Source organism: Amblyomma maculatum, chromosome 11 (assembly GCF_055883805.1).
Source record: "Amblyomma maculatum isolate TAMU_Amacu chromosome 11, ASM5588380v1, whole genome shotgun sequence".
NCBI lineage: Eukaryota > Metazoa > Arthropoda > Arachnida > Ixodida > Ixodidae > Amblyomma > Amblyomma maculatum.
The window spans coordinates 70,979,747-71,108,637 of NC_139354.1; the positions used below are offsets into that span (position 1 = coordinate 70,979,747).

Here is a 128,891-nt window from a genome sequence, read left to right on the forward strand (position 1 = left end):
GACATGTCGATTACCACCCCAATGGCCAAGTCTAGGTATGAACCTTTGTTCGTCACCCAGGATTGTCCTAGAAGTTTCTAAGTCGCTACTTTGGGCCCCAAAAAGTGCTTCGCCGTCTCTCTGATGTGACGTATGACGTTCTCGGCGAGAGCACTGTGCACAGTCCACACCAGCAGCCTCAACTTGAGATGTGCACAAAATTATCGAGATCCTCGCTATCAGATTTATACCGAAAGTGCTGCAGCCAACAGAGTGAATGGTGGTCAGCTACGATAGAGAACTACCTTCTGCAGACATTTTAAAGGAAACACTCAACAGCGAAAACAACAGCTAGGCATTCCTACTTGGTGACTAATTCCAGTCTGGCTTGCTCTGAGTATAATTTGCATGCACAATAACATGTCTCCTTCGTCGTGACACTAAACAAGAACTGCACCCTAGCTCGATTCCATTAGGGTGCGTGTGAACTTCTGTTGACGCAGTAGGACCGAAGAGACGTAGAATGCATTTCGATAATAAAAGAAGCTTCAGCTAACGAAATGAAGCGATGCATTCTGGTTTCCAGTATAAAATGGCGTTTGGGTTGAGGAGGCACGTCAATGGGTAGATAACGTCTGTAAAATAATGTATAAGCTATCTAAAATACGAAACACGACTCTAGAAAACTTACGAATTTTGTCACTACCTGCGGGTTTTAACGACTCAACAGCGATCTTTTTCTGGGGATCCGGCTTAAGACTATCACTACTGACAAGATGTCCTAGCACCAGCGCTTGACGCTCAGCAAAGCGGCCCATTTTCTAGCTCGCAGTCAGGGCGGCATTGTGCAAACAGGTCAAGACGCGAGCAAGACAGTCATTGTGCTCTTAGATTCTTGAATTGTAATTTACAATCCTGGGTCTGAAAGAGGTTTCTCTCGCAAAGTTTAACCTTTGACTATACTCACAGGGGAACTCATTTAGCCTTCTGTAATGTGCGCATTAAGCCCTCAGGCTCCGTTTCGATGTTCCAGTGCCATTTCTTTCGCAAAGAAAATCAATGTCGGCATTGAACCTGCATGTTTTTAACCATACAAAACTAAGTCTAGCTAGGCCAGAAGTATCCCACCACTCAGCTTTGTTTTCTAAGCGTGGATTTTGTGTACACTGAATATTTATTTAGCGAACACCCGAATTCTACGGATCCCCATTTCAGACACACTGTCATATAAAAATCATTACCTTCAATACGAATACCACAAAGAAAATATTCTGATTTTAATGCTAAATCAATTTCGCAATGGTAAAGTGAAAATACTCATAATCTGCACCACAAGCAATAAAAACCGCGCATATTTGCTTTTATATGTACACACAAAATCTTTCTAATACTTTAATAACACTAGTGCCATAGAAAGAACGTCGCTGAAACAAAGTTTGTGATACTGGGAACAAGACTTTAGAGCAGCAGTTCTGACCTTCTGGCTTTAACTTCTGAGTTCACTGGGCATCCTCAAACGACCTGGTGCTCTTCACAGGACCCCCTTTCTTCGTCTCCTCCACTACACTCTAGTCGAGATACGGATAGTGCACAGCTGAAGCTCCGCTCCCAGGACTACAAAATAGGACCTTCGTTTTTGTAAAGTTTTCGCCAGTGCATGTCTAGCGCTTCAAGCAGATTACAACCTTGGTACTTGTCTTCAGCAACCAAGGCCGCAAACCATTTTGCCATTTGGGCATGTTCGTCGTCTCTTTGCAAGCAGGATTACGTTTTCTAAACCCCCCAGCTCCTTTCAATTCAGAAACTCTCTCGAAGATAAGCGGAATGCTGATACTTGGACGTCAGTAATACGACTGCTCGTGTTTCAAATTTACTGCTTGCTTTTCGTGTTTAGGCAGTAAAAAATCTGCTATGTTCTTTAATACGTCTTCTTGCATTGTCGACGTTGGTAAAACTGTCGCAATTTTGTGATTATATTGAAATCTGGCGCTCCCGATTATATTGTACCTGCCATGCAGTGCAGTGCTTAGGATGCTCGACTACTGTTCCGGAGTACCCGAATTCGAACCCGACTATCACCAGCGGCATTTCTATGTACGCGAAACGGAGAGGCGTCCGTGTGATGTACAATGCCAGTGCGCGTTAAAGATACGCAGGAGGTCGAAATTACTCAGTGGCCATCACCTACGCGCCTTATTCTCTCTCTCCGCTTTCCCTCCCACCTTCCTTCCCTTATACGGCGCTTTTCCATTCATGAAAAGTCGTTAATATTAATATTATAATTATTAATATCATCAGTAATATTATTACCAGTAACAGTTTTTATTTATTGACATTTTTTGCCTTTCTGCAAGATCCAAGGAATATGTTTTTTTATCAGGCTTTGCAACTCCTGTTGAAAACACATCAATGATAAATGCAGCAAGTAACAGGATGATTGAATAAAATTCTTTATGTCCAACACACATGACGCCATTGTTGTCAGCTTCGTAGGAGTGAAGCGTGAAACTTTTTCTTGTTGAATTTACATATAAAATTTCTACAGTAATCGGTTGAGCACTATTGCTGAGCGTGAAATGGGTAAATCTTTATGCAGAATAATGGTGCTGTAATTGAAAAAGCTTTTGACTTATAGGTGACAGCTAGTACTAAGAGGCAAAAATGGAATGAAATTAGTGGGGCAGAAATAAATCGCGCTACCTCTCGCTGGTTGTGAGGCGCGACATTATCGGCGAGTATTTAAACTTGAGATGTTGTGGTTATAATGTAGGTATTGTGGTTGGTTCTTTGTCGTCATGTTTGTATAACTGCACAGTATGTTTTTGGTGACGTGGAAAAAAATTCTTGGGAGTAGGGGTACCACTTAAGCTAGTATATAATAGCCCCAAGATGCCCATAAAATTCATACTGTGACTTTGAAAAAATTGGCGCCACCTGTGTATCTTGCATCATCATTAGAGGCTGATCCAGGAAGAACAGCACCTTCTGCACCGTCTATTGCAAGAGAAGTCTTTGGCCGCGTTCTCTGTCTGGTACATTTTAGATTCTTCTTGAAGTGTAGTCGCAGGCGGCGTTCATATGTGCTTTGTTAATTCAAAGCTGCCATTCACTATTTTGTCCATAAGAAATTCGTTACCACCCGTCATATGCTGAAACGTCTTAGATTTCATAGCCCTGTTATTAAGAAATGATAGAGACAAGAAATATATATCTCCATAATTCAATATATCTGTTTTAAAGGGACAAAAAATTACAGTTGCTATGCTGAATGTCACTTTTATTTAGCACACAACAAGGCAATTAGCAAACTATCTACATAAGCTGTCATTATAAATTCAATAGATATTGAAAATAGCTGGCGATACGTTGGGACAAACATAAAAAAATACTCCGAAAACGATGGCTAAACTAACGGGGTTCAGTAATAGAAAATAAAGGTCCACCCCCAAAAAGCAAATCTGGAGGATGTGCGCTCAAGAAGGACAAAGTGAAATGGGTAGCTCTATTCCAATTCAGATTTGAGAAATGATATGCGACACGCGCACACACACTCGCACACATGTTTAAACAATGAACAAACACCACGTAGTTCATGTGCGGTCAGTGCTTGTCAGTCTCTTACGCGCAATTATCATTTTTCGATTCAAAGGGGGACAAAGGAGATGTGATTTTGCTGAATTAAGCAAAAATAATTTCCGCTTGATGCTTTATTGTTTTGCAAGAACAGATTACCGTCTAGAAGTTTTCTGCGCTCTAGCAAAACTAGTTTAAAGGCAAATTTCTGCTTTTAGCCTTGTCATAGTACTCATACCGGAAAATATGCCTGAGGCTTACCTGCTCGTTCTTTCGGACATTCGCATAGGTCTCCAGATACTTCAGAACCCCTTTTTAGAAATATTCACACTCAGGATTGCCTGGTTCCAACATGTTTCTGTGGAACACATACCTATATTTAGCGCTCTTGATCTCCGTTGTCTTTGGACAATTAAGCAAGGACTGTGGCAAGCTGTGACTACCTAGAGAGGCTGCTGCGCCAAAAGGGTGGTCTTCGCCAACTGTGATACAGTGGAAATGCGGATCACATTATAGCGCTCAGCTGTTGACGGCGGCGTTGGCCACGAAAACAATGCTGAAGACAAGAAGAGGCGTCTAAAAGCTGCGAATTAGAAATGAAAGTTTAATGACACTTTTTACAATCCAAATTATATTTTTTTGTAATTCCAGGCTTCGCGAGCAGACAGAAGGATCAAATCATGCATTCTTTTATGTGCAGTTTGCCGGCTTCTGCGGAAGAGCAGTAAAGCATCGAGTCCAGTTCCTCAAGCTTGCTGGCGTGTGTATTCTAGCAACTGCCCAGCGGATGACATGATAATTTACGAGAGGCATTGCGGACACCAGATATCCCACTTAAGACGTTATGACCACTAGTTCTCTGTTAATGTGCGTTGGACGAATAAAGGAGAGAAAAAAATATGCTTCGTTATTTTCCTGCCTAATGGTGTTTAGAGAAAATAACGCACATCAAGTTCGTAGGTTTTTGCGACAGCGTTTGACTTTTTAAGGCACATACTTCTCGTAACAAAACTCTCTCGGTACCGAGTTCCTGGCACGCCTATGGAAATAATCAAATCCTATTTAAGGGACAGAAAACAAATGGTAAACTTGGGTAATCACCGATCAAACTTTCTAGTGGTCGCTAACTGTGTTCCCCAAGGGTGCCTACTACGACCGCTGTTCTTTACCGTCTTTATCAATGATATTGTACAGATTGACCAATCAATTAAATTTATCATTTACGCTGACGACTGTTTTGTACTCATACCCGGTCCAGATGCAAATGTGTTAAGAGAGCAGTGCCAAAACCTTCTAGTAAATTTATCCTTATGGTCAAAGACAAACGACTGAAAGTCAATCCATCAAAGACGAAGATAATTTTCAAACAAAGCATATCATTTAAACCACCCTATCACATATGAAGGCTTGAATATAGAAATAGTTGAGTCGCATAAAGTAATAGGTGTCGCGTTTAACTGCAATCTGAAATGAATAGTTAATTAGAACTTGCTGTTGGGCGAGTTGGTTTGTACCGGGAAAAAAATATGATGCGCAAAATAGTTGATCACTTACTAGGAGAACACAGAACAGGCGCGCACTTCAACTAAATTTTATTAAACCCACGCGCATCTCTATATACATCGTCCTCGTGCAGGCGTGAAGATGGATGAGAAGCAGTGACAAAGGCAACAGAGTAACGATGTAGGTATGTGAAAGATCAGTTGCTAATAACGGGGGTGCCAATCTACCTACGCACTGCTCTAGCCATTCTTGCCGGCCGTTACTTAGTAAAGTTCATATTATCAACTTGTGTAAAGATGGGAGGGCAAAGGAACTCCTGAAGGCTTACCATAGCATGAAAACAAGGACTGATAGCATTACTAACACTTCTATCGAACTGTACCGAAGGAAACTGTGTTTTCTCGACACCACTGTTTAAATATCTTTCGTATATTTACATTGTTTATCCGTTGCCTTTTTCACTGCTTCTGATCCATCCTTGCGCCTGTTCGAGAACGATGTATATAAAAATGCGTGTAGTTTCAATGAAATTTAGCTGAAGTCTGCGCCTGTTCTGTGTTCTCCTCTTAAGTGATTGTCCGTTTTGTGCATCCTATTTCTTTGTCCAATCTATATTGAGATTTGCATGTTGCAGACCATATGCAAGAAACGATCTAAGACAGTTGGCGCCGTCTCATGTTGCCGCACCATCCTTTCAACGCAAATCAAGCTCCAAATATATCATGCATTATTTGCTTCACGTATCTACTACTTAATCTCATCTGGGGAACTACAACAAATACTAACGTGTAAAAAATATTTATCCTGCCAAAAACTAACTCCTCCGGTGCATTGCAAACCACGAATGCCTCTATCACTCCAGTCCCTCGTTCGTTGCCTATAATATCATCTCCGTTTTTTTTTTTTTTTTTTGTAATGGTCACCTGGGCATCGTCAATCTGCCTCGAGCAGCTTTTACTCCAGGTGCTCCAACCAATCAGCAAGCACCTGGTGAAAATAAATGATTTGACTTGACTTGATCTATACGGTGAACACCTCTTCCAACGTACGCCCTCACTAGAGCAGTACTTACCACACTTTTGTATAATTGGCCACCACCTTCTATCGCTACTCAAACAAACCCGCGGCCCTCACTCCAATGCGACTACGAAGCGAGTGATCCCGTCGGCGTTCAGAACTGCACGCAGCAAAGGGTGTTAGAATCTCTGGCTGCGGACAGCCGCGATTGGAAACTGACCTCATCGATGTTTAACGCTAGAACCCTATCTAGTAAGGCTAGTTTAGCATTGCTGTTAAACGAATTAAAGGGTATGAAACGGGATGCGATAGGGCTGGTTGAGTTTAAAAGGTCAACTCAAGCATGCACTGTACTGAAGAGCGGCATCTATTGTGTTATCGAGGTTTATTGGAGTGACGATAACTAGGATTAGGCCTCCTTGACAATAAGGACATAGCTTGTGATATAGAAGAAATCTATAACAATAATGAGAGGGCTGCAGGCATCGTAATAAAGCTTATTGAGTCGTATAAACTGAATACTGCAAGGCCAATGCGCCTACATGTCGTCATAATCAACAAACAGTCGAAAGCTTCTACGAAGATGTAGAAATGGCAATGGGGAAAGTAAAAATGCAGTATAGTTTTCTAAAAGGTGACTTCAATGCCAATGTGGAGAAGAAACAGGCTTGCGACTAAGCAATGGGTGGTTACGGCATTGGTTCTGGTGATAGCAAAAGGGAGTTACTAGTTGAATTAGCAGAGCGCAATACTTAGGAATTATAAACACTCTTTTGAGCAAACGGAAGGATGGGAAATGGACATAAAAATGTCCAAACGGGGAGACAAAAAATGAACTTGACTTCATTCGGTGTTCTAACCCAGACAACGTGCAGGATGTAGAGGTAATCTGAAAGGTGCGATGCCGTGACCAAAGGATGGTAAAGTCCCGAAAAAGTCTAGATGTCAAGAGGGAACGAAACAGATTTGCAGGAACGAATACAACCAACAAATTAGCGATCAGAGGAAGGACAGATGAATTCAGGATCTCGCTACAGTATAGATATTCAGCTTTAACCTAGGATGACAGGCTTAGCCCAGTAACAATGAACAATAATTTCGAGGATAACATTACTGAGTGTGTTGTAGACGTAGGCGATAGGATAGTTCGAGTGGATCTTCCTTATCTAAGGAGGCGAAATAGTTGATTAAGAAACTAAAAATTATAAAAACCTCCAAAATAACAGACGGAATAGAGCTGGTAGGGATATCGATGCTAATCAAAAAGGGTAAAGTGGCTGACATACGGACGTATCAGATTGGAAAAATTATGCATACACTAAAGACAAGGCGGGCAATGTTATCACGAATATGGACAAGATATTCAAAGGAGCCGAGGAAATCTTTATTGAGGTACCCAATAGCCGAAGACGTCAGGATGATAGTCAGTTTCGCTATAGTGAAGAGCTACCACACATTTCGCCGGGAACGATACGAAGTTAATAAAGCCTTAGAAACTATGAAAAACGGGAAAGCAGCTTTGTAGGAACAGGTAACTACAGATTTGTCGAAGGACAGAGAGATATCGTGCTAGAGAAACTTGTCGCCCTGTATAGGCTGTGCGTGGCGAATTCGAAAGTAAGGGAATGATGGAACAAGGCTAGCACTGTCTTAAATAATAAGAAAGGGGACGCTAAGGACTTGAAACATTACCGAACATTCAGCTTACTATCTATTACCTGTAAGGTGTTTACTGAGGTAAGTGCTCACAGAATCAAGACAATCTTATACTTCAATCAAGCAAAAGATCAAGACGATTTTAGGAAATGGCCCTCTGCTATAGATCATATCGATACCAAACCAGGTGACAGAAAAGTGCTCGAAATGTAACCAGCACTTATACATTTCATTCATTTATTAGAACACAGTGTTTGCATAACTTCATACCAACAGGACAAACCCAAAATTTGGTAATTGGACGGGAGTTATTGTCATCAAAAATTTATTGTCATGGAGAAAATGTGAAATATTGAAAAAAAGTTTCCAATGTTTCACAAAAACAATTTTCTTTTCACCAAGCATATAGTCGAAAATGGTCTTTTTATTTGCCCGTATACTTAGGCTGATAGGGATAGCAAAAGTACTAAACAAGAAAACTTTAATAACTACACTGAATAAATTTAGCAGACTCCTCACCTTGTGGTAGGCGCATGATGACCTCAGTGACTGATGTGCAACAAAACTCCAACCAAAGCGCTTCTTTCCATAGCACTTGTCACCCGCATGGTTTACGTGGCAATAAATACCTGTGGATCATTTAAAGTTAACTTGTGGAGCCAGAGGTCATCCGCTGAATTTTTTTGCCGGCGGATCGTGATAAGATTACAGCGGTCGCTGTTGAAATTGATGAACAAATGGCGTAGCGCATGGCATCTCATAACGTTTGGTTATTAAGAAGATGAATCACAGTTTTCTTCCTACTTCTCTATTGGCGAAGTAACATTCTCATGACAAAGGAAAGATTATAGAAGTGAAACAATGGACAAAATGTGCTGCATTGGTAAGCCTTGAAGTATGTGAAACTTTCTGCTCTTCTAAACATCAATTAGTTGCATGTCAAAGTGGCCGGTGTGAATGCCAAAAAGAAACCAACCTTTGCTTAGAGTTGACAGATGTCATCCGCTTGTTGTTCTGGCGCCTATAGCACCAAAACGAATTTAGGTATTGAAGGATGCTTTGGACACCCCTCAATATGCTCGGACGTCTGCTCTAGCATAATATTGTTACTTAGCGGTATTAGCTAGTCGTGCTGAGGGTGAAGAAGTGCGACAGACTCCGAGCAGACGACGACGCTGAGGGTGCGAAATCGGTGCTCTGATCAACATTAGTTGTGCGGACAGCTTTCAGACTGTAGATCTTCCACGTAACATTTCTTGGTGGAGGTGAATCTATTCGATCCCCTGTCACAAGCTGGATCTCCGCAGCGGCCGCCACATCGGAACCACTACAATGACTACAGACGCTTCTACCTCTACAGCCGCGGCACCTGCTGTTGTAATGGCCCACCCCCGTGACCCCAGAATCTTCCGCGAGTCCGCCGACGTCGACATAGACGACTGGCTAGCCCTATACGAGCGCGTGAGCAAGCACAACAGGTGGGATGCCACACTCATGCTCGCGAATGTAATATTTTACTTGGCTGGTACCGCGCGGGTGGGGTTTGAAACCCACGAAGACAAGCTAACATCTTGGGATATCTGCAAACAGAAGCTCCACAATCTGTTTGGAAAACCTATTGGCCGCCACATCGCCACCAAGAAAGCGCTCGCCTCTCGCGCCCAAACTTCTACACAGTCTTATCTCACACACAACCAAGACGTCCTGTCTCTATGACGGAAAGTCGACCAAGGCATGCCTGAGGAGGATAAAGTCGGCCATATAGTAAAAGGCATTGCTGACGACGCCTTCAACCTCCTCTTGTGCAGGGATTGCTCTACCGTGGACTCTGTGCTGCAGGTGTGCCGACGTTTCGAGCAGGCGAAACAGAGGCGCATATCTCACCGTTTCGACCGGCTGCCGAACACGGCTGCTACAAGCTCCTCCTGTATCGATATCCCCACTCCTCGACCGCCTGCTAACGACAGCACTTTGACACGCATTGTCCGCCAAGAGCTTGAGGCAATGACTCCCGTGGCCTCACTGTCGCATACACCCGCCAAAACCCTGGCTACTATATCACTTATTAAGGCTGTGTTCGCCAAGAGGTTGCGAATATGGGCCTCCCTTCTACCAGCGCCACCGACACCGTGGATTCAGGACCTGCCCCTCCAGTAATTGCTGCTGCCTCAACCAACGTCGGTTTCTCACCCCGATATCGGTACCGCGACCCAAATGAATGGCGTACCCAAGACAATTGCCCCACCCGTTTTACTTGCTCTCGCGTTGGCCACATTTCCCGTCACTGCCGTAGCCACTGGTACACACCATCTCGCCAGTACACCTACGTCGACCGCCGTGGAGTCTATGCCCCTCGCTATTCTCCACCTCGGCCCGACCAGAACCGCGCTGACCCCGGTTCCACTGTCCGTGCTGCCAACCGTTCACCATCCCCGCAAACACGACGTTCGCGTTCTCCTCTTCCTCGCCACAGTTCGTCACCGTCCTATTCTGGCCACTTACCGGAAAACTAGCAAATGCAGCTCCGGGAGGTGACGCTGCATTTATGACCCGGACCGAAAAACCTCTACCTCAGACCCCTGCCCTACAAAATAACCGTATCGACGTCCTTGTGGATGGAGTTCCCGTTTCTGCTCTAATTGATACCGGCGCCCACCTGTCCGTTCTCAGCTCCTCATTTCGCCGTCGCCTCAAGAAAGTCCTTACGCCAGCCGTCTCGTCCACAGTTCGCGTCGCTAATGGTAGCCCTTGCTGGCGTGGTTGGCATGTGTACGGCGCAAGTTTCTATTGCTGACCGTCATGCCCCAGTGTTGTTCACCGTCCTACATGAATTCCCCCACAGTGTTATCCTTGGCATTGACTTTTTAACAGCCAACTCTGCCCTTATTGACTGCTCTTCCGGCCTACTTCGCTTGGACCTTCCGCTCTGCTCTGAAGACCCCTCCTGCTCACCTCGCCTTCGATCAGCACAGTTCAGCCGCCTTTCTCCTGAAACTGCAGTTTACATCCCTATGTCTCCATTTCCACCCGTCCAAGATGGCGACTATCTCGCTTGTCCCATTACTGATGTCATGCTGCAGCGGCACGTCACCCTTCCTCATTGCACATCTATCAGAATCGCACCACTCTCCCTGTCCTTAACTTCAGCTTGTCAACTCAAGTTCTGCCCGAGGGAATTCACTCGCTGCGCTGTCCCCGATGACCAACTGTGCCATATCAGCCCTGACTACGGATCATTCAACTGCCGTCCCTGCAACCACTTCCTAGTCTTCCACATCGCGCCCTGATCCTCTTACCAGCATGATTGCAACTGATCTCCAAAATGATTTCGCCGCTTAGGTACACCAGCTTTTGCTCACCTACAGTGACCTTTTTGACTTCGGAACCCACCGATTGGGTCAAACTACAGTTGTCAGCCACCGCATTGACACCAGAGACGCCAGTCCTATTCACAGGCGGCCCTATCGTGTTTCGCTTGCTGAGCGACGCGTCATTCAAACGGAGGTCGCGAGGATGTTAGCGAACGACGTAATCAAGCCTTCCAGTAGCCCCTGGGCATCCCCTGTCTTGTTGGTCAAGACGAGTAACAGTTGGAGATTCTGCGTTGACTACCGCCATTTGAACAAGATACCCCCAAAAAAAGATGTCTATCCTCTTCCGCGTGTCGACGACACGCTTGATAGTTTGCACGGAGCCAGCTATTTTTCGTCCACCGACCTTCGGTCCGGCTATTGGCAGATCTCCGTCGACGAGAGAGACCGTGAAAAAACAGCGTTCATCACCCCTGACAGCCTCTGTCAATTTAAAGTCATGTTTTTTGGCCTTTGCAATGCCCCAGCAATCTTCGAACGCATGATGGACCTGTTCAGAGGCTTCAAGTGGACCACCTGTTTGTGTTATCTTGACGACGTAATTGTTTTCTCATCTACATTTGACAGCCATCTCCTTCGCCTTTCTACAATCCTGTCGCTTTTTCGCCGCGCCGGACTTCAACTAAACTCCAAGAAGTGCAGCTTCGGTCACCGAGAAATCAAAGCCCTTGGTCACCTGGTTAATGCTTCCGGCGTACAGCCTGACCCTGACAAGATTCGTGCCGTCAGAGATTTTCCCATTCCGCGATCATCCAGCGATGTTCGAAGTTTTATTGGTCAATGTTCATATTTCCGAAGATTCGTCCCGGACTTCGCTGCCCTTACTCGTCCAATCACCCGCCTCCTCAAGAAAGACGTTTCATTTTCTTGAGCGCCTGAACAAGCTGCAGCTTTCTCGGAACTTATTGCTGCTCTCACAACTCCACCCGTCTTGGCCCATTTATACCCATCTGCCAATACTGAACTCCACACTGACGCAAGTGGCCATGGCATAGGAGCTATACTTGCTCAACGACAACACGGCCGTACAAGGGTGATTGCGTATGGCAGCCGCCTCCTATCAACGCCCGAACAAAATTATTCTATCACAGAACGAGAGTGCCTGGCGTTTGTCTGGGCTATTACGAAATTCCGCCCTTATTTGTTTGGTCGACCTTTTACTGTTGTAACAGGCCATCATGCCTTGTGTTGGCTTTCCTCTCTCAAAGATCCTACTGGTCGTTTGGGGTGGTGGGCGCTACGAGAACAAGAATATACTTTTTCTGTCGTCTACAAGTCCGGCCGGCTTCACCAAGATGCAGACTGCTTGTCCCGCCATCCCGTCGACTCCCCTAGTCCTACCAATTCTGACGATGACGTATACGTGCTTTGTCTGTCTCGGCCTTTTCTAACATTTCCGACCAACAGCACGTAGACCCTTCGCTGCATTTCATTATCCTTCGTCTTACCTCCGACCCCCCTGATCCATCTCTTGCCTTATTTGTGCTCCACGAGAACACCCTATACCGACGTAATATGCGACCAGATGGCACAGACCTTTTGCTCGTCGTTCCCCAACACCTGCATTCTACCATCCTTGAACAGTTTCATGATGCTCCTACGGCTGGCCACCTGGGTGTATCTCGCACATATGACAGCCTACGCCGACGTTTCTACTGGCCGGGGCTCTACCGCTCTGTCCAGCAGTACATTGCCGCATGTGAACTGTGTCAACGTCAGAAGAAGCCCACAATTTTGCCTTCAGGTCATTTGCAGCCAATCCCCATACCGACTGACCCGTTTTCCCGTGTAGGCGTTGAACTTCTTGGTCTTTCCCAGTTTCCGCCTCCGGGAATAAATGGATCGCGGTCGCCACCGACTGCGCTACTCGGTACGCTATTACCCGAGCCATTCCGACCAGCTGTGCCACAGACGTCGCTGACTTCCTTCTAGAAAACGTAATCCTCCATCATGGTGCCCCTCGCAAACTACTAACTGACCGTGGCCGTTGCTTCCTGTCGCGAGTGACTGACAAAATTCTCCGTTCCTGCTCCGTCCGCCACACATTCACCACCGCCTATCACCCCCAAACCAACGGCCTCACGGAACGTCTAAACCATACCCTCACAGACATGCTGGCTATGTATGTGTCTCCCGACCACCGCGATTGGGACGTTAATCTCCCTTTTGTGACGTTCGCCTACAATTCCTCGGTCCATTCTACCGCTGGATACTCCCCATTTTATTTATTATTTGGCTGACACCCGTTACTGCCCTTCGACAACTCCCTACCCGCGGCAGACGCCGCCAGTACATACGCCAGTGATTCCGTTGCCCACGCTGATGATGCTCGCCGGATAGCTCGTGCCAGGCTCTCTGCATCACAAGATTCTCAAACGTTCCGGTACGACAGTCGCCACCGTGATGTCCACTACACTCCTGGATCTCTCGTCTTGCTGTGGCTCCCGTGCCGTCGAGTAGGCTTGTGTGAAAAACTTTTGCCCCGTTACATAGGACCTTACCGTGTTTTGCGCCCCTTCACCGACGTCACATACGAAGTTGAATCTTTGCTACCGAAGTCCTCGTCCACAGCACCAACCTCCAAAATAGTGCATGTGTCCCGTCTGAAGCCCTATTATGCACGTTTTATTTCGCCAACGTCGACCACACCGGGACTGTGCTTTTCCTGATGGGGGTAGTGTTACTTAGCGGTATTAGCTAGTCGTGCTGAGGATGAAGAAGTGCAACAGACTCCGACAAGACGACGACGCTGAGGGTGTGAAATTGGTGCTCTGATCAACGTTAGTTCTGCGGACAGCTTTCAGACTGTAGATCTTCCACGTAACAATATATAGGAATGCTACTTCAAACTAATTTAACGGGGTCTTTATTTTTAGCTTGTTTATCCAATATTTTTTTTTCGAATTATTGTGCCTGCTGAGGGTGTAACTGCCGTCCTCTGGCGGTCACTTTTCACTGAACGTGAACGGTTGGGAAATAAATATAGAGGTGACGACTGAGAGAGAAAACAATGTAATTCGCCTGTTTTAGGTGCAGGGAGCGGAAAAAACAGGTCCTATAAGGGAAGACGAACGAAAAAATGTGCAAAAATGGTGAGGATTGAAATATCAATTGAGCATAGTGATGGTAATAAAGATCTGCTGAGCTGCTTTTTTTTTTAATTTTCCAAAGTTGCACATGAATTCGCGGTTTTGAATAAGGGATGCACTCGAGCCACACTTTAATAGTACACGCGATAGCGCCTTAACACCACCGTTTAATGCCTCGATTGTTACTATCTTTATTTCGGTTTGTTTTGAAGAAAGAAAACGCACAGCATGTTCCTTTGTTGTCGTTGAACACCTACGCCAAATTGGGTCAAAGCTAAGGAAGGCTTTGTATCTATGTCATACTATTCATAACTCCCTCCTGATCAGTTTCTATTTACAAATACGCCTATCTCCGACCGAGTAACCATAAACAAATGCAATGGACTTCAGTTTCAAGGTTTTTAAGTCGTATGTTAAAATCCAAGGTCTAAGGAGAACAGACTTACCTCTGTCAATTAACACTTCTATCAAACACCTTCTATAGCTGCGCCTATGCAACATAGTTGGACGCCTAGTGGAATCCTATTATGCAGCCCAATACATGCGTCTAACGCAGATGACCACAATTTGCCATATCCTGAGCTCTGTAGAGGTTCGCATAACAGCGATTACCCTATCGTCCTTCTCATCCTTGTTCCCACAACAGAAACCATATAATAAAATCATGCTCTTTGTTCATGCATCCCCATCATCAAGATCTGGGTCACTGAGGTCGAGCAGGACTACAAAATCACTATGGCTTCGCCCCTGACGATGTATGGGGGGATGCCGCATTCACGGATGAGGGAGGGGTACCGGTTGTCGCCAATTTCTCCCTAACATCTTGCGACTGTCTTCCTTCCATCGGTGTCCTTTTCGGAGGAAGCCAGGGAAGCAGTCTTTGCCTAAGCCGTTACACATACGGAAGCAAGTTATATAATTTCTGGCTCTAAAACCAAAATACCAAAATAATGAATATCTCTTTCGGTATAGTCCACGTCTCTGGCCTCGTTACAGAAATTCAAGTAACGAGGCCATCAATGCATTATTCCGATGTTCTTTAAGCCTGTCCCCATACAGCGTCGAATTGGAGTCCTGCAGGAACGCATATGCACGCCTGCTGCGAGCTAATGATTTGTCGTCATGCCGCGCGGCTGCTCTACCCCAACGTCCAAATCTGAATAGCGACCACCACACCGTAGGGCGATGCCTCGGCAGGCATATATTGCCTTTCCCATATATTAAATCGCTCTAACATAGAACCCTCAACGACCCCTCCTGAATCATTCCAATCATCCCAACGCCATCCACGCGCACATCCTGTTACAATGTCCGGATGATTCGTCCCCGCCGGATCGGAACCACTTGACCATCTGGGAGCCCCTGCTATACTCTATGACCCGGTTCATTGGAAGACCGCTACAGATTCTACCGACGCCTTGAGCATTAAGAATATAAAAAGAACAGCGTATTAGCACAAGTGCACCTTCATTTGCGACCGTTCATCAGCGCCGTGTTCATATATGATGATATTGCTAGTTCTTTCAACGAAAACTTCTTCCTCAGTCCCACCACTTGCCCCTAGAAGCCCAACGCTGGAAGTGGTTTGGAGTAGTGATAACTCTTGTTCCTAGAGTTCATGTGTACGTCCGCACACCATGTTTCCAGCCCTTTTCTTGCTCCTTGCAACCAGCTAGGAATGTAAATGCTGCAGATACACGATAGATTTTGTAGTACGTGAAAATCAATCGTGATGGTGGCTTGGTCCGTTTCATGGCAATTCGTGCGTGCACGTTCTAAGGGTTTGCATTGCAGAAATCTGGAACCAGTATCTCAAGAAAGCCTATTGCCAAGCAGAGCGTGAGCCAAGACGACCACCTTTGCAGGCCTTGGAAATGATACTTCTGGTAAAATTATAATTCAACAAATCATTACAGGTGTCCTTTGTTAGTATATGAACTAAATTTGAATGCTTTGCTTCAGATTGATAAGTTTTAAAAAGTACTTCTTGTGGCTGTTAGCTACCGATAAGGGCGAAATATTCCTAGCGCAAAGTTCCCGACCGACGTCAGTGGGGCTTCTGGGCACTCCCAAGTGAGGGCGGGACGGGGCCTGGTGGGGCTCCCTCGCAATGTGGTTTCTTTCTTTTCCTTGAGCGCCGGCGTAGTTGAGCTGAGGGGGAAAAGGAAGAGCATTATTTTTGATCGTATGTATGGTGCTAATGGTGCTGGCTTAAGATTTTGCGATGCGGAGAGAACTAATGGGAAGGCTATTGTCGAGCGCGTTTTTAAAATTCAGTTAGTAGCTTTTCATGCGTCCTTTAATTGATTTTGAAAGCACAATATACCTTTGAAAAGATTATGCCTTACCTGCAATGAGTCACGCTCAGCATAAGTATGTACCTCATTTACAACCTGCGTGACTGCTCCACGATCGCTTCTGCTTACGTTTACACTCTCGTCATTCTTGCACTGATATTCAGAATTGCGACACTGCATATTCTACAGTGTGCGTTCTGTACCGTCAGTCCTTGAGTCTATCCTCTCGATTAGTGCTCGCTTTACAATCGAATAAAATTCGCATGGCCCGAAAAAACTTCATGCATACGTTCTTTGCGATCGCAGTAATGATTGAAGTCCGCACTTTAAAGATTTCCTCACAGAATGCCCGAAGATAGGGATGCAAAACAAGGTATTCTGCCGCGAATTTCCCTCAATACCGCATAATGTGCAGTAGAAAACAACAGAGTGGCTGCCTAGGGTATCCAAGTTTTCTCCTAGGGAAAATGTCAATTTATGTTTTGAAGATCGCACAGAAAATAAATTTCTTGTCATACATCTCATATTTTCTTGCTACGTGCACATAACAGTATTGTTCTTGCCTCGATGCAAATATGACTCTGGTGGAGCTACAGCACCATATTTAGTAGCAATAAAAACTACAATGTCAAAAGATGACAAAGCGGAGCCTCATCACATGGTAGACATTCTTAAAATTCCCTTTCTGGAGTCATATCCGGCATTCAAGACACTTCACTAGAGCCTTCGCAATATTAATCACCGCCATTAACCTTGAGCCTCTTGCAGTAAATAAAGTACATGTAAAGTACCTTTGACACTGTCTTTTTCTTTTCAGCAATTTATAATTTATTTTTATATTATTAGTTAAATAATAATATTATTGTAATACCTGTACATATTCAAACGCACATTCGTCAGTCATACGCATCTCAGCGTGTTCGCTAAGTGATGCTCAGGCACACATGGCGCACACGAACTTTCTTTGCGTGCCTGCCTCTCAAGAAGAGGACATTGGTTCGAACTCCAATGGTAAGAAGTTTTTCTTTAACTGCGTATTTGGTTCTACTGGGTTTTTCGAGTGCGCGTTACGGCGACGATGGCACCTGCACATCTGGACAAGATGCAGTAGTTAGCGTATAAAATTACTGTATGGTTGATATATTGCCGACCGCACTGGCATTTCCACACATGACGAAACTTTTAATAATGCACATGAACATGCAGAAACGGAAAGGGAGGGTCTGAGAGGATTTGCTGTGAACTGCAGGAGACAGAATTGCAGGCACACAGACTGTGAAGGCACTGGCATAGTGTACATCGTACATCTTACGAGGCTGCAGCAGCCCATCGCATTCACTAATATCAACGCCACTGTTGTGTACAGCTTAAGATGTTATGCGGGCAAAGAAAGTAAAGCCAATCAATCTAAGACAGCATCGAGTTTTTTAATAAATAGGCGAGCCCAAATGCTGTCAGTCAAGTGTGAGGATGCATCAGAGTTGCGTTTTTGGTGACGGAAATAATTTGCGTGTAATTTGTCTGTTCACTAATTCTGTCACCTCTGTGCACATGAAAGTGACGTGTCATGATGAATTTAGCAGAATCCTTTCCCATACTGTTGCTGCAAAGTTAAATAGCAAGTGGCGTAGAAAAGAAAAATGCTATAAGCGAAAACTGCAAAATATTCTCATTTGTTCAGCTGTTTGTATTGCGAGTGCATGACAGCATTTCATCTACTCCTGTCACATTAATATACAAGGCACCTCTTTATGTTCTGCCTTTCTCCTGAACCACCACATATGAAGCTTCAGTAGTTTGCTTACTGCAGCTGCAGAAAATATGATTTTTCGTGACACCAGGTACGGATTTCCAGCAATTGTTTTGATTTATTTGTCCACAATGTGTCCTTGATCCGTACTAGAGATTTATCAACATCATAAGAAAAGGTGCAAATCATTTACTTTCCTGCATGCCTTACAACTAGCCAGTTCTACACCAAACAATGACTGTGACTAAATTTACTATATAGGCTTTGCCAGAGTTGCGCGAAGATGCCGCATAAGCAACCAAGTTGTGCAGCGAAGCCGAACGCCTTCTTTGCAGGAGCCAATCAGCCTGACTGGAAATCAGTCGAGAGGGAAACACTTTGGTTATCCTAATCGAAATAAGTCATCGTCTTAACAGCTCGCACAGAGCGCGGCACGCCGTACTCAACACGGATGATGCATTGAAGCCGGGTTCCCCATAGGGTTGGCTTCACGGCGCTACACGGTTGCTTGGCGACGAAAGGAAAGGAACGCCGAACTCTGGCAAAGCCTACATATTAACTCTAACTCTGACTTGTAGTCACAGTCATTCACATCAACGCTGATGCTTAGTTTTAACTCGCATCATAAACTAACTTCCTCCAAGCGTTAGAATACCAACCAAAAATGTGCCAGCAGTTATATCGGTGTTTTTCGTTACTTGCATTACCTAAACTACACATCGCAGTCGTATTTCGGGTGATGAATCTGAAAGCGTAAGAGCATCAAGTAGAAATAAAATTATAAAATATTTAGCACTCACAGGTCGATACCACTGCTTCATGTATACCATCTGTAACGCATGTTTGAGAAGAAAACATGCAAGCTAAAATTTTGAGTCTGTGGCCAGGCAAACTAGTTATATCAGGCAAAGAATAGTTTTAAAAATCTAAGCCACACAGAGCATTTCACAAATAAATGTGGATGCGTAGGCCGGGTACCTTGCGGCGAACGTGGCACATACATTAGGCGGCATGAAGCGGCTCTAAATGCTGGCCATGGCGAAGCTCGCAGCGTCTGGTAGCATGGCGTCAGTGAACGCCTCGTAAATAATTTACGATGAAATTCTCACAATTTCGTTGCTAACAGTGAAATTAGTCTCTAGGTGCTCCAACCTTACTATCAGAAGCATATTGCACTTTATGCATTGCAGATGCTGCTATAAGAAATTTGTCGTAACCGATAAAAGGAAAAAAAATGAAACACTGCATTGCAAAGGGGTGCGCATACCCGGAAGGCGCAGTAGTCTGTACCTTTTACTCGAACATCACCACTTTTACATGGACAGCAGTCCGCGACTTCTGTCCTCCTCGCCACTTGCTCCCTCGACTGGGGTTCAATTAAAAGATCTGCGTGGCAAAAATGAGGCATGTAAAACACTCTCCCTGCAACTTACCATTTGTTAAATATAAATGGCCCTAACTATTTTACGAGTATTCAGCCAATTTGTAAATTTGCTCACAAAAGTTTTTTTTTTGTAACCCTGTAGTAAAACGTTAGTTCAAAGCTTACTTTTGTCTACATCAAAATACGAGACAAGGGCGTCACTAAACAAATATACAAATTACACAATTTGCAGGCTCTGAATGTAGCATAAAACAATGCCCACAGCTATTGGTGAACATTGACGGGCAGAGCTTCTGCAAGAAGTTGCCTCGAAGATAATGATAGCTTCAGTATTCCAATCTTCTCTTCATTCCAATCTTCTGGAATATGCCCCCTGTTGGTAGATTGCGCTTAACGTCTCTGTTCGTTTCTTTGACACATCGCTGTGGGCGTAAGCAGCGCGAACTTTCAAATTAATTTACTACATTAAAGCACGGTATCCCTCTCCGCGTTTTTAAAGCGGCAATTTTGTCAGTTTTTGTACATAGGAAGACTCCGTAAAAATAGATTTATTGACGTTTTGGTAACTGTGAAGCATATTTATCCTGGCGACAATGACAGTCGCAGTTCATCTTTATTTTTGTATAAGGCTTAACATCTAAATACGAAGGACATTATGAGGCGCGCCCCTGTTTACAACTCCGGTGCATGCGAATATTGTGGCTTTTTATTCATTCACTTACATTAGAAAGTCGACTATTTTCGTCAGTGTCCTCAACGAAGACAAATATGCACCTTAACTACCGAAACGTAATGCAGAATGCACAGTTACACCTTAGTGCGTTCCTTTATATAAATCAAGTTCAATATTGAATTTATTTTACTAACACGCTATATCGAAAAAGAGGAAAAATGAAAATTAGCCAATGTTTTAAAGAATAAACCAATTTCAAAATCCCAAACGAACCTGTTGGTCACCTCAAAATACAAATTACTTTACTTTCTACTAGCTAGTAATAATACTTGCTAGTATATAACTCTACATCTGGTATTTTTGATGACAGACCTACAGAGCCAATCTGAAACGTATTTCCTGGTTGTGCACAAAAAATTAAATTTGAAGAAATACTAAATAAAATGAACAGAAATGAGGTGAAAACTACTTCGAATATTTGGTCGAAGAAATTTCACATGCAGTGAGTGTCGAGAAATGTATCGTCATGCCAGCTGAAAAAAAGCAGGATTTTTGCTCGATGATGCTGAGCCAATGTAAGGAGATTTCCTCGGCCAGCTACCCCACAGAGTAAAAAGAACTCATTTTGTTCGCAATTCACAAAGCATATCTGCAATATCAGTATTACAATGCTTCTAAAATTTCTTCTAATGTAATTACTTTCACGTGTTAGTGACTAACTGCGTACGTGTGCTATCTTGGGGCAACTTTGGAGTAATCGTGAATTGCTCAGCGTACAAGAACGAATTGCTCGTTATAATAGCGGAGGTCAGAAAAGAAAGGCGATGTCAAAGCAGGAGATAACTGTTTGTATTGTCAAAGTATCGTAAGCCCAATCCTAAAGTAAACTGTACAAGATAATACATATATTAAAAACATAAAAAATTTTTTAATCATAAAATTTATCATATCAGGAGTGCATATTGGTATTTGTAATGCAGTATTAAACAAAGTGACCTTTATTAGAAATAATTGGGAAATCGTTTGGGTATACCACCACGTCTTAGGCGGCCCAGCGGATCAACTTCTACATTAGGCTTACTGTACTTAGATGTAGTTACCGGCTTTGTGTAATTAACATTCTCATTTATTGTTCCAAACCGCAGATCATCATTGATAACCTTTCAAATCGCGTTTCTTTCTCTGCAATAAACTTGGTAATTTTAAGTATATTATATACTTGAAATGCTAAATATGTGCTAATACGCGAGTCGCTGATTAGCAGTATGCCATTTGAAAAATTTCTTTTGTCCTCTTAAACATGGGCGAGATTTACCACTAGCAAATGAATTTGTGCACATTTTGAGAGCATTGCAAATGATAGCATCTGGCTAACAGAAGCGTTGTAGGCTCAACACAGTCAAATTTTTGTCTCAAAATTTATAGGCAAAACACAAAACTATGCTTGGTATCTTTTTAGGAATATATTTACTAAAGCTACAAAGCATTGTGTCAGCTATGGTACTGTACGAAGACAACCCGTTGAATTTTAGGCACCAGCGCGCCAATTATGTAAGTTTTCTGCTCACATTTAAATTGACAGCACTGCTAACGCGTGCTCCGGCTATTGAATTTGATTTTGTTTCTGCGCAGAAATGCGGGGCATCCTCAAAAGGATTTGCATAGGGCTCCTTAATTACAGTCTTCAAATAAGTGCCATTTAGGGCCACGCTGTAAAACACTGTGCAAGCGTTCAACTATAATTGAACGAAGAAAAAAGTGGCAGCCACCAGCCGGCGCTGCATTAGCAGGTGCCGCTTTGACCTTGGTTAAGTTCATGACCATTGTTTAAAAGGTCAGAGATGGACACCACAGGTGTCATTGTCACACTCGCTTTCAGGCGGCGGATCTACCGGGTTGCGGGACATGCAATCGGCATCAGTGTGCAGACGACCGGACTTGTGGATGACAGAAAAAGTATTCCTGAACACGAAGCGCCAAACCACCGAGACGACCAGGAGGGTCCTTAACGGTAGAACGCCAATATAAGGGGTGGTTGGTGGTCGGTGATGACGGAAAGCGGGCGGCCAAACAAGTAAGGGCTAAACTATGTAATGGCCCACACAAGGTCTAAACACTCATGTTCCGTGATCGAATTATTTCCTTCATCTGCTGAATGAAGGCGACTGGCATAACCAATAACGTGAGTGCGGTCCACCTGCGGTTGAGCGAGAATATCCCCAATGCCGTGCCCACTAGCGTCGATGTGTACCTCCGTTGGTGCTGAGGAGTTGAAGTGTGCCAAAACGGTTGGGTTGGGGAGCGCTGCAATTAGCGCAGAAAAGGCTTGAGATTGTTGTCTGCCCCAATAAAATGGAACGACGTTCTTCAGAAGAATTGTGAGTGGACGAGCCATCTCTGCAAAGTTGAGATGAACCGCCGAAACTACGAGCAAAGGCCACGAAAATTACGAACATCACTAGTACAGCGGGGTGTAGGAAGTGCACTTCAGCACAAATTTGGTCGTTATCAGGTTGAAAACCGCGGCCGTCGACCAAGTGTCCGAGTACCTTGAGTTCACATCGGACGAAGCTACACTTCTTTGAATTCAGCTGAAGGCCAGCTTTTCAGAAGACTCCAAGAATGGCATCAAGGCGGTTAAGATGGCTCTCGAAGATAGAAGAAAAGACAATCACGTCATCCAGATAACACCAGATTTCCTTCATTTGAGACCGCGTAGATGATAGGCCATCATACGCTCGAATATAGCGGGCGCATTACAGAGGCCAAAAGGCTTCACCTTGAATTGGTACAGTCCATCGGAAGTGACGAAGGCGGTCATATCTCTGTTCCGTTCGTCGGCCGCGATCTGTCAATACCCTCAACGAAGATGAATCGAAGAGAAATAACTGGCAACATGCAAGCATTCAGAGCATCATCTATCCTGGGGAGTGTGTAAACCACCGTTGTAAATTTGTTGAGGTGTCCGTAGTCAACGCAGATCCTCAAGTTATTGTCCTTTTTAACAAGCACGACAGCTAACGCCCAGAGGCTGTTTAAAGGCTCTATAACGTTTCTTACCAGCATCTTGTCCACTTCATCTCGTATGACGCGACGTTCAGAAAAGGCAACTGGGTAATGTCTTCAGTGAATGGGGTGGCGTATCTGGTGTCGACGCTATGAGTAACAAGAGACGCTTATGCCAAAGGTCGGTTACGAAAATCAAAAATGTCATTGCACGAAGTCAGAAGGCTCGTAAGTGCTTGAGCACGATCAGGACACAAGTCAGGAGGTACCATTCCTGATATGCGGGCCTCCGTGGGCGGGGACGCAGCTGGTCTTGTCGACACTCCAGCAGCAGGCTCAGGTAAAAGTGCAAACGCATTAAAGTCAGACCGTGGGGTCAGTTCGGTGAGCGGAATGCCCTCAAGAAGAACTTGTATGAAACATTTGAAGGTCAGGACTGGAATATAATTGTCGTTATTCGCTACGTGCATGATATTGTGAGGACGAGCTATGCTACGCGGCAGAGTCATGTCGGGTAAGGGGGAAACAATGTAGTCGACATCAGGAATGAAGGAAAAGGCGACACGAGCACATGCACAGCGGCTTCAGGTGGCAGTTGTGTAAATGCACGGGAGCGAAGACGGAGCATTGAAGTTTCATGAGTTTGTTCGTCAAGACAGAACGGCAGGTCCAGAACAACAGTCAATGAGAGCACAGTGTGCAGTTAAAACGTCGAGGCTAATACAACGTCTTGAGAGCAACTGGTGAGGACTGTAAATAAGACAAGAATGTGACGGCCTGCAATGCTTATTCGTGCAGTACACATACCAATTACATTAGCTGTGTTACCATTCGCAATACGAACGGTAGGTGAGGTGGCGGGTGTGAGGACTTTCTTGGGGCGTCGGAGGAGAGAGGAATAGAGGACAGAAATGTTGGTGCCAGTGCCAATATGTGCAGAAATTAGGACACCGTCCACAAGAATATCAATGAGGTTACGGCCAGGTGCGGGGGTCAGTACTGAGATGTCAGTCCAGGTCGGTAATGCAGCGTTACTCCAGGGGCTGCATTTGCTAGTTTTTTGAATATGTGCCGATGTATCATGGGGAGGAGCTGCGACGAGGCACCGGTGAAGGGGATCGGCGAGCCCGGGGAGATGGAGATCGGCTTAAGCGACGAGCAGTTGGGACGCTTTTGGTGCGAGGCTCATTTGGGTGAGGAAGGAAGTGTTCAGTTCCATCATAGGCGAGGTGGGGCTCCTCTGGTTGAACAGCAAAGCGTTGAGGTCCATAGTAGTACCGATGGTCAGCTCTGTAATAAGAGCGAGGGGTAGGGGTAGGTACGGCTACGGCAATAACGCGAAGTGGGATCGGCTCTACAGCCAATGAATCAAATTGGCCTCTCTTCCGAGGTGCGCTATTCTGCAGGATTGTCATAGGGAAATTGGTAGTGACATAGGGAAATTGGTCTGGTAGTTGCAGCAGCCACTAGAGGAACAGGCTGTGATGGTGGCGGGGGCGGCACGGAGTTGTCCTGGCGGACAACTGCCTGTATTATGGTCACAGTGTCGGGCAGCGGAGACGAGAGTGGTGCAGAAGATAGGGCCTCGTGTTCTCTCCTGACAATTCTAGTCATGGTCGTGGGATGGGAGGGCTGGTGCAAAGGGGCCAGGTCATCACAGCTTGATGTAGCCGCCGTGCTCGGAGGGCACTCAAAGCGATGTAAGAGGCGTCTTTGTGCCGCAGATTTGAAGCTCGGAGTTTATGGTAGAGCAAACTGTGCAGAATAGAATGTTTATTGCCTCACCGCAATACCCCTGAGGATATGCTCTACTCTGTCACTTTTTGGCATGGATCTGTTTACCTTGCGACACAACGCAAGCACGACCTGAATAGCGGCAAGATAGGAGTCCGTGGGGGATTGTGTACGAACATGAGGGGCTTCCCGAACAAGCCCTGGAGCTTTTGTTAGGTGATATCCCAAGTAACAAGTACTTTTTCGTGATTTTGGAGCCATGTGCGACCTATTCCCGCCAAATAGAAGATGATGCTATAAAGCGTGATGATAACATAACTTGCAATGGACCTGTTTCGCGCTCCTCGATTCTGTTATCGTCTTCTGCGACGGGGACTGATGCGATGATCATCAGTCATCTCTTGATTTGTTGCGACTGCCTCATCGGCTGGCAAGAATTCTTCACGTCCGGATAAGCCTCTCATAGCATCGTTCACTGAAGAACAAAATTATGTCATCACGGTATCGACGGCCGCTTTGAGAGCAAACGCACTGCTTCACGTGCGGTAGCAGGGGAAAAAGGCCAAAAAGGCACGAACGCTGTCTATTCCGTTAAGTCTCGTTCGGAGGGAGAGACATCGTGAAACAGCTAAAGGAACACTTAGTATCGGTGAGCACTTCTCGTTGATATTGTACGACATCGCAGTGAACAAATTTGCGAGAAAGTCACAAGTTTTGTTTCAAGCTGCACATGAAATTTGCTTCTTATCTACCAGGAGCCAATATTGAAGCGCTGCCTTTGGTGTTGTTGATTCGACTTGTTTTGTCGTAGCATTCAAGTCTCGGTGGATCAGAAACAACGAGTGTTTCGGGCTTAAATGCACCGCCTGTGATGTAAAGTTGTAGCAATATTTCGTCGGAAAGCTCTCCCACAAAATCGGTTTGCAGTACACTGTGAATTTCTGTTCTTCGCGGGGGCATATACAGGAACTCTAGAAGAGCACAACTTGCCGCGCGCCTTGGTTTCGATGAAACATTCCCAGAGTTTGCATGCTTTATGTCGTGCGAATGAGTTTGTGTATTGAGATGACTCTCCGTGACCATATTAAAATATTTAATTGGTACTTATTATGGCAACATTAGTACACGTGGTTATTTACCATATAAATATGCTAAACGTGGCGGTGCCGCGGGGGTCATTGTTATTGTGATATACGGTTCGACAGCGGTATTGTTAAAATTGCGTTTGACAGCAAACCAACCACTCAGATATTCTTACTCTTATTTTTTACTGATGTTTTACCAGTCGTTTGCAACTCATGTGCGTGAAAGATGTCAACACTTACAAACGTTGTCATACATTTCAATCCCAAAGGTAATGTATTATATACAACCTAAAAGACGAGACTGCTACGCACTATTTATACAGTGCTTATTTTCAGGTAACCGAATACAACGAGTTGCTTGTCGTGCTCAGGCAGTCTCTAAACCCGAATATGGGCCCGGTAACACCGTGCCAGGCATTGAGAAAGAGTGGTCCAGCTGGGAACAATTCGTTCCGGTATAGGGTCTACTACACGCTGCCAGAGTCGCAGGAATTAATGTGAGCTATGAGAGTTACTCCTATTTGATATCTTTGTACTGGATTGCCTTTTTGTTTTTGCGGTTGTTGTTGCAAATTGCAGATGGTACTTCACTACAACTATGACTACATCAATAACGGCGCTACATCACCATAACAACGTCGTGATATATCAGACTCGCAAAGGTAAACCGGGTCATTACCCTTTCAATAGCTCACAAAAGGATATCGTGTCTGCTATGGCTACACTTGTACACCTTAAAGATATGCAAATGAATAAACAGCGCATTGGTAACAGTCTTTGTAGGTTGGAAGTCCGTAAATTAAAAATATCATGCAAATGGAGGAGCAAGTACATTATTTACCTACTCTCCACTCAGTCACTCCACCTTTTGCCTTTCTAAACAGATCTCCTCAAAGATACTTTGTAATAAATATTGCATTGTGAATAAGCATATCATTTTTTAACAGCGGATAGCAATTTAGGGACATAACTAGATGCTAGAAGCAAATACATTTATCGCTCATGCTTCTGTGCATAACCAACTGTATCAAAGTCAATGAGATAAAAGTTGAGATTAAGTATATATAAAAGTTCGACTAAAGGAATATACCGTCGAAAGTTACAGATAATGTGGTCAATTAGTGAATACAGTGGTATGAATAATATACTAGCACACTGCGGTCTAGCACAGAATCTAAGCATCATAGGGCTAATCATATTCTCACAAAAAATTGAAAAGATATGCGGCGACAATTCCAACTGGTGTGCTGTGCGGTCGTCAAAGAATTAGGTACTTAAGCTCGCCGCTACCTTCTATTTATACCTCGTGAGAAAATGTAAACGCTAGCACGCAAAAATAGCTACTTCAGCTTCGAACAACTTAACGGTAGTTTCCTAATGGTTCCTTATATTTATTATAATTTATGTTTCATAGAGCGTTACGACGAACGTTATGACGAAATGTGTCCATTTCGTTCAATATGATCAAGAAATACAAACGTGTTCGATCCTACCGGTCTCAAGAAATACAGTCTAAGAATCAAAATCGGGTTACCATCTTTATCCATGATAAAAACTGCAATGTCATTGACTACTCCTAAGCTACCAGGCACCCTGAGCAGGACTATATCCACTTAATTATCCTAAGTCGCTAAATGTAAAGTAGCCACTATGATGACATATGCAAACGTCGGTTCTTTGTCGAGTTTAATTTATTATCCGACAATGCCTTATTTTTCATGCATGTGTGCACACTAGCCAGTATGAAATGTTTTGCGGAGACGTGTTATATACATAGATAGATGTATCAGCATTTCTTTCACACATCTCTTTCAATTCCAGCTTCTATCATTTGTGTTTAAACTGAATTCACTTTCGCTGTCATTTCGCCCTCATTTCCCACAGACTTATTATTAAGTTTCCTCGTTTTATTTTGCCGCTCTGAGTAGATGTTAATTTCTCTTGTTTCGAACAGCTTATCTATTCCCTTATTACTAGATATAATCTCTATGCCTTCTTTGTACATATTTTGCAATAAGGTTCTCGTGCTGCATAGCATGCTCAGATTAGGTCTCTGTATTGCTTCATTTGTAGTTTTTCCATGGGCCTTGAGTGAAAAATCCAACATATTTCTTATTTTATTGCTAACCATTCATTGAGTGAAAAATTGTATCTTCGAAAGTAAGATCTACAGTGAACTTTGTTGTAAGTCAGTGGTTTCTACACACAGTACAGCCAACTCCACTCTGCTTCATAATCGTGACTAATCTTCGTCCCTTTGCCTTGTCAGTCTGTTCATGTTTTGCCATGTATACATGCCATTGCTTATCTACATCCGGAGATAATTATATTTCGCCAGACTGTACATCTTACTCGTTTGTATTAAAAATGTTTCATCTTGATATCGTTGATTACTGAAAGACAAGAAGGTGAAACATGGAGGGTTTCTTCTTTCTCCACATTTATTATGCATTGCTTGTAAATATATCCGGCCACTACTATTGAAATATTGTAGACCGGCTGTATTAAACCTCGAAGCTGCTGTTCTGTATCCATGCGCTCTTTCTGATGGACCAAAAGTTATGATTTCACTGTTGTAATCACATCTCCTTATTCTTCGTTGAAGTTATAAATATAGCGGAGATAAAAGACGATCCTGGTCATTTCTTATCAGATCATAGAGTGTCCATACCTCAAAAACCTCCCAAACAATTCGCAACTCTATTATCTCGGTATATTTCATTTAGTATTACCTCTTCACCGATGCCTTCAGCTGTTGGTAATTTTTTTGATATGCCTTTGATGACTACAACATGTTTTGCTTTGTGTAGTTTACGATGTCTATTAAATCGCTTAATTGGAACTTCGTCCATCTACACGGTTGTAGAAATAAAATAGTAAATTTTAAGTCTTCTGTTACCATTCTCCATTCTCCAAGGACACATATATGCCAGGCCAACTTGTTCCTTCTTACTGACTTTATTTTAGCTTGTTAAAAAGTTACTGCGGCTAACAAGTGTCCGCGAAAGCAACCGGAATTTAACACACACCCACCGAAGATGAGAAATAACGGTGGCGGCTAAATATTTTCTGAGGGTTGACATACCCTGAAATTTAATGGGCAATTTATAAACAATGACGTAATATGACGCAATATGAAAATGAATGTTAGTAATATCTTTTATTGTCTCAAAATAAAAGCAATAAAGAACCGACAGCATTCTACGTGGTGGAATCGAAATGATCTTATAGCGCTTAAATATGCAGCATTATTACATTGCGCCTCAGATGCGACAGGAACGACGGTCTTGTTTTAACAGTATTCGTTTTGACTGTAATCCTGCTGTTTGCTGTTAGGTGACGATGCTCACAGGACCTTACCGCTGAGCAGACAGATTCATGCGCCGATCACGACCCCCGAAAATGAACACATTTCCACGCAGTGTTGCGAAGATCGTCGCATTCAGCGATTTCCGAAATAACCGCACATTCTCCGTCAGTGATTCTTTAAATGCGAATAAGACAAGGGGAGCATACTGAGGCAAATATAAAAAATCACCGGGGAAGGGCAGGCCCCTATTAGTTCATCCTCACTGATGTAAGGAGCCTTTAAAAATTTGCACTTGAAATTGCATTTAAAAGCTATAAAATAAAAAAAAAACGATTTAAATTATTACTCGCGTACTCGATAATCAAGACCCAATACGTACCTGTCGTCACGATAAAACATGAGCCTGAGCTGACGTGTTTGTAGTCCTTTTCCAAAACACAATGTTGCGATTGTCGAAAGTTGCCCGGGGTATTCGGACAAAAAGGAGAATAGGCGAAGAAGCAATATTGCAACCAGCAACATTTGCGTAAAGTTTGAGGACGCAGATAGAGAAGGGAAAATGGAAGATATACATAGAACATAAAACACGCGTTAAGAAAGAGTTGTCCATGTAAAGCTGAAGCCAATTGGACCCACAAGAACTCATAGGGGGCCTCTCTCGGGCGTGTTACAACCCACTTATCAGTCGCGCTGGAAACCATAGGAAGCACTCCGGCTTTATAGCTTCTACTTGCTTGCTTGCTCATAATTTAGACGGCTAACTAATAACGACAGGGAGAAAAAACAGAAGTTTTACAAGGTGTTGAGTGTAGGGAGACAAGCGGAAGCTTGGTGAAAACAGCCAAACTTTCTTGCCCCACTATTGAGATACGCACAGCTCGTTGGGGACAATACAGCTCTAAAGCTGTGGGGGAACCTTAATCGTCTAACGTTAAAGCGAATATAATGGGAGAGCGTTAATAGCTTGCATTAGCGCCACGGTTTGCTGGTGTCTTACTGGTGTCTCAATGTTATTTCACATATTATTGTCACCGCGTAGTTTAATACTATTATGTCATTAAGCGGCCGGCTACAATTGTTTACCGGATATAGATAAAAACACAACTTTATCCATGATGTGATCATGTGCGCAATTATGTCCCATATACAGTGTGCATTGCTCAGCATCAAAATGACCTCTTGCAATGAGTTTGACACCTTGCTCCCATTTTTTTCTGCTATGCGTGGTGGCGAATGAAACCAATTTTTAGCAAAAATCCTGCTATCATGTTCCAAGAGAAAGTGTTTCTGCCCTTTCAAATATGATGCGGTTCCAATACTGTGCGAAAGTTGAAAAGAAATATATTTAAAATGTTCATGCAAATTCATGCAAATAGTTAATTAAAGAAAGCATATTTTCCTAATATATTCCCGGTTTCATTCAGAGATATTAGCAATAATGTTTTTTTGTTAAGGCTCGTCCGATAGAAATTTGCAAACTGTAATTTGTACATGCACGGCACCTGCTGCCGTTTTTATTTAATGACAGATTTTCAGCGTTAAAAACTTGCGATAAGGCAAGCTTGCACGACGCCGTATTGAAAACAGAGACAAAAGGAGGCTGGTTAGGTGTACTCTTCATTCTCAGCTCTCGCTATGCGGCAATGTTTCTTTCCTCATTAGCAATAAGCTGTCTTTAGATTGGACATGCTTAAGTTTTATCGTGTTTTAATGTGATTCTTATTTGCATAGACGATGGTAAGAAAGTAATTATTAGGAATAAGCTCGCAGAGACCGAACCACAAAATGGGAGGTTGTTTTCTCAACTTTCTTACCCGTCCTGTATTAGAGCTACCCTAATGGTTTAGGCAAACAAAATCTCCAGGACAATAGCCAGAGGTTTATTTTGATGATGGAATTTACCCATTCACCAATAGAAAGCTTCGCTATAAATTAAAGTTCAGAACTTATCAGCTTCCATGGGAAGCATATCCTGACATATAGTTACATCAGGCTTCTTAACTGTTACCTTCTTCTTCAGTAATTGTCGCCTTTTGTGCAAATCCCATTTATTGTCAAAAAGGCCAGCCGTTATTGCCAGTTGTCTACCTGAATTAAAGCATTGTAACGGGCGGCCACTAAGTTGTATTGTGGAACAGGCTGTACTCTAACTAGGATGCGTTTGTTCTTGATATCGGATGGTAAGGGCAGACAAAGACAAGCTCTGTACTTGCGTACGGAAGCTGAAAATTCATTTTAAAAAATTGACGAATATTGATTTTTTTTCTTTTCACATACATTTCAGGTGGCCCATTCATTCATTTTAAGGTCTTGTATGCTGATGTACAGGCTGGTTGTTTCATCCTTGTGGTTAACCGGCGGGAATTCGGAAGAGGTGATTATAAGAGTCCCCAACCCTCAGGAGAAAGAGGTTAAAGTGTGTTGCTAAGGTATAAACTCACTGGGGGGGTTTATATCTGGTCTTACGATCTAAATGAACTTTAACGAGTATTACTGCTGTAATCTTGTAAATTCTTGTGGCTTTGTGCGCACGCAGCGCTTAAGGACAAACTTTGGTGTGAAAATATTTTTATATTTTTGTTTTGTTGACTCACTTGAGGTAAAGGTGTCCAAATCATCTTGAACTGTCGTGAGTTATTGCATCATTTTTCGTGGCCTTGCCCTTAGGTCAATAAAACTAACTGGAAGGTCACAATTAAGTAAGGGCTCCTTGAGCGCTTGCTTATACTCGACCTTTTCGTATACGTAGGCTCTATTATATTGCTCAAAATAACTAAAAATGAGGCCTTTAAGCACGCCATATAAAGATTTGGGCAGCTGTACATCAAAATTCTATCATATTTGGTAATAAAATGATTTACTACATTATGTCAGAAATGATGCCATGCTTTTTTGCTATTTAAGTAAGCCGTACAATTCGTATTGAAGTTCATTGGTCGTTTGCTCATTTTTTTCGAGTTTATGAAGTGCGTAAGCTGCATTCTCATTTCACACAAAGAGAAACCGGGTGGTTTCTCTTTGTGCGAAAGGGTGCAGAGGTCTCCTTTGACGTCTCCATCTGAACATCATCATTCTCCTTATTCTTTAAACGTGCGCCTATTCGTCATTTACAAATTAGTCTAGTTAAGTAGCAGTGTACACAATTTTGCATAATACATTATATCACTAACGATAACAACTACACTTATACATTCAGCAAAGTAGTGAAATATTTCTTTGCAATTCTGCAGAAACTAATTCGAGCACAGCTTGATAACAAATTGTTAAATTCCAATAATGAACAACAACCACTATACTTTCTCCCGAAAGTTGCCTCTTCCCTAAACGAATAAACCAGGCTCCTGGTAAATCAGAGGCATTCGATTCCTAGAATGACGAAAGATCTAAATAAGGCACTTACTGTAGTTAACTTTCTAGCAGCATTCTGGGAAATACTTCATTATATCTGGTGATCACACCTCTAGTCGTTTTTAGAGTCTTGATGTTTCGTGTGTGAAATGCTTCTTTCTTGAACTTCAGTGAAAATCTTCATTATTCTATGCTTATGCTGCAAAATACCAAAAGTAATTATTTCGGATGAGATCGGAACATTACGCCCTTATGATGAATATATAAACAATCGCAACTTACAAGCCTAAGAATGAGGAAGATGAATGTGCGAAAAGTTCATATTCACAGTTACTTTCATCTAGACATCTCGAGACGCATTGACACCGCTAGAGACCCTCAAAGCATGACGGGTGTATGGGCATTAACTCCACAAAGTAACTATCATCCAATGTCATCATCATCATCATCATCTGCAACCTGATTATACCCACTGCAGGGCGAGCGCCTCCTTCATATTTCTTCACTTAACCCGGTCCAGTGTATTGCAAGGTATATATTGGGCATAGGTATGATATGCAAGAATTTTTTTTATGTTGAAAACATTTTATTTCAAACGCAAGTTACAAAACTACTTAATGCGTTTGATTAACATATGAACAACAGGTTGAGCCGAGAGTTAGATTAGAGCATCTAATAACAATTAACCTATTAGCCAATGTAATTACTTTACACGCGTTAAAAATGAGTTTCTTATCTTTTGTAATATGTAATGTAGCTGCGTTTGTGAACTATAATCATCTAGTAGAGGAAAATGATTTTGCGCATTTTTTATAGCAACTTGTCCAAATAACCCTGTGACAAAGGATGAAATTTGTGTCCCTATTGTTACGAGTGTAGCTGGAGATGTTGCGAGAAGGCTAAGATTATTTGGGCATTGGGTGGAAGAACCGCAATGCTGAAGCTGAAGCTGCTGTGTGGGCGTGCACTGTTGTCTCTGAGGTGGTACCGAATTTTAAAAGCCACTTCGCTCTGGAACGCCCCGTATCAGTTTAGCGGAAGTGCGGGATAAATATTATCCCGGGATGACAACCTGCAGCTTTGAAGGGGCCGCCAACATGATTCTTTAACTATGCCACTCGAGACATCCCCCTAAACATGCGGCAAAAACAGCGTAGACAGTTGTGATGAGACAACCTCGGGAACCGGGCACCTTTTACGGCACCGATGAGGTCGAAGTTGAAGCCTGGCTCTACATGTATGATCGGGTAAGCAAGCGTAAGCCCAGGGAAGCTACTGTCATGCTGGCCACCTTGCTTTTGCAGTGCGAGCTACACTGGCCGCACTCTCGCTCGCTTCGCGTTGTTCTGGGCGACCGTACTGCGCATGTTCGAGGAACTCGCGGCGTCACTGCTCGCAGCTAGCGTGCCTCGCCGTCCCCATCACCGCAGCCGCTCGCCGCAGCTGCGAGGAGCCGGGTAACGGCCCTCCATCGGCGCAGCCACTTCTCGAGCAGAGGCGGCGCGCTCGACTGCGCATGTGCGGTGAGATAGCGTCGCGCGTATAAATGTGGGGCGGTGAATGCAACCTAGCCCGGATTCTTCCATGAAGAACGATGTTATAGAAAGTCAGGCCGCTGCTAAGCATTCCAAACTCTCAACTCGTCGGACGCCGAGGTTGTCGCCTGGTAGTTGGCCATTGAAGGTACAAATGTAGGAAAAGTGACCAGAAGAAGGCTAAGCGTGCGGCAGAGACATCGAAGCAAAGAGAGGAACGCCTAGACAAGAGACGTCGTCAGGAGGGGGAGCGGCGTGCCCTGGCCTCGCAGCGGGTCGAAAATGATAGGAGCCAGGACAACGTGAAGAATCACAAAGAGAAGAACGCTTTGAAAAGCGGCGATTCAATGACGTAGAGCGCAATAATATTACTACTAATAATAACTCAGTATAATGATAATAACGATAGTAGTATAAAATAATAATATTATCACAATATTTATATTAATAATATTATTAATAAATTGGTTCAGAGGAAAGGAAAGGCGCTGTATGTCACATGCTCTGTGGACATCTGACCTGCGCTGTAATGGAAGGGAGGAGGGTGGGTAAAAAAATGGAAAGAGAGAAAGTGGAGCCATAGTGGAGGGCTGAGGAGAAATTTAAACCACTTGGAGAGCTTTAACGTGTGAGTTCAGTTCAGTCGTTCAGTCGTGTCCGACTCTTCGTGACCCTTTGGACCATGTCACGCCACGCTTTCCGGTCTCTCACTATCTTCCTAACATCACATAGCTTCAACTGCAGTGCCTCGAGGATGCCATCTAACCATCGCGTTCGCTGCCTACCCCTTCTCCGGCGACCCTCAACCTTTCCCAACATCAAATCTTTCTCCAACGACTCCTCTCTTCTCATCAGATGACCAAAGTAGCTGAGCCGGGGTGGTGCAGTGGTAAGACGCCCGACTACTGTGCCGGAGTACCCGAGTTCGAACCCGACCTCGGCGGCTGCGTTTCGATGGAGGCGAAACGAAGAGGCGTCCGTGTGCTGTGCGATGTCAGCGCACGTTAAAGATCCCCAGGTGGTCGAAATTACTCCGTAGCCCTCCACTGCGGCTCCACTTTCTCTCTTTCCACCTTCACTCCCCCCCCCCCCCCTTCCTCCCTTCCCTTACGGCGCGGTTGCGGTGTCCACAGAAAACAAGTGAGACAGTTACCGCGCCTTTAACTTCCTATAAAAAATAAATAAATCAGCCGAGCTTTAACGTTAGAACTGGACCCTCCAATGAGCAGTCAGGGTTTATGGTCGACAATATCGACTGATTTGATCTTCTGGCAGTCCAAGGAACTCTCAAGAGTCTTCGCCAGCACCACAATTCAAACGCGTCAATTCTTCGGCGGTCAGCCTTTTTCACAGTCCAACTCTCGCATCCATACATCACAACTGGAAAGACCATAGCACGAGTTATACGGATCTTGGTTGGCAGACTAATGTCTCTGCTCTTTACTAGGCGGTCAAGGCTAACCATTGCTCTCTTTCCCAGAAGCAGGCGTCTCCTAATTTCATGGCTGCCGTCACCTTCCGAGATAATCTTGGAGCCCAAGAAGAGAAAATCTGTCACAGCTTCCACTTCTTGTCCATTGATGCTCCACGACCTAATAGGGCAAGCCGCCATGATCTTTGTCTTTTTGATGTTCAGTTTAAGCCCAAACTTCTCACTCTCTTCTTGTACGCGCATCAGAAGTCTCTTGAGTTCCACTTCACTTTCTGCCATTAAAGTGGTATCATCCGCATATCTAAGGTTGTTGATACGTTTTCCAGCAATCTTCACTCCAGCTGAAGACTCGTCCAGACCGGCCTTCCTCATAATGCACTCTGCATATAGGTGAAATAGGCGGGGCGACAGTATGCAGCCTTGCCTCACTCCTTTCTCGTTCGGAAACCAATCAGTAAGACCATGCCCAGTTCTGACTGTGGCCTCTTGCCCTTCATACAGGTTCCTGAGGAGACAGATGAGGTGAATTAGAACTCCCATCTCTTGGAGAGCTTGCCACAATCTGCTGTGATCTACGCAGTCAAACGCTTTCGCATAATCAATAAAGCAGAAGTAGATGGGTTTCTGGAACTCTTGCTTTTTCCATGATCCAGCGAAGGTTGGCAACTTGGTCTCTAGTTCCTCTGCCCCTGCGAAACCCAGCTTGCACGTCCGCAAGCTCCCGATCCACGTAATGCTGCAGCCTACCTTGGAGGATTTTAACGTCGCTTTGCTAGCATGCGAAATAAGCGCGATCGTGTGGTAGTTGGAACAATCTTTGGCACTGCCTTTCTTTGGAATGGGGATGTAAACTGACCTCCTCCAATCCTGTGGCCACTGCAGGGTTGTCCAAATCTTCTGACATAATGTATGCAGAATGTTAACAGCGTCATTGTTAACAGGTTAACAGGTTTTGAAGCAACTCAGCTGGAATGCCATCAATTCCGCTAGCTTTGTTCTTAGAAAGGCTGACTAATGCCCATTCAACTTCACTCTTCAGGATGCCCGGCTCGAGATCAGTAATCACAACCGTCTTATGTTGGGTTTGCACATTCGGGTCCTTCTTGTACAGTTCTTCTGTGTATTCCTGCCACCTCTTCTTTATCTCTGAGGCTTCAGTGAGGTCCTTGCCTCGTTTGTCCTTTATTTCGCTTTAACGTGTACTGACATCAAATAGCACTGTTTCGACTCCACTGAAACGCAGGCGCCGGTAGAGCATAAAAAGCGGTGCATAGTAGCAACGCGAGAATGAGATCAATGCGAAGAGCGCAGCGGAGACGCCCGGGCAGAGAGAGGGACGAGTTTCCAAACAGTGATTCCAGTGCCGAGTGTAATAAATGGAGCATAACCGCTGAGATAGGGCTTATAGAAACTTCAGTCGACGGGAAAAAAACAGAAAAGAACCTGACTCTCATTGAGTGACAACAAGAAGTATAGCAAGAGAAACGTACCTCTCTCAATGTATATCCTGGCATAGCTGAGCTAAGCCACTACCAATGTTTTTTACCTAGCGGGAACGGCTCGTGTCTGGTTCGAGACGCACGAGTAGGATACAACTTCCTGGGACATTTTCAAGCCAAAGCAGAAAGGCTTATTCGGAAAGCCAACTGGAAGGAATCTTAGAGCAAAAAATACATCTTTTCTTGACGAGCGAAGTTAACTAGCGAGTTGTAAATCTCATGCATTCATGATGTCCTAGCACTGGGCCGTGAAATGGACAGCGCCATGTTTGAGACCAAAAAAGAGTGCCATATCCTGAATGGGATCGCGGAAGACGCATTTCATCTGCTACTCTGCAAACATTGCACCTTCGTTCCCTCAGTCCCTCACATTTACAGGCAGTTTGAGCAAGCCAAACTTCCCCGAATTACTTCCCGTATGAGAAGACTTCCATAACACCGCTCCTACGTCTTCATGCGAGAATGTACCTACTCTGCAGCAGCCTTCGTACTCAGAAAATGTTACACGGATAGTCTCCAGCTGAACTAGAGGCTATTACTCCCATTGGCTTCACTCCTGAGCCCACCGAATACACTATTGCCCTCATTAAGGCAAGCGTTCGCCAGAAGTTTGGGAACGCGGGTCTGAACTCCGGCAGACCCTCTGTACAACCCTGTTCCTCACACGCTACACAATAGTTACGGCTGCTGCTCCAATCAGCACTTCTCTATGCACTACAGTTTCCGCAATCCTTCAGAATGGCGCACCGCGGACGTATGGCCCATCTGCTTCCACTGCCCCGTGTCGGCCTCAATTCTCTCCATTGCCGCAGCCACTGGTTTTCGACTCCTCAACCTCGCTATTATGATCGACACGATAATTACGGATGCCGCCTACCATCGCCACTTGATGACCATCCCACCATCCCGTCGCATTCAACCCTCCATTCCCGCGCAGGTATCACGATCGCCGCACACTCGCCACTCATCCTCTCCCAGCTATTCTGGCTCCTTGCCGTAAAACTAACCGATGCAGCGCCCGGAGGTGTCGCAGCCTTTACGAGTCCGTCCGGAACTTTTCTTCTGGCGATTGCTAACCGACGAAACCTTCTCGACATTTCGGTGAACGGTGGACCTGTAGCCGCTTTAATTGATACTGGCGCCCAAGGTAATGTCCTTTCAACCTATCGTTGATGTCTGAAATAACATATAGAAGTGGTTTAGCTAACCTATGCAGGATATAATTAGCTAGAGGTACCGTCTTTGACAAAACTAACCAGGCTGCTCCGAAGGCTGGCGGAGCAAGCGCGCGGCCTTGTGGCGGCGTTGCGCTCGGTGTGGTTTATCGGTGCTCGTCCGCTCCGAGGGTACAACAGCTGACGTAACTTCGCACCCTCACTCGCACCCGTTGGATGATAAAAACTAGGCGCGTATGATGTGTCGGCTGCGGTTTCACGTGTGCGAAGCTTGGTTGAGCCCAGCGAGGGCGCTCAGTATAGCGACGGGGCTATTCGCTCTTCTTGGCAACTGCCCTGAACAGATAATATGTCGCGTTTATCGCTGTATAATTATACGTGCTTGTGTTCTGTAATCCGCTGCTGAAACGCACCAGCAGAATTGCGCTTTCCTGTGTGTTTGATGCGCCTGTGCATCGCACCTCGAAATTTCAATATGCTTTCTTCAAGGTGCCTTGCGTAGTGCCACATTACGGATCGTAACAAGGGAATGCTCGTGAACCCTTTCAAGCCACCTTATCTCTCTTTTAGGCTTGCGAAATTGCGTTAGCCCCTCAGGGTGGCTGCTTAAAATATGTGCAATGATTGATTGCAACAAATTTTTGCGTTTGCTTGTGGGTAAGTTTTGGTTTAAGTAAAGAAATAAAATTAAACCTTCCTCACGCTTAACCATTATATGCACATGATTACTTTCTTGCTCGCGGAACCCTTATTTCAGGGCGACACTGTCTGGCAAACCTAGCACATATTCGTCCTAGAAACGAACAACAAGAGCTCACCGTGTCTACTGTCACCTGCTTTTCGGTTTTCCGCAGTTGCCGAGAAGAGCGAATAGCCCGTCGCTATACTTAGCGCCCTCACTGGGCACAACCAGGCTTCGCACGCGTGAAACCGCAGCCCGCGCCTATACTTTCTCATCCAACAGGCGAGAGTGTGGGTGCAAAGTTACGTTAGATGTTGTACCCTCGAAGCTGACGAGCACCGATAAGCCACAGCGAGCGCAACGCCGCCACACGGCCGCGTGCTTGCTCCGCCAGCCTTCGGAGCAGCCTGGTCACTTTTGGCAAAGACGGTACGCTTCCATGACTGAGCTTGTTTTTCTCAGTTATGTATAGCAATGAGATGCATTGGGTTTATTTTGCAGAGAGATGAAGACTGTCCGATAATCTGTGAATTAGCATGCAGCATTCAATTTTTTCTACACAGTATTTCGATTTGGCAGCCTGCAAACACAAAATTCGCATACATTGGATTAACTCACCGGTGTCAAGTTCAATTGGGGCACCAGTCTATCGCACAGTACACATGTGTCCAAACGGATTGCTCACAAAGTCTGCTTCAAATATCCGGGTACCATATCTACTTTTGGAAACTGTTCCATAGGCCTCTTCTCGGCGGCTATGCGCGTCTGTTACCCTCGGCAGTCTGGCATCACCGCTTCGCAAGCCGTTCTTCTGTCTGTTCGGGCGTCTCCGCTACTATCTTAGCCTTCTAATGGTCATTCTCTATTTGCTGCAGCTGGACGCGTTTTTACGCTCTGCCGGCGGATGCGTTTCAACAGAGGCAAAACGAAGAGGCTACCGTGTGCTGTGCCATGTCAGTGCAAGTTAAAGGAGCATGTCATCGTCATACAATATTTTGCAGTTTTGTATTCTGACAGATAATACTGGACCTTATTATTTATTTCTGAAATGTGAGAAACCTAGACGCATTATTTCAAGTGAAGGGATTGAAGTTAGGACAACTACGCTCCTTCTACCGATAGCGACCGCCAAGGTGAGACGATTGGTGACGTCACAGTTACTCCGCGTCGTCTGCGGCTGAACCAGCGTCAATTAGCTGCCGATACACTACTATATTCGTGCTTGATCAAAGACACGTATGACTCCCTATGAGTGTACTCAGAAACACAATGTAGTGAAGCGCAATTTGTTCTTTCCCACACATCAGCCTTCAGTGCGACCGCCGCCATCGGCTTTGACAGCACTTCACCCGCCCGTAAACACCGCCACGCCGGCCGTGCCCTTCGAACTTACCGAAAGCCGTCCCTGCCAGCGATAAGGCAGATACCTTGAACCTGTATCAGAAAAGGATGCTCAAATTTATTTTTTCTAATAATAATTTCAGGACACGGAAAGGGAATTTATAAATTCAATGCTTCTTGATACGTTTTGAGCCATACGATGGTGTTTTTCGCTGATGATGTGCCCGAGTTCTTGTACGCTATCTCTGCTGCTGAGGCTTCGCCGAGAAACATTTCCTTCACTACAAAATAACAAGGTTAAGAGGAAGTTTCATGATCGAGGCCTCTTGACTAAAATAGTAAAGCGCCTCGCTGATCACTTACATAGCGCCGTCCACTGTGGCTTCGGTACTAAGCAATATGTGCCTAGCGACGTTTAGGGAGAAGCAGACGGCCTGTGCCGTCGTTCGCCACGCTCGGGGGCGGCACCGTTGCTGTAAGCTTGCGGCATACTGTGCAGTATTATTGAAAACCAGAGCGGCCCCAAAAAGACGGGACAAGCCTTTTGAGCTTATTGTGTACTTTTATAGTGCGGTTAGGTCCAGACTTGTGCATGACAATGAGGAGCGTTAACAATGCCGCTAAGATTGGACGGGGTATTGCGCGCCTCGATGTAGCACTCCGCACCTTATACACTATGCTGTGGCGTTGTAGTCCAACATTGTACAAAAATGCTGTAGGAAGGCAGTCTATCAGCATTTTTATCAAAATAACGGCTTGAGGGGCTAGTTGGTGCCGCATCGTATTCAGATATGTGGCGCAACAAACACAAACACAAGAGAAGATACACAACACACGCGCACACTACCAACTGTAATAAGAATCTGAAAACACTTCCTCTTCACCACTCCTCCTCTTCTACACTCAGGTACGTCTCATCTTCCTCTTATTCTCATCTTCCTCTTCTTTGCCAAGGGGATAATGGCACTCTCTTCCTCGCAGACCATAACATCGTCCAAACATGGCAGTGACCAATCTCATCTTCCTCTTCTTCTCTTCTTCCTGTTCTTTACCAAAGGGGATAGTGGCACTTTCTTCCTCTCAGACCATAAACATCGTCCAAACATGACAGTCACAAATTCCACACTGTCTTGTTACTCCACACCTCTGCTTTGCCTAGTAACTCATACCACGGTGGACAAGCAAATATCACCAAATAGTCACATAGTCATACACTAAAAACCACCGCCACACATATACAGTAGGACATGTCCATCCACACCACATAACTTGTGTAGTCCCTACGTATTGAAGAACTTTAACTTGCCAACATCTACGAAGCCACGAAGCCCATGTACTTGAGGGAAAAAAAGTTCTTTAAACTACCATGACCCCAAAACGTAAGATGAGTCCAAGAATAACAGCTTCAGGCCAAGAATAACAGCTTGAGGCCCGATAATAATCTCGTTGTTTGCATTACTCAGGATGATTGCTCAATAAAAGTAAATTCTTTTCTACGTAAACTCAACGAAGCTTCACTAATACATCTCTCTTCTTTCTTCTGTATCCAATACACCTCTAAAATTTCACGTACCATCTTATCCCGACTCTTGCCTAAAATGTATAGCCTGCTAAACAACGGCTCACACTTGCACTTTTGGCAAGTGTGTTGTGTATCTTCTCTTGTGTTTGTGATTGTTGCGCCACATATCTGAATACGAGCATTTTTATTATGTCGCATTTATGATGTTTGGTTTCGTTTGTGGTGTTTAATGTCCCAAAGCAACTCAGGCTATGACAGATGCCCATTTAGGATGTGTTTCAGTGTACATTGTCTATGTTGTTCGAGCTGGACAACTCATGCGGCTTTCGTACTCGTGTGCCGATGGTCTCTAGGTATGCGGCCACAAGCGCCGACGAGGTGAAAAGCGCTAACAGAGATGTAAAAGCAGTTTATGGTAACCGGATTTAGCAGTATGAGTGCTCTTTGGTCCGTCACATCGACTTCGCGTAACCACGGTTGACGTAGCTCGTGCACTGAACGTGCAAGCAGACGACGCGGCGTCAGTTTAGGACGTCAACGGCTACGCCAGGGGCCAGATCAGCATAAGAGTCTTAAAATAGGCAATAACAGTCCTAAACATCTCTGGAGCTCTGATGTAGCTGAAACTTTCAGACTTAGTTGCTTGGAACATCGGGAGAAAGATTCAATAAACAGTTTGTATTCAAAACATGGAGTCATGACAACTTTCAGGATCCCCAGTTGTCGACATTACTCCAATAGGGCTCCTCTTTCTCTCTTTTTACTTTCTGTCCCACCTTCCTTTCCTATACAGCACGGACCAGGTGTCTATAGAGCAAGTATAATATATACTGCACCTTTCGTTTCCTGTGAACAATCTTATTATTATTACACTCTGTATCTGCGTCTACAACTAATATACAAGGCGTGTATTCCTTTATCACAAAATAAACCCCTTACACGATGGTCTGTATGTAAACGAAGGGTGGTATGCAAGGCCGCCAGTGCAAGTTTAAAATCTATCACTTTTAGTGTAACCTTATCGGAGTTTCTATGTATGACATTGCTCAAATGCGTCCAACCTTTGTGTATATATTGACTTCCAAACTTCTAATAAACTATTCGTGAGTTCAGGGCCGTGTGTTTTTCTTCTGACGATTGTACTGTCTGCGATGTTGAGATTTCTTCTCTTGTATGTGTAACCACGAACTCATTCAATCTGCCGTGTTAACTGGGAAGCATTAGGAAAACGACAAGAAAAAAGTATCCCCTCAATTACCTCTTTTCTGTTGTTAAAACAACACGTAAAAGTAGGGTCTGCTTGGCAGAAGCTGGATGTTATTTAGTAAAGACCACAGTAGATAATTGATGAAAATCAGAAAATATTGCCAAATAACACGCGGGAAAGTATAACCACACTCACAAAAGCAGTCCTGGAAAAATGAACATAACTGTAAAACATGGCCATCCAATACATCTAACAATTCGAAGATGTGCTATTTTGAAACAAGTTGAAAGGTGGGGCTCTGTTCAGATTTGCATTTAATGATATGCACAGCGCACATACACATATCCTTGAAACAATGCACCATACGCGCACCATTTGGCTATGGGGTTTACCGTGCCAAAGCGACTCACGCACTGTGAGATATCATAGTAGCACGCCGTCAATGGACCGCCATCAGCCCAATATTGGGGGAAACCGGCCAGAATATTGGGACCAATAACGGTGTTTCATTGGGGCGCTACCCTTGACAAGATTTAATCCAATCTACTAGACTAGCTTTCGAACAATGGCCACCAATGGAAGACTAGGTTATTTATTGACGTGCGTCCTCACTGAACGGCTACCCAATATCTTCCACCCAAGCATACCCACTGGCTCCTATATAACGTACATCCAGCCACTCTCACTGGCTATCCAATATTTACAGCCAAGCTTACTCACTGGCATTTAATAAGTGCTATCCAGCTAGGCTCATCGGCGGCCCAACATTGCCCATCAAAGCTTGTCCACTGGCTTTGCATAGCTGAAGCCAGGCAATCCCATTATTGTTTAATGTTGTGTTTGTGACTATTTTTTTTATTTGATGGGTGTTACGGCGCAGAGGCAGCTAAGGTCATCATGCGCCAAACACAAGGTTTTGTTTTGTGCAGGTGTTTACATGTAGCTAATAATATATATACAGCATCCTGAAAATATACATGCATTCACACAAACAAGGCAGAATTGTTCGTTTCATGGATATTTATTAGGTGCGCATGTGGTACATAGTGAAAAAAAAAACTATAGACAGAATTTTTTCAGACTTCCAGGACTTCACCTCTGGTTCGGTTCATTGACAAGGTGTCGGCAGATCCCAGGCTTTAGGAAGACGCATCATTAAAGGCAGCTTCAGGTGTCTGCCAAGCCAGCAACTATAGCATGCGAGTTTGTGCTCGGTTATAAGGACAGCAGCTTTCAGCACCCTTGCAGATGTATGCTTGAGCAGCTTGCATATCACCATCTATCTTCCTTTCGTACAAACATCTGCAAGCGAAAACAAAAAGAGACAATATTATGCAGTATTATTATTTTAGTACAGCTTGGGAAAACTGTTATGAGCAGTAAAATTTGCCAATGCTACAAAATTAGTTTGTCCAAGTCAGCGTGCTGAAATCGGAATTCATGAAAAATACACATCTTTTGTTTGGTGCAATACAGTTAAACCAAAAGCTTTTCTTATTCTGACATAAACAGCAGATAGGCACATTCTGTTAATCTTATTTATCAGGTGCCAATGACTGACAAGATAAGTAATTTCCAGTTAATACGCCACACTGTATAAAAAATGGATATCTTACCGGTTGTCCAGCAAAGCCTTCCATGCAGCTCAACCGCAGCAGCCCAAGCACGCAAAGGTCCGTCCCAGTAATACCGAATCTTTCCTCCTGCAGGGAAGTGTAGAAACATGGGTAGCAAATAAAAAAACAAGGCTCCCAAAAACCTACTCCGTTAAGAAAATATATTTTAAAATAAAGGGTCAGTGGTACTCACACTGAGCTGCAGACTGTTCGCGAGACGGGACGAGACATGTCGTGGTTCTACTGTTTATTCTGCGGGAGTGCGAGCGGAGCTGCCTGCAGCACACAACCCGCGAGGCGCGCACCTGCGTTGTTTGAGAGAGAAGGAAGAACGAAAAGAAAGAGAGAGAGCGCGCCGACGCCAGCCGTGCGAGCGCGGCAGCGCTGTCCGCAAGGTATTATATGACACCAGAAAGTTGGAGTTCCGCCGGGGTTGAATGGACGCTGCTCAGGCGTGGGAACGAAGAATGCCTACGCTGCCACAGCGAAGGCTGGCGCCGCTGCGTCGCCAACAGCTGCGTGTCTAAAAGAACGTACCGCCTTTTGCTAAAAGCAACTAGGCTGCCCGATTTGCTCCTTAGCCCTCTAGTTAAGCGTTTTACAGGACATGCCAAATTATTGATCACCTGTGCGGAAAAAAGCCCATCAATCTTATCTGTAAATACCATTTTTTGCCTTTTCAAATAGAGCAAGGGCTCCAAACACGGTTGAGAAGTAAACCCTGCAGCCTGGTTACTTTTGGCAAAGATGGTACGTTTTTTCTAAACTTTTAGAGCGAACGAACGTAATTTCTAGATTGAAATACCATCGGTTGGTTGCAATGCGTTTTGATGATGTTCCTAAAAAGCATGGAGAATCTTCCCAGAATACTGCATAGGAACAACCATTTAAACGCGTGACGTTAAGCCGACTTTGCAAAAATATTCGAAGGCAGGTCATGAGAGTTATGCACGCGCTTATACAGCTTTCGGATAGAAATAATTTTCTTGAAGAGCAGCATGACCAGGCAACAATACTTTTATGACAAATATTTCAATAGTGAGCACGCACTCATGTTTTTTTTTTTGTTTCTCTAAAGCAAAAATATTCATTGACACTTATTTCCAGTCTCCAATAGTGGGATTGCTATGCTTCAAGCTTCTTGAATATTTTCTCTTTTAAGTCTTTACCAGGAAATATTAAGTCCGAACTAATCAACAGCTGTCACATCAAGTACACAACTTGTATTAAAAAGTTGGGCAGCGTGCAATGCTATTAAATTTAAATACACTTCATTCCAGAACATCTGAGAAAGCTAGATTTTTTCTCTGCTAGGCGAAGGTAGAGAATGTGCAGAAATTTCTTTTTTATGTGGGGGGATCTACCTTTTGACTATGAGCTATGCTGCATCAACAGCATGTGTTTGTTCATCACTCGTCCCTTGCTGACGCACTCAAAGCAGAGAACGCCGGCATATAGGAATCAAGTGCAAGTTTATCGCTGATGTAAATTACAACACAAAATATGCTGCAGCTAGCCAGTCTTCTGTGTTTACAAGACCACCTACGGCGGAATACAGTCAGTGTCGCGCTTCATTGAAGAGTCAGCTAGCATACTTGACGAAACGGTGCAGCATTTGCCTTCACTAGCACAATCTATTCGACCTCTGTTTTCCAAAATTTTATTTTTTCTTTCACCACGCAAATGAAATAGTGCATTAATAAAGCATTTATGTGTCTATTTCCAGTTATGGACAAAAGTTTTCAGGATATGGATGTAAATCCTCATCGCAGCAAATTAAGCCGGGGTAACAACCTATAGTATATATGGAAGGTGCTACGTCGTACTGGCCTACTGCAGATTGCGTAAGTATGCTTGTAGACTGCACCGTATTGTGTTTCTTTACATAGGCAGCGATCATTATCAGCTTAAAAAAATGTATGCAACTGTTTTTTTGCAATTCTATCGAGGAGGGCGACGAAGCATTCTTAAAATTTTGACGCATGAGTGTCCTCACGCATCACGCTGAAGACATATGGAAGGAATGGTAGGGCCTATAACTGCTGCGCATTCCATCTCTGTACTAAAACATTTTCACAGTTAAGGAGTAGTATAAAAGTCGGGCATTTCTAAGCGCTTCGTAGGCGGCATGAGCTACGCGTTCGACTCGACAACATTGCTCGCAGCATGCCCTGCTTGAATGCGTAGTGCCCCGCAATCATTGATTTCGATGCTTTCTAAATGTTTTGGCTAAAGAATATCTGCCTTTATCTCATGGCATGGGTTTGTCAAGAAACTGAAGCCTTATGCCGACAGGGATTAAGCCACTGGAGCAATGGGGGAGGACCCCATTCCAACCGTGCCCTTACTGCCTAAGCAATTTTTCTTGAATAAATGTTCTCTATTACTGTTACTATATCGTTGACGATGTATAAAACATAGTTGAAAACCATCGCTAAGGACACGACAGTATTGTTAGGGACGTTAAAATATATCTGGGCAGGTTGAGAATTGATCTTTAATATGTGCAAGCCAATTCCGGCCAACACATCATGTTATGTGCAATGTTTCTCCAGCCGTTTCTCCAGCGCTGTTAGAGGAACTAGAGAGTATGAAATGGGATGCATAGGGCTTAGTTAGTGAGGTTAGGAGGCCGAATGAGGCATATACTGTACTGAAGGATGGACATGTACTGTGTTATCGAGGTTTACCGGAGAGGCGAGAACTTGGAGTAGGTTTCCTTGTCAATAAGTATATAGCGGGTAATATAGATGAATTCTATAGTAATAATCAGAGGGGGGCAGGCATCGTATTTAGGCTTAATACAGGGTATAATTTAAATGTTGTACACGCCTACGCACCTGCATGTAGTATGATGACCAGGCAGTTGGAAGCTTTTACGAAGATGTAGAATCGGCAATGTGAAAATAAAGACGCAGTATACAGTACTAATAGCGACTTCAATGCTAAGGTAGGGAAAAAGCAGGCAGTAGTTGACTATGGCATTGGTTCTAGGAATAGCAGAGGGGAGTTACTAGCCGAGTTTGCACAGCGCAATAACTTAAGAATCATGAATATCCTCTTCAGCAAACAGAAGAACCGGAAATGAACATGAAAAAGTCCTAACGGGGAGACTAAAAATAAAATTGACTTCATACTGTGCTCAACCGCCGCCATTATGCAAGATGTCGAGGTAATTGCGAAAGTGCGATGCAGTGATCACAAGATGGTGAGGTCCCGAATTAGTCCAAATCTGAAGAAGGAACGCAACAGATTAGTAAGAAAGAAGTTCACCAACGAATTACCGGTGAGGGGGAGGGCAGAAGAGTTCAGAATCTCGCTACCGAATAGATATTCAGCTCTAACTGAGGATGGCGACATTAACCTAGAATCAATAAACAATAATTTCAGATATATTATTACTGAGCGCGCGGTAGAAGTAGGCGATAGGACAGTTAGAGAGGATACCAGTAAGCTGTCTAAGGCGACTAAATATTTTATTAAGAAACGCCTAAAAATAAAAGCTTCCAATCCAACAAACCGGATAGAATTCGCGGAGATATCAGAGCTAATCAATAAACCCAAAGTGGCCGATATAAGGAGGTATAACATAGAGAAAATAGCCATGCTGCAAAGAACGGAAGCCCTAAAACAGTGAAGAATTTAGGAATATGCAAAAATCAGATATATGCGCTAAGTAACAAGGCGGGCAACGTCATCGCGAATATCGACTAGATAGTCAAAGTAACAGATCTAGTCAGAACCGTAACGAGATTGGCGCTAGGGAAAAACAGTCAGACGTTCCACCAGTGACGAAGGATGAGGTTAAGCAGGCAATAGAAAGTATGAAAAGGGGAAATCAGCTAGAGAGGATAAGATAACTACAGATGTGTTGAAGGACGGGGGAAATATTGTGCTAGAAAAACCGGCCACCCTGTATACATGCAGTGCCTGGTGTCATCGACGGTACCGGCACCATGGAAGAATGCAAACATTATCCTTATTCATAAGAAAGGGGACGATAAGGACCTTAAAATTTACAGACCAATCAGCTTACTGCCTGTTACGTATAAGGTATTTACTAAGGTAATCGCTAACAAAATCAGGACAACCTAAGACTGCAAACAAGCAAAGGATCAAGCAGGGCTTCGGAAACGGTACTCTACTATCCTTCATATCCATACCATCTGCCAGGTGATAGAACAATGTTCGGAATATAACCAGCCCTTATACATAGCAATAATATATTACGAAAAAGCATTTGACTGAATCGAAACCTCGGCGGTGATGCAGGCATTGTGAAATCAAGGAGTAGAAGAGCCATAAGTGAAAGTTCTGGAAGGTATATTAGTGGCTGCACAGCAACCATACTTCTGCATAAAGAAAATAACAAAATTCCCATAAAGAAAGGTGTTAGGCAAGGAGACTCGATCTCCCACAGTACTTTTAGTAGCTTGCTTAGGGACGTATTCAGAGACTTGGAATGGAAGCAGTTAGAGATATGGGTAGATGGAGAATGGAGAATAAGAACAGTAGTTTATATTAGGTAGTGAAGTACCGGAAGTAGTAGGCGATTATATCTACTTAGGACAGGTAGTAACCGCAGATCCGAACCATGAAAAGGAAATAACAAGAAGAATAAGATTGGGATGGAGCGCATTGGGCAAGCACTCGCCGATTATGACTGGCAGCTTACCGGTATCGCTCAAGAGGAACATACACAACAGTTGCATCTCACCTGTACTCACCTATAGGTCTGAAATGTGAAGGCTAACCAAGAGAGTTCTACTTAAGTTGAGGACAACCGAGAGGGCTATGGAACGAAAAATGGTAGGGGTAACATTAGGAGATAGGAAGCGTGCAAAGTGGGTCAGAGAAATAACTCAGGTTACCGACATACTAGTGGAAATTAAGAAGAAGAATTGGGGCATGGGCAGTATATGTAGTGCGAAGAGAGTATAACCGATGGTCGCTTAGGGTAACAAACTGGATTCCAAGGGAGGGAAAGCGTACCAGGGGGCGGCAGAAAGTTAGGTGGGCGGATGATGTTAAGAAGTTCGCGGGGGTCAAGTGGATGCAGCTAGCACAGAACCGAGTTAAGTGGAGAAATATGGGAGGGGCCTTCGCCCTGCAGTGGGTATAGTCAGGCTGATGATGATGAATGGAAGCAGTACGAGATAAGGGCAGATGGAGAATACCTCAGTAATCTGGGCTTTGCTGATGACATTTCCTTGGTAAGTAACTCAGGAGATGAACTGCAAAAAATGATTGGTGGCCTAGAGAGGAAAAGTAGGAATTTAGGCTTGAAAATCAATATTCAGAAGACTAAGGTAATGTTCAACAGCCTCGGGAAGGAACAGCACTTTACGTTAGGTAGTGAAGCACTGGAAGTAGTAGGCGAGCATGACTACTTAGGACAAGTAGTAACCGCAGATTCAGACCATGAAAAGGAAATACCAAGAAGAATACGATTGGGATGGAATGGATTTGGCAAGCACTCGCCGATTTTGAATAACACCTTACCGGTATCGCTCAAGAGGAAAGTATACAACAGTTGCGTCTTACCTGTACTCACCTATGGGGCTGAAACGTGGAGGCTAACCAAGATGGTTCTACTTAAGTTGAGGACAACGCAGAGGGCTGTGGAACGCAAAATAGTAGGGATAACATTAAAAGATAGGAAGCGTGCAGAGTGGGTCAGAAAAATAACTCGATTTACTGACATTCTATTGGAAATCAAGAAGACATGGGCATGGACAGGACATGTAGTGCCAAGATAGGATAACCGATGGTCGCTTAGGGTAACAAACTGGATTCCAAGAGAAGGAAAGCGGTTTAAGCTGCGGCAGAAAGTTAGATGGGCGGATAGGTTAAGAACTTTGCAGGGGTCAAGTGAAGGCAGCTAGCACAGAACCGGGTTAACTGGAGAAATATGGAAGAGGCCTTCGCCTTGCGTGGGTATAGTCAGGCTGATGATGATCATAATGATAATGAGTGTTCTACGGCAAATATATATTGTCAACCTTATCATAGTTATCATCTGTGACAAACGCGTAATATTCATAATCTTCTGACAAATCAAGCCACGGCCAGGCAGGCAACTTAGCATTTATCCCTAAAATTGTTACATCTCTTAGAAATTCTTGGTGCCATTCATTGCCACTTTGGAAAATATTTCTATAGGAGCGATAAATCATTCTTGTTTTATTGTGGCCATATCGGTGACCTACGATTTTTAGCACTTTGTTGTCGGAGTTGCCTTTGCGACATTAAAACGGGGATCACGGCAACTTGCGGAGGGCTAAGTAAACTCTTCCACCGAAAGGTGGCCAGTGCCACCTCTGAGAGGTTGGCTATGTGGGTCACAGCTGCTTTATAGCATTGTAGCCTTTGCCCTTAGGAGTGACAATAACAACGCCGCTTCAGCCAGGGACAACCTCCAAGAGCTGAGAATCAGAACAAACTGCTCCTTAAAATAGCCTTTTTAACTTGTGCGTTATTGTACCTCACGCTGCCAGCATCCCGAGGCAAAACGGATCTAATTATGCGTTCTCTTTTTATGCAGGCTGCAGGCTTCTTCGGAGAAGCAGATCTGCTTCGAGGCCTGTTCCACAGACTTGCTGGCCAGTATATTCTAGCAACTGCCCACCAGATGACACGAAAATATATATGAAGCAGTGCGGACAACTGATAGCCCAATTTAGCCGTGCACTACAAAGGCGCCTGAATGAATAAAAACACGAAACAATTTGATTTATTCTTTCGTCGGCCTAATATTGGTAAGGATACAAGGTATAACGTGAGAGCGAAGACGGCTATATGTTATGAAAGAGCACTGGACAAAGGTAGAGGGGAGAGCCTGATTTCGCACGTCGAGCCAACCTTAAGCTATGGTCTGTGGAGCTAAATTTTTGTGGAGATGTTCGGTGTACTTGAGTTTATGGAACTCTGTTTTCGGAATTCGAATATTTTCTACAGCCACCTTTTTAAATGAATCTTTGAGACTTTTAGGCAAGGAGCTAAAAGCATTGCCAGGCTGATAGTGGAAGCCTACCATTCATTGCCTCAAGGACAGGTGTCACCCAAATTTTTAAAACTCAGAAGCATTGCCATGTGCGTGCAAACGATGGAAAAAACATTAGGTTAATGAGGCCTTCGCCATGATTTCAGGTATGCATGAACTCGTTAGTGACCGTCCATCGCGCTTGAAGCCTGAGTGTTGTAGTTATGCATTGAGGACAGTTTATTAGCAAATCTAGTCAGCAGGTTTTCTTTTGTTCGAGAGGTCGGAGATCCTTTTTTGCGCACCCTGTACCAATTAAGGTTGTGTCACATTTTGCCTGAGTTCATCGTGGGAGCGAATCGCATACCTGGAGGATTGTGCGGCTTTTGGAAAGAGGTGTCTGACGCGTGATTCCGTTCTCTCAACGGCATGGATGGAATATAGGAGCGTCCTCTTTGAAACGGGGTGGTAGCAGTAGCTATCATGCTCATTTTTCACCATATATCTTAATTATTGATCTAGAATGGTTAACTAAGCCATCACTCTATTAAATTTTTGTTCCTACATTACTAACATTATGTCACTTCTTTGCTTTTAAGCCATCAATCTTCCAGTCGTTTTTCGCTAGTTTCCACCGCCGGTTTATTCACCCGGCCACTGGTATCTGTGAGGTTCTTTTCTCTAAATCTTCTGGCCACCTTTTCTGTGGCTTATTCAGAGACAGCAATCTAAATAGACGACCAGACCAACCAATCTAACGACGAATAATTTTTATGTGTACACATGGACGGGACGAGAGTAGGACAAACAAGTAGGTCAAAGACTAAACACTAAGTTATCTACAGTCACCAGTTCGTTGGGTGGAGAAGCCGGTGCAGACGCTCCGGGTGGTCAGAGTTTTGCAGGGTCAGAGCAGTAAGGCCTCAGTAAGCCCAGCGGAACGCTAGGCCACGGACGGGGCCCAGTAAAGGCAAGAGGCCTCGGGTTGCCTTTCCACGGCCGATGCATCAGACCTCCCCGACGTGCCTGGGCTCAGCACGGCGCCGAACGCTCGTGCCAGTGAAGAGCTGGCGCTGTGGCACTCCCGGGCCCGACCACCGTTCCGAGTTTCGTGGACGACAGGAGAACAGGACAGCATACGGCCGGCAGGCCCCAGGTCTGGGTCCCCGGGTCATGCCTGGCAGAAGACGCACCGCTCCGAGCTCCTTGGACAGCCGATCGGCTCCGCTGCTCGCCTGTTCTCTTCTGCTTGTGCCTCGCGCTCCTCGAGCCAACCTCCACGTTTTTCTCCTCTTCTTTCTCCAAACGTGATTCCCTTTCTTCGTCTTTTCTCAAATTATCATATGTTCTTCACAAATATGCCCCCCCTTTGAGAAGTTTTTTTTTGGGGAAAAAAACTTGGGGCCATGACACTGATGCACTCTTTCGGAGGACAACCGCACACCACAACACTGCTACACCCATCACTGCACACCCCACAGAGTGGCCACACCATTGCTATTGTCTGCTGAGAGTCTGAGTCACTGGCGCACACAAAATAAAAAAAAACATTCGTACTAATACAAGTAACATTAACACTCACTCAACACTTATCAGAAGAAATAAACTCTTAGAAACATACTATGAACAAACAGCACGACGACACCTCCAGAAGCTTTGTACGAAATGTGCTCTAAGACGATATATCTCCAACGGCGTTGGAAGACAGTACAGAGATTAACATTGTCTCCCGTATCATTCTCGATTCAACAGTTGACTATTCTGTATCGAGTCTCGGTTCCCCAGTCCACTCTGGGACCAAGGTTCTTCACTGAACGTTGACAACGGAGTTTTCGACTCCACGTTATCAAGAATTACGAAGGATGAAGTTTGTAGGGCATTCACTGGCTGGCGCTCTTCGTAGCTTTTTGGTTTAATGGACATGCGTCCTAATGGAGCGTTCCTCAGGTTTCCTTTCGGGACAGTCCTCTGACAGGCATCGCACGACCTCACAAACCGCTTAATGTCAGCTTGCACCCCTGGCCAGTAAAAGTCATCAAGCACTCTTGCGGTAGTTTTTCTGACACCCTGGTGGCCGACAAGTGCACTCCAATGTGCCTGCACGAGGACCTGACGGCGCAAAACCTTTGGAACGACGGCTTATTTAATTGTTTTTCCTGGAAAAAGTTGATAGGTCCGGTACAAAATGCCGTCACTTAGATGGAAGGTGTAGGCCATCTGCCCTTTTCCGTGATAGGTTTTCTTAAGCTTGCGACGACACACGTCTAAGCTGGCGTCCTCTTCTTGTTTCTTGCGAAAAACAGACCGAGATAAGCGGAGTACGGTTTGAGTGGCATCCAAACCAGTCCCTGAAACTTTCGCCGCCAGAACATGGAAAGAAGCACTGTACCCATCATCACTGGCAGGTATGCTTCTCTGGCCCGTCAAGACTGTTGGAGCGTCGGCGAATGAGACGCTTGCACCCGGAACGTTGCCGATAATTACGTCATATGATGGCGTCGGCAGGCACCTAGCAATAACTTTGCCTGTGAAGTATGGCGACTTGATAATAACCTCCGCCTCAGGCGCTTCGATGTCAGAACCATCCACTAAACGTAAAGATGCTCGCTCACCGGTATATGCAGCCTCGGGCACCAAAGCCTGACGCACCACGATGCCATTAGAACCAGAGTCGCGCAGCACCGACACGGCTTGTCCGAACACTTCTCCATGCTTCACTGGCATGTTGTTAATAATCTGAGATGGACTAAGAGCCGAATTGTCCCTTCGAACATCTAGGCATGTTCTTCCCAGCTGACGACCAGGGCGGGAATCTCGAGGGGACGTTCAGCAAGCAGACGTCTCCCGGTCATCTGAATTTCCGTATCGACACAACTGGGTTTCATGCCCAGATTTGCGACATCATGCGCAATATGGGGGCTTCAGTTTTGTACGGCAATCCGCCGACCTATGTCCGATCTCTTCACAGATGAAGCATCGAATTCTAGTCTTTGGGTTTGGGGCTGCGTCCTGCGGTTTCGCAGAATTCTGATCAGCTCTATCTTAAAAACCGCGAGGTTATTCTGTCGCTGAGCCTCAAGAAAGTGATCGGCGGCCTCAGTAATCTCGTCCACCTTTTTACAATCACGATCTCGCAAGAAGAGAACTAAACGATTGTGACAGCTGTTTAAAAGCTGCTCAGCCACTATCATGTCCCGAACCACTTCAAACGTGCGACCTTGTCCTCGCATCTCAACCCAGCGGTCAAAAAACTTAACAGCCTTGTGGTGTACTGGGAAGCTGTCTCACCATCTTGCGGCTTCCTTCGACGAAAGTTCTCTCTGTAGCCCTCAGCCTGAACCGAAACCTCCGAAGTAGGGCAAGTTTCGCTACATCGTAATTGACTGAGTCCTCGGGAGAGAGTCGTCCAAAGACTCTGAGAGCTTCTCCGCCGAGGCACAGACACAAAGCCGTGGCCCACTTCTCTTTCGGCCAGCCTTGGCCAATGGCGACATGTTCAAAACGCTTCAAATACGCGTCCAAATCGTCCCTTTCCTCATTAAACAGTGGAATCAATCCATGAAGACTAATTGGGAAAGACGGAGCGAGTACGGTACCGTGCTCAGCGCTTCCAGAACGAGGGCCGTTCTCCCAATTCCGCAATTCGTACTGGTAGCTTCAAATTCTGGTTTTCTTGCTCCAAGCGCTGCTTCGCCGCTTCACGTTCTGCAGCTTTGTCTTCCCTTGCCTTTTGCAATTCTTTCTCCACCCACTCGCGGAACTCGACTCCCTGCAAGCCTATACGTTCCCCTACCGCGAGCAACTCTGGTCCACTCATTTTTCTCCAATCTCTAGCCGCGGGAAAATGTTGCTTGGCCGGCCTGGCCCTGCCGTGGACGCCAAAATTGTGAGGTTCTTTTCTTTAAATCTTCTGGCCACCTTGTTCTGTCGCTTATTCAGAGACAGCAATCTAAATAGACGACCAGACCGACCAATCTAACGACGAATAATTTTTATGTATACACATGGACGGGACGAGAGTAGGACAAACAAGTAGGTCAGAGACTAAACACTAAGTTATCTACAGTCACCAGTTCGTTGGGTGGAGAAGCCGGTGCAGACGCTCCGGGTGGTCAGAGTTTTGCAGGGTCGGTGCAGTAAGGTCTCAGTAAGCCCAGCGGAAGGCTAGGCCACCGGACGGGGCCCAGTAAAGGCAAGAGGCCTCGGGTTGCCCTTCCACGGCCGATGCGTCAGGCCTCCCCGACGTGCCTGTGCTCAGCACGGCGCCGAACGCTCGTGCCAGTGAAGAGCTGGCGCTGTGGCACTCCCGGGCCCGACCACCGTTCCGAGTTTCGTGGACGACAGGAGAACAGGACAGGATACGGCCGGCAGGCCCCAGATCTGGATCCCCGGGTCAGGCCTGGCAGAAGACGCACCGCTCCGAGCTCCTTGGACAGCCGATCGGCTCCGCTACTCGCCTGTTCTCTTCTGCTCGTGCCTCGCGCTCCTCGAGCCAACCTCCACGTTTTTCTCCTGTTCTTTCTCCAAACGTGATTTTCTTTCTTGGTCTTTTCTCAAATTATCATATGTTCTTCACAGTATCTCTAAACCCGAGAGCTTCAGGAACAGTGATTGCGCCTGCATCAACTTCCAGATGGATACCATTACATTCGAGTATAATATGGTTAATTGTTTCACTGGAGTTTCCACATATAGCACATGTGTCATCTCCATTCTTAAATTTCTTTTTGTAACTGCGTGTTCTAAGGCACCCTGATCTAGCTTCAAAACATAGGGCACTGCCTCTTGAGTTATCAAAGAAATTTTCCTTTCTGATCTGCATTTTCCACTTACGGTATAATTTCACACTCTGTTTCTTTTCCATCGAATTTATTCAATTTTCACCTTCTGTGATTTTCACCTGTTGCTTAATGCTCTTTATTTCTCAGTCATTGTGACTAACATACTTACTAGTTAGTTTCCTGGTTCTTTTTCTCCATTGTGAGTCCACGCTTTTTAAGTACAGGTATTTAAATACTTCAGCTGCCCATCTGTTACTGTTCAATTTCCTCAGGCGTTCTCATATAATATTTTAATCTGAGCTTCCCGTACTTCCTCTGAGCAGCGTCACCTGAAGACAGATATCGGAAATATTGTGAAAATGAATAAGAGCGTGTTTAAAGTCCACCGTCTTGTTGCCTCAGTGGCGCAAGGTATTTATTACACGGGGTTATGTACAGAAAGGGTTATGTACACAGGCCATTTACAAAGCACTCAGAGATTGCTGAGCTGCACAACAGAAAACACAACTAAAAGGCAGGCAACGATAAAGAATATGTAATAAATACCATGTCAGAAAACGAAAGGCCTTAGTTGCGTAATGGACCAACATTATTCACCTGAGTATTTAGCGAATAAAATGAATATTCGAATCCTGTGTTCGTAACTCCTTTTCTGAAATTGCTTTTTAAATTGCAACATTAAAATAAGCTACCAATATTATTCCTGGGGGGTGTTCCCATTTAGGTTGCATCATGTGATGTTTTTATTTCTTAATAGCCACAAAACCCTGTCATGCTGGTAAAGAACAAGGATGGGACCCTTCGCTTCTGCATTGACTGTCGAAAGTTGAACGACATCACTAAACAAGACGTCTACCCTCTGCCCCGTATCAACAATTCGCTCAACAGGCTTCGTCGTGCCTGTACTTCTCCAGAATTGACTTAAAGAGCGGGTACTGGCGGATTGAGGTCGTTAAGCGGGACCTCGAAAAAACAGCTTTCGTCATGCCGGACGCACTGTGAGAGTTTAAAGTGCTGCCTTTCGGCCTATGTTCAGCGCCGGCTACTTTTCAGTGCATGATGGAGACGGTTTTCACCAGCAAGCAGTATTAGATGCCCTCCGGTCATATGACATGACGCTCAATCCCGAGAAGTGCCACTTTGGCTGCAATGCCTTGAAGCTTCTCGGTCATCTTGTGAGCGCCGCGGGCGTTAGGCGAGATGCCGACAAAACTGCTGCTGTTGACAGTTTTTCCGTTCCTGCAACGAAGAGGATTTCGAAACGCTTCCCGTGTCTGTATGAGTACTACTGCCGCTTCAACGCCGACTTTTCCAGGCCAGCCGCACCTCTGACCGGCCTCACGCGGGATGATACACAGTTCGTGTGGGCCGCCGAGGGACTGGAGGGTTTGCGGAGGTGCACAGACGACGGCAAACTACCCCTGTTCTTACGCACTTTGGTGAAGACGCTGCCACCGAAGTCCACACCGCAGCAAGCAACATCAGCCTGGCCGCTGCACTTGTTCAACATCAAGCTGGTGTGGAAAGGCATATGACAGTTTCACTCTCTAATGCGCTGAAACAAACTATTCCCCTAAGAAAAAGGAATACCTCGCCGTTGTGTGGGCAAGCATCAAATTTATGCCTTATTTCTATGGCCACCCGTTTAGAGTCGTTAGCGAATTCATTGTGCTGGTAGGCCAATCTCCGCGACCCATTTTGGCGCCTTGTGTGTTAGTGCCTTCGCCTTTAAGAATTTGATTACACCATTGCGTGCAAATCTGGTCAGAAGCCCGAAGATGCTGACGCGTTCTCGCGGGCACTCGTGATATTAGTCGATAAGGTCACGGATGAAGACCAGGTTTTCTTGGACTATTGAATACCTTAGACATATGACCTGACAACAAGCTGGTCCAGACCCTCGACCTGTCATTCACCACCTGAAGGGGTGCGCTTCTGACGTCCCTCGCCAGTTTGGTTGGAACCTGTTTGCATGCTGTCTCCGAAATAGCGTTCTATTCAAGAGAAACTCTAGCACTCTTAACCGAGCGCACCTCCTCGTCACGCCGACCGACCTCCGCGCCGATATTCTTTTTGCTTGCCACGATGAGCCAACCTCCAGCCGCTTGGGCTTTGTACGCACACTCGCTCGAGTTTGTCAAGCCTACTATTGGCTTAAACTTTCTGACGCCGTATCGCCACGTCAGTGGCTGCTGTGAGTGTCAACGTCGAAAGGCGCCGCCTCTCGAGCCTGCGGGTTTGCTCCAACCTATTACGCCAGCTCGGACGCCGTTTGACCAAGTTGGCATCGACTTTCTGGGCTCATTTCCGCTGTCATCGGCCAGTAACAATTGGAATATAGTCGCGTCCAACTATCTCACATGATATGCGGAAACCAAGGTGGTGCAGCATGGCACATCATTTCAGATCGCTCAGTTCTTTATGCAGCAAATCGTGTTGCGTCATGGCGCACCGTCCCTAGTCGTCACCGAGAGAGGCACCGCATTTACGGCGCAGATAATGCACGACGTGTTTGATCTTAGTCACACGAGCAGCCGCAAAACCACTGCCTATAACCTGCAGACGAATGGCTTCATGGAGAGACTCAACAATACCATCGCCGACATGACCGCAATTTACATAGACTGTCACCACAAAACCTGGCATGAAATTCGCCCCTACATCAGATATGACTACAACACGGCCCTTCAAGAGACAATGCGCTTTAAACCATTTCGCATGGGCTACGGACGTGACGTTCCGACTATACTGGATATCATGCTTCCGTGCTGCACTAATGATCATCCACTCACGCCAAGCGCCGAGTAATTCGCTCAGCCAACTGAGGAAGCCCGTCAAATTGCTTGCATTCGCATTAAGAAACAGCAGGGCACGTATGCACGCCGCTACAACCTCCGTCGCCGACACGTCTCATACCATCCTCGAGAGAAAGTTTGTGTGTGAGCCCTGGTGCGCCGGGCTGGCTTATGTGACAAACAGATCTTACATAGCCCCAATCCAAATGAGATTTAACTAAGCACATAAGTTGCTTCTGTACGTGTGGCGCCATTGCCATCTGCCGCGGCACATTTTGCTTCTGGGTCCCCTCATAAGCCACATGATAACTCTCCATTTTCACCCCCAAAATACCAATCGTTATATTTCCTAATATTTGCAATGCTCGCATAAAATGAAACATGTCCGCAAATTCACGAAGTTAAATTACGATAGTTTTCATCAAAGTTGCGTCATCCACCAGCGCATCACGTCACCGTTTTTAAGCCTGGCAGAAGATTTATGGCAATGTTAATGTATTCAGTCATTTGCAGGCTCGAATCGGCTATAACGTATTTGGTCTCCTCCATTAACCTGTAATTGATGCACAAATGACAGGTTATGACTCGTGTTTATTGGTTGGTGCTTTTTGTTTTCAGTTTTTTTTATTTCTTTGTGTTTTCTTTCTTTCTCGCATTTTACTCTTCTCCCTATGTTATTATTCTCTTTCATCCGTTTGTTTACTATTATTCTTCTGATTGATGAAGAAAAGGGTTAGTTGCTAATCTGCACTGATTTGGTCCATTTTCACTTCAAGTGTGTGTGTATGTCTTTGTGCTGTTCTTAGGGCATGCAGGGGTTCGTTATTTCTCATGTTTCTTAGAGCTTAAGGCCTTCGCTGCTAACAAACGCTAAACCACATCTTACTGAATCTTTCGTGGTCATTCGCTCTTGTCCGTGTAATGGCGAACATGTCTGTCTCTCTTGTCATAACTATTCTCACAACGCGTCAACTCAAGTTCGACTCAAGTTTACTGATGCGGTTATTAGTTCATTCATTGGCTTGTAGTAATGCGATTCGTTGCTCTTTCTTTTTCAAACATCAGAATGCTAATGGTAAAGTTATCCCCACATACTGAGTGCATTGCATACAAGCATAGTTTTTTTTCGTTTGAGCCTTCATTACGGAAAGTGCACCAACATAATATCACCGTCAACAGGAACATTCCCAAAACATACATTGTTACTGTGCAGAAACAAATGGGAGACTGGGAACACCGCGACATAACGGCAAAATATAAGTACTGTGAAAGAGAGGAAATGATTGGGATAACTGAGCCATAAAATCGCTATCGAAAATCCGAAGACGTGGCCTGAGATTACAAGATTGACAAACCTTTAATTAAACAAATCCGGAAGGTGAAAATTGAGGCCAGAGTGAATAACGAGCGCAATGTTCTAGTCAACGGTGGTCTTCTCAGCAAATGCATCACATTTTCTGTCTGGTACGTGTCATGGCGCCATTCCATAAAGTCTGCATCTTTTGAAAAAGTAGGGTATAGTTACTATGCAAAATTCGAGCGTTAAGAGTAACGTTGCTGCTCAATATTTCGACGAATATCAAACCGGCCATCAAACAAACTGAAATATAGCTTCGGTAACTTTGTTGCCTAATCAAGAGCGCACGCGTGAGTTCGAATATCATGCCAAAATTATGCTCAAAAGGAACTAAGACATCAAAAGTTCCATAAGTATTATATATTTCTGAAAAGTAAAATTTCAAAAAGACAAGCACATCATTTATTCTGCATAATGTGGCATTTCGCACTTTTATTGTAGTCAACAAATGTGAAGCCACGAATTGGACATTATCACATTCTCACTTATAATTAGCTGAATTATACTTTATATAATGCGAATAACCGGTTAGTCAGGAGGAGCTCTATGGGTGTGGGTGTTTTGACATTTGAAGCTATTACGTCTGTCATACGGAAATTGCTTTTCATGAACCGAACAAATATGTATGGTGTGTTAAATGATACCAGACGAAATTAGCATTGCTGAGGTGTTACACATGAGATTGGTACTTTAGGGCCCGTTTTGAGCTCAAAAACGGAAGCTCTAAGCTAACGCAGGAAGCCCGATGGGAATCTTTGGGTGCATCTGTATTTTAGCTGGTGTAATGTGTGTTTCAGGCATTTTTTATGAAGAAAATCCTGCTTATTTTCATCACCAACATGCCAGTGAAGTGAGTCTTGTTCAGCTATGGTATTTAAAAAACTTGTCTTTGTGGCTTTCTTATCTAATAGAAATTGCTATAATATTTTGAAAGCCAGGATTGTTTTAAGGAGCGTCTATATAAATCTCTTAGCACTAATCAACTTTTATAATCGTGATTGACCACACCGGGCGTAAAATTGAAGTACTCTATAAGGACGACTCCGGCTACATATTGCCCAGCCATACAAGGAAAGACCTACTGAGAACTGTTCTCGTTTTTTTTGCATTCATTTAGTCGCCACATCGCTAACGCGAATTTTTTTTATTTTATTCTTTATTTTTTAAATGGTCCCCAAACTATCAACCTTACTTTTCGGTCTCAGGTGCAAATACGCTGAGGCCAAATATTAGGAATAAGTTGCAATGTCCTGCACATGCGTGTTAGCACAAAAAAAAATTTAAGCTAATTGGCAGTCTGAGTGCAATGCAACGATTCTCAATATTTCGATAGACAGAATTTAATATTGCGGCCGATTGAACCACCTCTGACTGACTTGTTGTTTTGAGAGAGTGCACTATGGCCACGAAATTGACAAAAGCTGGCAACTTAGACAACGATAAGGCTTACATATACTGCTGCAGAAATATAAAACCAATTCTATAATCTGAATACTTCAGGTACTTACAGGGTTGGTAAAACGGGGTAATGTAGAATAAGAATTTTGTTTAGCTATTCGCTTCGATGTCAAACTAAATAAAATAGAGCAACACAATTGCTGCTCAAAGCTGGAAATCTATGATCCAAGCAAACGTACATTTAAATCTTTGGAGAAGGAGAATAGCATAATTTTTCGACTTCAGCTTGAAATTGCGTGAAAGCTATGCATGGACTGGTAGCTAAAACTGGGATTGCTACAATGTTGGTTTACCCTGCTCCTGCGTTGCAGGCAAATGCATCGAAACGAGTAATCATATGCAAACGATATATTGGAAAAAATATCTACAGGCTAAGCGTGGGGTTAGGAGCATAAGAACAACATCAAGTGGTTAAAGCAGAAAAAGATGTTTTCTGTATAATAACTTGGCATCTTCATACTGAACGCTGTGTGGAGGGTATTACCTAGAGCATATAAAATCGCACTTATAGAGCCTAAATATCAACAAGACTAGCAGCTCTATTCGCTGAACAAATGTTAGTCGAGTTGCGGCTCTTATCGTAGCCTTCTTGAAAAAGGTGCTTTCTTTTGAAACATTTTGTTTTCACCTTCAAATGCCTCGCAAAAAAAAAAGCGCGAGGCAACACGAGATTTCAAGATTATATTGTATTGAAGGTTTGTTTTTCGTAAAACTAGTGAAGCTCTTATAAAAGCAAAACATTATCATGACAAGAAATGATGTGGCAGTGTGAGGCGCGATATTCCGCTATATGAAGTGCCCAGTAATTATTGAACTTACCGTTATTCTCATGTTGAGCGTTCGTTAGCCAAGCCATTAGTATGAATTTTCGCGGCTATATATTAATCTCAGTCTGAGGATTGTTTGGGATTTTTTGCATATTCTACATGCTCATCATACAGCGAATACGGTAGCCGCTAGACTTCTCAGTTTGCATTGAAGAAAGCTGTAGGTGGTCGTGTTGGTGGATATTAGGGACGACGCAGCCGCTTCGATAAGGAACATAAATTTAGAAACTGAAAATGATGTTATCTTAACGTTTGTAGTCTGCGTGTTGGCGCAAGGTAAGGCGGTGGTAGGACTGTATTCGTGAAATAAACTCTCTAAAGCTATTCGTAGTCTGGTCATCTTTCTACGTCCATGTTTCTTTTTGCGAATTTTTGTCACTTGCAATCAGTTAAAAAAACACTGGAAAATTTAAGACCATCGTCTTTCTCTTAGCAAGCATAGCGAGAGTCTGTATGACTTGTTTTATGTTACTCGCTGCCAGGACATTATGTTATTGCCTAAGAGGTACTGTGAAAATCCTCATATTGTGAGCACTGCTCTCACAATGTGTCTTGTTAGGACACCGTAAGGCAGGTGAAACAAGTGATTATTTGTCTCTTCATTTTGTGATCCGAAAGCTATCGCAAGGCATAAATAATATAATGTAGGCGCGATATAAAAGTTTGCATGAGGCTATTAATCCCACACCTGGCGATATATTCGTGGTAAGACGTTTGCAAAAGGAGCCATGCATAGCCGAAACTGTGCGTCTTGAACTTGTACAAACTGCAACCGATCGCTTTACGCCACCTCTACTTGTGACTAAAAGCTCCAAAGAGTGAGTAAGGAAATATATTTGGCATGGCACAACGGGTCGGTTGAAACATCTATGCGTGTCAAAGGATAAATTATTTTCTTAGTAATATCTTTTGGTTGTTACTCTGGACGTAGCTGGAAAGTAGTCTCACAAAACTAGTTGTTATAATCTCTTGACACCGTTTCGTATTACGCGTGACATGCGGTTTGATATAGGTTTATCTAGAGCAGTTGGATTGAAAGATATATTCGCAATGTGCACTAACTGGAGCATTTCCATAGAATTTCAAAGTGTCCAGTCGTTGCGTTGCTCATCAATGATTGTGGCTCACAACTGCAATTCTTTATCAAAATATCGGTTCGCCTCTTTTAATGAGGAGGAATGTCTTGCTACATGCTTTGACAGCAGAAAGTATCACCCGAAAATGCCCATCGCTAAGCCACAGCAATAACAGTCTCACTACAGGAATCTCAACACTCTGAGCAAGTACCGCGACCCGTGTACGAGATCCCTATTGTAGTTCCTTCCCTCTCCGTACTGCTCATCAGCGTCATCTTGAAATTCCATCTGTGTTGCTCATCTATTTAACCTAGTTATAAGCGCCCTGGCCTCTGGCCGAATACGTGTTTTTGAAAATAGCGGAGGGGCAGTGTCAGTCATAGTGGTTATAGTAGGACAAATGTTTTCGCATTACTTCAACTATAGTTGACTGATGTCACCACTGGAATATTTGTTTATGTGAAAAAATCTGTGATGCAGTACTGACTTGTAGACCCTGTAACACCAAGATGTTGACTTTGGGAATGCTACGAATAGTGGAGCTTTCATTGCACTCTACAATTACAAACATCCTAGATTTTGGTTGTATACACATGTGATCGTCACTGCAGCACAGCTTAGTACTGCGTTACACGGTAAGGTTTCAGCAGTGCTGTAGGTGGTAAGCGACACTATTGTTTCCTTAAGCTCCATAACAGCACCACAATTGGGAAGGAATTTACCACTGTGTGTCTGACTTTCATCTCTTTGTGGCATACGGGAAATACAGCAAAGCAGTCTGGACAGTTGACGCCGTGAATCTGTGCGCTAACTGAAGACGCAAGTCAACGTCACCGCGAGGACGGTGGTTGTGTGGAATATCCGTACCAAGCGAAGCTGTCAAACCTTTTGCGAGTAGTGGCTAGCCAGCTGCTTCTCACCGAAACTTCATTGCTGGCATCCACGTGAGCGTTTTGTAACAAGCGTGCACGCGGATTGTAATTTTGGTGGAAACGAGTCCCTCCCGGCCTATAATCGAGGTTTTTGAGTCAAGTTGTCGTCGACCGCATGGTTGGGTGAGACTAGATTACACCAAAGTTAGGTTTCCCGGCGTCGGAACGAGCTTCTCAATAGGCGCGAGGTTAATATTCGCTTAGGAGAAAATCTTTGGTTATGGTAATAAGTACTCATATCACTCTGCGGCGAAGGCGTAATTTAGCGACAAGTATTGCTGGACTTCCTCTGGTTATCACAGTATCGCTGTCTCTGTGGGCCAACAAAGCCCCTTCAAACCGAGCCTGTGGTAGAGCAGTGCGCTAAATGTGAGCGGGCTCCGCGATGCGGTAGCAGTGTTGTGTTGTTTGACGTTAACAGCGCGCCTGCTATACGCTCGCCGAGCTTGAATCCCTGCTACGGTGTGGGCATAGATGGGACTTCACAAAGCAAAGAGGGTAAAGAATGATCCGTAAAAAGATTTTGGCATTGACTTAGGACATTCATGTGTGTCGTTGAGGATCATGATCTACAGGTCCAGCAGCGGGCATACTAGCACTGGTTCGATGACTTGCCAAAATTTATCCCAAACACCTGCTCCTGATTCCCAGTGAAATGTGTGTTCACGCGCAATGTTCCGCATAAACTCGACATTCTTCAGCGGGTAGCGACGAATGCTTGCTTATATGACACGCCTATATATGACACATGAAGCAGTACAGGCCTCCAGTTAATTAAATGTAGATATGAGCCGACACTGACGCTGCGATCGATTATAGGGTGTTATGGCAGAAATCCACTTCCCTTGTCTCCAATGTTCCATCAACTAATAAACCAATGCGTAACCAAGTCTGTTTATATCCGGATCACACAGATATGCACCTGCACTATATCGGACATACTCGTTTGACATTTCCGAAACGAACCTTTGAAGGAAGTTGTGGTGTCCTTTGCTGAAATTTTCATTATTTCTATTTAGGGTGTCCGCAGCTTATCATTCAGAATGTTTGCCAGCGCCATTATTTCACTTAGCGGCCGTCACAGGCCTCTTTGTTTAAGCATGTCACTTGGATGTATATACAGAGTTGAAGATGAGAGCTGTGTAGTAGGTTTGTTTTGCTGGATTTTTCACCAAGGCTGTAAAAAGCATTGTACTTCAAGGCTAATCATCAAAATATCTGACAAATTAAGGCTCGGTGTAATATATATATCAAGGGAGTCAATTGGAGATTAAAGTTACTTTTAATTTGACTCCATTGTCTATGTTACTAAATGAAATATTTTAATTTGACCACTTATATTGATGCACAGCACGTGGGTGCAAACATTATGCCTTGGACATAAATTGCTATAATGATACTGTTTTTTCTTTAGTCGACAGTTCACACATGTGCAAGATATATACCAGAAGTAAACCGGTTTCAGATTACACTTGTGAATGACCTATTGTATGTAAAGGAGCAGAGCCAAAGCCTCTACCAGCTTCCTGCGAACCCGTGTCAGGCGATGAGGAGGTTGAGCCAAGTTGACCCTAACACATTCAAGTTCATAGTATACTATGCCTTACCAGCGGAAAGGTATTTGTTTATTCCACCATTTCTTCTGTTTTTTACTGTTTTTTAGAACGAAATACGATGCAATATATCGTTGTTTCCTATTTACTTCTGCCTCCTAGAAGTAGGACTGCCTTTGTGACAACGCTAACTACAACCACAACTGGGAGACATGCGTATCCTAATAGCATCGCTCACCAAACGTTACAAGGCAAGTAATCAGTGCTAAGTGAACCTGTAAGCATCACGCAAAACGCCGTGTATAACTTTCAATTCACCAAATTTAACAGCTATTGATTAAAGTATTTAGTCCACCACAATTTACTTTTCTGGACCATGCGTGCCTTCATGAAGGCATATATGGATGCCAATATTGGCCGTTTTATTTCCTCTTCTCCAGTCGCATCGAAAAGTAGATTTGTACAAGAAAATGGTAGTTTTTTTCTACCAATAGACTCACAGTGTTTAAAATTTGGAACATATTTAAGCGATTTCATAAGAAATGCATATGCTTCCCGCGCAAAAAAGAAGGCAAGCTCTCAGGGTAAAATCTACTTCAGCTTTTGCTCATCCAAGAAACAAGATTCCCTCAAACATGCTCCTGTATTGTCATTGCAAAATTTTGACACATTTCGAGCAGCCTCTATGTCCGGTTAAGGATATATTTCCATGGAATATTCGGTCACTGTAGGGCTCATACGTAATGTCTAGCATACACGGTCGTAGCCTATATCTAACAATACTATTTAGACAGTAATGGGACTCAAAAAAACTTACGCATGCTAAGATTTTGTAAGCGAGATTTCTGCAGTCAAAAGTCAAGTATATTTCTAACAAACGGGTAATTTTGAATGGGTAAAGCCAAACGTAGGCTACAAGCAGCAATTAACTTTTCAAAGAATGACGAAAGACAAATGTCTGCTACATGTGGTGGACTTATGTTTGGATAGCGGCGCCGCACTGGGCCCGTCAATAGCAATTACAGTAATATAGTGAGCATTATGGGCACGTTTAAAATAGACGTGAATTTTAAATGATATAGAATTTGGAGAAAGTTGATGAGTACTCTTTTAACGGACTATTTCCTAGTAGATAACAAAATACGCGAGTCTAATTGTCGATTGCTATTTTCCATTGGGTTGGTGCACTACCTGAAACACTGTCTTCTTTCAAATGGCTGTTTATGTGGTTACTGAAGTAAAAATTCAAACAAAAATACAAAGTACAATCTCCAATGCTTTCCTTGGCGTCGCCGAATGTTGGCTCCTTTCCTTCATGTATTATATCGAGTACCCTCATTTGCCTTTCATTTATCTGCTTGTAGCCTATGGGGGTCTCGGTTCTGGCAGTCTTGAAGCCATAGGTAGCATAAGAGGGTTCTAGCACAGCTTTCGCCCTCGCTCTTGATCATGTTCTACTTGACGCTGGCGGTAACAGGACGTTCCACGTCCACCGCTATGGTTGAGAGCGGCGCTGGTGAACACTCTCAAGGTTCGTATACAGACAACATTATTACCCAAGAAAGTAGCAGGTGGGACAGCGGCTGATGTAGCTCAGTTGGAGGAGCACCGGACGCGATATTCGGAGGTCGTGGGTTCGGTTCCCACCCTTGGCACGTTTGTGTTTCCTTCTTCTTTTGGTTATCTTTCCCCTAAACAGATTACATTACTTGTTTATGTGATTACCGAAGTAAAAATTAAAAAAATACAAAGTACAATCCCCAATGCTTTCCTTGGCCTCGCCGACTGTTGGCTTCTTTCCTTCGTGTTTGGCTCAGTTTTATATAAGCCTTGCCTGTAATAGTTTTAACGCGTCATATTTTTACAGGCATCTCTTCTTTACTGCTCACACAGTAGAGACTCAGTAAAGTTGAAATTGTTCAAAAACTGTAGTTAATCTGTCAGGGTACTTCGCTTATCACGTGCTGAAACTGGTAAATGTAGCGACATTTATTAGCTTGTCAGGACCATAAAATTTTGAATTCCTTATATTGATAAAGGAAGTTGTAACCTTAAATATTGTGTAGTCGTGCCTTGTTGACGATGTATGTTAGCGAAAGAAATTGCGCGAATTCTATAATCGCCGTCATGATGGCTTGTTCAGCGACGCAATCGGAAGCATAGGAAAAATATCTAAACGAAAACTGCATGAAAGTATTAGTTTGCCCATATACTTATCATGCTGAAAATACTGTTAAAATAAATTTGTACTCGAAATTACTATGCTACCTAGAAACGTTAAGGGAAGTAAAGAGGCGTTACAATGAAAATACCTCTTGTTACTGCCACACGTGTTTCTTTTTATGGATTCATTGAAGATTTGGATACATCATTCTTAAAATATAGAACAAAGGGAATCTGCATGGCCTGTGAACAATACTTTTTTCTTTATTTTCCTGTGAACAATATCTGGAAAGAAATTTCAAAAACGGATTGTCAACAAGATTGTAATACAGTAATTTGCAGCAATATTTAAACATTTGCTTTTCACTTCCAAATATACCAAATGTGCGGTTGCCACTGCCCGTATGATTCAATTGCGCATTTTAAGACTCTTCGCGTCGGAAGTAAGGGAAGAGGTATTTTGAGCGGAATTCCAATTGTGGTTTTGGACATTCCCTCCAATGCACATGATATTTCTGATTTAACCGCTTTAAAATTGTCTTTCGAGGTCCATCTAGGTTTAACATGAATGCCCATTTTGTACACCTGGTATCATTTTTTTCCGAGTTATTGAACGATAAAACGGAAGATAACGCCCACACCACACTAAGAACATCATGTAGCCCACATGCAGGCGAATGTTACTTCCGGTCAGCCAGTTTCAGTTTTCTGTCAATAGCTTCTTTATCTTGCAACAACTCATTTGTTTTTCGAGTATTTCCTCTTAGGGCCGAATTTTTCAGCTGCTTTCGCTTTGAATTACATTACAGGAGAACAATGTTTATAATAAAGGCAGGTGCATTTCCGAATTCACATCTCAGAATGCGGAGTGAGGGGCGGACTTTTCGCATGGAGTCTCATGTCAGCGCAGCTTCATTCGATAATATGTCTACACAACGAGGAACGCTGTATACCGTATAGAGTTTGGTTAGTTGAATAAACAATCTCACAAGCTCAAAGGATGAAGAATGGTCCGTACTTCAACCTTCCGTACTTCACGCATTAGAGAATCTGGTCCAGTTGTCAGTAACCATGGATGCCTGAAAAAAAAATGATATTCTATACCTTTATTTATGAGCTTAAAGATTGCTTTTTATTTCATGTAACAGTCATTGTTGGATTCTACAGAATGCGTACGAAATTTGAACCTCCCTGCTTGCTTCGTTAATATTTCGTTTTTTTTTTTTAAATTTTTAATAGCAGCTTTACTTTTTTGTTTCTCTGTTATGTAATCTGCAAAATTTTTCTCTGCTTATTTACTCCAGGGGTTGTTTATTTGGTACCTTAGAACCGGCCTGCAGTGAATATTTCATTGCGATGTGGCAGTTAAGCGCAGCACCAATGCTCAGTTCTAGTATTACTGTTAGTACAGATCCCCCCTTTTCCTCTCTCTCTCTCTCTGCTCAAGCTCAGAGAATTGAGTGTGTCTATTACTGCAGGCATACTACAAGTCTACCGTCTCTACTGTGAAGGATGCTAACCAGATTGCTGTTTAACTACGGAGATATACTTTATTATTATATACGTTACGACTTGCTACATATATATTGAAAATATACACATCGACTCTCTGTCCAAGTTTTTTTTATTGAAATAATATATAACACGAAACTCTTTCAACCTATTGAAGGGAAGCCCATAAAAACTAAAACAACAAAACCCACATTATTGAACATGAACCCAAAGGTGAGCATTGTGCATTTGACAATAGAATCGAACAAACTAGATCACAGTTGTGGCACTATATCGCCTATAAATTATTCTAAAATCAATTGTGGAGCACAATAACGTTACGTATAAATAAGCTTGAAGAAGACATTACTTATGTTATGCGCTTCCACCATACGTGCGGACACTTCAGAGCATGAGCATTCTTCGATACTTAAATATCGTACTGTACATCAAAGCGAAATATTGGAGCTTTAGCACATCGATATATTCATGAATATTATTACCCAATTTTGGTGCTTCTTAGTGCCGAAAGTATCTCGTATTGCTGGTTTGAGTAACCCGCGTGTTAAGATATTTGGATCTTGAGAGGACCAAATGCTACGTCGCTTTATTTTGAATGCTTTTCTGCAATTGCAATATAATAATTAAGTAAAAGCAAGGACTTTTACAATTTCTTTTACCTGACACTTTTTTAAACGTAGTCTGTTGCTATCATTCTTCCTGATGCACCTATTTAATGAGAACCATGGATCAGCTGGCATTGTACGACAAGAATTTTTATTTAAAAGAATAGATAGATAGGATGACCATGCGTAAGAAGATGCTGAATTGTGATTAACCCCACCCTTCTTAAATGAGAAATGATTTGAAAAGGCAGATATTAAGTAACGAATTTTCAAAAAGTACTAAAGCTTTCTAATACTCACCGATACATAAAAAGGATTAACTCGCTTATCTTCTTTTATTTCCTTTAGGTGGCCACGTCTTCCATTTTAAGGTTATGTTTGCCGACCAACGTATGGGTTGCTTCATACTAACTACCTTTATCCCTCATTATGGAAAGGGTAATATTTTACTTTAAAATAGATACCACTATGCGTATCCAAGGTTCGGACATCAACTTCGTTTAAGCTTTAAGCATTTAACTTTATAAACGCATTATAGTATTGAAAGTGTTTACAATCTTATGCAAAAATGAATGCATGCAGCTAAAGCAGTTATAAAGGGCTAAAGGTGGGCTACAGGGCCACTTACGTACAATCGCGAAACCAATGGCATATTTACCATTAAAATTGCTAACATAAATATTTTATATTCAGGTTAAACTGCTGAGAATATACAATGTGTTACGACATTTATTTCATAGTTTAGTTATTCCATATAAGTTAGTTTTTTATTTCGTCATGTGTAATGCCTATGTGGAACAATGTCCTTCTGTACTAAGTTTCAAAAACATTACTGAAAATATCTTACAACATAATCCTTGTACACATATATCTCAGAATATTTGTTAATGCGCTCACCAAGGGGTGGCAGTTATGCTCTCCCATAGTTGAAGAAACACTATCAGTTTCCAGTGCTAATAGCCCAAGAAAATACGTTTCTTGAGTATTACAAATATTGAAGATATACACTCAATGTATTAACTCTACCTATCAGCACCGAGAGAGTCCAGTCCGAGAAGTTTATTTTACAGGAAAGACACTTTTCGCGCAACAAACGATAGTCGTAACTCTACTTTGAGCACATTTAACAATATTTATCCTACTTATCAGATTTATTTGTGAGAAAACATACAGTTAAAATATTCTGGCTTCAAGAATGACAAGCCAAAAATAAATACCTCGTTCGCGTAGATGACAAATGATAGTACGTTTTTAGCCAGTATGAATTCTTAAATGTAGAAGAGAGAACATTTCTTCTATATATAAACACAAATTCACTTTAATTGAACCTCTACCAAATTTACCTCCAAAACGTGATACCCGGAATTTGAGAAAATATGGCACATTTACTCTCAGAAAGGATTATCGTGCGCCCGAGTGAAATTGAAACTTGCAACAAGGTTTATCAGATATCTGTTGCGAAAGGTTCGGGCTGAAAGGGTAATCGAGAAATTCTCATTAGGGTAAGTTTTAGACCAAACTACAAACGTTCCTGCTGTTGCATCATATAAATGGCTAAGAGAGGAAGCTAGCTGTAATAACTGCCAAACATTGTCAACTAAGACTATTTAGGTGAATAGGTCAAGATTGTTGTTGCTTGAGTTTCGAAAAGAAGATGCAGAATTTTCAAGGGAAATGAGATGAACTTCAGGAGTGCTGGGGAATATAAGCTAGGAGCTATTTAGCTCCTTCCGGGACTTTACTCCTCGTCGTTTCCAGTGATCGACCTAAAACACCTACCAACTATTACGCAATGTTAGGTGACCTAATAAGAATGCTTTGAAGGCCCCTTTTGCACAAATTATAACTTTGGCGGCGACATTGCCGTCATAGGCACCGGTATTAAGAGGAATTAATCGTGGGCAGAACTCTGGGAGTCATACGTTAGCAGGTGATTGAACTTCACTGGCAGGTCGTAGGATTGTATGATATCATGATATAGCTTGAAACGGACTAGCTGACCTCTGCAGCCAGTTAAGGCATCGCCATTGAGGTGGGGAGGGATATCCAAATCCAGCCTCCCAGAATTCTTCACCCCTTTACCAAAGGAATGTCCTAAGGTGGCGTGGACCAGCCCGTTCGAACGACTTGAAGATACTGTTGGTGTATTATAAGTTGGTGTCTTTTATTAAGCAAGTTTGTGGCCTTAGATGTAGCACGAAATGATTTTTGATGAAAAAAGGAGAAAAATCAACGAAGTGGACAACGTTTATTAAGTGCAGCCAGAAAAAGGAAGCTTTATAGCGGTCGTGTCATGTTACAAAAAGCGCATTGAAATGTTCCTCCATTTTTTAAAAGCAACATTTACAACTTGTGTTCCGTAATGCGGCCTATTAGGGCAATAAATATCGATAGGTATTTATTAAAACTTTACAAATTATTCTGCAACTTATGGCCCGCAACGCAAGCATTATTTTGAACAATAGAATACTTGTTTTTTTCTAAATTCTTTTCAGTGTTCAGCAAGTAGGTGAATATATGTCATGGTTGGCTAGCTCTTTCAACTGGCACCGAACAGCTGCTGTTTACGATCATAAGCTGTCTTCTTTTTTCTTGGATATTCTTTGATTCACTTATAATGTAACTGCAGGTTGGAACGCCAAAGATTTGCAATTTTTTGTTTTTGGTTACAAAATAATAGTGGCAAAAACGACATATTTTAGTTTTTAGTGCGAAGACCTACTAGTGGGCAATACGATCCGCAAGCTGTAACTAAGACATAACATCAAAATAGAGCGCAAAATTTTACTGCCTTTGCTGTGCAAAGCCCTCATTAACTCTTCCTCTCGTATGCACAGGTTGTCGGCTGCTCCAAACAAGCGCGTCCATCAATAAACCTGTTCCTAGGGAATGTGACAAGGTGTACTCGGAGAACTGCCCCAAAGAAAATGTTAGAATCTACTACCCACACTGTCCATGGGGAATGTCTCGCATTGTGTCCTTGACGAGCTGACAGCTAATGCACAGCAGAGCATGCGACTCGTGAAAAAACACAAAATAAAGTGTCCGAGCAAACCTAATATGACATGTCTAAAACTTATCATGTGCGTTTAGGCTTTTGTTCTCCGGCTGATGTAAAAATGACATTGAATGTTTCCTTTTCTGCAAGCGAAGTCAGCAATTATAAATGCAGGAAAACTTTATTTCTTTGAGAACCTTTCACAGACACTGAAAAATTATTCGGGGCAAAGTTCGATCACTAAACTGCGAAGAGCCGAAAGCCTCTATCGAACGGTGGTCCGATGCTCTCCACTACGGCACCTCTTTCTCTGTATTTTCACTCCCGCCTTCCTCCTTTTCCTTATGGCACGGTCAAGGTGTGTGCGGAGAATTGTGACAGATACTCCTTTTTTTCCTGTGAACCAATTTGAAACCTTGCTGATGCCTGCTTTACTGCGTCTGCTTCTGCATGCTTCGTGGCGCGGCGTTCGAGGACACGCCAAATTAAAGGTGCCGCACGGACACCTGGGTCGGTATGATGCGATAGCGTAACCTGCCAGCCAACATATAAAGCAATTTTTTAACCAAGCCATATGAACATGCATCCGTGGCATAGGGTTATAATGTGAATTCAAGGATCTTGGCAGGCTGAATCAGATATCACCCTATAATATGAAAGGATATGCCGGAGTTAGCAGCTCCTACCAGTTATTAAGAACTACGGACAGACGGACAGGACCATGGCCGCAAGCATGAGCCTTTAAAGGATAGCCTTAAAATTATGTCGGAAAATTTTTGTATGTTTCTGACTGAAGTTGTTTTCTTTCCATCTGCACTTGCTAAACAATCTGTTAGGATATTACTATCGTCGACACCCACCAAACCTTTATGGTGTCATAGTAAAAACTTCTTGCTACCTTTTTAACCCTTTTCAAGTAATCCTTTTAGTTCATACCATTACTAGCCAGAATAATGGAGTTTGCGGTGACGCTTGCAAGCCACTCAAGCTCTAATTCCTGCGTGAGCTTGGAGAGAGAGAAGGTGGCGAGCGCATACCCTGGTGAGCAAGACGAGCCGGAGGGGCCACACAGCAGCTGCCGAGGCCACTCTCCCTTATCATAAATCCGTCTACTTTCCGAGCATCCGATGAGTCCACGCAACTTTCACCAGAACCAAAGGTATACTCGGCCATACTAGAAATTTATACATGCAGAAGAATGCGATATCCCGATATCCCCCGTCGCACAATTCTCTGAGCAGAGAGGACGCTGTCATTTGGAAACGATTACAGAAAGGTTCATACCCAACCTTACACACACTAAACAAAATGCAAAATACCATATACGCGGACAGACGTCCGCGGTGCGGCGAAAAGCCACACTAAATCACATCACGTGGGCCTGCCAAAACATAGACGTGGTCCCCAAAATTTGAAACCCGTGTGCGGAGCAATGGGAGACTGCTGTCCAGCGACCGCTGCGAAGACCATCAAGGTATGGTACAGCGAGCTCAACTAGTGGCAGTGGCCAGCGGAGCCCTGGAATGAGGGCAACCGACCATTGGGTAGAAATAGACGAGGTAGACGGAGAAGATTCCTGGGTGTGCAACAACGTGACACCTCTGAAGACGCCCCAAAAATCGCCAAAACAATATGGAGGTAAATAAAGTTTTTCTTTCCTTGCTGCTTAAGGAGCGGAGACAAGCAATATCTCATACTTCTCAGCGGACACCTGAAATTCTCAGCAAATGAAAAAGAAAGGTGGGAGCACAAGCGGAAAGGAGGAAACAGGTGAGGAAATGGAGGGATTCAGATAAAATGTGACCACATGAAAACCTAATGTGCACTGACATCGCACAGCCCATGAACTGCTACCTATTAGGCCACCATCAAGACGGATGTGCGTACAAGTTCCGTATAATGTCTGTGAACATAACAATTTAAAAAAAGTTGTGACAATTACGTTACATCCTAATGCAATATTTGAGCGACGACCATCAGCTGTTTCACCTTTTCGATAAATTGAGGCAAAGATTTCGAGCAAGATATGATGTACAGCCTCTTCCCCTTCTAGCTGTAACAGGTTCGCTGCTTTCAAACCGTCATTTATTTCGGCCCGACCAAGCAATAAAGCAAAGTGGCAGGCCATGTGAGGCAGTATATCCGGGTCCCTGTGTTCTTGTATCGATTTGCATCAATATGTCTCAGCCTCGGACGCAACGTTGCTTTCAAAGCAGCTACACTGTTATGGCTAGAAGTGGATGGCCCTGTACAATTACAGACGTCTATTTAATTTTTTACACATATTCCTTCAACAAATACTCCACTAACATTTCTTGACTATATTAAAGGAAGCTTGTTGTCTGAGAAATGAAAATAGCTATACGTTATCGGAAGGTTGCGAGAGGCAGCGCGTGGGCCCATAACGTTGCGCAGCGAAGAGATAGCAACAACTGACTGATGCCTGCTGTACTATGTCTATTTCTGTGGTGCAGCGAATCATTCTAATCTTTGTTTGTTCTTTTTAGACCACATGCGGCCTTATCACGGTGAATCTCGCACACGGATTGATTCTGTATTGCTTGTTTATTCATGCCTGTTGTCCTGAGACAATCCTGTATTATTTTATTTTTGTCGCGCAAGATGCCTAGAGCTGGATCTCGAACATACCGGCCAGTCCCGTACGTTTCTACAATGTTCCAGGTTATGCTTGTCACTGGTTGCGGCTTTATCTAGACGTTTCTTCGTCGCCTCTAAATTGTGTGTTGACGGGCGCAAATGGTATTCTTTGCTCGATGACCGCCAAGCCAAATTGTTGCTATCGCTGCCACAGAATCAGTTATTTTGCGAGCGCAAGCCAGCCCAATAAAGATACCCTTCAGTGCAGTTACAGACTCTTCATTTGTGTCATCGGCCTTGTAGGCACCATGCAAGATTTGCTGGAGGTGCTTAATCCTTAGCAACGTGACCATGCCGCTGAGATTGAAACCAGCCGGGCAAAGGACGACCGGATGAGGGCGCCGAAAATGGGATTGACATTTTCGATCATGTGGCCTCTTTCAACTCTTGGAACAACCAAGCACCATTGAGGCAGGTGTACTGTACTCTCCAGGGGTTCGGCCGAATTTTGTTTGGGAATCCGAAGACTGTTATGAGAGGATTCGGCCACTTTCAAGACAGAGCTGTTGAATGCTTTCCATAAGAAAAAAAGGCCCCGTCATTCCTTCATTCAAGAATCCAGCTCGCGAATGAGTCGGTGCTCGCTTACGTACGGGGAAAAAGGTGCCACTTTCGACCCGTAGGCCTAAAATGACCGAGAAAAAAAGTGCATTGTTTAGTGCGAGGAGTAAAAGGATCCCTTTTCGCATGCCTCGTGAGCTACCCATTCCAAACCGGGACAGAATTTGAACAAGCATCCTTAATAGAGCGAACCATAGATGCCCGAACTTGACAGTATAACTGGCCTCATCAAGCGTTTTCTGCAAACTACGGCGCCGCAGCTACATGTGTGGATAATTCCGCGAGATTATCCGTCAGGTCGTTCGAGAAGAGCGGCGCCGGCTCCTCCAGTCGCCAAATCAGCTGCAGGTTGCTTCGACCACGGACGTCATCCGTGAGAAAGTCCAAGAGGCACTGGGCCCCCCTGAAGCAGTAGCGCAGATGGCTGTAGTGCAAGAAGTAGCAACGATGAACTATGCTGCCGCGTTACGTCGTCCTGCACCCCACGCGACATTCTAAGCGCCGCTATCGTCCTGCTCCCGAAAGCCAACTCTTGGTCCCCGCCAGCTAAGCCTACAACAGCCTTCAAGTCTTAGGAAGTGCGACGCCAGGAGGTCGGCAAACAATCGCCCACTCTGCTTCTGCTGCGGTGCGGCCAACCACATCCTACGCCACTGCCCATACAGACACAACGGCCTGCACGGCTTTGCCATCGGCTTCTTACGATCCCGTCCTGGTGAACGACCACAAGAAATCGAACACCTCTTGCGCAGGGCAGAGTCAGCAAGACGTCGGTAAGGCACTAGATTTGCACTATCAGGCCACAATTCGTCATCGTTGCGGCCGTGAAATTGTGAGTAAATATTTAGAATAGGTTCTGTATTCTCGTCTCGTCGTCTCCTCGACAAATTGCGATTTTTATTTTTTCATTTACAGCCTCATTTTCGTGAAGCTCTAGTGTTCGTCTATTTTCAAAGCTTTATTTTAGCTCAGAAATTATAGAAGTTATTAGGAAAACAATTATGCCTTTGCAAATACATACATCAGTTCTCTTCAGTTCAATACAACTTTATTGTTTCAATCGGTCCCTTACCTACGCTCTCCATCCCGGCACGCAGGCCTCCGGGAGAGGGGTAGACAGTTTACTTTTAGTACAATAGCACTTAAATTTACCTTATGCTGGAGCTGCCATTTCGGTCCATCCCTTTTACACCGCACGATCTGGGCTTCTTAATGCTTCATTTCATACTCTATCATCTCCATACATGCTTTTCCAGGAGCCTCTTCGCATTTCCTGATGATGTGATCCATATTGGTCACTCCTCTGCAAAAGGTGCATTTTTCATCTTGGCTTAGTGCCTTTTCTTTCTTTTTGTATTTGAGTCATGTCCTCCATCTTGGGGAAGGGTACTTTCCCGCCTGTAGCCTTCTTATATCTTGCACTCTCTGTATTTTAGCTCCTTCTTGTCTTGAACCGCAAACTTCTTCTAATTTCCGCTTTCTCAGCTATCTTCTCTCTTGAAGGAGGTTATTCGTCTTCCGCTACCTTGCTTGATTCATAGCAGCTCGCTCATCTAGATTATACTTGACAGGCAGTTCCGCTTGTGATTTCAATTCCTGCATCCCCAGTACGCGACGGTATTCATGTTATTTTAACATGTCTGTCTATAATTGAACCTGCAATTACTTCGACCGATTTCTTTCCGATTTTTTCTCTTGAGTCGTTCATCACCGCGTTTTTGCTGTCGCTAATGATGACCTTTTTATTGGTAGCGGAGAGAGCCAGCGCGAGCGCAAGCTTCTCTATTTCTGTGATTGATAAGCGCTCGGCTATTATGTCTCTTTTTCTGTTCCCAGCCACGTCAACAGCCACCGACTCGGTGAAGGGGAGATTCCCACCGCGGCATCATTGTATGCTATGTCTTAATGAGGCCAAAACTGGACTTCTCTTTCTATGGCCCTTGATCTCAATTTTCTTTCAATGTCCCTCTCCAGGTGGATGTTGGACACGGTGATTCTATTATCTTTATACGGATTGGGGCCACTTTTCAGAGGCTTCTTCCTTTACTTCTATTCCTGCTATTTTCAGTATAGCTCTGTCTGTTGCAGTCCTGGAGAGTCTTGACTTCTGTACTTGTTTTGTTGCCTCTATGTATTCTTCGAGCTCGCTTAGCAGGCTTACTTCTTCCAACTTTGTGTCTGGTGTTGTAACCGGTAGAATCATCGCAATGTTGAACAATTGAGTTATGTATATGTACAGCAAAGCTTTAGTTATTTTGCCCATTATTAATAACATTTTCACGTGCTTTGGGCATCTCGAAATAGCCGACGAAGAAGCAGGTCATGGGGAGAATCAAAAGTTGCTGGGCCTTGCAGAAGCCTTCATTTCCTTTCTATGTATATGGATAAACACCCTGCTACTTAATCAAAACCGCGACGGTTGTGGTTGAGATTGATGTGCGGCACACCACGCATCCCCTCAGCCTTAGGCTGAGCCTCCGGCTCAATGGCTTGCCACATTTTGCAGTCAATATGGTTCAGAACCGCGTCACCAATTAAGCAACACCAGTGGTAAGAAAATGGCACAGTCGTCGAGTTCCGAGGTCTGCGTACGGAAATATGATGGGGATAGCGGCGAGTGGCTCACACACTATCAGCAAGTGATCCGGTGCAAACAATGGGGCGCTACCGTAAAACTGGGGAATGTTGTATTCTTGCTGGAAGGAATTGTGGTAAATTGGTATGACAATCTCAAAGAAACACCATCCAGTTGGGTGCGCTTCATTCACGAAATCGAGGCAGGCTTCTTGAATGGAGCTGCGAAAATCAAATGCTCAGTGCAAACATTGCTTCAGCGAGCCGAAGTACTTGGTGATAATTCGGCTCGTTGCAGCAACATACTTTACAGCCGCACAAAGGGCCGCCATTTCTGGCATATCATTGTAGAACTTTGTGATTTTAGTTTCTTAATTACGACCTGTGTCGCAGCACTGACCGCTGTTGAAGCAGCAGTTGAGGGTAGCAAATCATCCATATGTATGTGATGCTTAGGCTGGCTTTGTTTGCATTTGTGGTGTTTAACTTACCAAAGTGGTTCCGTCTTGAAGGAAGCTGTTCTGAAGGGCTCCGCTAATTTCGGCCGCCTGGATCCTTAACGTGCATTGCCGTAGCACAGCGCCTGGGCGCCTTGCTTTTCGCCTTCATAAAAACTGTCCGCCGCCTCTGAGATTGCACCCAGTTTTGGGCGCACAAGGACGAAGACCCTAACCCCTGCCTCACCATTGCAGGTCTATATAATCATCAGTGCGGTCCCAATATAGATAGTGTATAATGAACAGTGGCACGTCCGTAACGGCTAGCACTGACAAGTTTTATTTCTTCGCTACTTCCGTGATTGAAATGTGCTGACATGGGGGCCGCAGACACGACCGTTGGAGAATGTGGTGCTGCTGGTGGGACGAATTGCTTGGATGGAGGACAATTGCATGGCCATGACCTTTGCAAATGCAGAATGTGATCTCTACAGCGACACAGGTGCAAGGTAATGCAGTGAAATACTTTCAATATGGCATAACTGCATTCGCAAGCGAGATACGGCAATATACTTCAAACGCATTTTTTTTTGCTTGTGCAATCGTTCTCATTGTTGATGCATTTCAAGGGATACCCAGGCATCATATAATTATTTAACACTAGAGTGCTTGGTGTGGATGCTAATCAGACTTTCCCATGTTCGAAAGAGCGGATGTATGCAATGCAAGAATCCTGAACATAGTGCTCACAACAAAGGAAACATGGCTCAATCGCAGAGACCCCTTATTTTTAGCAAGAAACTGGAGAAACTGGGCGAGAGGTGTTAGCTTTATAGATGTTAGACACTTATAAAGCCCCGATTGCTAATAACTATACGTTTTGTGTTTATACCATCAGCTAACGTCACTGAAAAAAAACCAAACGACAAACTCCAGCGACCGGTTTAGCTGGCCGGGACATTAAAATATACTATGTAGCAGCTTCTTTCTAAGCTAACTCAGCTTATGGCTTATTAAGATATTCCTACTATCTCATCATCGCTAGTCGCCTCCTTTGAATGAAGGTCACTTTTCCTACCATGATCTCCCTACTCATTTTCCAAATATCAAGTCTGCTGACCCTCGCGAGATGTTTTAGTTCAGTATGCGGTCTGAAGAACTTTATTTCATACTTCTTTAGCAACGTTTCGATTTCCCTCTAATATTGGTTTTCTCATTAAAGTGCTTTCTCTGTGTCAAGACCTCAATGGCTGCCTTTAGAATCATATCTGGGTTGGTAACAACTTACACGTTTTGTATGTAAAACACACATCTGCTTTTTATTTATGCCTGTAATTTGTCGTATTGCATTGAGGTATGCCAGTTTTGTACAGGTGTACATATTTTGCTGCCGTATTGAGTACCTTTCAATTGTTCGTTTGCTTTGGCAGCTGTGACCTTTCTACACCATTTGTTGAATTACAGGCTCCCCAGCTTTGTATTATCTTTGGGATACTTTTTGTCTTGTGCGAAAGCTTATCAGTATTCCGTCTATAATAATGAACACTTCCACAGCGCATCTGTAATGACAGGTCTGGAATTATCGCTCGGGTATGAAACGGTAATGCTATTCCAGGATAAAATGAATATTACGACTTAATTTATATGTCACGTATTGAACTTCTCCAGCTTTATATCAACACAAATTTTTGACGATTTTCTTTTTGATTAGGGTTACGTTCAATCTTAAGAAGTAGGCTAAATCAGTTCTCATTATAATGTGCCGCCTCGTCAGAACTTTCTTATGCTCCTGCGTACACAGCAGTAGGAGGTGGGAGTGCAGACTGGGACTACAGTTCTTTTTTATTTTTGCCTGAGGCCTCTCGAGATTTGGTGCTATTTTGATATTTTCGGCAGCACGTGTTCATTGATCGCTCATAAAATTGACATATTTTGAAAATACTCCCATGTATTTTTTTAAAGCCCGCGGAATAAGGTGCAAGGCCAAGGGCGGACCAAAGAAACTCGGTCGGCTGGACGAGCAGCGTATTAACGCTGCCGCTCGCAGATGTGTGGCATACCTCCTCCTATTAAGGAGGTATGCCACACATCTGCGAGCGGATTGGCCATGCGCGTTAACAACGACTGCGTTGTAACCGGCGGGTCGACGAATTGATTGAGTGGGGCACAGAAGCTCTCCCGATAACCCCCACTGACAATGTCTATCACCAGTCCAGTTTTAGCCATGAACTCGCGGCCTAGGATAACTGGTACTGTTAGGCGAGGAAGCTGAATGAACCGCATTCTGCGCACCCGTTTATCTCAGTGCACTGCGAGGTGAATGGCACCGCAGGAGCGCACCTCTCTGCTAGCGAGCAGGAGTGGAGTTCTTCGCCGTCGCATCCGAACGGGCCGCTGTCGGAGCTGGGACAAGACCGCGTCTCAAATCAGCGAAATGCTTGCACCCGTGTCCAGCAACGCCTTAAATGTTGCGCCCGCTACGGCGAGAGCAACAGAAGGCGCTGGCGTGTTAGTTGGTTCTCCAACGAATGCGGACGTGACGTCTGCAGGCTTCCGAGCGCTTTCAGCCTCCGCCGGAGCTGCTACCGGCGGCCTGCCTCGTTTCCCGACCTCGAGGAGCAGCTTCTGGCTATGTGACCACTTTGGCCACAGCTAAAGCAGTGCAAAGATCTGCATGCTTCTTGCTGCAACGCTCGTCGATCTTCAGAAGCACCCTGACCGTCTGGTCGTATGCGGCCCTCCAGCAATGCGTTCTGAGTCGGTGCGGACTTTCGCGGCTGAACCCCGATGAACTAACGGGGGTTGAAATCAGCGCTGCGCAGCCGGTACCAATAGGGATCCAGGTTGCGATCCGATACTTCGCGCGGCAACGGCTTGTTCGTGAACCCACTTGCCTCGCGGTTGCACTCACTTCTTACTGTTGGGACACCGCTCCAGGCACACCTCGGCTCTGGGGACTCTCGAGCCGGTAGCAGGGGCCGGTATTTGCGGGTCGCAGAAATCTGAGCCTGGACTCTACGAGCTTCAATTTCAATCTCCTTCAGGTCGAAAGGGCAAATTTGGAGTGGCACTGGTAGAGAACGTGTTCCACTCGCTCCGAATGCAAGCTTCAGGGTCGGCGTACTCATGGATGTCCTGCATCGCTCGTACGAACCCGACAAGCGATTCATCAGGTGCCTGCGTCCGCAGCTCCAGTTCTCGCTGCATTCGCTGCTTGTAGTCACACGGAAGGAACTCTTTCCTGAACAAGCGTCGAAAGTCAGACATAGTACTCACTTTCTGATCTGTCAACAGGTACCACTGGGCGGCTTAATCGACGAGTGCAACTGGCAACATTCCTCTCAGAATATTGCTCTAGCTCAGCTCACTCGCTTGCTCATAACGGGGAAATAAAGCCTTTGCCAACGGACGGTATATTTTATGCATCTCAGGTCCTCCCAATGCTGGGTGTGTTGCATGCCTCTCCGTAAAAGGGCGCTGAGCACTGGTCGCATTTGCGGGTTTACACGCAATGTAGCCACAGGGCCAGCGTTCGTGCGCACCGGGTAAAAGGGACAAAGAGTAGCCGCCGCCGACTGGCGATGGCAGTACGAGTATTTTAGGTTTGCCTGTATTAGGACTCGTTTGGCGAACCGCATTGGCGGTCGCACCTGTTACATGGCGGAGCGATTGAGCCTGGTAGCCATTGCCACTGGGAATGAGCTTTGGGGGCTGGCTGCGAATTCCCGGCGCGAATATACTAGCGCGAGCCGCATCGGCGGGTGCGCCAGGGGACGCGTTCACAAAAACCGACCATTTGTAGGCGCAGATATTTTACTGTTCCGGCTCGAAGTGTTTACCGGGAATGTCCGGCGCAACGTTTCGGATGGTAGCTGCGCTAGCGGCATCATGCAGCATAGCATGTTCTGTAGGATTTGATGTCGCCAGATGACTAACGCTCGAGATCTCCCGAGCTTAGCCTCAGACCTTGGCCAACATTCTTTGCTTGGTCTTTGCTTGGGTAGCGAATATCATTAGGGTACCATCTAGCCCATTTTCAAGTTTTGTTAAACTATCATTAGGCCAGACAGCCCGTAGCGCAGACTGGACATGTTGCTCATAAAGAGCTAGCCTTATCCACTCGAACGCCAACAGGGACCCACGTTGGTGCGCCAAAAATGTGGGGGTTTCTACGAGGCTGCGGCTCCGCTCTTAAAGCCAAACGCTGCTTCGCTAGCTCTGACCACACTGATGGTCCCATTTAACAATACGAACACCGAGAACAAATGGGTTAACAGCTTATTGGTCTTCCTCAGCTGCCCACGCTATCATGCAACGGCAGGTGATCAGTCCGTCTGGCTTCTGGACGCATCCGCTCTCTTCGCCCGTCCGGTCCGCACAGCTCCTCGGTGCTAGCACACGCGCACTCACTCACTTCCATCTGCAACACCCCGCCAACATAGCGCGTGCCGCCGCAGAAGCAGACACGAGAGGGGGAAAGAGACTGGTTATGTGATCTAGAGAGGAGAGGCCGCGCACTTCTCCCTCGCGGCTGTGGCATAGCCAGGAAGGGAAGTGCAAGTTAGCCAGTAATGTTGTATGCCTTCACAGTTTTCATCACTCTAGCCTCACGACGAGCAGCTTAAATATTGTTGAAGTTTATTACAAGCACCTGAGCTTGTCCACTCGGGAAATAGGCAGTGTCTCTTGCGATGGCCAGTCCTCTGTCTAAGAGTAACTGGATTTTTCCCTCGATGATGCCTCCGACATTTTTCATATCTTCGCAACGCTCGCAGACAACGACAATTCAATGGGGAGGTGCGTTTATTAGTTCTTCTATGACGTTTTACCAAAGTTATGCCCAGAAGTGGTCTTAGCAGGTATGGCTTTGTCCGTCAATAGCTTGATGATCTTAGATGAGAGGGCGATGATGGTTTTATTTTCATTCAAAAATTCCGTACCCAAAATCATCGCTCCGCGCGAGCATTGCTATGTGACCATGAATATGGTAGGAAAAGTATGTTCATATACTGTCACCCTTGGGGTGCATCGCCCCGAAGACATATTATAATTTCCGCCCGGTATCCGGATGAGAGGGCCGTTCGAAGTGTAGTCACTTTGAGATGGGCAGCGAACCGCTCATTGATGATTGAATAGGCGGCTTCTGTGCCCGTGAAAGCGGTAACCACGTGACTGTCGACAGCAACTTTAAAGTCTCCTATTAATTCCTCGCATTGCAATTTCATTGGAGTGTTCTACCTCTACTTCGTTGTGTACTCATCCAGCGGCCGTGGCACCATCGTCGGTGTTCGCTAGCAGTCTGTTCGCGTCATCGTGATTACTGCAATCGTTTGCAGCGGCAGTCTGGAAGTTGCAGCGCAGTTATTCGTCATCAATGGGGTAGGTTCTTCGTTAGTTCGCCGTACGGCAAACTAACCTACTAACGCACTTTCCTGTACGAAACGTACATGACCCTCATCGTCCACAGCTATGGGTCGGTGACGGAAAACATGCGTTGCAGTGAGATTCGAAGCGGGACTAACATTTTAGTGACTCTCTCCTGCACAGGCAGGTGTTAATTGTTTCTGGTCGCTCACCGGAAAGTGGTCGCCGGGCACCTTATGCAAATCCGGGAAGGCCGATCCGTCTTTATCGGCAGTCGCGTAGAGCGTGGCCGACCTGAAACCAGAGCAGGCGGTTGTTGGCAAACTCCTTGGAATTGCTGTTACTGGTCGTTCCTAGACTTGGTGAGATGGTGCCAGGGAGCGGTGTTCAGGAACAGCTTGTCCGCATATTCAAGAAGAGTTCGGAGGGCCGAGTCATGGCTCAGGGCGGCACGCTACAGCGGCTAGGATAAAGTTGGTTTTGCATCGTATTCATCAAGGTTGCTTTCGCAAGTTCCTACTGCACTTCGTCACACGGATGATGTGCATAAACGTGACTGCCTAGGGCTACTGGGACGGCTGTAACAACCGACGCATTTCCATGGCGATTTCATAGAAAAGGCACCAATACTAATATCAAAGGCATCCTAGTCAACTTCTACCTGGGAACTGTACAAGGGAGTCCGAGCATTGAGGGTCTGTTCAATAGAGGCTACTTTACCTTCAATGGCGGTAATTGTTTTGCTAGAATTGTCCGAGAAAGAACGCTATAGCAGACGACGGACCAGAAAGAGAACACACACATATGCGCTCCTCCTCTTCCAGGTTCATCGTCTGCTATCGCGTTCTTTCTCTGACAATGAATAGCCAACTCGCCCAGCAACTTACCCTGTTGCTAGAATGTCTTACAAGGCCAGCAAAAAGTGATTTTTGAAGCACGCATAAAAATTGACTCTCTTATGTTCAGCAATGTTGGGGTTCAAGGCGAAATGGTCGTTTAATTTCTCTACCATAATTTAGAATGGACTGATTTGACAGATGAGTCTTGGCTTAGAGGAGCATTTGCGCTCTTTATACTTACAAATATTGTGGACATGCACAATTACTCCTTAAATTCTTCACATATCTTAAAGGAGTATAGACGCACATTTTCTGCTTCGGGAGTTTTGCTTTAAACAATTCACGATGGTCCAAAACAGAGGGACTGCGACTCAAAAAGTCCCAACACGCATCAATTAATTAATTATCAGAACATTTATCAGGACCAGTTTCGGTTTCGAGCTCTCCGAGCACGAGTGCGCGATGGCGTCAAAGATGCGAGCGCACCACACGAGCGCCTCGTGCTGGCAAGACTGGTGACGCGTACACACACACAATCTAATGACGATTACGGGTAGGGTTTTATTACGAAAGTTGCACTTTCAGGCCTTCGCGTGACCCGGCCGCAGTACCGTCTTACCCACGTGACGCTGTGACGTCACACCCCACGTGACACACGCGCTGGCAGGAGCTGTCATTTTGGGTTGCTCGTTTCACATGGGACGGTTATGTCAGAATCAGCCTGGTAGCACCCTGGCATTCACGCTACCCATATAGGCCACTAACGCACGTTCATATGGGTTGGTTAAAGTGAGGCTTAGGAACAAGAAAAAGAGAAGAAGACGGCTCGGTCACCCGCAGCTAATGTTTTCGCTCAGTATATGGTTCAGCAGCGTTGAACCCTTGTAATTTTTTTCGTCTGCTGGCGATCGCACGTGCAAGAAAATATCGTCGTTGAGCAGTATTTCAGCGTAGCATGATTAGTTCAACGTTGCTTTGCCCAAAGGCGCTGATGTTCTTGACATTGCTGAACACTTCGATTTCAACCCGCTCGCTAGCGACTCAAGTGAAAAAGCAGGAAGCAACAGCAGGCACGAAAGCTTGGTGGTTGGCTTGCAGGAAATATCAGCCGGTTAGATATGTTGAACGAATGTACAGATTACTATGAAGAAGATGCTGCTCTCTCAGTCCGGTACGCCGGCGCTTTGAACTTTAAGCTGGCTTCCGAAAAATAAAAATGTTTTATCAGTAAAACATATTCTATGGCCTGATCAGACGACGTCAGCCACCGTGTCCTGCTACCGCGCTAAAGCTGCCCATGCCCACGCCTGCCCACGCGCTGATTCGTCCCTACGCAGCAGGTCTAAGTTGTCTTAGTGGCGCCATTCAAGCATGTGGCGCCTTCTGGCGCTGCCAAGGCGATTAGGGTATGCAAAGCGGCCCACTGCGATTGGTTGCGATAGCCTCCGGTATCGTTAATCTGTCGCGGATCACTGTTTATTCGCGTGCATAGCAACTCCATATAAAGGACCATAAATAGCGAATAAATTGGGAGGATTGTTTGACCGATACTGAGGTAGAGTGACTAAAGCGATACAAGCGAGTTTTGTTTTCCATGTATATTTTGCTGCTGTTGCCCGAAGCGACACGCCTGGAATCTGCTAGCTCCGCTGCTGAAGGCGTCTTGCGAATCAAGAATGCATTTTTTATGCGATAGGTTTGACAGTAAAGCGGCGCGAAAATACAACGTGAAGCGCCGTCCGCTGCCGCTTCGATGTGAAACCAGCTAGGCAAAGTGACGTGTAGGGCAGGCGGGGAGCAGCGGCACAGTTCACGTCTCCCGTTGCCGAAAGGTGTGCACTTGTGCTGGAATGCTCTTGGGACCTGAGTACAAGAAGTAGTCTTATTGTACACCAGATTCAAGTTGCACGAGTGCGGCGTTAATGAAACAAGTAAATAAATTGCGCTTCCCCTTTTCGGAGTCCGACATGTGCGTCGGTGTGCGGCACTTCACATCCAGAACAATGGCAAGACACCTTAACTCTGAAAAAACTAAAGCAGGTGACTGGCTGATATCGCACCTCACCCACCGAGTTCGGGCCATTACAGAGGCATGAAGGAGCTGTGTCGCCTAATTCACGCCTACGTCCTCAGCCGTTTCTTATACAAAGTCCCTTAACTCTAACTCCAAAGGCAGGAAACGACGCCTTGGACATCATGTTGCGCACTGCATTCAAGACGGACCTACATCTCCCAATCGACACTTCCACAGAACGCCTTCTACAGCTTGGCCTCCAAAACACAGTTGGGGAGCTTGTGGAGGCCCATCGCAAAGCCCAATACTTGCGTCTCACCAAGACCTCCACAGGTCGCCATATTCTGGAGACTTTAGACATTCGCGTCCAGTGAATAACCCTACCCTCTTTCCCATACCTCGTCCCCTCTAGCGAGATCTTCTCATCAAGCCTCTCCACACAATATGCACCCCTAGTATCACGAGCAACGCCACCAAGCCCGAGCAAACGCGCTCCACAAATACTACGACTCCGAAATGGACGCCGTATGAGTGAACGCGTCACGCGTGAATGAGGAAGTGGTATTGGTCATCACAAATTCCTTCGTGCCCCCTCTTGCTACTGTCCCCCTCCCCTCGGTCACCTCCCCGGAGGAAGCCGAGGAAGCAGCCATCGGCTACGCGCTTGCACACACGGAAGAACGCCACATAATTTCTGACTCTAAAACTGCGATACTAAATTTTGCGCGTGTTAGAGTTCAGGTTTCTGCGTTCAGCATACTGCGCTCGCCCACCGCCAACCCGCGCCGCTATGTGGAGTTGATATGGGTGCCTGCGCACTCCGGGAATCCCGGTAACGAGGCCGCCAATGCGTTAGCCCGAGGTTCGTTAAACAGGGCGCCGGCGGCCTCCGGTCCCGGGTTCACGCGTGCTCGCATGCACTTTTTCGGTGATCTAACGCTGACCTATCGGGCCTAGAGACTTCTCTACTCCACACCTCACCCATTTCTAGAAACTACCACCAGACGCTCTGGCGACAACTCTAGACGCGCATCCTCCTGTCCCATTATAGTGCTTCTCGCTACCACCGCACCCTCACCGACCCCCCTGCACCCTTTGAAACAACCCCACCGCCACCCTCGCCCACATATTGCTCCAATGCCCGGCAGATCCTCCCCCGCGGGGTCTAGAGCACCTTACCAGCTGGGACGAATGGGAGACCCTGCTGCACTCTGATGAGCCGGTTCGCTAGAAGATCGCCACAGACTGGGCTGCCGACATCATGAACCATAGGTACAAGAACGTTTGAGTGCAGAGGGGCCGTGCGGGGGCACAGGGGCATGCATACCCCAAACTGCTCTGTTTTAATAAAGTTATTACTACTACTACTATACACAAGCATTGCTCTTGAGAAACACGCCGACCATGAAATTGACGCTATTTAAAGTTCTTGTAACATGCAGCAACGAAGGCAGTGTAGAAAGCCATCGAGTCAAGCGAGCAGAAGCCCAGTCGATACAGACAGGGCAGACGCAGTGAGCTCATGTAACTGCTCTTTGCTCTGCAGACTCCACGTCACAATTGTTTGATGGCGTCATGTTGTTTATCTATGTACGCATTTTTGTCACAGAGATGTCACCATCGATAAGTTTTAAAACACGGAGTCTTTGCCTGGTGTGTATTTATAATCAAATAAAATATGGTCGCGGCAAAACGAGACGTAAGGCACGAGCCGTGTCAATCAACTTTATCGGTACCGCTTGTCTATCAACCGCCGCTGTTCACAGCGGTCTTCAGGAATCATTTATTTAGAGACGTTAGTTGAAGTCTGTAAGAGCACAGGTGTGCTCACGCAGTCATCTCGCTTTCGGCAGCTTTACAATTGTTGTTGTGAGCGTATCAGTTGAAATGTGTAAACGCTCAAGGGCTCTTTCCGTAGACTTCATGTATGCGGAGTAACATTGGAAGGACGACAGTAGCGGTAAAGGTGAAATTAAAACTCTAGCTAGTTCTTTTCCAAAGCATGCACATGTTATCTGCAAAGAATGTATTCTGTCAACATGTTAGGTATGGCGTGAGCGGATGGATGGGCCGCCGGTGGCACTGAAGCAAAGAACAAGTATGAAGGGCCCTGAATGTCGAAGAAAAATTAACTGTGGTTAAGCTTGTGGTTAAACATGCAGGTACGCGAGATCAACATGCATGGCTATGCTTAGATTCGGCTTGAAGACATGCCTTTGCATATAGTACTTTACTCCATGGTCTCAGCGTTATTTACTTCTGGTGTACTTTACTTCTGGAGTACTTTACTCCATGGTTTCAGCATTCTGGTGTTTGCCTTTGAAGGATAAATATATTTAAGTATAAAGCTATGCCCGAATGGGCATCAAGTTACCATTAAGGAGTTTCCTAAGGTTGCTTTGAAGGTAATTCGAACCTTTGATGCGCAAATGTCTCTTGAACCATTTCAACTAAAATGATCATTGAAAGAAGAAGGATAGCACAGTGATGGCGGAAAAATGTTGCTTGTTCTGAAGACAGCAAAGCCCACTGGGCCCATAAAAAGACTTTGTGGCCTTTTCTGGCCCTAAATACGACCTGTAAACTGTTATCTCCCTCCGACTTAAAGCTAATGTCAGGTGCTCTCTGGTACATATGCAGCGGCTGCGACAAAAGTCATTTTTGAGGAGAGCATCAATGGTAATGGCGTGATGAACCAAGGCGGCGGTGCAGTAAAACTGTTAGTTGAAGAAAAGCCGTTTGGAATACTAAAAAAAATCAGTTTCAGAAATTGAAGTATAAATACCTTAAGGAATATTGCTTCATCTTGCGCGCTACAGTAGCAAAAAAAAAAAAAGCCAGTGTTTTCTCTTTTTATGCAGAGCTAAACTGTTGTATGAAATTACAAAAAAAAACAGTAAGAAACCTCGAATAATATTAACCACTAGACATTCCTGGCAACATTTCTGAGGTTTCTCAAAATAAGGACTTTAAATATACACAAGGATAGCATCAACATCAATATTCTGCAACACTGAAGACAAGTGGGCGATTCAGTGGTACACCATACACATTTTATTCAGACTTCCGCATTCATTTTTTGTTATGCTTCCCTTTCAGTCTTGTGGTTGGCAACTTAGCCTTCTAGACCCTCAATACATATTTACTTCGCAGCTTCAGTCCCGAGCTTATTGTCCTGATGGTGTAACACGATAATTGCGTTCTGCTTGGCATAGTCTCAAAAATACGACCTGCAATATTGCCTGATCTCTATCTGACCATCCATAGAGATTTTGTCCAATGAGGACAGAAGTAATTGTTACTTCAGAACATTCTCCTTACTAGAAACGAAAAAACTTACGGTTTTAGATATTCAGCAATCGGACCCAAACGAGACGGCGCATCCAATCCGCTCTGACCTCCCAATCCTAGCAATGAAGCGTTCATGAGGACCTTATCGAAGATAGCGTAAATTATAAGACTTTGTTTAGAAGAAAAAAGAAACAGGTGAAAGCATAACAGCTGTCTCTGTCCTCCACACAAAAAAGGCCCAACTGTTTCAATCGGCAGATGATTCAAAGCCGGAAACGACAGATCTAAAGGAAAATAAAAATATTTCAACCAGCGCCGCAAGGAAAAGCAATGGAGAGAAATGCATTAGCATAATGTATATAAAGGCAACAGCAAAATGTTCGCCAGTCATTTAGAGACTGAAAGTGTAAAAATGGCACGCAAACCGAATTTGAGCATCAGACGCCGGCTCTCCAGGAAAAAGTGGTCTCAACACGAGGAAAATGCTGAAAGTGTACTCTAAAATCCTCTGTTCAGTAAAAAATCTAAATTTCCCTGCTCAGAGCATCGCGCACTGAGACACATTCTCACATTCTGAAGAATTCACAGTCTACGGTAGGCGGTTGATTGAATCAGTGCTTTATGTGACGCAAGACCGCGCCACATCTCATGATGGGCACGTGTAGATTCTGAAACGTCGCGTTTTTTATTTTTATTTTCGATGCGTGTACATTCAAACTCAGTTGTATATGCAAACCAGAGCAACGTCTGGTTTGCAAATTGTATGCGGACACACCCTCTACTGCTAGTACACAGACAACTCCAATACCTTGATAAAAGCCCGTCTCTGATCAGTCTCAAATCGTGTTTTTATAATGCACTTACAGCAGTATACTATTCACTGATGGTAGCATAATCACGCCAGGTGTTACAAAGTGGACTTTGAAGTATAGACCCGTGCTAGGTCGTTACTTGAAATTATATTTTCATAATCCACTTAATGCAATATCCCCAACTGGGATTTGCAACACGTACCTAGAAACCCCATCAGGGCTGCACACTTATGCCTTGATCGTTAACAAATTCAACCCATGTGGACCGTCCAAATACAGATCAGACAGTTGAATGTGGATCCTCCAAAAAATTACTAAAGGGCCCTTCTTTTGTACAAGAGGATGCCGCCCCATTGATCAACGTTTTAATGCTCATTTCGGCTAACCCCTCCAAATACCTGAGTAGTACCAGCACAGGCTCCACGGAGGTCATCCCGGTTTGAGCTCTCCCACGACTTGCCATCATGGATGGAAGTTGGCATTTTCTGCGTTGCGAAAGTCCCATAAAGATTCAAACGCGAAACCCTAAACACCATTTACTTATGTTGTATACTGCTCTGAGCGACATTAAAATTTATTGCAAACAGTATATTATTATGAGCTGGACCACATCACTCCCGAAATGTTGGCGCATAAAATATATTTCAGCCCTCTATGTCGAGTTATGGAGTCACAGCGAAGATTCGGAACTAGTCCGGTATCTACTCGCAATGCGGAAGCAATTACTGTTGCATGTGTGCGGTACATACTGCATAGCTGACATTGTTGCAAGTGTCAAAAGGCATAGGCCTCAGTAGCGGCATAAATGAGCTGTGAGGTTCCCTACGGGACTGAGGCTGTTCTCTTAGAGCAAAACGTTACTCCGCTAACTGAGACCACTCTCCTTGCACCAATGAGCAAAACTAACAGCAAGGGCAAAGGTTTTATTCATTTAATGGATGTTTCTGCAATCAGAGTACAAGGAGCACTCAGACTGCAAGGAGCCGTCAGAGTTCTAGAGGGGGCATCACTGAGTCCGCCGAGGCATCCGCCCACTCCGATCGTCTTCGCCTCAATCCAGGGTCCAGGGAAACGCTGACTCGCTAGCTCTTTTCCGCACTCACTGCCGCACCCAGCGCCTGTTGGCAGCGCAATAGACAAGAGGGGCGACGAGGCTGCCTATTTGCTAATGAGCCGAAAGGCCTCGCCCTTCTCCTTCGCCGCTGCTGCAGTGTTGATAGGACGGGAAGGGCCCCTCCTTGACGGCATGCCGAAGAGAGCCGGGGATGTATGCCTTCCCACAATACTTAGAACTGTTGCATAGAACCTACAAAAGAGGCAATTACGCTGCGCATATATTATGAACTACAAAAATAAAATAGCACCATTAAAGATGGGATGGAAGAGGTTCGGAATGTTAAACCCGGTTAGGCCGATTTGGCGCTAACTGCAGCCTTCCCAGTGCAGCTTTATTTCGGGTCATATATTGACTGCATAGAACCGGATTATTTGTTACAGTTGCCCTCAAGTACCACAAAAATGCCCACATGAGCAGCATGCGGGAATGTGCGCTTTTCAACTCCGCCATGGCACATGCGGGACCTATTCGGCTTTTGAGTGGGCAGCCCATTTGGGCAAAACCATCTTCTATCTGATTAAGGCTTACATTTGATTAGCATGTACCCCTCAAGAGACCGATGTGGAAAGCAAGCAGTTATGGGTGATTTAAACCTCGTCACAACCTAACTGCTTGATCATACTTTAGCATTTGGCGGTGAGAGCGAGCGAATTCCGCCGCCGCGGGAGACATTCCGGCGCAAATCTCTGCGGAAAGACAAAACGGTCCAGGACAATTCTCGCCACCGGATTTTTTTCGACCAAATTCATCAGCAAATAGGAAGGCGAGGAAGTGGAGCCGGCGTGGCCCGTGGCATCGACCGGTTAACATCCCTCAGGGGTCAACATGGCAACAGCGTACTCGGAATCGACCATCGGCTCACGATAATTGTGACAGCCACAGCCGAAATGCTTTCGATGCCGTGACAGCGTGAAGCTATACTGTGTATCTTTTTTTGCGGTATCTTTTTTTTTCAGAGTGTCCACCTTTCGTTACGTCATTTCGAGCGTTTCGAGAGAGACGACGGTTGGCGCGGCTCTGTCTCATAACAAACTAGCGATGAACATACAACTAAATCTTGAATTTTATAATGTAGTCTACATGCATAACTATCTTCACGGCTGTTCTTGAGACCCCTCTAATATGATGATTACTGCCAAAATGTTCACTGCAGGCTCAGAACTGGGCCTCTGCATCAGAGATCGTAGCCCGCGTTGTGGACCAGAATAAACAGCAGAAATAAATAGATAAAACAAGGAAAAGAGCAATTTAACGAGCGATAGGCTCATGAAAGAAAAAAAAAAACATAGAGCGCTTGAAATGCACAATACTTTACGTGTTTCGCAAGCTTTTGCTCGTGCTCCTCGCACTGCGTATTATCAAACCGATCCCTCGGTCATCGCAACGCTTCCCGAAATCTTTACATACAAATAAGATTTAGTTACCAACAAAATTATGTCCTCGCTGCTACGCTTGTCGGTTTTGAATCTTCGTCGCAATTTTTTCCTTGAATGTTTGGTCTACAGCTCCGTGTTTAGCGAAACTTACGTCCACGGTAGTAGAGCTTGACCGATGCGACGGCGCGCCTTAACTTCCCAGCGCTGTGAAACTCCATATGTTAAAATAATTCCAGTGCACAATATAGTGCGCATTGTTATCCAGAACATTAGTTGCAAGCTCTGAGAGCAGGCAGCAAGCTTCGCTAATCAAGTAGTTGTAATTTGTAGAGTGGCAGCATTGGGCATGTACACCTCGAAACGTGAAGTTCTATTATAAATGCGGCCTTGACATAAAATGCAAAAATATTCGTTATGTTCACATCGTTTGGCGTGGTGAACTCCTCACCGCCAAACGATGTGACCATAAGGACTATTTTTGCATTTTATGTCAAGGCCGCATTTATCTTCTGCTTCGCGCAAGAGACTATACAAAGAATTGATAGCAATGCTTTTACCGCCACCACTGTATCGTTCTTTATAATTTGGTCTTAAGGTTCATGATGTGTTAGAGAGGGTGCGCGAAATTCAGATTTCGCGGTGCACAAAAACATTTTTCTTTAAATTACACCGAAGCTTTACCTGTTAACACATGGCTCCATAGGATAAATATTTTTGTATCTTCTGTAAACTGCCATCTGTGTGATGTGCCTGAAACATTTGAGCACTGTTTCAATAATTACAAAGACGCAATTCTTTTTTGGCATGTGCTGCAAAGAACTCTGAAGAAAGACTGTTCTAAAATCGTACAGTGTGCGGTATCTTGCTGTTACACAATCTGATTACGAACCATATGACGTATTTTCTTATTGGACTTTCAAATTCAAATTTTGAAATTGAAATTCAAATTTTATTCTGTAAACAAAAGTTTACATGGAGGACAGGAAAAAAGCTGCCAGAACAGCTTGAGGAGCCCTGACCCCCAACCACACGGGCAGCAAAGAAGCGTGCGGCTAAGGGAAAACAGTATAATGACGAAAGCATACAGGATTCATGGAACATCGTTTAAAAAAAGAACAGTATAATTCAAAGAAAGTGAAGTCGCTATGTTACATCATTATACAAATATTGAGCGCAGTTCTTTTGGCGATATACGATAGATGTCAGTGTCAGTTTCTTGTATTATGCAATGTACAAATGTGGGTAATTGGAATTTCAACATCTGATGCCCATAATTTGTTCTACATTTGGGTACTTGCCACCTTTCAGGATGGTGTACATTATAAACAGGGAAGTGTTCTCTCAGCCGTGCGAGGCTTGTTATGGCATCACTATTCTTAATACACCAAGTTTATTCATGCGGCATAGCTGGTAATCATACATTGATGAAACAAGAATTATGTTGTGGTTCTTAAATAAACCTGCAGTGTGAAAACGATATGAAACTTTACATGCTAGGCGTAAGGCTCTTTTTTGTAAGACAGCTAGTTTGCTAATGTTTCCCATGTTGTTGACCAAACTAGAAACGCGTGACTTAAAAGAGTAGAGAATAAAGAATTGTATATGAGAATGTTAACAGAGGTAGGGAAGAAGTAGAAGTGGCGGCGTACCATGCCGATCGTCCTTGACAGCTTGTTTACGTGATCATCCCATGTCATGTTTTGTGGAAGACACGCATGTGATCATCCCATGTCATAGCTTGTGAAAGACACGCATGTTGGATCACAACGTTGAACCTGTTGTTCCACCTAGACTCCAATTTAGCCGAATGATGCTGCAACTGAAGGACATTTATAATGAAAATGGCTTTCAACCTAATTGGTTTCCACCGATGACACGGTGTTTACCTTTTCTTCCTTTTAGTTGTCTTTTATGTTGTGCGTCTCAGCAACAGCTGAGTGCATAGTAAATAGTCCGTGTAGATAACCCTTTGTGTGCATAACCACGTGTAATAAATACCATATCCGAGAAAAAAACGTTTGGCGTGGCGGAGTGATTAGCGCAGGACGTTACGAAGCAAGAGATATTGAGACAACTTCCACTTGCACTTTTGTTTTTGTTTTTTACAAATTGATTTTTTTTATATTTTTTAATGTATTTCAGGTGCTTCGTTACCTTTTTGTTTTTACTTTTTAATCGAGGCCCTTTTTCGCCGGGTGACTAGCGCAGTAAAGAAGGATGCAATAAGGGAAGAATGACATTTTGAATAAGATTGACGCTGTCCTTGGTATGAGCGGCACATATTCCCATGTTGTTTACGATGCTTGCAAATAGCACGTTGAAGCTCTTGTTGCCACATTACATGGGTCAAAATTGGCATGATTTAGTGAAGAATTGAATGATAACGCATTTTTTCTTCGGCACTTAGCAATGCTGTATGCTTTTGGTGGCATTCGTAGCTGCAGTCGAGTGGTCAGGTCAGGGTTAACGGCAGCTCGCAATCGAAGCAGCGGCAGTGGCGATATGCTCGCTCAGAAGTGTGAACGAAGGAGCGTGTCGGCGGCAGCGAATTTCGCTCGCTCGCTCGCTCTGCCTAATGCTAAAGTGTGAACGAGGCATAAGAGTATCTATCGTGTTTGGGGTGGGCAGTCATATTTGGCAGCCATCCCTGGAGTACCCTCAAAGAGAGCTATTTACCCAACTTGCGCGCATGCCGGCCTATTTAGGCTAGCCTAAGGTCTTTCTATAGAAAGTCGGAATGGGCTTTACGACTGCTCTAAAGATCCCCACGAGTGACCCTTGATGGTCTGATGTGTGAATATATGCTCAGTGATCCCTTTCTACCCCTATACTATGCCCAAGTGAGATAAACAGGGATATGCCGAATTCTGACTTGCCGCTTGATCCCTAACAGGACCCTCATAGGGGGTGCTATAGTATTTGCCCCGATACAATTTGCCCATATGTGCCCCACGAAGGCCAATATAATGTGCAAGTTGAGAACGCACAATTTTACAGATTACTGATTAAGCGAAATTGAAAGTGCACTTTCGGCAAAGGGAATCTGCAACGGCTCTCCCATGAAGTCACTGACGCTATCTTAATTCGCCAAAGGTTCAGCAGAATTGTCGACAAATTCTTAGAAGAACCATTGGATGGAATGGTTTCAGGACCCTGTGTAGGGTTGAATAAAGCTGTCATTTCGAAATTAGTACGCTTATTGATGGCATATCTATAGAGTACATTTTGTGAATACTATGATTTGGGTCTACCATATATATGGAGTCGAAACTACAAGTGAAGAAGCAGCCATTACATAAAAAATAGAAATGTCACTGATGGCGGTGGAGGGGTGTCATATATCAGTAACAAGAAATGAAGATACGTCAGTTACTAATGCGAAAGATTTGAACATGTCTATTCTTTGTTGCTAGCTAAAATGTTGAGGCATATAATGCTTCAAACCTAATAGATATTTAAAGTTACCGAGAATATGCAAAGGAGCAAGAAACTCGATGTAATTCGCTTATTTTTTTTTCATAATTTGTTTTTCTCTCCTCTTTACAAATTGCCCTGCCTAGATATTTTGCAGCCCTACGAAAAAGTCTTCTCTACGCAGTTTCATTATTTATGCAACCTTTATGCATAACACAAGAGGCTTTACACAATTTTCACGCTGCGGTAAAGCTGGCCTTGGTGATTTTGTTGGATTTTATTTTTCCAAGAAATAAGGCTTTATGAAATGAGATGTAAATATATTTAGTTATAGAAGGTCATTTTCTTTTTATATGGTGGAACTGCACAAAATGCATGCATGCTACCTTGAATGTCTTAGAACACTAAACGAAGCCCCTTGATAGACGAACTGAGAGAAACAACGCCATAGGTTTCATTGCTGCTCTTCAGAACAGCTCCATATTAGCAAGGCAATGGCTTTATATATTGTTGCCTACATGCTAGCAGCCGCAGGCTTCTCTTCCGGCGTGCTTTACGAAGATAATGAACTTCATTCTAGAAACCAGCATGTCAGCGATGTAAGTAGAATAACTGTTTGTGGGGAGTTTTTAAAGATTTCTCTTTGTATGCAATCGCAAGTAATAAACTAGGCATTGATAATTTCTTGAGACAGATGTTTTCCTCTCAAATCATCTAAATTGCAGTATTATTCCGGCACGAAAAAGATAAGCATGCCTTCTCGAACGGCAGACACTTCTTGGTACGGGTGACCCTAAATCTCCTACTTCGAGTGTGGCTCTCATTCCCCTTTCCTTGCAGTATATAGCTAGCCTTTAGTCATGGGCAAATCAGCGGAAGGCTGAATTGTGGAAAGAAGGTTTATTCTTGCCTTTAATGAGCATTTATTCACCTGCCAATTTTCCGGCGAACTGAGCACGGATGTCTAATTTGAAACTTTTTTCCCGAATGCATTAGTTGTTTTTGAAGAACACATATTGTTCAGATGAATTATGCGAGAGAGTTGAATTGTGCGCAATTATAGAAGATTAAAATGCCGATATTATTTGATTACTCGAAACATTGGGCAAATAGCAAAATAAAGAATAGCGAACTGCTTAATTGTGAAAAGAAATCTGTTTCCTTATGGAATAACCGAACGGGTACAGTTGGTTGTGGTGTCCTAATTACTATTAGTGAATGCATCGATTATTTTGTTGTACTTGTTATTACTCATTTATAACTACATGGTGCTGCCTAATCTCAACTTTAAAGAAGTAATATTAGGCGTATGTTAGCGATCCCTCTTGTCTGACTAATTGTTTTGCGATAATATAAGCAGTTCTCTAAATCATAACGCAAATCGTTTCCCTGGAGCTGATCTTTTTACTTATAGGTGAAATCAATTTTCCAAATATTGTCTGGTCATTTAAGAAATCCTTTTCTAATCCCTTATCCACTGAATCTAATCTGTTTCTTTTCGCTTGTTAAGACTTCAACCTATCAGAGATTGTATGTCTTTCTACACGTCTAACGTATAGCGTATCGTCACTTCTCGACCATATTCATTCGACATCAAGAGATAAATTATCTATGGTTTCGCACCTGCCCGGACGTAGCGATGATGATATAAATATGTAAGTCAGGTCGAGCACACAATCCCCTCAAAAAAGAACTATTTCCCTTAAATCCGGAGCATGTAAAATCATGGAGCACATTATACACAGACATCTTGTTAACCTTTTCGAAAATACCTTTTTTTCAACTATACAGCATGGATTTCATACAATTTTTGCGCTTGAGAAACTCAGCTTGTCTCAGCTCAGCTAGCGACGTTTCTACTTAATGTAGTTTAGGCACGTATTTAAAACTGCTAGGCCGGCCGCCAAAGTCGCTTTTGTCTTTACCAAGGGAAGCATGTGCTTTTGCCAGTAAACCCCCATTTCCAAGTTTTGCCTTTTCTTTATCTTTGGTCAGTTGGAGTTCACCTTATACGGATGAAACACGCCGCCTCTTTTTCCACAAAGTTCTTCAATGTACAAGCCCTTCTCGTTCAAGTCCGCGGCAGCACACGGTTCCAACCTACGTCCGGGCATAGAGACCTGGTTAGAGAATATGTTTCCATGCAAAGGCATCAGCCAGAAACAGTAGCCACCATTTCCTGCAAAACACTCAGTACCAGCCCTATCTTTTCTCACCACTTACCTCAACTCCTTAGTGAAGCCCCTTAAATTCAGCATATGTACTTTTTGAAATTGCATTGGTCCTCAATCTCAGCGGCCCATTCAAAAGCATTGAAGAACCCTAGAACCAGCGCGTTGTACAGTGTGCCAAGATAGCTTTGTCTAGCAGCTCCAATTGAGAGATTGGTGATCGATGTGCCCCGAGCTAGTGGAAGCAATCCACGGAATCAAGTTGGAAATAGCAGTAAGGTCATGCTAGGTTTGTTTGCAAGAAAAAATAAAAGGAGGTTCTTGTCAGAAACACGGTCGCATAAAAGAATTGATCAGGGCTTGCCAACCTTGAAAATTTTGCCTAAATTGTTTAAACTAGAAAGCGATTAGTGTAAGGTTCAGAAAATGCATTCGTTGAATTTAGTTTAGGTTTAACAGAATAGCCAAAATTCTAAATGAGATAAGCAGTAGGAAGTGCCTCTGCAGGAAAATAGACTCTTTGGCCTATTGACTCATTACGCCGTGTCTTCCTATCTGTTGCGTATGATATACGTTTCAGAGCCTTGCGACATGTTAACTAAAGTGTTTACAAGAAAAAAATCTAAAGAATATTTACCATCGCAAAGTGAAGCTTGCATTAAATATTTCGCTGCCCACTCCAGGAAGCAGCAAAGCAAGCAGCCCGACCCACAATTATAGTTCGTGCTGTGTTCGACTCTTGTTCACACCGGAAGCATGCAAAGGCAATGAGAGCTGGTGGATTGTGATTTACCACCAAACTACTCACTATATATTGTTCACGCTTCAGGTACAGAGTCACTATGTAGGTCTCAATCACGATATAGAAAATCTTTTTGTTTTTCTCGGTTATAAAACGGGTATAAAACCTAGGGCTTGCTATTCAACAAGGCTTAAAGACGATATAAACAAACTTTTTAGAGGAGAGTTGACCACCAACTGTCAGATATCAATCGATAGTGTAGGCAAGCATCCGACATATGAAGCCCCGTTTCAGCAATGTCAGAAATAATCTTAAATATGTCATCAAGGAAGCTTGAAAATCATCTAATATGGAAGTCTAAAGAAAACACACAATTTAAAATACCTTTTGAACAACCTCTGCTGATCTGCAGCTCACAAAGTTGATGTGCATTTGCTTCGAAAATTTTTAAATCTGAAAACAAATATTCATCGTGCAGGCCCTTGAGGCGGCGAAGAGATCTCGACGCTCCCACTTGGAACCTAGGCACGGCTGCGTTAACACTGCCGGGCTCCAAATATATTTATTACTCCTTCACTGCAAAAATGTATCCCGAGCATGGAAAATCAGAATATCGTTCTGCAGTTGTTTAAAACGCGGTGATTTTAATCAACAAATATTTTCACAAGTAATATATCCTCGCGATCGAATTGTGCAATCTTTGATTTGGGAAAACTAGTCAATGTTATGTAGAAATAGGGGTGTATAAAGTGAGTATAGGCAGCGTTTTTCGCTTCGTTTGTTCCGAGAATCGTTTCCCGTATCCACACTATTATAATATTGTTATATCTAACAGCCGCAGTATGCCATCCTATCATTTTGCTAGGGATCAATTGGGTGGTGCTACAAACGTTTGTGCTTTTTGTTTGTTCAGACCCAGTGTCACACAAAGGAGCTTTATTGCCTTCGCTGCAGTAACCAGGAGCCTCTATGTACTAGTATCTAGACATATTTCATCCATGTGGACCAGCTACTTTTTCGAGATTGTTCAAATTATTTTGTGCAGTTATCTTTAAATATCTCTTGGTCGCGTTTAAGTTGAGCATTTCACAGAGTAGCGGAAATCTGTTCTTCGACAACCAATGAATCAGCTTGCTTTTATTTCCTCAGGTGAGATGCTTTGCTCCTATGCTCAAGGAATTGATTGCAATAAAGAGCTATTTCCTGTGTAACGCCGCTATCTTCGCGTCTAGGCGTCGGAATGTAAGCCAGTACCATATATCAAGAGGAGAGCATTTCATATTTCCGCCTACTCTTACAAGCTGTGAAAATGCCTTCAAAATGTGAAATCTCCACTTTGTATAAAAAAGCGCTAAGTAATCGGCGACCAGTAAGGTTGAGGATTTAGGCAAATAAATGCCGTTTGCAATTTAAAGCAGTTTCAATACGCCATTTAAAATATCTATCGGCTCACATCCGAGAAAAGCATTTATTTCTGGTTGCGAATTGTCCCTGCAACTTTAAAAATCGGGCCAGTCTGGATTACAAAATACTGTTGGTTATGGAAATATCAGATATATTATAATTTCCAATTACAAATCGCGAGGCGAAGGTATATACACAAATGTGGTTAACGTGGTTACTTTTTTATAAAATTGTCATATTTTCCAAAAGCGTTGATGAAAAGGTATTCCTCTTTTCTCGACTAGCTTCTATATTTCGCTGGAGGAAATCATATTTGTCACTAATTATGCTAGTTTTATCGCAAACTTCATTTCTTGCTTGGCCGCGTGGTCGTTCACCTCACATGTACGTCCTCGTCTTCGTCGCTCTGTTGCGTCGATGGAAGAACATCACCATTAAGTTTTTTTAAAGTAATATATATTTATGGCATCCATAAGCTGCTATTTTTAAACAGCGACTGAAAAAACAGGGAAAATAAAATTATTTATGGGTATAAGCCTGTGCTTAAGTCCTTTCATTCAAAGAGCCTAGAGAGGACAATAAGAAAGGAAGGATATGTGAAGGAAATTATCTGAGGATAAAGTTTTGATCCATAAGACGGTCGTAATAGAAAATAAACTTCATCCAAGGCAAGTTTTGAAGACTAAACTTTTGTGCATTGCGCAACTTACTTGTTTGAATTGGCTACATCTAAGTGCACCCCAATAAATGACGAAAGAGGGTAAAAGGATGAACGAATTCGGTGCATGCGAGATGAAGAGGCGTCAGTGTGCTGCGTGGTGTCAGTTCACGTTAGAGATTTCCAGGTGGTCGTAATCACTGCGTAACGTCTACTACGGCTCCTGTTTCTCAGTGTCCACTTTTAATTCCACCTTCCGCCTTCCCTTTGAGAGCAGGCAAGTGTCCGGAGAAACAACGTGGCAGATAGTGCGCTTTTCGCTTCTAGTGAACCAATTATTATAAATAATATAATTATTACAATTGATAAGAATTTTGTGTTTCAAACGGAGCAGCGTGATGCACAAAAATGTTGATTTTGCTTAGAAGATTTATTTATAAGACAAGATTACTGTTTTGAAGGTGCTCTTGACTTCATATTCAAGCGTTTCCAACTGACCATCTCTTAGTATTATCAGTGGTCGTCTTATGTGTGCTTTTGTTTTCTCACATTGTTGGACCACAGTAATAACCTCTAAACTGATGTCCGACACACACATATATATATATATATATATATATATATATATATATATATATATATATATATATATACATATACATATATATATATATATATATATATATATATATATATATATATATATATATATATATATATATATATATATATAACGTTTCGTGACAGCCAAGGCAAACGAGCGCATCTCCATAAATTGGGAAGGCGGCTCTATTTCAGGATCCGAGAATCACGGATACTTCGCCTTCAAGAAAGCCCCCTCTTTTCAAAGAAACTCCCGTAATTAAGAGCTTCGGCAATCTCGTACTTTTCACGTTGGCCCGGCAATGTCACCTGACTAATTCTGCGTAAAAAAGACGTGGTGGTAGTTTTTATCCGTATTCACTGTGTGGCTACGTAGGCGAATTGCGCATTGGAGAGCCTGGTCGGAGCTGTAAGAGAGGAACTAGATGAATATTAGAAAAATATTGGTAGCAAAGATTACAGCGTAAAGGAGAGGTATTCAAATGAAACAATGGTTGATGTGGGTAATTGGTAACCAATTACAGACAAATAAGTGTGTAACTGTGAGCCAAGATAGCCGCCAGCCAACTTCTAGTTTCGGTTATAAGCTTATCTTCCCGTCTTTCAGTGGGACGCACTTGTGGTTCCTTGGTACACAGAAAATTTCACAGGAGTTTTATGATTGGTTTACATGAAAGGACAGGCACAAATATCTGTTCCTCACCGAATCTAGCTGACATTACTGCAACGCTACCTTACGCATTCCTCCAGTACAGAATCTGCAGCGATCTCAGAAAAGGGTTTTTGCTCAAGTCGCCAATGGAGATATTTGAGCAACAAGAATTTTGGCACTGCCGCGATAAACAGCCATCTGCATTGTTCGTACTTGTGTCGCTTCTAGTGAGTTGTTCTGACTAATGAGCTACTAGAACGTAACTCGTCTTAACAAACACGCAAAGCGTCACTGCGGAGAACATCCACTACCAAGGATGTCTTTGTTTCCTGAGATTCATATTCGAACACTGGTGTGTTTTTTCGTGCTAAAGTCAGGTGCTCGCATTAAAAATGATATGCAGTTCTGTGAATACTATACAAGACTGTCATTCTTTGTCTGGCTGGGAAGCTTGTTCCTGACAGTAAGGCGTGTTAGAATCGCGATACGCGTTTTGATAACGGGACTACGGCTGGTGAAAATATTTTAAATAAAATGTTAAGAGTTTGTAGCGGCGGTTGGAGTCACTACAAAACCCCATTTGCGCAGGCTGCAGTTCGCGCTCTTTAGACGAGTTTGTTTTCACTCCTTGAATCCGAGCTGGTAAAAGCTGACTCTTACCATCCTTCGTTGGCTGGCTAATAATTTTGACAGCCTGATTGCTTTGGCAGGCCCACATATTACCGTACAGGTCCGCCTTCATAATGCAGAACTTGCATTTTTAGTAAAATGACTCTGGATCGATGGCCTGTTGTTTTCGTCTGTTGTAAAAGTTGGTCTGTAGCTTGGGCAGAGGCTCTTTATTTTTCTTTCCTTTTCATGCCTCAACATAATATATGTAGCTTGAAGAGGTGTAGCTCCTGCCCTTTGTCTAGTGTCTTAGCCAGTGGAGTATGAAAAAGAACTGAACAAGGGTAATTGGGGTACGCCTCAGTTCGCAGATGAGCCAACGTTTCGACAAGTGGTCTTGTGTTCGTCTGGGCATAGCGATCATCACTGGCAGGGGTTTATATACGCTTTTGCTTCCGAAGAAGAAAAGCAGAAAAGCTGGGGAGGAGAAAGTGGGTGTGAAGGAGTGGGGAGGAGAGGATGGGTGAGAAGAAATTGGGTTATAAAGTGAAAAAAAAAAAATCTTCAGTGCTTACCAGCCTGCAACCAGGGATTCTGTGGCCTGCAAAAGAAGTAAAAGCGGCAGTACCAGGAAAGGTTGTTTTTCCAGGTACTGCCGCTATTACTTCTTTCGCAGCTGCGGCGCGAACCTTCTTGCGCTGGCCGGGGCCAGACTGAACATAGTTTTACAAAATTGCAGTACCAACCGAAAATTATTAAACTGGACTAAAACCCCCATATAATAGCAAATCAAGAGGCGCCACATCGTTCAACAGTTTTGTCTGCTACCATAATGTTTCAAAGTGTGCTCTCGCGCCACCGTTTGCTTGTCACGGTTTTTCTCATAGTTTTAAGAATAAAAAAGCGACAGGCCAATAGCTCACAGTGAGCAAAACAATGCTTAACCCTCACTCCTTTCGTGGCGAAAACAGCAGTAGGAAACATTGGACATGTATCTTTTTATGCGTGGGAGCGCTTGTTTCTAAAGCAAGAAACTCCCATAACATACAAACAATATTGTTCTAATGGTATGCTTAAATAATATAGCAAAAACATTCAATTCCTGACTCACTGACGATCTCTAAGTGGAAGCCTGAAACAGGTCTCACGACCTCTAAGGTCGCAACTTATAATGAAGGCTTTTCAATGAAAAACATAATACCCAATTAAAATTGTTTTGCTGAAGAAACAACAGACCGCCGTACATGGCTTGCGTGCACGCGTGCAGCCTACACCTGGAATAGCAGAGGGCATGTGGATGATCGGTCGTTGTCGGGTTAGCGGCCTTTGATTGCCGGCTCATGACGCTGCTTTCGAAATAAGCAAAAATGGTTTAAAATATTTACTGCACTGAATGAGCTCAAATGTCTAGGATTTACAATTTAACATGTGCGGCGTAGAATGCAGTAGTCACTTAATTCTCAAATGCTAGTTGTCATGATCCCTTTAAAGGCCTTTTATATAATTTGCGTAATGTGTAGTTTGATGAACATTCCATTCAACTGTTTTTTACGAGGATGTAAAAGACCTTAATTAACTTTTCTTCAGGTCAATACTAAATGACAAAAACAGGATGCAATTTTTTTCAGAGGTCTTAGTGGACAAGGGCATTTAGTCTACTTTTGATGTTTTATTGAGCGTAACTATGACGACTAACGTATATGTACATATAAATATTCGCACTAGACCAGATTTCCAACCTCAGTAGATTTGAGTTCTTATCTCTAATTTGTTTTCATATCCATTTTTAAAAATATTACCATAATTGTAAGGTATTTCATTGTACTGCTTCAGGCTGTACGGATAGTCTGTACGCTTTGGCAGTACATATGATAATGCGAGTATTATTAGGGTTGCTAATTAAAAAAAAAAATGAAATATGCGCCATGTTGTTCAAAATACAATTTATATTGCTCATGTCCAGTTTACGGCCGTTCCTGAGCTGATGTTCGTTATGAGGCAGAGCAGAAAAAACACCATACTGCCTAGACCCATATGTCAAGCGATGATGAAGTTGAGCTCTGTCAGTGATGGAGAATTCAGATATATTGTCTACTTCGCCACAAAGGCTGCGCGGACCCAATTGTGAGTGCTGTACAGTATCTAATATTCTTCCTTCCCCCCTCACGCCATTTGCCAATAAATTTTTTGTGAAGACTGCCCGAATTTAATCACATTTTTTTATCATAGGCAAGCGTTTGTCACCACATTAAGTCTAGCAATTACTGCAACACAAACTGGCCCCCGTCACTACCCTAATGCCATGACTTTTCGGACATCGCAAAGTAAGTAATATGCAAACTTCTATAACGCACACTTATCTAAATATTACAGGCTCAGTGTTGAATTTGGTGCTTATATTGTAGTGCCCTTGAGAGCAGAGGCACTTCAAAGAGGAAATAATGGGTAAACAAATGAATAAATAAGCTCGAACTAAATAAGAATTGATAACGGCTCAACTTGATGAAGGGTGGATGTGCTTAGAGAAAGATATCATACCGATTGTTAACTAAGTCCGACTCATGCAGTCAATAACTCAGTGACTCATTGACTAGGTCGTTCTTGTCACAGCTGCATTGCCTGCAAACCGTATAGTTTGATTGGTGGTTCGACATGTCTTCTTAGCATCTTCCGAATTTTTTTGCTACATTTGACCGGCTTCTTCTTGTTGTTCTATCTCTTCTCTCTTTCTTTCATCTGGGGCTCTGAGCAACTAGTTGGCATAGTTATGGCTCATACGCTTCCCGTTAGAGGCAATATTAGCAACCATTTATATAACATTGTTTTAGTAGTTTTGTCACAAAGAAACGATTCGATTTTCACTGTTTGTACAAGTAATTACGGCCCTTTCAATTGTCGTACCAGTGCTCAAAATGGCTTAGTATTTTGCTAGTTTACAAGCGTGCGTAATTGGATAAACACAGGGGTATTCGGCGTTCATGGCGTACATGTGCAAAAAAATTATGTTATGTGTACTTATGCGAACAAGCACCTCAGTCCAATAAATGTAAACAGATTGGATAGATAATGTAAATAAGAACTAAAAAGACCATAATACTAATTACTAGAGCCCATTACAGCAGATCAGGCATAGTGGCGAAGCAGCGCGATAGTATTTACGAGTTATAAATTCCTAAAAAGAAAATATTCCAGCAGACTCAAAACCCCCTCAGAAGTCTACTTGCCTTAAGAAGTCCAAGCGGGGTTTTGAAATGCATTTGCGAAATTATGAAATTGCTGTCGGCTAATGAATGATGATGAAGAAATGCTGAATGTTTTCTGTGAAAAAGTTGTTAATGTGTTCCTCGACACAGCCATTTACGTAAAGCATGCAACATGTAAGAAATAACTGGATCAAGGCAATTCGAACAGCTGCAAAATTTTGGTCTAGTATACTGCATGAGCACTACCTAAAGAGATGGGGTGGTAAATAAACCGTAAATTGATACTTAAACATTGGAGCTTCGCAACGGTTGAGATAGCAGGATGTGCGCTACTCTCTGGAAACTGAAAATCCTATAAAATATATCGTCTACACTAGAACAAAAACACGTGCATGACAATAAAAGATCTGGCTATCAGATTGCACTGCCGGCAGCTGATAATTGGTTGGATAATTTCGAAGCGTCAAGACCTCTTGTCACGAGAGCGTTGGCAGCGGCTTCCAGTGACAGCCACAACTTTAAGAGAAGAATCCAATGCTCTACGGCATTCGGTACTAGCCAAACCCATCAAGCCGAGGCTGCCCAGGCGACATCGTATTGCACATTAAATAACAGCGTGTTCTATCAGTTTCCGGGCGTATTGATATAATGAAGTAATCGAACAATATTCTGTTGATAATTAGTGAAAGACTGCAGAAAGATGTCATGAAAGAAGCAAATAAGCAGGTGAGAAGAATTATGGTCATATCCATAGCTTCGCAGCAGGAGCAACCGTTTTACACAATTAGAGCTTTCGAGGCATAACTTTACGCTCACCTCACATGTCTAGCACATCAGTCACAAGCCTTCCTTGAATTGTGCGCTCTCCCCGAGCAGCAAAATCCATCGGCGCAATATTCGTCCTGTGCCAGTAATGTCCGGACCTACATACGACCAACGAATTGCCAACACACTGCATTATTGGGTTGATGGCTTGTGCTGCATATGTCTGTTGTCGCCACCAGGAAGCAAACCACTACCCTTCGGATACGCAGTCGAGAGTGATAACCACTACTGCATGACAGGCCAGTGGGAAACATTTCGTATATCTTCTTGAGTTGCGTAACATTGATAGTAGCAATGAGGGGGTGATGCAGTTAGTGGTAATGAGAATAGCGATGACAGCAGGCCCTCTTGTAACTTGACCGACAACGAATGCCTTTCTAGTGTGATGGTGCAGTGTACAGGAAGTATAATCAGGAAACATTTCACCGACCCATGAAGTCACAAGACACAGGTACTCTTCTTTCCTCAAGATGATAGTTGCATCCGAAATATCCACCAATCGATCAGGAAAGTAAATCAACAGTCTCAAAGTGTGCCATAAAATGTGCCCCTTCAGATAGACATTATAATAGCATTAGACACAAAGGCTTTTGCCTCTTTACTATCAAGGGCTGTTAAGTGCCGGGTAGTTTGTTTCGCTCCAATGGAGAAAAAAAACATCAAATCCTACTTATATAATGGTTTCAGAATGAAGATAAAGAAAGAGCATTTTTGTCCAGCGCAGAGTTTGTACAGAGTGTTACGTGCAGACAAGAAGCCATTCTAGCAGAATTGTGTACAAGGATGCGTAAGGTGCAGCAAAATGTGTTATAAAATGTCTCGAAGGGTCCTTCCAAAAGCTGGGCAAAAAAATTGCCACAAGAGGTAAAATTAGAGGTAAAATTCTATACCCTGCCAAACCAAAAATGTACGGACGTGGTGCGGCATAATAGAAACTATTAATGGGTCTTAGCTGCCACCTAGACGTTTTTTCAAGTCAGCGGTGTAGCCACGAGCTACATATGGCGCCCTACTGGTGAATGACGTAAATGTCCTCCTGTGGAGGACTTACAGCTATATCGTGATAAGTTGGAATCTTCATTTTTTACTCTACCTAAGTTATACATTAGATTAGATGCATTGAAGGAATAGTAAATATCTTCACTGCTCGCTACTCAAGTTAGCTTGCGCGGCATTTCACCTATTTACTGGGTCTATACCTGCTCCTGACTCGTAATCGATTAGTGTTTGAAGTATATATCAGTATTAACTAATATTTTACTAAACAGGAATATTTTACGCAGTATTTTACTTTAAGGCCTACATTGAATTGCCTTGAGTAAGCATTCGATAATTTAGCTTACCAATTTGGGTCTTAAGAGTAAGTTTACTGCATCGTTTTGTCTTCAACTTCTTGAATATCCAGGAGGCCCTTTTGTTACATTCAAGTTAATGTACGCCGACACAGAGAACCGCTGTTTTGTGCTCGTAACTAATGATGGTGGATTTGGTAAAAGAGGTAAGTTTCCGCACCAAAGGATTTATATGTTTTAAATTTCCAAACAACAATCCAATTCTTCCTAGCAACTGTTATTCCCATTCGACGCAAGATGCTGCATTATTCATTTCGGCAATTTTCAGGTTTGCCTTCACTTTACTAGTTTGTAAAAAGGGCAGTCTTCGTGCGAATGGTGGAGCAAATAAAGCAACCCGAAGCACAGGGTCGTGCACAAACAGCTGCCTGAAGATATAGCGCTACAAATTATCACGCCATATCTTAAAAAGGTAAAAATTGGATAAATTCGATGGAAAAAAAAAACAGAGTGTGGAATTATGCCGAAAGTGGAAAATGCAGATCAGGAAGGAAGATTTCTTTGATAACTCAAGAGGCAGTGCCCTACTTTTTGAAGCTAGATCAGGGTGCCTTAGAACACGCAGCTACAAAAAGAAGTTTAACAATGGAGATGACGCATGTGCTGTATGCGGAAACTCCAGTGAAACAATTGACCATATTATACTCGAATGCAATGGTATCCATCCGGAAGTTGATGCAGGCGCAATCACTGTTCCTGATGCTCTGGGGTTTAGAGATAACAGTGGCCGGGTGAATAAACCGGCGGTGGAAACTAGCAAATTACGACTTGAAGATTGGTGGCTTAAAAGCAGAGAAGAGACATAATGTTAGTAATGTAGGAGCAAAATTTAATAAATAGAATGATGGTTTAGTTAACCATTCTAAATCAATAATTAAGATATATGGAGGAAAATGAGCATGATAGCTACTGCTACCACCCCGTTTCAAAGGGGACGCTCCTATATTCCATCCATCCATCCATCTTAGTACTCATGCCGCAGTTTAATAGGATTCGTTTTCCTAATGAATTATTATTAGGCGAGTGTAATAAATGATAAGTAATAACACTCCTGTGGCCGTGGATCAGTTTCGAATTACCGTACTGTAGTACATGCATGAGCCCTGTTGACCAATCGGATTATCTCATTCGGGTGCCAAATATTTATGGGCGACCGAGGGCTAAACAGAAAAAAAAATGCATCTTTCATATCTCGACGAAATAAAATATGCCACCATTCATAGAAAATGCTTCATCTTATGGTAAACCGAAGATACGCACCAGAGGGTATTTAAAACTGGCGCCAAACACGCTGACACCCGCGACCCCGCATATTCACTACATAGTTTTGTAACAGGCAGTGGTGTTTCAGTTTTTATTCTTCACTTCACAGCTCATAAAAGCGTTTACGTTATTATATTCGAGGAAATATATCCAGAACATTTTTAGTGTTTTCTGTGACGCAGTTGCAGCCCAGCGTCAGCATCATGAAAAGCGGTTTTGGTGCGAACCGTTTCTTGGCGTCTGGTGTGATTTTGGCCATCGTTAGTTCTGATTTAATGCGTCTACTTTGTTACCTTCAGCCATATCTTTTGAGTTGCGTGATAACTGTACTGCGCAAACAGCACTGGCGCAAAGTCGTCCTAATCCACTCAAGAGTGAATTCTCCCTAAACGTGAACATGAAACATGCCCCAAAATGTCAACCGAATTGAAATAAAAAGGCTGGCTTTTGGGCATCTCTAGAAAGCACCAAAGAAAAAAGGCACAGGGAAGTAAACGAAAAGGATTTACCAGGAACAGCGAAGGGATGGTAGACTACGTAACAGGAACATTTTAGCACAGCTTTACTGAAGGCAAATCTTCGAGTCGTGATTTCTCAGAACACCTTTTCTTCGAGCGAAAACAGTTTCCTGCATTCGTTCAAGATTACACAACGCTTTTTGTGAGTTTTTTTTTTCTCAGTTCTAATATAAACTTGTCAGCAGCGTTTAATGTGGAGGCGCATTATGTTTTGTTGCGTGTGCGGTGTGCACAATGGTTAAAATCTGACATTCCGATTTGCACATATATTTGAAAAAGGAATGGTTACAGCCGCTCCTAATGCTTTGGTTCAGAACAACGCCTGAGGTATAAGGACAATAACAATGATTTTAGGGCTGTCACTGTTCATCATTTCCAAAATGTTCCTTAAGCAGAGAAGAAAAAGAGAAAAAGTTTCATAATATATTTCAAAAATTTTTAAAACATTATATCATATTTCGCCGGTTTCAAATTCGATTGAAATTAAACAACCTTGTAGATTACAGCTCAGTTTCAAAACAAGGCGAGGATTTTGATAGGTGTATCTAAACATTATGACCACTGTTAATCTAAACATTATGACCTTCAAATTAGAACACACCGCCCTACTATTATTTTTACATATTTCATCTCCTCTCCGCACTACTGCACTTCATATTGTCTAGCTACCAATTTTTTTTTTAAGTGGCGAATCACTAGTGCCCTACTACTACTACCGTCAGGGAACGGAAATAAGCCAGTCGTTCTGACTGAATTGCAAGGTTGATCCGCCGCAGTATACACTTTCGTATGACATTCAAAGGAGATTCTCTATTCTTGCGAATACTTTCCGTGTGTTGTACACACCTATCAAAAAACGTTTTCCCACAAAATACTGAAGTCCTCTGATATGCTACGGGAACACCCGGTAATAAAACTAGTGTGGTTGAAATTACTGGAGCTATTTCTCTATAACTAATATTCTGCCATACATGTAAATTATTGACGTTTACCTCCACGCATGGGTAGTATGACCACACTACGTTGCCCAGAGGCAGAAGCCCTAAATGTCAAAGTGTCATATACGTTTATATATTCCTAGGGACATTGAATACTGAAAAAGTTGTTCCTCAGGTGACAATCCGATTACAGGCAAAAAAAAAATTTCTTCTCTCAACAGCATGCCGGCTACTCCAGTCAAGCCTCACAATCGGTCGTGTAGTTCCACGGGCCTGCATCAGTGTCTACACGCAGAACTGTCCACAAGAGAGCTGGAATATGTATCACCAAGGATGCCCGACGCGAATTCCGCACATAGTCGAATGGGGCAGATGAACTTCCAAATCTGGTTAATAAACCTGCTGCCAAAAGTAATGTACTGAAAATGTATGATAGAATTCCATCGACAAACATTCCATCGAAAGTGCCTGTTACTTAATGTTTCAACATTTCTTTATAAACTGTTGCAATTATCAGCCAAAGCCATAATTACTGGCACGAAGCGAATGTTTCTGTAGTCATTGTTACCATCCAGCAATAGGGGAGAATTTATTTTATGACCGCATAATAGAAATATAAGGCGAAAAACTAGGCTCACGTAAGAGAAAAATAAATATTTGCTAACTTTTTAGTTTCAGAAAGGAGAACAGAGGATTCAAGACATCTTCATGAGATCATCATAAATCACAATTTTACCCAATACTTTTTGGTGACCAGTACATCAGCTTTACAAAATTGGGCATGCGGCCCAAGTAAGAAGCACTATATATGCCCCCAAGATTTTGATCTCTCTGGGTGTGCCGGCAAATTGACATAAACCAAACAATTGCCGGTGCCATCGACGCATGTTCTCGCGTGCGCTAAAAAAAAATATATATATATATATATATATATATATATATATATATATATATATATATATATATATATATATATATATATATATATATATATGTGATTGTGAAGGTTCTCGGTATTAGAGATACGAAATCAGCACACGAGGCGGTGGTACTTGAAAAAAAAAAAACAATATAATTTAACAGCTAAGAAAAAACAACATGTACATCAAGAAAAAGTAACTGGAAAAACACAACGAACGGGAGAACAATCTACAAAGGAAAGGGAACTGTCCACTTATGTGTTTGTGTTCTGGCGGAGTGGTCTGTCTTGGCATCGGCGGAGTGGCGTTTCTGGGTGCGTCCCGAATCGACCTGTTGGCTCAGCGGCAGCGCTACAGCGGGCCTCTGGGCTGCAGTCTGGATGAGGCAACTATGCGTCTCGTACGCGCACTTCAGGTGGCGGGAGCAGCGTCTGGTAGAGACGCCGGCAACATGCGTTCGGCCACTGGCTAGTGGCCACATGATCACAGCTGCTGGGAAAGTGCAAATCCAGCTACGCCTGAGACCTGTAGCTCAGGAACATGCGACTGGAGTCAAGAACGGGTCAATCCAGAACTGAAAGCCGGACGTCTGTGGCGGAATTGCCCAGGCCTGCTCACTCGGGTTGCCAGCCGAGTCGTCTCTCGTCGAGGGCTATCCGAGTCTGCCTTGCCCACGCCTTTCTTACTTTCTTCTCTTCATCGTCTTTGGCGTCATACTTATGGGCCACTTACTGCTTATAAGAGCGCCCCTCGAAGAGGTTTTTCTACAGAAGTAAATTGAAACCAGTCCAATCCACACCAGTTCAAGCCAATGCGATGTAATGTATTTCAAACCAGCTGTGTCCAATGCTGAGTACACGCTCGCCCGAAATACGCTGCTGACTAGTCTGTTATCTTCATTACGAGATCAAGATTCACTTAATAATTAATAACTAATTCACAGAAAAGGATAGGCATAGTCTCTTTTACTGGTTTTGTGAACACCCAAACTGTGCCATAAGGGAACCGTGAACCGTAAGGGAAGATAGGTGGTGGGATATTGTCATCCTCACGCTAGATAGGGAGAATTGAGGTGGGAATCAATCACGCGAGTGGCTCAATTGGCTAAAGCACTCGGCTCCGGATCCGAGCGATTGAGGCTCGAATGAAGGTTTGATTTCCGGTGGAGACAATTTTTTTTTTTATGAGGAGACCATAGTTCCTCTTAACGGCGTAGCATCGGCCAACCAAGGTCTATCTTTAGCTGTCGGAGTGTTGCTTTTGAAAAAAACCTTATATCCTTCACAGGCCTGTTTGAAATGTAGTTCTCATTCCGCATTGCAATTCCCTGGTCCAGCGGTGGTCGATTCACAAGAAACCTTTACGATTGGCTTAAACGATCAGTGGCAGAGTGGCTACAAACTGTTAAACGTGTTGACAAAACGACACAGCTGATAATGATTCAAACAAAGATTGGGCATGCAAGATACGACGTGACATGTAGATTTTTTAAGGATTCTAAAAATTCTCCTTCGAATGGTCAACTAAATTTGAAAAACCTTGCTTAAACTAACCTGACACATAGTTCATAAAAACGGATCCTTCGTTTTATGAAATAAACTATAACTGTTAACCACTTGGCGTAAAAACAAATGCGTTAAACCAAAGCCATCAGGTTTTTTCTGTGCAATGAAAGGGTGGAATCTGTGCGAGAACCTTCTTACACCCCCTTTTAGCCTCAAGATTGTCAGAGTTGAGACCCTGGCCAGCAACTAATTAGGAATGAAAGGGAAATGAGGGTCTCGTTATGATACAATGAAGATAGGCAGCAGTCCTCGAGTCCAAGGTAAATGTAGGAGATATGTTTTGTACTTTTGAAATTACTACTGACCGGAATTAGTCCTGTAGTGATTTTAGGGAGAACAGCAGTTGAAAAAAATTCGAAGCAAAACTATCCGCCGAAGGTGGATGTCGAACCCGCGATCTCCGATTGTCGCGTCTAGTGCCTGTTACGTCTTAGCTACATCGACTTTTTTGTCTTAATGAATTTATTTCACAACCAACACATTCTGTTAAATTTTCCAAAATGAAAAGGTTTACGTGCAATACTCAAATACATCGATAAACTGAGGTAGACAAGACTGAGTATTCAAAACATTATTCACAAGGTGACAAATGTTCGTTCTGTTAGGTTGTGTTAGCCCCGCCTGGGTGGCGCAGTAGTTTCGGCGCTCGACTACCGTTCCCAGGGATGCTGATGGAATTCCGGCCTCGGCGGCACCTTTTCGCCGGCGGCGAAAAGCCAGGCGCCCATGTGCTATGTGATATCAGTGCGCGTTAAATATCCAGGTTGTAGAAATTTCCGGAGTCCTCCACAACGGCGTCTCTCATAGCCTGAGCCGCTTTGGCATGTTAAACCCTACAGACCACCATTTGGTCATATTAAAAGTGAGCACTTTCGGACAGAATTTACTTGGGCGTACAAGGCAGAGGAAAATGAGGCTGGGCGGTCAGGTTATCAAACGGTATCGCATATCATACTGTGATGATGCACCGGCATTGTTCCGGCAATTTCGAAGCCAAAGCTTCACTACGCCATCTGAAGTTCAGGTCGCTGTGCGCAACCAGATTTGCTACTGCTCATACGCCTAGCAACAGGTGCCCCGCGTGTTATGTCACAGTAGCGCCACGCGGACTCCGCAGCCTCTATACGGTACAGCAGGCAATAGCGAGAGGGCCACGTAGCATTGTCGGCGGTGTCTGCGTTGTCTTTACTGCTGTACTGCGAATATCCACAACGATTTAAATATATATAAATAAAAGCACTTCGAACCTACCAGGACGCGTACACATAGCCTTGATTGCAAGGCGAATATGCTACGATACACTTGAGGGTTTTTTTGTCTTTATTGGCTTTATGCCTAAAACACAGGTTGGTCGATTTTGCATACATGAGCGTGTTCACCATGCAGTACTCCTAACTATAAAACTTAAAATATTCACTTTTGCAAGCAAATCGATAACCTCTGGTGCGCATGACTGAGTTTTCAAAACATCAGTTATCTTTCGTATAGCATCCCCAAAACACTCTTGGATTTGTCTGACATTGAAATCAGTATGGTTAACAGCCAATCGGCCTTTCCAAACAGTATGCGATACCAATAACCTTATCGTAATATACAAAACAGTCAAAATTTTTTTTCAGCCAAGAAACTGAATTCCATGGGGTTTAAGGGGCAATCTTTGTGCAAAGTTACCTGATGGACATCCCAACAGAAAAGCCCATTCCTGAAATCTATAAGCACATGTTCAACTGTCTCCAGTTGTCTGCACAAAATACACTTCGCAATTTATTGCCCAAAGGTTCCTTTTTCCTCCATTCATGTATTCACGGGAAGAACCCAAATATGCAATTTAAAAAGTACATATATACAGCTGGGTTTACAGGCATTTTTAAATACATTTTAATACATTTTGACCAGGCCCTGATAACTATAGTGACTGGTACACCGGAACAGGCAAGGATATAACAATGAGCGCTTAGTAAAGCCTTTTTGGTGATATTAGTTAAATAATCCAATGAAAATAAATAAATAAGAGCCGTGTTGCTTCAATAATTTCACAAAAATAACCAAGCGTTCCACCAGCGAAATGACAATCATATGACAACACGAATATCAGCAAACTTCTCGCCTAGAGCAAGTACTGGGTAGCAAACCGTTTTGTTTTACGGTTAACCTCTGTGCCTTTCCTCCTCATATTACTCCTTCTCCTCACCTAGTGTAATTAGAAAAGAATCAATTACATCACGTACGGATTTGACGCAAAAATAAGTCTGACAAAGACAATACACTGTCACCTACTTGGTGAAAAAGGTTCGTTCGACTTGTTTCCTCACAAGCTGAAGCCCAGATAAAACTGGAAAATCCCACCAAAACTCCTCCGTTATTTACTCTTGAAGTGTAGAAAACGTGCATCACGTACCACACTAAACCCACAAGAACGTAAATTGCATGTGGTAGAGCGAGAAAACATGGACAAATGTTCTGTCCCCCTTTCCAGCCTTATTCCACACATAATTTGTCTGCTGTCACCAGTACCAGCCAGTATCTCTGCAGTTTTCAAGTGGGACTCCAATATTCTTACCTTGAGTTAGTAACCACGTAATATTTTGGAATGTTTGAGGCTTTGTTTCCCATTCCTTATGTCGAAACCTCAGATATTTATTCCAAGTTACAGCACTCTCTTTAAGCTTGCAAAAGTTATTGACCATATTCATTGCCTTATATATGCAGAATATGGCTTTTAGTCGGCATATGCTAAAATTTGCACTTCACATTGCTGCAGTGAAAACACAGAAAAATAAATTATAATTGCCGCAAAAATGTTTGACATATACACCCAAGGGCAATGGCGACAGTGGATACCCCTGCCGCACTGATTGCTTAACTGATGTACTCTAAGTACGTTATTCACAAGTAACCTAGTATTACACCTCTTGTACTCCATGCGTACGCCATCTACCAGGAGCGATTCGACGTTTATGTGTTCCAGTATCGCAAAAAACACATCACGTGAGACCTCGCCAAATGCTTTCCATAGATCAACCTAATGTCTGAATACACCATTCATACAATCGCAGCACTCCAGTATGCTCCTAGATACTTGAATATTAATTGTTTGCTGAACTGTATTTTCCTCCGTGCGTGTTGATTCTGTTTGTTTGTTTGTTTGTTTGTTCTATTCTTTTTTTGTGTGTGCGTGTGCTCATTACGGCTGCCTGATCAAGTTTATTTGGTACTGGACCGTGTACAAGACCCGCGGCTATCGGTCCAAATATTCTTTACGTATTTCGTTATATACAAATAAAGATCACATTGATTGATTGATTAACAATTGGTCGACCTTTTATTTCTCATGTCTGATGTGGGTTCAAAAATATTTAATGCTTTGTAACCTCGCAGCAAGGATTTTCATTATTATTTTATAATCTATATTTGCCATGCCAATAAATAATTGGATGGTAACCCGAAATCTAACTTTTACACTCTTATCAGTCTTCGGATCAGTGTTCCGTGCAAATACGCGAATAAAGGGGGCTGCAAGTTTCAATCATATTCTTCTGTAAAAGTCTCGCATAATATTGCTTTTTTATGCTTAAACGTTGTGTAAAACGATGCAATAAGGCCGCTAGGGCCTGGCGACGTTCCACTGTTAAAACCGTCAATAGCCCTTGGTGACTTCGCATACAGAAATAGACAGCTCAAGGCACAGCTTAGACTCTTCATTTAATTGTGGTAAATCTAAAAAGAATTCTTCCTTAAACTTATACAACTGAATCATATGACCTGAAAAGAGGTAATTGTAAAACGCCTCAATGGCTATTAATATTTCTGCAAAATCGCAGGTACTTTTTTCATTCTACTCAATCTCAAAGAGATTATTTTGGCAAGCATGCCTTAACCTCTGTGTTAAGGGTCTTTTTTATGAATTCTTCGTCAAGCAAGAGCTTCTCCGCTCTCAATCTTACAATTGTGTCCTGAAAACGGTCCTGATCAAAAGTTTTTAATTGGAATTTCAAGTCACGTATGTCTTCGCTGTTTTACCCTGGGTCGTGACATTCCTCTTGCATTTGTGCTTCTGGATTGATTTCTAGGGCACTGGGACATCCTTTTTTTATTTAGGCAATTTCACCTGCTCTGTCAACTACTTTCATCTTTGGGACTTCATTAAACTTTTATTAGCTGGCTTTGCACTGTGCTTTGACATGTGACTCTATGCATTTCAAATCACCGGTAACAGAGTATAAAATATTCATCGCCTAACAGCTGGTCGTGCAGTTTCCAAAAGTACGAACTAAATTTAACTTTTTTTTTTGTCTTGCCTTTTCAAGAGCTACTGCACCTAAGCAGTGGTCACTAAAAGGCTACATGGTTCACGTCATAATCACCACAAGGACACAATAATTCTAGTAAAACCTTAATTTGGTGCGTGACTACTCTCTTGAAAATGAATGTAGCAGGTTCGGACCCAGTTGCACACTCACTTACATCTTCCAGGCCGAAGTCATTTATCATGTTGTTAAGTACAACTGTACGTGAAACCCGAAAAACGGCTTGGCTTGATTTGTCCCTTGCATATAAAACGCAATTACAATCTAGAAAAATACTCACCCATTCTGGATTAAACCTGCATCTCAAAATGCTTTTATTTCCTTTGATTTCGAGGGTAATAAACATAAGCTATTTGCCACTTCTGCATTTTCAGTACACAGTCACACACAATAAATCGACCAACCGCACACCCAATCGCGAATTGAACCACTACTCTCAATTTTGTCGCACTATCAAGACGCACCAAGCTGCCTTTCCCGCGGCATGACTTACACAAGCGATATATATCGCCCTAAATGGATGCACCATACACTCGGTTAGATATTCACTTTCTAGCTTGGTCTCTTATTGCCACAACGTCAAGATGATGTAGTAAAACAAGGCGATAAAACTGGCTCAGACTTCTCTGTTCAGACAACACTCGTAGATTTAGGGTTGCAACCCGAACGAGCTCATTATGGGAACCAGACATTTTTAAAAATGGGATCGAGCGAACGGCACTCACCTCTTTGAACGGCGCGCTCTCAGGCGAACTAGACACAATAGGACCTACGGGAGCGGTCCTCGCGCCTCGTGACGGACGACGACCACGGCTTTATTTTTCTTGCCGCTTTGCTCCTTCCATTCTTGTTCAATTTGCCGCAACCACTGATCATTACCGGCATCCGACAAGTCTTCGTAGCGTCGATTAGCAGACCCTACTTCGTCCACTTCTAGGGTGTCTGCTTAGAATGCGCCCCTGTGCTTCCGAGGAATCTCTTTGCCTCACCCTCAGACTCACGTTAACTAGCAGGAAAGGCCGTTTGACTTACCAGTTGTTGTAGCATGACCTCGTTAGACTCAATGATGTCTTTCTCCGTGTCAGCGTCTGCAGGCCTAACAATTGCTTATAGTCTTGGTCTTTGCAACTCATGGTTGCGTTTTCCGCGCTTTGGCGCTGATAGGCATGGCCCGGCTTTCCTCTGGCTTCACCGCTGACCAAGAAGATGCAGGAGCTGTCTATGCTTCATCTTCGTCTATGAAAAATGCATTTAGGTCATCCAAAAATTATTTCCCGCTGCTTGTGCATACGACCGCACATAGTCTTCTCGCACGTGCTAAAGCAATCGATACTGGGTACATTTTGGGACACGGCAGTCATGTCGAGTTTGTCGTGAAGCACGGCACCAAAAGCACAAATTCGTTCGCTTGGAAACCACAAGGGACGTATCGGAATCGAGACGCTGAAAGTGTGGAAGGCGTTAAAGCGCCCTGCCTTGTGCAAACACCATACAAACAACACGCGTCGTAGACTTCGCTCCATCAGATTTTGACACATTCCATTGCTTGAGGGTAACATTTTTAACATCTTCATACACCGACTGCCTTTCTTATGACCTCGTTTGAAACCTAGGCGCTACTTAATGCAATCTCAAGCACAGTTCTTGCATAGTATGATCGATGATTAAGCATATGCGCTTTAGATATCTAGTTGAGCACCGTCACTTCTTCCTAGCCACTCCGCTCTTGTAGTTAACAAGCAACACAAGGCACATCTAATGCGCCCCAATCCCAGAATCATTCTTGATAGCACCAACGTCTTCAAGTCGCTGGTGAAAGTACTCGATATGGTATATTCAACAAGCAACGTCACAGTGCATGCTTGATTGAATCGCCCAATGGCAGATCAGGCAGCATAACAGGAAGATTGCCCTCCCACATTTCGTCCTTCTGTCCACTTTCTTGAGTATTCACGTTGGTTGTAACTCATCCCTGATAGTGTTCACCAGCACCAACCTCACCTATAGCTGCGGATTGGAATCTCTATTCATACCGCGATCGTCACGTGGCATGCGATCATTAGGTAGGATGGAAGCTGTGCGAGAACCTTCTTACGCCACCTTATGACCTGAGCTTGCCAGATCCGGCACACGGGGAAGTTATAAGCATAAAAGTGAAGGAAAAATGAGAGGCTTATCGCGATATAATGAAAGGAGACAACCGTTCGGAAGTCTAAGGTAAACGCAGGGGATAGTTTTCATTTTATCTTTGAATTTGAAGTTAATTGACCAGAATCAAACTTTTAGTAATTTTAAGAATAAATAAAAATTCGAAGGAAAAACAACACGCCAAAGGGGGGTGTCGGACCCACTACACCCCATATCGCTTCCAGTGCTGTTTTAACAGGCTGCACCGACGGTTGTTAATGTCCCACTTTCTCGGGTGTTTACACTGGCTTTGACCGAATTCTGGCAGAGTTCTTCAGCGCCACCCTCAACTATAGTGGAGGACGTGGACCGACTTCTGATACCGAGAGCGTCAGGTGGCACGTGGTCAGTACTGAGAATGGAAGCTTTGCGAGCACCGTCTTAATCAACTGTTCGGCCTCAAGACTGCCAGAGCCCAGACGTAGGCAAGCTATAAGGCAGAAAATTGAAGAGGAAATGAGGGACAGGTATGATAAATGAAAGTAGGTAACAGACAGCTTACGTATAAGGTATTTCAAAGTAATCGCTAATAGAATCAGGACAACTTTAAACTGCAACAATGCAAAAGATCAAGCAGGGTTTGTCAAATGATACACTACTATCAATCATATCAATTTCATCAACCAGATAATAAAAAAAATGCTCGGAATATAACCAGCCCTTATACATAGCATTGATTGATTACAAAAAAGCATTTGACTCAGTTGAAACCTCGGCGGGTATGCAGGCATTGCAAAACCAGTGTGTAGACAAGCCGTACGTGAAGGTGCTGGAAGATATATATAGGGAGTGCATAGCAATCATAGTTCTGCATAAAGAAAGTAACAAAATTCCTATAAACAAAGGTGTTAGGCAAGGAGACATGATCTCGCCAGTACATTTCAAAGCTTACCTAGAAAAAATATTCAGAGACTGAGAATGGGAGCAGCTAGGGATAAAGATAGATGGAGAATACCTCAGTAGTCTGCGATTTGCTGATGCCATTTCCTTGCTAAGTAACTCCGGGGATGAATTGCTAAGAATGATTGATGACCTAATCCAAAAAAGTAGAAAGGTAGGCTTGAAAATCAATGTACAGAAGACTAAGGTAATGTTCCATAGCCTAGGGAAGGAACAGCTGTTTACGTTAAGTAGCGCAGCACTGAAAGTAGTAGGCGAATTTGTCTACTTAGGGCAGGTAATAACCGCTGAGCCGGACCATGAAAGGGAAATAACAAGGAGAATTAGATTGGGATGGAGTGCATTTGGCAAGCACTCCCAGATTAAGCCTAGCAGCTTACCGGTATCGCTGGAGACGAAAGTATACAACAGTTGTATTTTACCTGTACTTACATATGGGGCCGAAACGCGAAGGCTAACAAAGTGCTACTTAAGTTGAAAACAACGCAGAGGGCTATGGAAAGCAAAAGGGTAGAAATAGCGTTAAGAGATTGGAAACGTGCAGAGTAGGTCAGAGAAATAACTCAAGTAACTGACATTCTGTGGAAATCAAGAAGAAGAAATGGACATGGGCAGGACATGTAGTGCGAAGAGAGGATAACCGATGGTCGCTTAGGGTACCAAACCAGATTCCAAGGGAAGGAAAGCGTAGCCGGGGGCGTCAGAAAGTTAGATGGGCGGATGAGATTAAGAAGTTCGCAAGGGTCAAGTGAATGCAGCTAGCACAGGACTGGATTGATTGGAGGAATATTGAAGAGGCCTTCACCCTGCAGCGCGTATTGTTAGATTGATAATGATGATGATGATGATGATAAGGCAACAGTCTTCAAGTGCGAGGTAATCGTAGGGGATATTGCTTTTATACGCTCGAAGCTACGACTATTCATTATTTCATCTCCTGAATATTATTTCCCTGGACGTCTCCTTAATGCGTTTTACCAGACGTTTAGTTCAAAATTGTGTTTTATAGTATATGCATCTGATCAATATATATGAAGCAAAAGCGAAATAAATATTGTGGTGAATCAAAATATTATCGACAAAACAAATAAATGATTCTACAAACTATCCCCAAGTCACCTTCTCAGTCGCAGCAAAATACACTTGTCAAGAGGTAACCAACACAGATTGTCCAAACAAAACCGAATGACATAGACTTACTTCCATATATGTCAAAAAATAGCAGTATGTGGTTTCTGGGACACCTGAAAATTAGTTGTAATGAATGATATCCAGCTGATCTGAAGGTTGGTTACCGTAAAAACAGCTTAGAGTGAATGAGTCCCATTAGGTAGCAAAAATCCAACACGTGCATCACATTCTTTGCGCCTCAGGACACTATTTTATAACTGATACCTTTCTACACAGCACCTACGTTTTATTCCCAGATTGTTTAGCATGTCAAGGGTGCAAGGGTGTTGTAAGTAGTGTAAAAGAGAACAAGCAGCGACGCGGTCGTTCCTTCGAACGCCCTGCTTTAGTATGTCTTCATTGTCTTCTCCTCCTTTGCTCTTGCTCTGTTCACTTCGTCGTCGCCTAGTACATCACAGTACGCACAAACAAAAACCAGATAACCAGATAAGGTAAGATGCCTACACAGTATGAAAGAAAACCAGAGAAGTAGTGAGGAGAATCTTAAGTCGACCAGCGAAAACTTAGACAAGAGGATTTCCTTCGCGTGCAATGAAGCACGTCTTCTCGAAACGTGGACATGTGAACTGATACCTCCTCTGAATCTTTGTTGGTTTTCTTTTCGTACTTTTTTCAGGAACGCTATATCTACCGTTTTAAAATTTGCACCCATCCGCACATGCTGTTGCTTCCTGCGACGCGCGAAATGTTAAGCCATATAGGCTCAAGCAGCATGTTTACTGAGAAAGGTGTCTAATTTCTTTCAGTAAACATGCATGCTAGTGATAAAAAGCTGCATTACATTAGTAGCTGATAGACATCCTCAATATGTTTATTTCATGCGTCTACAATTCACTTGAAGAACATTGCAGTTTACACCTTTTGAGGCTAAACAGCCGCGGCAGCGAGTGTACAAGTGTTCAAGTTGCGTAAAACATAAAAAAGCATAAATCAGTTTTGGGAAAATAACATGACATATGCAGCTATTTAATATGACGCATAAATAAGCATTATTAGTTTCTTTACAGTGGACTTGAGATTACAAGCAAATCTATTTAACGCACACACACAAGCTAATCAGCATGGCCATCGGCTGGTACATAGTGTTTCCAAAGTTACTGGAGCAGCAGTTCTTTATGATTGCACTTACCATCGACAAATAAGTAAAGTATATTCTGTGAATGTTTATTTTTTGAGTAATTTCAATTATAATTCCACCAAACACAGAGAACAGAAACTGTGTTGTTCTATCAGAAGGGACAATCACACATTCTGCATGAACCAATGTATTACAAAATAGGCAATAATACACTAGTTCTTACGACGACTACTTCGAGCTATTTTTGTGAGTTATAAGCTTTCAACAGCTATGTCACGCACGTGAAGGGTCTGCTTCTTGCTTCTTCACTTTCAGCAAGGAGCATTCTGCCATTCCGTGTCAAAGTTATCTTCATCAAACACAAGGATACATTTCAGTCCTGAGTTTTACATTGATTACGACTAGAAAGCATGCATGTAGAAGAGTTTGGCCGTAAACTGAACAGCTGTTATCATGTGGCATAAAGCATGCTTGTCTATGTAGGTCATTCTTATCTTAATAAACGGTTTAAAAATATCAGATACAATGTGCACTGGCGCATTTGTTTATAGGACATAGTTAATTCAAAGCTGCAATTTTGTGCTACAGAATAAAATATTACATCCAGTGAAGTTTTCGCGTACACAATGATGTGTTATTTATACACACGGGTGGCAGGCATCACAAAGAACAGCAGGGCGGCCATTTTGGTAAGCTTACAGTGTGCGAATTACGTTACTGAGCATACAGCGTTCGAAATAAATGTATTGTTCTCCTCCTAGTAATGCTAACTAGGGATCCCAAATAGTTTTAGGAAGGAAGTGTGACGAATAGTGCCTAGGACGTTTTACAAAAAGTCATTAAATTCGTTATATGCAGCATCATAGTAGCACGTATTCACACTATAAAGGAATCATTATTGCAAAAGCCCCCTTAATTAATCGCATTCAAATGAGTTGTTTCAAATGTATACCATTCAAGTGCTTCAAACAGAGCCCAAAATATCTACTAGGATTACTGTTTAGTTTGTCCCTATAGCACATTGCACCCCAAACAAGCACGCTCTAAATGAGAAACTAATAATGGCATCTTCAGATTATTAAAAAATAAAACACTGGTGCAAAGTGATGTCTGTCTTGTGGATCTTAATTCAGATTTTAAATGTAGCCAGATTTGTATGAAAACCATACACTTTTTCTCTAGTGTTGAGACACCCGATTCTGGGGTAGGGAGAGATTTGCGTTTCGGGGTATGAGTAGGCAATGGATAAATGCCGTTTTGAATTTTTGACGAAATATAAATTCACAGTTTGCACATGCATTCTTTGCAAACATTATTCAAGTATCAACGTTTCCTTCTTAGTCGCCAAATACTGTAGTATGCTACCTCCAATCTAAAGAATGTAGAAAGCATCCTGTTCCCTGCATTTTAAGACTTTCTACTCCTGAGGGTGCATATAACAATCCACCATATGGCTGAGAAGCAATGGTTGTTACATGGTAAAATGGCATACGAATTATTGTAGTGAACAGTTCTTTTCATTCTGAGCAACTAAAATATAAATTGTCAAACTGCTATTTTCTAATCGCCCTCGTGCCGCATGCTCCTCCACATATGCATCCGACGGTGCTTTTTCACAAAATATTGAAGGTTTCGTCGAAGTTTGTAGATGTGAATGGTAGGCCTTTTCATGTGCACTGTTAAAAATACAATCAGAACAATGAAAATTACTAGCTTCCAAATTAAATAGCACCGTGGTTCATAGACGCTGCATAAACCCAGTTATTGTGCAGAAAGCCTTTGCACAAACCACGCAAAAATAAAACAACAAATTTCAAGAGATAACAAGCGAAATGGAGAAAACATTTTTATTTCCTGTAGACAAAAAATATGAAAATTCAGAAACGCGTCGAAAACAACGGATTGAATATACAAAGCATATGCAGTTCCGAAGTACATACATATCTATCTCTTAATTGAGTGGGCTGGTGGCTCTTCCTCTCTCATGCTTAAGTAATTAGCCAAGAAAATATGCAGGAGAGTATTTCACCTGAAATGATCTTTGATTTTTTGTTAAATATCTTCACTTAGGTACATCGCTGCCTTTGCGAAGCAGCTTATATATAATCTAAATCAGAGTTTTTCAAACTCGGAAGCAGACAATCACAAAATATTTCCGCTAGCCACTTTTCGCCTTGCCCTTGTCGCATGCTTTAGGTTTAAACAAGGCCAGTGGCAATATGTTAACACAAAATATGGTCCGAATGAATTCTATTTATTGTGTGTGCCTTGCCACAACTGTTAATTGTTGTTTAGAAGGCACAGTGCGGAGACGAAGGTGACATAACGATTTCACTTCTACTTGTGTTGCTGAATAATTTTTCCGGGGTAAGCATCGAAGAAATCGAAGCCTCTAAACATACAGGAAAACGTAGGCATAATGTTATGGCTGACATTACTGCCTGCATTTTTATCAATTTTCGTAGCGTATTTCGTTTGTTCAACCCTGTAACTAGATTGGAAGTAGGTCGTTGAAAGATGACAGGCAAACTGGTCAAATAGGATATCAATAGACGACATTTGCTGGTAGGCTTATCGCAGACAGAACTTCGCAGGAAGAAATTCCGCGGGCCTCGCTACAGTACAAGTTTGCGGTATCCTTAGCGTAGATGCGAATACACACGACAGAGATGCGATGCATCACGCATGCTTACTGGATTATTACGTATTATGATCACATTCTTGATGTAAGTAAGTACACATGTACACCATGCAGAATGAATACATCTACCTCACAATAAACGCGAAAAGTAGGGCACTGCTTGCCAAATTTGTCAACGAGAAAGCAGGACCGCAATCAACCACTGTACAATTATTATGATATTTTACTTTAATGCACTGATAATTGAAGGCATGCTACCATGCACAAGGCGGAAACTAAAAAAAATTACATTTATTTTAAAATGAGCATAATTATCCTTATCGATACAAACAGCAGGATACTATCGTCGAGTGTGCTGATGGAGTCATAGAGTTCAGACCAACCTGGTGGACAACCGCCTAAATTAGGGGAAAGTCTGTGCGGTCGACGTCGCCGAAATTCAGCGGAATGTAGAGGGAGAGATGGCCTCGTGTTCGCAATGGAAAATAAGTGTCATATTTTCAGTCGATGCCCGCTAGTTTTGGGGAGAGAAATCTTGGAACAGCGAGCAGTATTAGGGAGGCGTGCAAATCACGGTGCGATACGATTACTTTTGGCGTCTGCAAAACGACGGCATTCTTTTAAGGCATGATGTTATCAACTGTGCTGCTGTCCTTGACACATGCAAAATTGAATGCATCATCTGCGATGCCCTTGAAGACGTGACCAACTTTTTCGCACTCCGATATTTTGTGATCCACTATTGCACTATTGGGCAAAGGGCGAGCACGTACTTATTGTAGGCAACGCATGATTCGGTGCAAGTCTGGGAACGGGTCTCGAGGGTTCTCTTTACGATAAGCTCCAGAAAAAGGCGCTTTCAAATGTACCAACTTTTCAACTGG

The 128,891-nt window shown here is 43.6% G+C and overlaps 4 protein-coding genes and 2 long non-coding RNA genes across 12 annotated transcripts in view; 4 read left to right on the forward strand and 2 right to left on the reverse strand.

Annotated features, from left to right (window-relative positions):
• Positions 1 to 4,452, forward strand: part of LOC146174131 (uncharacterized) — a 14,715-nt gene extending 10,263 nt beyond the window's left edge. For both annotated transcript variants that reach the window (XM_084583864.1, XM_084583863.1), the window contains one exon: positions 4,253 to 4,452. In XM_084583864.1, the coding sequence (XP_084439990.1) occupies positions 4,253 to 4,407 (155 nt within the window). In that variant the 3' untranslated portion in view covers positions 4,408 to 4,452. The remainder of the gene's footprint in view (positions 1 to 4,252) is intronic.
• A 17,163-nt stretch (positions 4,453 to 21,615) lies between these two features.
• Positions 21,616 to 51,520, forward strand: LOC146174132 (uncharacterized). 4 transcript variants are annotated; one of them, XM_084583874.1, is made up of 6 exons: positions 21,616 to 21,843; positions 26,454 to 26,614; positions 26,697 to 26,779; positions 31,712 to 31,801; positions 32,027 to 32,056; positions 51,329 to 51,520. In XM_084583874.1, exons 1-6 carry the CDS (start codon positions 21,733 to 21,735, stop codon positions 51,496 to 51,498), a joined length of 645 nt encoding a protein of 214 aa, XP_084440000.1. In that variant the 5' UTR covers positions 21,616 to 21,732; the 3' UTR covers positions 51,499 to 51,520. The 4 variants fall into 4 exon arrangements, 3 of the variants coding, with proteins under 3 accessions (XP_084440000.1, XP_084440001.1, XP_084440002.1); XM_084583875.1 differs by lacking the exon at positions 32,027 to 32,056; XM_084583876.1 differs by lacking the exons at positions 32,027 to 32,056; positions 51,329 to 51,520 and adding an exon at positions 45,472 to 45,572.
• LOC146174133 (uncharacterized) lies at positions 44,179 to 45,046 on the reverse strand. Its single transcript, XR_014702182.1, has 3 exons — positions 44,978 to 45,046; positions 44,785 to 44,871; positions 44,179 to 44,470 (listed from the first exon to the last, which is right to left on the reverse strand). It is a non-coding gene; the product is annotated as an uncharacterized LOC146174133 (long non-coding RNA).
• Positions 51,521 to 61,334: 9,814 nt separating the features above from the next.
• On the forward strand, positions 61,335 to 73,884 carry LOC146174134 (uncharacterized). Of its 3 annotated transcripts, none has more exons than XM_084583878.1 (5): positions 61,335 to 61,549; positions 66,407 to 66,609; positions 66,708 to 66,796; positions 71,174 to 71,263; positions 73,663 to 73,884. In XM_084583878.1, the coding sequence occupies exons 1-5, from the start codon at positions 61,445 to 61,447 to the stop codon at positions 73,815 to 73,817; spliced, it is 642 nt and encodes a 213-aa protein (XP_084440004.1). In that variant the 5' UTR covers positions 61,335 to 61,444; the 3' UTR covers positions 73,818 to 73,884. The 3 variants fall into 3 exon arrangements, with proteins under 3 accessions (XP_084440004.1, XP_084440006.1, XP_084440005.1); XM_084583880.1 differs by having other exon boundaries at positions 61,336 to 61,549; positions 66,491 to 66,609; XM_084583879.1 differs by having other exon boundaries at positions 61,340 to 61,549; positions 66,458 to 66,609.
• An 892-nt stretch (positions 73,885 to 74,776) lies between these two features.
• LOC146174135 (uncharacterized) lies at positions 74,777 to 113,648 on the forward strand. Its single transcript, XM_084585325.1, has 5 exons — positions 74,777 to 74,864; positions 77,542 to 77,815; positions 107,349 to 107,443; positions 110,553 to 110,645; positions 113,440 to 113,648. Exons 1-5 carry the CDS (start codon positions 74,777 to 74,779, stop codon positions 113,592 to 113,594), a joined length of 705 nt encoding a protein of 234 aa, XP_084441451.1. The 3' UTR covers positions 113,595 to 113,648.
• LOC146174136 (uncharacterized) lies at positions 93,286 to 96,681 on the reverse strand. Its single transcript, XR_014702093.1, has 3 exons — positions 96,516 to 96,681; positions 95,548 to 95,616; positions 93,286 to 93,679 (listed from the first exon to the last, which is right to left on the reverse strand). It is a non-coding gene; the product is annotated as an uncharacterized LOC146174136 (long non-coding RNA).
• Positions 113,649 to 128,891: the final 15,243 nt, after the last annotated feature.

Coding starts and splice junctions, on each gene's coding strand:
- LOC146174135 (XM_084585325.1), top strand. CDS start 74,777: ATGGAGTTTGCGGTGACGCTTGCAAGCCACTCAAGCTCTAATTCCTGC. Junction 77,816..107,348: donor GCAGAGTCAGCAAGACGTCG/GTAAGGCACTAG, acceptor TTTTTATCATAG/GCAAGCGTTTGTCACCACAT. Junction 107,444..110,552: donor GACTTTTCGGACATCGCAAA/GTAAGTAATATG, acceptor TTGAATATCCAG/GAGGCCCTTTTGTTACATTC.
- LOC146174132 (XM_084583874.1), top strand. CDS start 21,733: ATGCTTGGTATCTTTTTAGGAATATATTTACTAAAGCTACAAAGCATT. Junction 21,844..26,453: donor GGCACCAGCGCGCCAATTAT/GTAAGTTTTCTG, acceptor GCTTATTTTCAG/GTAACCGAATACAACGAGTT. Junction 26,780..31,711: donor GATATATCAGACTCGCAAAG/GTAAACCGGGTC, acceptor CATACATTTCAG/GTGGCCCATTCATTCATTTT.
- LOC146174134 (XM_084583878.1), top strand. CDS start 61,445: ATGGGAATCTTTGGGTGCATCTGTATTTTAGCTGGTGTAATGTGTGTT. Junction 61,550..66,406: donor ATCACCAACATGCCAGTGAA/GTGAGTCTTGTT, acceptor TTTTTTCTTTAG/TCGACAGTTCACACATGTGC. Junction 66,610..66,707: donor TATGCCTTACCAGCGGAAAG/GTATTTGTTTAT, acceptor TCTGCCTCCTAG/AAGTAGGACTGCCTTTGTGA.